The following is a 117,930-nucleotide window of genomic DNA, read 5'->3' as shown; positions in this document are numbered from 1 at the left end:
ATTCTCAGAGTTGATCAGGCTGTTAATTGTGGCCTATGGAATGTTATCAAATCAAATTGTATTTGACACATACACATGGTTAGCAGATGTTAATGTGAGTGTAGCGAAATACTTGTGCTAGTTCCAACCATGCAGTAATATCTAACAAGTAATCTAACCTAACAATTTCACAACTACCTTGTACACACAAGTGTAAAGGAATGAATAAGAATATGTACATAAAAATATATGAATGAGTGATGGCCGAACGGCATAGGCAAGATGCAGTAGATGGTATATACGTATGAGATGAGTAATGTAGGGTATGTAAACATTATATAAAGTGGCATTGTTTAAAGTTCCTCATGATACATTTATTACATCAATTATTATACTCCTTCAATGGCTGTGAAGTTGCTGGATCTTGGCGGGAACTGGAACACGCTGTCGATCCAGAGCATCCCAACCATGTTCAATGGGTGACACGTCTGGTGAGTATGCAGGCCATGGAAGAACTGGGACATTTTCAGCTTCCAGGAATTGTGTACAGATCCTTGCGACTTGGAGCCATGCATTGTCATGCTGAAACATGAGGTGATGGCAGCGGACAAATGGCAATGGGCCTAAGGATCTCGTCACATTATCTCTGCATTCAAATTGCCATCAATAAAATGCAATTGTGTTTGTTGTCCATAGCTTATGCCTGCCCATACCATAATATAATATATAATAATATATGCCATTTAGCAGACGCTTTTATCCAAAGCGACTTACAGTCATGTGTGCATACATTCTACGTATGGGTGGTCCACAGCCACCATGGGGCACTCTGTTCGCAACGTTGACAGCAAACCACTCATCCACACGACGCCATACCCATGGTCTGCAGGTGAGGACAGTTGGACGTACAGACAAATTCTCTAAAACGACATTGGAGGTGGCTTATGATAGAGAAATGAACATTCAATATCCTGAAAACAGCTCTGGTGGACATTCCTGCAGTCAGCATGCCAATTGCAAGCTCCCTCAAAACTTGAGACATCTGTGGCATTGTGTTGGGTGACATTTGTGGCCTTTTTATTGTTCCCAGCACAAGGTGCACTTGTGTAATGATCATGCTGTTTCATCAACTTTTTGATATGGCACACTTGTCAGGTGGATAGAATATCTTGGCAAAGGAGAAATACTCACTAACAGTGATGTAAACACATTTGTGCACAACATTTCAGAGAAACAAGCTTTCTGGGATCTTTCATTTCAACGCATAAAACATGGGAACAACACTTTACATGTTTATATTTTTGTTCAGCGTAGTTAAAAGACAATTGCTATACGTATTTGCAGTTTGTGTGATTACACATTGACATTTTTCTGTGCTTCAGATTTTCAAGCAGCTCAAATTGTCCCTAAACGGCTCACCTTAATCACCTTAACACTATAGTTTTAGATCATAAAATTATGATAATAGTTGGAAGTACTGTGTAATACTGTATTTGCACAGTACCCTTCTATGTAACATGGCTGTAAATGTAAATATATAGAGACACTGTGGAATCCATCCTGTTTTCTACTATCACAGCCATTAAAATTAGAATTGGCCTAATGGTGAAATCCCTGAGCGGTTACCTTCCTCCCCGGCAACTGAGGTAGGAAGGATACCTACAGTTGAAGTCAGAAGTTTACATATACTTAGGTTGGAGTCATTAAAACTCGTTTTTAAACTACTCCACAAATTTCTTGTTAACAAACTATAGTTCTGGCAAGTCAGTTAGGACATCTACTTTGTGCATGACACAATTCATTTTTCCAACAACTGTTTACAGACATTTTATGTCACTCACAATTCCAGTGGGTCAGAAGTTTACATACACTACACTGTGCCTTTAAACAGTCTGGAAAATTCCAGAAAATGATGTCATGGCTTTAGAAGCTTCTGATAGGTTAATTGACAACATTTGAGTCAATTGGAGGTGTACCTGTGGATGTATTTCGAGGCCGACCTTCAAACTCAGTGCCTCTTTGCTTGACAACCTGGGAAAATCAAAAGAAATAAGCCAAGACCTCAGAAAAAAAATTATGTTTCATCCGTGGGAGGAATTTACAAATGCCTGCAGGTACCACGTTCATCTCTACAAAAAATACCATGGGACCACGCAGCCGTCATACCGCTCAGGATGGAAGCGCGTTCTGTCTCCTAGAGATGAACGTACTTTGGTGTCGAAAAGTGCAAATCAATCCCAGAGCAACAGCAAAGGACCTTGTGAAGATGCTGGAGGACACTGGTACAAAAGTATCTATATCCACAGCAAAACGAGTCCTATATTGACATAACCTGAAAGATCACTCAGCAAGGAAGAAGCCACTGCTCCAAAACCGCCATAAAACAAGCCAGACTGGGGCAGTGGTCTAAAGGATGCAGTGCTAGCTGTGCCACCAGAGATTCTGGGTTCGCGACCGGGAGGCCCATGGGGCGGTGCACAATTGGCCCAGGATCTTCCGAGTTAGGGAGGGTTTGGCCGGCAGGGATATGTCTCATCGAGCACTAGCGACTCCTGTGGCGGGCCGGGCGCAGTGCACGCTGACCAGGTTGCTAGGTGTACGGTGTTTCCTCTGACACATTGGTGCGGTTGGCTTCCGGGTTGGATGTGCATTGTGTCAAGAAGCAGTGCGGCATAGTGGGTTGTGTTACGGAGGACGCATGGCTCTCGACCTTCGCCTCTCCCGAGTCCGTACGGGAGTTGCAGAGATTAGACAAGACAGTAACTACTACTAATTGGATACTACAAAAGGGGGTAAAAAATAATAATAATAAAAAGCCAGACTACGGTTTGGGGGCAAAGATCTTACTTTTTGAAGAAATGTCTTCTGGTCGGATGGAACAAAAATAGAACTGTTTGGCAAAAATGACCATCGTTATATTTGGTGGAAAAAGGGGGAGGCTTGAAACCCGAAGAACATCATCCCAACTGTGAAGCACGGGGGTGGCATCATCATGTTGTGGGGGTTCTTTGCTGCAGGAGGGATTGGTGCACTTCACAAAATAGATGGACTTCGTGAGGAAGGGAAATTATGTGGATATATTGAAGCAAAATCTCAAGACATCAGTCAGGAAGTTGAAGCTTGGTTGCAAATGGGTCTTCCAAATGGACAATGACCCCAAGCATACTACCAAAGTTGTGGCAAAATTGCTTAAGGACATCAAAGTCAAGTTATTGGAGTGGCCATCACAATGCACTGACCACAATCCTATAGAACATTTGTGGGCAGAACTGAAAAAGTGTGTGCGAGCAAGGAGACCTACAAACCTGACTCAGTTACACCAGCTCTGTCAGGAGGAATGGGCCAAAATTCACCCAATTTATTGTTGGAAGCTTGTGGAAGGCTACCCGAAACATTTGACCCAAGTTAAACAATTTAAAGGCAATGCTACCAAATACTAATTGAGTGTATGCAAACTTGTGACCCACTGGGAATGTGATGAAAGAAATAAAACCTGGAATAAGTCATTCTCTCTACTATTATTCTGACATTTCACATTCTTAAAATAAAGTGTTGATCCTAACTGACCTAAGACAGGGAATTTTGACTAGGATTAAATGTCAGGAATTGTGAAAAACTGAGTTTAAATGTATTTGGCTAAGGTGTATGTAAACTTCTGACTTCAACTGTATTTCTTTGAAGTCACTGGGTGTATTGATACATCATCCAAAGTGTAATTAATAACCACGCTCAAAGGGATATTCAATGTCTGCTTTTAATTATTTTTGACCCCTTCTGACCCTTTTTTGCAATGCAAAAACCTCCCTGTTTTTTGTGGTTTGAATCTGTGTTTGAAATGTACTGCTCAACTGAGGGACCTTACAATTATTTGTATGTGTGCGGTACAGAGAGGAGGTAGTCATTACAAAATAATGTTAAACTCTATTGCACACAGTGAGTCCATGCAACTTATTATGTGACTTGTTAAGCAAATTGTTACTCCTGAACTTAGTGCCTTCAGAAAGTATTCATACCCCTTGACTTAATTCCACATTTTGTGTTACAGCCTGAATTCAAAATTGATTACATATATTTTCTCACCCATCAACACACAATACCCCATAATGACAAGTGAAAATACACTTCCCCAGATATACACTTTATTAAAATTCTATCTCTGCAACAGTTCCTTGGAGAATCATGGTATAGTTTCTGCTCTGACATGCACTGTCAACTGTGAGGTCTTATATACACAGGTGGGTTTCTTTCTAAATTATGTCCAAACAATTTAATTGGCCACAGGTGGACTCCAAGTTGCAGTGACATCAAGGATCATTTAAGGAAATTGGATACATCTGAGCTCAATTTGGAGTGTCATAGCAAAGTGGTGTGAATACTTACAGTATACAAATGAGATCTGTATTTAATTTTAAATACATTTGCAAAAATGTCTAAACATGTTAACTTTGTCATTATGGGGTATTGTGTGTACAAGTAATCCCTTTTGAATGTATGCCGTAAAACAACTAAATGTGGAATAAGTCAAGGGGTATGAATACTTTCAGAAGGCACTGTACTTAGGCTTGCCATAACAGCAGGGTTGTATACTTATTGACTCAAGACATTTCAGCTTTAATATCAATTAGTAAACATTTCTAAAAACACAATTTCACTTTGACATTATGGGTTATTGTGTGTAAGCCAGTAACACAATCTCAATTTAATCCATTTTAAATTCAGGCTGTAACACAACAAAATGTGGAAAAAGGCAAGGGGTGTGAATACTTTGTGGGTACTAATTTTTATTTTTATTTTATTTCACCTTTATTTAACCAGGTAGGCAAGTTGAGAACAAGTTCTCATTTACAATTGCGACCTGGCCAAGATAAAGCAAAGCAGTTTGACAGATACAACGACACAGAGTTACACATGGAGTAAAACAAACATACAGTCAATAATACAGTATAAACAAGTCTATATACAATGTGAGCAAATGAGGTGAGAAGGGAGGTAAAGGCAAAAAAAGGCCATGGTGGCAAAGTAAATACAATATAGCAAGTAAAACACTGGAATGGTAGTTTTGCAATGGAAGAATGTGCAAAGTAGACATAAAAATAATGGGGTGCAAAGGAGCAAAATAAATAAATTAATTAAATACAGTTGGGAAAGAGGTAGTTGTTTGGGCTAAATTATAGGTGGGCTATGTACAGGTGCAGTAATCTGTAAGATGCTCTGACAGTTGGTACGTAAAGCTAGTGAGGGAGATAAGTGTTTCCAGTTTCAGAGATTTTTGCAGTTCGTTCCAGTCACTGGCAGCAGAGAACTGGAAGGAGAGACGGCCAAAGAAAGAATTGGTTTTGGGGGTGACCAGAGAGATATACCTGCTGGAGCGTGTGCTACAGGTGGGAGATGCTATGGTGACCAGCGAGCTGAGATAAGGGGGGACTTTACCTAGCAGGGTCTTGTAGATGACATGGAGCCAGTGGGTTTGGCGACGAGTATGAAGCGAGGGCCAGCCAACGAGAGCGTACAGGTCGCAATGGTGGGTAGTATATGGGGCTTTGGTGACAAAACGGATTGCACTGTGATAGACTGCATCCAATTTGTTGAGTAGGGTATTGGAGGCTATTTTGTAAATGACATCGCCAAAGTCGAGGATTGGTAGGATGGTCAGTTTTACAAGGGTATGTTTGGCAGCATGAGTGAAGGATGCTTTGTTGCGAAATAGGAAGCCAATTCTAGATTTAACTTTGGATTGGAGATGTTTGATATGGGTCTGGAAGGAGAGTTTACAGTCTAACCAGACACCTAAGTATTTGTAGTTGTCCACGTATTCTAAGTCAGAGCCGTCCAGAGTAGTGATGTTGGACAGGCGGGTAGGTGCAGGTAGCGATCGGTTGAAGAGCATGGATTTAGTTTTACTTGTATTTAAGAGCAATTGTAGGCCACGGAAGGAGAGTTGTATGGCATTGAAGCTTGCCTGGAGGGTTGTTAACACAGTGTCCAAAGAAGGGCCGGAAGTATACAGAATGTTGTCGTCTGCGTAGAGGTGGATCAGGGACTCACCAGCAGCAAGAGCGACCTCATTGATGTATACAGAGAAGAGTCGGTCCAAGAATTGAACCCTGTGGCACCCCCATAGAGACTGCCAGAGGTCCGGACAGCAGACCCTCCGATTTGACACACTGAACTCTATCAGAGAAGTAGTTGGTGAACCAGGCGAGGCAATCATTTGAGAAACCAAGGCTGTCGAGTCTGCCGATGAGGATGTGGTGGTTGACAGAATCGAAAGCCTTGGCCAGATCAATGAATACGGCTGCACAGTAATGTTTCTTATCGATGGCAGTTAAGATATCATTTAGGACCTTGAGCGTGGCTGAGGTGCACCCATGACCAGCTCTGCAACCAGATTGCATAGCAGAGAAGGTATGGTTAGATTCGAAATGGTCGGTAATCTGTTTGTTGACTTGGCTTTCGAAGACCTTAGAAAGGCATGGTATGATAGATATAGGTCTGTAGCAGTTTGGGTCAAGAGTGTCCCCCCCTTTGAAGAGGGGGATGACCGCAGCTGCTTTCCAATCTTTGGGAATCTCAGACGACACGAAAGAGAGGTTGAACAGGCTAGTGATAGGGGTGGCAACAATTTCGGCAGATAATTTTAGAAAGAAAGGGTCCAGATTTTCTAGCCCGGCTGATTTGTAGGGGTCCAGATTTTTCAGCTCTTTCAGAACATCAGCTGAATGGATTTGGGAGAAGGAGAAAATGGGGAAGGCTTGGGCGAGTTGCTGTTGGGGGTGCAGTGCTGTTGACCGGGGTAGGAGTAGCCAGGTGGAAAGCATGGCCAGCCGTAGAAAAATGCTTATTGAAATTCTCAATTATGGTGGATTTATCAGTGGTGACAGTGTTTCCTATCTTCAGTGTAGTGGGCAGCTGGGAGTAGGTGTTCTTATTCTCCATGGACTTTACAGTGTCCCAGAACTTTTTTGAGTTAGTGTTGCAGGAAGCAAATTTCTGCTTGAAAAAGCTAGCCTTGGCTTTTCTAACTGCCTGTGTATAATGGTTTCTAGCTTCCCTGAATAGCTGCATATCACGGGGGCTGTTCGATGCTAATGCAGAACGCCATAGGATGTTTTTGTGTTGGTTAAGGGCAGTCAGGTCTGGGGAGAACCAAGGGCTATATCTGTTCCTGGTTCTAAATTTCTTGAATGGGGCATGTTTATTTAAGATGGTTAGGAAGGCATTTTTTAAAAATATCCAAGCATCCTCTACTGACGGGATGAGATCAATATCCTTCCAGGATACCCCGGCCAGGTCGATTAGAAAGGCCTGCTCGCTGAAGTGTTTCAGGGAGCGTTTTACAGTGATGAGTGGAGGTCGTTTGACCGCTGACCCATTACGGATTCAGGCAATGAGGCAGTGATCGCTGAGATCTTGGTTGAAGACAGCAGAGGTGTATTTAGAGGGGAAGTTGGTTAGGATGATATCTATGAGGGTGCCCGTGTTTAAGGCTTTAGGGGGGTACCTGGTAGGTTCATTGATAATTTGAGTGAGATTGAGGGCATCAAGTTTAGATTGTAGGATGGCTGGGGTGTTAAGCATGTTCCAGTTTAGGTCGCCTAGCAGCACGAGCTCTGAAGATAGATGGGGGGCAATCAGTTCACATATGGTGTCCAGAGCACAGCTGGGGGCGAGGGTGGTCTATAGCAGGCGACAACGGTGAGAGACTTGTTTTTAGAGAGGTGGATTTTTAGAAGTAGAAGTTCAAATTGTTTGGGTACAGACCTGGATAGTAGGACAGAACTCTGCAGGCTATCTTTGCAGTAGATTGCAACACCGCACCCTTTGGCAGTTCTATCTTGTCTGAAAATGTTGTAATTTGGAATTAAAATTTCAGAATTTTTGGTGGTCTTCCTAAGCCAGGATTCAGACACAGCTAGAACATCCGGGTTGGCAGAGTGTGCTAAAGCAGTGAATAAAACAAACTTAGGGAGGAGGCTTCTAATGTTAACATGCATGAAACCAAGGCTATTACGGTTACAGAAGTCATCAAAAGAGATGTGTATACATATACACACACACACACAAAATGAACAAAAATATAAATGCTCATGTTTTATGGGCTGAAATTAAAGATCCAAGAAATTGTGTGATGTGTGTGGTGTCCAAGGCTATTTGCCAGCATCCTGGAGTCTCCTCTTCACTGTTGACGTTGAGACTGGTGTTTTGTGGGTACTATTTAATGAAGCTGCCAGTTGAGGACTTATGAGGCGTCTGTTTCTCAAACTAGACACTAATGTACTTGTCCTCTTGCTCAGTTGTGCACCGGGGCTTCCCACTCCTCTTTCTATTCTGGTTCGAGTCAGTTTGCGCTATTCTGTGAAGGGAGTAGTACACAGGGTTGTATGAGATCTTCAGTTTGACAATTTCTCACATGGAATAGCCTTAATTTCTCAGAACAAGAATAGACTGATGTGCTTAAGAAGAAAGTTTTGTTTCTGGCCATTTTGAGCCTGTAATTGAACCCACAAATACTGATGCTCCAGATACTCAACTAATCTAAAGGCCAGTTTTATTACTTCTTTAGTCAGAACAACAGTTTTCAGCTGTGCTCACATAATTTAACGTAATTTTATCTGTGGCCAATGACCTTCAGCCTTCTTGGAAGGGCATTTCTAAAGTAACTATATATAGCAGGACACAAAGGGCTAGAATTTTCTATGCCTATCCTTACTAAGGACTTAGACTTCGGTGACTTAGTGTCCCCATGAGTGATAGAACACTGAGCCAATCACAGAGCAAAGCTCCTATTTTCTGTTGGCTTGCCCCACCCCCACAGAAAGCACTGAGCTAGGATGAAACACCTGCATTTTGGAGCTGCCTTACTCAAGAAAACAAATGAGACCTTGTTTTTATGCAACTTTATTAAGTCAATATATTTTTGACATTGTTTGCAAACTGACATGAGACACGTATTAATGGCCAAAAAAAAAACAGGGAAGCCCATATCTTTTGGGGGTGCTGAAAATGTGGGGCTCAAAACACCAATATTTGTAGAGCTCATTGTAAAGTTCCTTATTAACCAAAATACCATTTGTAAAGATTGTGAACAACTCTGTACTCCTTATGTGTTCCCACATGGTCACAGGCATAACAAATAGCATGGGTGAACTCTTGATACTGTTGAATTAGATGGCGTTGAGCAGAAAAGTGTTCACGCCACTGAAAGTAGTGCAGATATGCCTCATCATCCTTGTCTAACTTCAGTAGGAATTCTGCCAGGGCTTTCACATCTGGAAAGTCATTAATATGGATGAAGGAATCTCCTGGGATAAAGTCCTCATAGTTTTGTCTAGGTGGGCCCAATACTACTGGTACAGTTCCAGCTGCAAGTGGTCCGTTTAGCTTCTCAGTGATGTAGTCTCTGTGGACTGAGTTCTCAAAGGAAAGGTAAAACTTACAGCTGGAGATGGTATCGTAGTAGTCCTCATAGTTCAAGAAACGGCCAAAGGCCTTGCCAAAGACTTCCACCTTAACGTGTTTGACAAGTTCTCTGTAATAGTTATACCTTTGACCGGATCCAGTGGCAGGGTTATTGTTACTCACAATCCAGCAAACTAATTTATCTTTCTTGGGCAGCACAAAATCCTCCCCCTGGCCTTTTCTTGCGGTCAAGCGCCAACGAATAGGGATGTCTGCATCCTGCCTGTAACTCAAGGTCAAATTGAAAAGGTTCTCTAGACCAGATAGCCTGTTTGTGTTTGTAGGTGATTCAACATGGAACCAGATCCACTTCTGGAATGGTGGCCTGGGTGATCGAGGCAAGTTGGATAAATCTTGCTTGATGGATTTGTGAAAGATGAGCACCCCGTCTGCCTTGTTGTATATAGACCTGTCATCAGTCAGGAGACAGCTATCAATGTTGAAAGAGTGGCGCAATCGCTTAAGTCAAACCTGTAGTGTTCAGGCCAGAACCACAACAGCATAATGGGCTTGTCTGGTAGGGTCTTAGCCAAGGAACTGTTGTGCTGTCCTTGGGGTCTCTCGGAGTACTGCGGTGGGAAAGCAGGCAGGGGAGGGCAGAACAGAGATGGTGCTGAGCTATAATACATTAAAAACAGCACCACAAATCCTCCTAAACTGATAATTGATACCAGAATGACACGTAGAACTCCAGTTAGGTAAATGCTGGACAGCATTTTTGCTCCTGTAAAGAGAGAACATCTATCATTAGGAACTTGAAGGATTGTAACAATGGGAGAAAGTCATAGTAGTTAGCTCTCATCCTGTACCCGTAAAAACAACTTTTTCATAATACCAATAATGAGCATGTAAACAAAGAGCTATTAAGGCTGAAAGTGTTTCAGTCCACGAATCAGATGTCTTGTATTTCTAATAGGAAACATGCACATGTCTCGCTCTTTCAGTACATACCTTGCCACATCAGGAATCCATTTCTATGTAATTAGTTAATCATTAACATTTGCTATCTGCAGTTCCTGTTGCAACTACAGTTGAAGTCAGAAGTTCACATACATTTAGGTCATTAAAACGTATTGTTTTTCAACCACTCCACAAATTTCTTGTTAATAAACTATAGTTTTAGCAAGTCGATTAGGAAATCTACTTTGTGCATGACAAGTAATTTTTCCAACAATTGTTTATAGATTATTTCATTGTATCACAATTCCAGTGGGTCAGAAGTTTATACACTAAGTTGACTGTGCATTTGCACAGCTTGGAAAATTCCAGAAAATGTCATGGTTTTAGAAGCTCCTGAAAGGCTAATTGACATAATTTGAGTCAATTACTGGAGGTTTACCTGTGGATGTATTTCAAGGACTACCTGACATGTTGTCTCCTAGAGATGAACGTACTTTGGGTACCAAAAGTGCAAATCAATCACAGAACAACAGCAAAGGACCATGTGAAGATGCAGGAGGAAACAGGTACAAGAGTATCTGTATCCACAGTAAAAAGAGTCCTATATCGACATAACCTGAAAGGCCGCTCAGCAAGGAAGAAGCCACTGCTCCAAGACCACCATAAAAAAGCCAGACTACAGTTTGCAACTGCACATGGAGACAAAGATTGTACTTTTTGAAAAAATGTCTTCTAGTCTGATGAAACAAATAGAACTGTTTGGCCATAATGACCATTTCTATGTTTGGAGGAACAAGGGGAGGCTTGCAAGCCGAAGATCACCATCCCAACTGTGAAGCATGGGGAATGCAACATCATGTTGTGGGGGTGCTTTGCTGCAGGAGGGATTGGTGCACTTCACAAAATAGATGGCATCATGAGGGAAGGAAAATTATGTGGATATATTAAAGCAACATTAAGACATCAGTCAGGAAGTTAAAGCTTGGTTGCAAATGGGTCTTCCAACTGGACAATGACCCCAAGCATACTTCCAAAGTTGTGGCAAAATGGCTTAAGGACAACAAAGTCAAGGTATTGGAGTGGTCATCACAAAACCCTGACCTCATTCCCATAGAAAGTGTGGGCAGAACTGAAAAAGCTTGTGCGAGCAAGGAGGCATACAAACCGGACTCAGTTACACCAGCTCTGTCAGGAGGAATGGGCCAAAATTCACCCAACTTATTGTGGGAAGCTTGTGGAAGGCTACCAGAAAGGTTTTACTGTGGATATAAATACTTTTGTACCCGTTTCCGCCAGCATCTTCACAAGGTCCTTTGCTGTTGTTCTGGGATTGATTTGCACCAAAGTACATTCATGTCTAGGAGACAGAACGCGTCTCCTTCCTGAGTGGTATGACGACTGCGTGGTCCCATGGTGTTTATACTTGCATACTATTGTTTGTACAGATTAATGTGGTACCTTCAGGCGTTTGGAAATTGCTCCGAAGGCTGAACCAGACTTGTGGAGGTCTACAATTGTCTTTTCTGAGGTCTTGGCTGATTTTAAATTTTCCCCATGATGTCAATCAAAAAGAGGCACTGAGTTTGAAGGTAGGCCTTGAAATACAGCCACAGGTTCACCTCCAATTGACTGAAATTATGTAAATTAGTCTATCAGAAGCTTCTAAAGCCATGACAATTTCCTGGATTTCTTCAAGCTGTTTAAAGACAGTCAATTTAGTGTATGTAAACTTCTGACCCACTGGAATTGTGATACAGTGAAATAATCTGCCTGTAAGCAATTGTTGGAAAAATTACTTGTCATGCACAGAGTAGGTGTCCTAACAGACTTGCCAAAACTATAGTTTGTTCACAAGAAATTTGCGGAGTGGTTGAAAAATGAATTTTAATGACTCCAACCTGAAAGTATGTAAACTGACTTCAACTGTACATTTTTATTTCAAAATGTTAGGAGAGCTGATAAGTGATCCTCCCCTTTGCTTGACAGACTTGCTTCTCTGCTCTTTGTCAATGTCATCTGGTGACGGTTGGAATGCATTATTGACTATTTTAAAGAGAAGAAAATTAACTGCTTCAACCTAGTCATCTGGCAGTAGTTTACCTGCCATACACCTTTCATGTGGAGTTTACTTTAGTGTATTGGTATTCCAGCATTTTTACAGGTTCTTAAGTCATTAAAACCTATTGTGCCGTTACAGTAAAACATCTACATTAAGAAAAAAATCTAAATGCTGTAACTAAATATCTTAATTTTATTAGCAATCTGTATAGCCAATATAGAAAACGCCCATTTATAAATGTGAATCCTGTAAGACAATTGACATTCATCTTAATTATTATTTTAGCATTCAAAACTGCACTCAACGAGGCACTAAATTAGAACGCCGGGGTAATAGAATTTGTCGTAATCGTAGTCCTAAAATATTTTTAAAAGGAAAGAAAGTCTCACCGGTCAAGAGGTTTGTACTCGTGCTGTATTCAGAACGGCTGCTGACGTCATTCCTACACTCCATGAGAATTGTGCTGTCGATCTTCTCTATTTATCATTTAGTTCAATACAGTTATAGGAAACAGTGATCATTTGGTTTAATTTATTCTCAAACTATATCGAAGGGGGAAGAAATAACCCTTCTGGCCACCCTAACAGTAAGAACAGAAAACATTGGGCGGGTTTGTTTTGCGTTTCCGTGGGTGAATGTTTCAATTGAATGGTCTAAAATGTACACACTGGCTGTGGAAAATGAACTCGCCCATTCTCGTCAAGGGAAAATGGGTGGGGCGTGGGGAGCACGGGCTAGGTGTTACTATTCAGCCACAGATAAAACAGTGACGTCAGAACCTGTGGTCATTGGCTCCACCTGGAGGCAAATACAGAGTAAATATAAAACAAAAAAATACAGGGCAAACATAACTGCAAATGATTAAACAAATGCAAAAACCATAGTAAGATTAATCCAAGGTGGTCAGTTGCACCTCGTCAAGGTGGTTGGCTGAGTGTCTTCTACTCCTCTCTGACCTTGCAGAAGTATCTTTGTTTGAAAACAATCAATCCCTTACTTTCCACACTATTACAATCAACAGAGCTACTGGCTCAACCAAAGTACCACTTAAAAGGTTGTGGACATCATTATAATTATAATAACATGCTAAACAGACAAGTTGAATAAACTCTTCCTAGATTGTCAGGAGGTGTGGTGTGGCTTGAGGTACCTCCTCCATGTGTCGATATCTCGCTGTGCCAAAGATGAGAACAAAGCATGTCAGGTGTGAGGCTTAAGCGCACCTGAAAGGTCAAAGTACAACATTCTGAAACCATTTAGGCCACGAGATGTGGCAAAGTGGACTAGTCTGACAAGGTGATAGTCATAAGAAATTTACCAATGACAGAAATGTATTGCGAGTGGAAACTTGAACATTTTAAGCATTCTGGCACACGTTTACCATGAACACTGGCTGTGCCTGCTTCAGTTACAGTTTTAGTCAGTGGCCAAGCAGGCTACTGTGGCTATTTGGGCATAATGTAGGCCTATCAGAATTGTTTACCAACAAAACCAATGGAACAAATGCACCCCATAACATTTTACCATGGAAATAGCTATTGATTTCTATGACATAGCACTTAATGAGTTGTGTGGGAGTATACAGCTGGTTAGTGGGCATTGCAAAAGGCTCTTTTGTAGCTCCCGACTCGCCTTATCTCCCCCACACAACTCACTCTAGCTATAACATATTTAAAATAACCTACCAAGTTGTTGACCATATAAAGAGAGTACAGCATTAGATAAATAGGTTTGTTCAGGCTGTTGTTTACAGGCTTGTTGTGTAGGTGCAAGTTAAGACTAAACTTGCCAGTTCCTTTGTCATGTATCAACCACAGGAGTTTGGTGACACCATCATTCGGGACAACACACTCTAGGTAATGACTGGAGCGGAATAAGTGGATGCTTTCCAGGTGTTTGATGCCATTCTATTTGCTCCATTCTGGCCATTATTATGGGCCGTCCTCCCCTCACAAGCCTCCCTGTGGTACCAACCTGACAATATGCTAAACCTATTGTGCAGAATGCTAGGGAATCGGACCATGACTATGTCTAGGTCTCCCTTTTCATTTGTTGTTTAGGCATTTGTGTTTATTTGTTTGTTTTTAAATTGTAGTTTGCAGATAGTCTAGTTTTGCAAGAGATGATAAACAACCATACAGACAGTGACTAACATCCCAACTATGGAGACAAACAATGAGACTTTATGATGACTCAATACAACATTATATACCGATGCACTCGTTCAAAAAATTAAAAATTAGATTTGCTTTAAGTTATATTCAAAAGTGCTGATATGTTGCTTCAATCACAATTTCTACATTAAAGGGAATATGTTTAAGGAAAGAGTGTAAGCTAATTGGGCAACTATATAGTGATTTGAAGTTTATTCTCTTAGCCCACTGGGCACACCAGGTAATTTCAACATGGTAATGTGGGTAATATTTGGTGGAGACGTTGATCAATGAGTTTCACTATGCTTTCAACCATATAAAAGCACAACCAAATTCCAATGGAAAAACGGTCTGATTTTTGGTTTGTCATCTAAAATGTGTCATCACTGCACTTTCAACCATTGTGCTTTAAAAGTTCAAATGGGAATAAAATGTCAGATATTTTGTAATTATACAACTTACATTTTATCACTGTGCTTCCTTAATCTATATAATAGTACAACCAAATGACCTGGATTGCAGTTGAGATATTAAGAGCGTCTGCTAAATGACTTAAATGTAAAATGTAAATGTAAAAGTACATAGTCCCAAGTGAGCAATGCTGTTCGGGATTCTGCACAGATTATTATAGCAATTGTGAAGATCTCCACAGACCTGTGACATTTGCATGCTATCTTGAGCATGCAAACTTTCTATGATTACATTAGAAAACAATTTTCTTACCTCATGATGCCATCTATTTTGTGAAGTGCACCAGTCCCTCCTGTAGTAAAGCATCCCCACAATATGATGCTGCCACCCTCGTGCTTCATGTTTGGGATGGTGTTCTTCAGGTTGCAAGGATCCCCCCTTTTTTATCCAAACAATGGTCATTATGGCCAAATAGTTCAATTTGTTTCATCAGACCAGAAGACATTTCTCCAAAAAGTATGATCTTGGTCTATGTGCAGTTGAAAACCGTAGTCTGGCTTTTTTATGGCGGTTTTGGAGCAGTGGCTTCTTCCTTGCTGAGTGGCCTTTAAGGTTATATCGATGTCCTGAGACTTGTGTTTTATACAATAGCCTTGTGTGTTCTTTGACTCCCTCTGCATATTTTCAATCAAACACCAGAATTTATTCAATTTCCATAGTGGTCATACTTGTTAGGGTTGCGTCAATTCAAATCTGGTATCAGGATAAATATGATATTGAGTCACCGGTTGTATACTATGTATTTTTTATTAGCTAAGCAATAAGTGGTAAATGCAATTTGTATATACGGGCTCTCTGTCCCACCTCGCAAGGCAAACTGAGAACTGACTTGTTCCTGACAAAGGTATTATAATATACTCTGACAGAGGTAGTTCCTGCTTCCGAGCCGGCCTATCACAGAGTATAGACTGGGCGTGGTTTAGATTCACCCAGCCTATCATTGATTGTTGGCGCACGAGCTGGTACCAGCCCCCGGGCGCTCCAGCGGTCAGTCGTTGTGTAGAATATACAGTTATCAGGCACCTGTTATCTAACAAAAGACCGTTTGTTCTCGCAAACACTACACTCTGAATGTGCCCCCCCCCACCCAACTCATTGCACAGTTCCTGCCTTCATGTTATTCTGTATTTTTCCATCATGAGAAAGGCCCATGGCCCTGAAACTGTTAAGTGTCTCAAGTCAGCTATGTTGTATACAACATGCATCCACACAAGCCAACAGCAAATAATATTCCATCACATGATATGGTAAGGGCTATAGTGTATAACACAGAACCTCACATACTCTAATTCCACAGGGCATTCCAATGATTTAAAAAAAAACTCAGTCCTCCAGAAAGTGGAGATAACACTTTTGCAGTTCTACAACTCTTTTGCAGTTCTACTCGGTGAAATCTTTAAAAAAGTTGCATTGGAAAGGATTACCTATACATACTGACCAGCTCATGTTATAGACAGAAGCATGCTACATGGCAGACCAATCCGAACTCAATTCTCGGGTTGTCCGGCCCGTTCATTATCTCAGCCAATCATGGCTAGTGGGAAGATTCCTGACATTCTCTGTGGCTAAACTGACTAGGCTCATAATTTAACAATTGTAGACCATCTGTAAATACACATTTTTAATAAGGCACATGAAGATCACATGTTCTAGAAGGAATATGTGCCCCCCCAAAAAAAAAAACGTTCAAATGGTTCCCCTGTCAAGGAGTGACATGCATAGTTTCCTGAAATGAGTCACATTTGGTACAGACCAAAAATCTTGGGAATGTTGAAATCAAGTCCACTCTGAACTGCACAAAAAAAATTCACTGTCAGTCCATGCTTAGTAGATAAACCCTACCTGGTTACATTTCTATTTTACTTTATTTGCAAGTCAAGCACCGACCATCATGTCACAAGCGTATAAATAAGGCGCCTAAAATTGTATAAAAATAAATACAAAATGTCTGGAAAATAAAATGGTTTGATGGAAACATGGCTAATGTTACCAAAAGCAAAGGAAAGCATGAATGATCAACGTTTTAGGGATGCTGGCCCATGTTGACTCCAATGCTTCCCACAGTTGAGCCAAGTTGGTTGTTCTTTGGGTGGTGGACCATTGTTGATACACTCGGGAAACTATTAAGCATGGAAAACCCAGGAGCGTTGCAGTTCTTGACACACCCCAAATGGAGCTCCTGGCATCTATTACCATCATAGTTTGGGATTTTTTTGCTCACACTGGCACATATCGGACTGCTAATGCAGGACCATTAAAAGCCCAGTGCACTACTTTTGTGAAAGTATCACCCCCAGGTGCAGTGTTGCCAGTTTAGCGACTATTCAGACACCTCTATCAACAAATTGTTTAAAAAGCGACTAGCGACAAATCTAGCGACTTTTTCTGGTGTTATTGGAGACCATGACGTGAAAGCACATAACGTTCTTACTCTTCTCAGCGAGTGTTGCCGTGGGCCCAATCCCAAAGCACTCACAGGTGGCCCAGTCCTCACGCAGCAGTCCCTCCCAGCTTTGCAGTCAGAACAAGAGATGTTCACCCCCTCCATATCCAGACCGCTGGTTGATCCCGCCCTGGCTTACATTAAAACATATTTTGAATAAATAACCTGAATTAGGGCCAGACTAGTTACCATAATTCTCTCACATTGCCATTTATTTTATTACATTGTCTCTTTTTGGTCCATTTAGATTGTATACAAACAAATGTAAAAAATTGTTATGGTTAAAAATGTGTTTTACTGTGAATTGTTGTAGGCTCCTAAGTGGACCATATGGTTAAAAACCCAACCAAATTAAGAAAATGACTAAATAAAAAACTAAGTAACTCTGGCATAGAGAGTCTCTTTTGCCGGTCCCAAGAATCGACAGAAGTTCATTTGTAGTTCTAAACATATTTAGGGTGTTTTTTACTCACTTTTTGTCTCTCCCACGACGTTATTCCTCTCTACAGCATCCATCACAATTACATGCACATGGCAAATTATGCAAATTAGGCAATGACGTAATTTAGTGATTTACAGGACAGCCAATAGCTACTTTCCTTACTGAGGAGTTGGCAACAATGCCCAGATGCTTCTGCAGCTATGACTAACATACACCGTTCAAAGGCACTTAAATGTTTTGTCTTGCCAATTCACCCTCTGAATGGCACACATCCACACGCCAGTACCTCAAGGCTTAAAAATCCTTATTTAACCTGTCTCCTCCACGTCATCTTCACTAATTGAAGTGGATTTAACAGGTGCCATCAATAAGGGATCATAGCTTTCACCTGGATTTAGTATCACCCCCAGGTGCATCTGGTCAGTCTGTCATAGAAAGAGCAGGTGTTCCTAATGTTTTGTACACTGTGTATGGCATCATGTTTTCTCTAATACGAGTGCTGTACGAACCTTAAGTTCTCACATCACAAGAGTTCTCACATTCTGGCAACTCTATTTATGCCATAACGTTTCCTTCCAGCGCGTTCGTCTCTCCTCCGCTATTTCCGCTAAACTTGTCACATGACAGATAAAAAATCCTGGCATAAGTATTCATTTCACAATCTTTCTGTTATCATTAAAACAAGACAGTATGCTATTCCATCCTCCGATTACGACAGTAGGTTAAAATGTTAGCATGCCTTCAATTCGACAAGAATGTGTGATATTTGAGGAACGTATATGTAGCAGACGCAGTAACGTGCAAGAAAACAGGAGTTATAACAATTTTTGGGGGGGACGACTCCCAACTCAATCACGGGATATCCTGCTAACTTAACGGGAGCGAATAGTTTATCTAGGCCTACGAAAGAGGAGAAAAGTACATTTTCAAGGGGAATGTAATGCTAAAAACAATGTCTGAACCAGATAAAAAGGAAATCACTCCAGAAGAGGCGCCGGAAAATGGAAAGGGGATAAGAAACAGTGGAAATGCATCTGAAACTGGGAACAGAAAGACAAAGGGTGTAAGTGATATTTTGTAGGATATTGCTGACGTATCACCTATCGGTGCTCCGTTACATTTCCATGTCGATACATTATATAGTATTTTCTTTCTGTCATTGTCTGATCACATGATTGTTTTTTTGCGTTCGTGCAGAGTACGGTATGTGCATAGTTTATAAAGTTGCCCTGGGCTACTATAGGCTGTATTTTTTTTGAAATATTTTTTTATTTTTTTTAATCATGATGATAATGCATGAAATAGTCATGCACCAACTTTAGGCTCTCTTACTGGCCTGGCAATAATGCGTTTTGTCACAGCCAACACACCACGCGTGTTTTCCTTTAACGTTTATATTATACATGTCATCAACATGTGTGTTTGCCTATATTGGGCGGAGCCTTTTCCCCTTAATTTGAATTTTGGTTCATTACACACTAACGTTACTTAATTATCTTCAGTTGATAGTGTTGCCTTGACACTTGTCAGCCTATGTACATAATGCATAGTCAATGTCCCTATTTGCTCTAATGCTTTACTGATATCAAGGATCCCATGGATTCATATGATCATATATTGTACCAATTGCATGACTTGACCAGTTGGATCACACACTTCATTTTTCATCCAGCGCCTCTATTTTTCAAGTGTCTTCGAGTGGTCGTGCTGACTTGGAATCACAGTTTTACTTTTTTACATGGACAGGTGGGTGCTGGTCCTAGATCAGCATTCCTACCTTGAGACACTTTATACATATAATAAACCTATAGACACTACTGTTTTGTATTATCTAGATATGGCTATGATATACCAAAGGTTTTATTTGCGTAGAGTATTCACTGGCTGTTTTTATTGTCTGTGGGGGTGTTCCAGGATTTTGACCTTGCAGCAGTGTACGTGTCAGACGCCCAGTATAACAGGAACATCTTTTTTGACACAACACCTCAAGCTATAAGGTAGGTAGAGATGGTTATGTTTAATGATGTTAGGTTATAGTTGCCAGAGCATTCAACTGGTTGAATTTATCGAAATAGACAGAGCATGTATTAGAATAAATACAAATAGATAGAATCTTGTCACTTGTAGCTTAAGGATAGCATTAGCGGTAGTCCTGCTATCATAGGCCATATTTGTGTGTGTGAGGAACAGACGAAAAAAAAAAGACAACCCTCTCTCTGACTATCTATGTTTGAAGATATTGGATAATTACGTTGAAATATGGATTCTGGTTGTTGCTTTTCTTCCACAGATTGTACCTGCTCTATAACCATTGGGGGTTGCAGATCCTGGTGTATGCCTTCATCCTAGTGGACCTGGCTTTGGCCATCTTTGAAGACCCAGCAGTTGTCCCTCTGCCAATATGGGTAGATATCCATAATGATATTCCTCTCAACATGGTGTAATTCTCAGTCTTTTAAAATGCCAATGTTTTGGGACAGAGATAATGAAACATTCCAAGCAGTATGCAGGAATTATTGTCTCTTGAAATCCTTACTAATAACCCTGTGTCTTTAGGCTTGTTTTATTGCTCTTTTCATGTTTTAAATATATCCACAGTTGTATTATGTGTAGCACTGTGTGTGACCTCTGTTTTGTGATGAGAGTACCAGGGTCGTGTTTATTAGGCCTAGGGCACATTGCAGAAATGGTCTGAAACTGAAATGTTCTCATTGGACAAGGTCACGTAGCCCCCCCTGTTTCAAAGCATTTTTTCCCTTGTTTGCACCAAATGAACACCTGGTCAAACTGGGTTGAATTGCTAACAATTGGTTGTACATATGCAATCTTTTACTGAATTGATAGCAGGCACACATTGTTTTTGTCTCCTTCAGGTTACCTCAGTGATCGAGCTTGTGTGTCTGGCAGCCTTCACTGCTCGGCTCGTGCACTACGCCAAAGTCATTCCCCGGGAAAGGTTTTGGAAAGACCCCAAGAACATCTGCATCTTTGCCATCATTTTGGTAGGCGCAACTCAAATAATGGAATTATTTTTAGGTGCAGGAATAAAGCACAGGGGAACAGCAATATTCCGCAGACCTCATATTTCTTATCTGTATTATTTTTCAGCCCAGTCCTGGTGTACTCAAGTTTAGGGAGTGCGTATTACCCTCATGTTCTTTAGTGGAATACAATATAGTACAATACAACTTTATTTGTCCAACTACTACATTGGAAATGCCTTGTCTGCTCTGCTCTCTCCTACCTCTCCTCACAAGACACGAACACTAGGGTCATTGTGATCCAGTGCTTTTGATTCAGTGTGCATATCTCTGTGTAGGTACAGGTACCGGAATAATAAATTGTAATTTATTAGAATTATTTTTATCCGGCGACAGCTTATACATATTCTGTATATATGAACAATACTGGAATCAAACCCAAAAGCATGGTATTGCTAACATTTATTAGTCTTGGGTCGTTGAAAGAAATCGTTTACTGACAGTGACTTGTCAGTGTAGCAGCATTTGAAGGAACTGTATGACAAGTTGAGAATGTGCTGAGAAGTGCTTTGCACACTGTTGTGAAACAACCTTTAGCCTGAAGTTTCCCTGTGTCAGGGATTCTCAACTCCTAGTTACTTCCTAGTGTTAACACTATGACTCAGTTTGATTCAGAATAAACAAATGACTCATTTTGAATGCAATGTTGGACACCGCTAACTCCTGTATTGACCATGTATGCAAACATGTATTGATAGAGATAGATATAGGTGGTAAAACATATTTCAATGTAAATTGCATGACTGGGGTGGTGTTGACTCTTGATTGAGCAGTGTGTGGAAAAGTGGAGCCCAATGTTGGAATTGATCTAAATTCAAGCCGTCATGCTGCTGGAAGCTAGACCCAATTCCAACTTCCAACGCTGGGCTCCAATTTAGGAAGTTTGAGAATTGCTCTGAAATAATCCAAAATGCTGAATTGTAAATCGACCACAAGCCATTACACTCACCCGCTTCAGGATTGGATAGATGGAAACAATATGGCTACAATACAATTGCCACACTAAATCTATACAATTTACTTTGGTCTCCAGGAGTCGTTAGAAGCATACAACTTTGAATAACTACTCTCAATACAATTAAAGAAACGGGGTAATAATTGACATTATTCTCCTCCTCAGCTCTCTCTTGTTGACATGATCATTTATGGGGCGTTAAAAGCTAGTGGTTTCTACGCTGTCCGCTGGTCGCGGGTACTGAGGCCCCTCCTACTGGTCAATATCACTGAGGGAAGACAGGTAAAGTCTGTCTGTCACACACATCTTCCCCCTGATTCAGAAGGGTTGGGTTAAATGCGGAAGACACATTTCGGTTTAATGCATTCAGTTGTACAACTGACTAGGTATCCCCTTTCTGTCACTCACATTCTCTTTTCTTTCTTCTAGCTCCGGAGAGCGTTCAGAAGCATCCGGAACGCTCTGCCTCAGATCCTCTATGTCTTCCTGCTCTTCATGTTCAGTGTGCTCATGTTCTCACTCATGGCCCTCAAACTCTTTGGAAAAAGGTAAGTCAGGAATTGTAGTCATATAGGCATGTCTGCCAGCATTGTAAAATCTCGGACAGGGGTGACCATTTTGTCTGCAGAGGCCTAGTCTGAATGCAGGCCTTTATTCCAGCCAAGCATTAACCCTGGGATGCATAGTAAACATGGCGCCCAAAGAATGCACATGCCAGGTCAAAATGACCCGATTCTGTAATATCTGTGTTTGATACACATGGGTCTAAAATATGATCAATTTTGTGGAACATAATTGTTTTGAGTGATGATTTGGGCCTTTTTATTATTTTAGACGTTTTTAACTGCTCTTCAACAGTTTGATACACATTCCAATGATAACATATTATGAAATTCCATGACGGCTATTGAAAATATGAACATATTGTTCTTACAATCGTTCTTACAATCAAAGTTTCACATTCAACCTTTTAATGTGAAGAACAAAATAAAACCACCTTAAGCATGTTTTGTAATATTTCAAAACATTTATTTGAAAATCCAAAGTTCATCAATATAAATGACAACACTAAAAGTGTTCCTAAAAGGAACAAAGTTTGCGTGTGTGATGCTTTCTTATGCTGTCTTAGTCCATGCATTTATTACAAACAACAAGCATGTGACTGTGCTCTTTGCAGACAGGTGTGTTGCACTGAGAACACCAGCAGCTGACTTTTCTATCCTTTGCGCTTGGGCAGAGCTGGCACCTCTTCTGGCCCTGGCTGCTCTGAGTGGTGGTGGCATGGCTCTCTTTCATCACCCCACAGCTTTCCATTGCCTCAGTTCATCTGTGGAGATGGGAGAACCTTCCAACCATCTCTGCAGCACTCCACCAATCAGGCCTTTTATGGTAGTGGCCAGATGGAAGCCACTCCTCAGTAAAAGGCACATGACAGCCCGCTTGGAGTTTGCCAAATTGGCACCTAAAGGACTCTCAGACATGAGAAACAAGATTCTCTGGTCTGATGAAACCAATATTGGATGGAATGCCAAGCGTCACGTCTGGAGGAAAACTGCTCATCCACTGTGATGCAATCGCTGGGGATGAACCTTCCTCTACAGTTTGTTAGGAAAAGGTCCCCACATACCGGAAGGCTGCCAGGTGGTCCGTTGCCTCTCTGACCACTCTGTTCCTCTTGTCATCAAGCCTCCGGTAGCGACGGATATCCTCATCTTCCGAACCGACATGGTGGCCAAAAATAGCTTCCTTGTTGAGACATCCCACCTGTTCTCCATGCCGGAAAGGAGGGTTAAACCAATAAAGGCCTTTAGTTCTTCTTTGTCGACTTCTCTCCACTCTGTCCCTTTTGCTATCGCTCTTCTCCGTCCTTCTAAATTTGTACACTTTAGGACCTCCTCAATGATGTTGTCACTAATAAACAACTCCCAGGCAACTTTTGGTGACACAACTGTTGACCCCGGCACATGCTCTGGGCAGCTCCTCAGGATATTATGCCTTTTGTGTGTGTTTGTGTGTGGTGTGTGTGTGCGGGTGTGGAGAGGGGGGGGGGGTGTTCACTCCAGTAAGACCCCTTTTTACTCACTCACCTCAGAGGAGGAGTCCTGCCCATCTGTAGAATCTTCTAGGACAGCTGGACTACCAGGTGCATCCACAATTCCAACTTTGCCCACAGGCACATAGTCTGTGCCATCTGAATTGGATACTTCTGAGTCCGAGGCACAAATGGCTTCCTCATCCAGCATCTGTAAAACCATTTTGATTGTACAGTTGAAGTCAGAAGTTTACATGCACTTAGGTTGGAGTCATTAAAACTCATTTTTCAACCACTTCACAAATGTGTTGTTAACAAACTATAGTTTTGGCAAGTTGGTTAGGACATCTACTTTTTCCAACATTTGTTTAGACAGATTATTTCACTTATAATTCACTGTATCACAATTCCAGTGGGTCAGAAGATTACATACACTAAGTTGACTGTCTTTAAACAGTTTGGAAAATTCCAGAAAATGATGTCATGGCTTTAGAAGCTTCTAGAAGGCTAATTGACATCATTTGAGTCCATTGGAGGTGAACCTGTGGATGCATTTCAAGGCCTACCTTCAAACTCAGTGCCTCTTTGCTTGTCATCATGGGAAAATCAAAAGAAATAAGCCAAGAGCTTAGAAAAATTGTAGACCTCCACAAGTCTTGTTCGTCCTTGGGAGCAATTTCCAACGCCACATTCATCTGTACAAACAATAGTACGCAAGTATAAACACCATGGGACCACACAGCTGTCATACCGCTCAGGAAGGAGACACGTTCTGTCTCCTAGAGATGAACGTGCTTTGGTGTGAAAAGTGCAAATCAATCCCAGAACCACAGCAAAGGACCTTGTGAAGATGCTGGAGGAAACGGGTACAAAAGTATCTATATCCACAGTAAAACAAGTCCTCTATCGACATAACCTGAAACGCCACTCAGCAAGGAAGAAGCCACTGCTCCAAGACCGCCATAAAAAAAGACAGACTACAGTTTGCAACTGCACATGGGGACAAAGATCATACTTTTTTGAGAAATGTCCTCTGGTCTGATGAAACAAAAATAGAACTGTTTGGCCATAATGGCCATCGCTATGTTTGGAGGAAAAAGGGGCAGGATTGCAAGTCGAAGAACACCATCCCAACAACCATCCCGGCAGAGCAGAAAAAGTGTGCGAGCAAGGAGGCCTACAAACTTGACTCAGTTACACCAGCTCTTTCAGGAGGAATGGGCCAAAATTCACTTAACTTATTGTGGGAAGCTTGTGGAAGGCTACCTGAAATGTTTGACCCAAGATAAACAATTTAAAGGTGATGCTACCAAATACTAATTGAGTGTATGTAAACTTCTGACCCACTGGGAATGTGATGAAAGAAATGAAAGCTGAAATAACTCATTCTCTCCTATTATTCTGACATTTCACATTCTTAAAATAAAGTGGTGATCATAACTGACCTAAAACAGGGATTGAATGTCAGGAATTGTGAAAAACTGAGTTTAAATGTATTTTGCTAAGGTGTATGTAAACTTCTGACTTCAACTGTATGTCTGTCAACTTTCTTATGATCCTCCTTATGAAACTGTTTTTACTCAATGAGTTAAAAAGGAGAAATTAAAACGGTGATTAATGAACATTTAAACACAAGATATTTAATACATTTTAGGAATTACTTAGTTTTTATTGTTGTAACAAAGAAAAGTCAGTTTGACGAGTGCAATGCAGTGGATTCCATAGGAAATACATACAGGTCATATTTGACCCACATATGGGGTTGGGAAGCAAAAACTATTTTTACTTAAAAAATAAGAAATTAAAAAACAGAACTAGGGTTAACAAGTTTGATTCAACTCCTATTCTATCAAGTATTTTATTAGTTGAATCAGGCATGTTCATGCTGGCTTGGAACAAAAGCCTGCACCCATGCTGGTCTGGTCTAGTTGGCAAGCAAAGAAGTACTACCAAATGCGTAGCACTTCATAAAGTTGCACTGAAAACTACCGTGGGGGGGGGGGGCATTGTTGTTGGACATAATGCAAACCACATTTGTGCTGCTGCTTCCTCCCTAGGGGCCTTAAAACAATAGAGGGACGCCCCTATTTCACCAACTATCTGGAGATTGTATTTGATCTCTATGTCCTAGTCACGACTGCCAACAGCCCGGATATCATGTGAGTACCCTGGGTACATTATCCAAACTTATTCCTTATGATTTTATTATGAATTTATCTTTTGTTATGAAGTCTAGTAAGATTTGAATTCTTTTTAAAGCTAGAATCCTTAACTGAAAAAATAACAAAGCTGGCACCCCACCTCTGTTTTGGTAAAAAGCTTAGATAGAGGTGGGCTTGGAGAAATGTAAACACTGCCAAATTCATAGACAGAGATATGGATGCAAGGGATGACCATCCACTATATCACAAATTATAGTTTTAACCGTGTTATGAGGCTAGACAGTGTTTGTTTACATTGTTTTTACTCCAATGTTTGTAAACAAGCTTATATTTTGGGTTCTGATGGAGTATGACAGTTGGACTGAGCTCATCAGGCATTTATCAGTTATTCTTTAAGAATCAATTGGTATTTATCATTAATTTATAAGTCAGAAAATGGATGTAGCATTTAAAGATTCCAGCTTTAACTGTATGACTTGATTTGTACAACTTTAAGTGCGAAGTTGCCTTTTGGCATGCCCCTTTCTATATACACACAGTGGCCAGTTTATTAGGGACACCCATATAGTACTGTGTCGGATCCCACTTTGCCTCCAGAACAGCCTGAATTCTTTGAGGCATGGAAATGTTGTTCAAGGGACCTAACGTGTACCAGGAAAACATTACCCCACCACCACCAGCCCATACCTTTGAAACCAAGCAGGATTGAGCCTTGGACCCATGCTGCCTAGGACAAATCGTGACTCTGCCACCAACATGATGCAACAGGAACCTTGAGTCGTTGGACCAGCCAATGTTTTTCCACTCAATTGTCCAGTGTTGTCGATCGCGTGCCCACTGGAACTGCTTATTTTTGTTTTTAGTTGATAGGAATGGAACATCGTGTTGCCTTCTGCTGCATAAGCCCATCTGTGTCAAAGACTGACAAGTTGTGCGTTCTCAAGATGCCGTTCTGCACACCACTGTTGTACTGCTCCGTTATTTACCTGTTGGTGGCTGGATGCACCATTCTTGGTAAACCTTAGACACTGTCGCTCATGAAAAGCCCAGGAGGACGGACATTTCTGCGATACAGGAACCGTCGCACCTAGAACTGACGATAATACCACGTTCAAAGGCGCTTAAGTCACTCGTTTTGCCATTCTAATGTTCAATCGAACAGTAACTGAATGTTTCTGCCTGCTTGATTTAGCAAGCCACGGCCATGTGACTCCCTGTCTGTAGGAGCGAACCATTTCCGTGAAAGGGTGGTGTACCTAATAAACCTACAACAATTTTGCTGGGAGTAGATTATACTTGCAATGATGGTGATACGAATTGGGTTTTGCCGACTGAAGTTGAATACACTGGTTGTTAGTCGCTCTGGATAAGAGCGTCTGCAAAATACCTAAACTGTAAAATGTCACAAGTCATTTAATTGTTTAATCTTTAATATATAGACACGTGGCCAAATCTTTTTTTTCCCTACGTAGGATGCCAGCGTACAACTTCAGCATTTACTTTGCCGTGTTCTTCATCACCTATATCCTCATCAACACCTACATCTTCATGTCAGTGTTCCTGGCGGTCGTGTACAACAACTACAAAAAGTACCTGAAGGTAGAGTGGGCGGACAAGACAATGATATAAGCAATTTCTTAGCAGATTTACTCCTTTTGTTGGTTCTGATATGGTTTGTTTCATTTTGTGTAGAGTGTGTCTGAATGAGAGAGTTGAACGTCACATAACTTTGATAGGTTGTAGCTATTTTGAGTGCTTTTATGTGTTTATTCTGAAATTCAATATTGGTGACTTTTAAAATGTAAGTAGCCTTGGCTTGTGTGAGATGGAATGGCTCCTATCTCCTGGCTCTGTAGATTAAGGCAGCTTGGTGTCTTACCTAACCTCAACCATTTGTGGGGAAAATGCTAGACTGAGACAAGATCAGGGTCTACAGGCGACTTCATCCTACTCCTATCCTATGTACCCAATCAGGAAGAAGTACGGATGCTCGTCAGGGCCAAGAGGCACAAGATGGTGCGTGCCTTCGGTGTGCTGCAGGAGAGGAAGGGAGAGGAGGAGCCTGTGGTAAGCCAGGCCTGTTGGAACCAGCTTGTGCGGTTGGTCCAGCCGGACATCAGCAACGCCCACAGGGAGCTGCTGTGGAGCGTCTCCGACGACAACAACAAAGGCTGCATAGGTGAGTGGTTGGAGTCTACTTCACACAGAGACCCACCCAAAGCTGTGTTACATGCAGATGGACCTGGATAGGTGTTTAATATATCAGCTAACATCCACATCATATGATGTAGCCATTTGAAGCCCAAATTCCCAGTCACTGACATGGTACACAACCATTGGTTCATGCAATGCAATGCCTGCAATGTAGTTACCCGGGAACGTGACCCAAGATGTGTTAGTGTTACCCAAGATGACCAATGCAGCACCTGCTTTGAGCTGAAGCCTTAATTAATTTAATCCTTCCATCCACCTGTGCAGGGAAAGTGGCATTTGTTCAGCTTGCGGACCTCCTGAACATCCAGGTGATCATGATGAAGTCACGGCCTCACCCCCTCAAGACATGGCTCCCCTCTCTCTATCTCTCCTCCCCCAGTCGTCTTGTCTGCCGCATGGTCCAGCACAAGTGAGTGCAGCCAATGAGTGTAGATGTTACTCAGCAGACGTACAGGGAAGAGGTTTGGGGGAGCGTGTGAAAGTATCTGAAAGTAGACAGTGCCTTCAGAAAGTATTGAGACCCCTTGACCTTTTCCACATTGTGTTAGGTTACAGCCTTACTCTAAAATGTATTCAATTGTTTTGTTTTCTTCAATCTACACATAATACCCCATAATGACAAGGCAAAGACAGGTTTTTAGAAATGTTTGCTAATTTATTAAATGTAAATAACGTATCATATTTTACATAAGAATTCTGACTCTTTACTCAGTACTTTGTTGAAGCACCTTTGTCAGCAATCGGAATCTTGAGTCTTCTTGGGTATGCCACTACAAGCATGGCACACCTGTATTTGGGGAGTTTCTCCCATTCTTCTCAAGCTCTGTCAGGTTAGATGGGGAGCATAGCTGCACAGCTATTTTCAGGTCTCTCCAGAGATGTCCTGAGTGCCCTGGAGAAGGTTTTCATCAAGGATCTCTCTACTTTGCTCTGTTAATCTTTGCTTCGATCCTGACTAGTCTCCCAGTCCCTGCCACTGAAAAACACCCCTACAGCATGATGCTGCCACCACCCTGCTTCACCGTAGGGATGATGCCAGGTTTCCTCCAGACTCATTCAGACCAAAGAGTTGAATTTTGGTTTCATCAGACCAGAGAATCTTGTTTCTCATGCTCTGAGAGTCTTTAGGTGCCTTTTGGCAAACTCCAAGCAGGCTGTCATGTGCTTTTTACGGAGGAGTGGCTTCCTTCTGGCCACTACCATAAAGGCCTGCTAGGTGGCGTGCTGCAGAGATGGTTGTCCTTCTGGAAAGTTCTCTCATCTCCACAGAGGAACTCTAGAGCTCTGTCAGCGTGACCATCGGGTTCTCGGTCACTTACCTGACGAATGCCCTTCTCCCCCGATTGCCCAGTTTGGCTGGGCGGCCAGCTCTAGGAAGAGTCTTAGTGGTATATAACTTCTTCCATTTTAAGAATGATGGAGGCCACTGTGTTTTTGAGGACATTCAGTGCAGCAAACATTTTTTGGGCCCCTTCTCCAGATCTGTGCCTCGACACAATCCTGTCTCAGAGCTCTACGGACAATTTCCTTTGACTGTCAACTGTGGGACTTTTTATATAGGCAGAAGTTTTCCAAATCTTGTCCAATCAATTAAATTTATCACAGGTGGACTCTAATCAAGTTGTAGGAACATCTCAAGGATGATGAATGGAAACAGGATGCACCTGAGCTCAATTTCGAGTCTCATAGTCTCATAAATAAGGTATTTCTGTTTTAAATTTTTAATAAATGTGCAAACATTTCTAAAAACCTATTTTTTTGCTTTGTCTTTATGGGGTATTGTGTGTAGATTGAGGATTTTTATGTATTTAATCCATTTTAGAATACGGCTGTAACGTAACAAAATGGGAAAGTATTCAGACCCTTTGACTTATTCCACAAGGCACTGTATTTCTTTGTGTGTGTGTGTGTGTGTGTGTGTGTGTGTGTGTGTGTGTGTGTGTGTGTGTGTGATAACCAGGGCGTTCATGTACACCTATGACCTGATCATCCTGGTTAACGCTGTGTTCATCGGCCTGGATGAGGAGGACCCGTTGATAGCCAACGTAGAGTGGGCTTTCCTGGTTCTCTATCTCCTAGAGATCCTCCTCAAACTGTACAGCTTCGAACCGCGTGCCTTCTTCTCCAGACACCAGTTCTGGAATTGGTGAGAAGCCCAAACATTTTTTTCCGGTTACGCGGGCAGTGATTTAAGCCTAGTCCTGGACTAAAAAGCATCCTTACTGAAGAATCGCATTGAGCTTGCTTTTTAATCCAGGACACAACTCAATCTTAATCTGGGAAACCAACCCCTTGTGTTGCCAGTAGTAGTATACATAGTATAATTTTGTTTTTAATTTAAAATGTTATTTCACCTTTATTTAACCAGGTAGGCTAGTTGAGAACAAGTTCTCATTTGCAACTGCGACCTGGCCAAGATAAAGCATAGCAGTGTGAACAGACAACACAGAGTTACACATGGAGTAAACAATTAACAAGTCAATAACACAGTAGAAAAAAAGGGGAGTCTATATACATTGTGTGCAAAAGGCATGAGGAGGTAGGCGAATAATTACAATTTTGCAGATTAACACTGGAGTGATAAATGATCAGATGGTCATGTACAGGTAGAGATATTGGTGTGCAAAAGAGCAGAAAAGTAAATAAATAAAAACAGTATGGGGATGAGGTAGGTGAAAATGGGTGGCTATTTACCAATAGACTATGTACAGCTGCAGCGATCGGTTAGCTGCTCAGATAGCAGATGTTTGAAGTTGGTGAGGGAGGTAAAAGTCTCCAACTTCAGCGATTTTTGCAATTCGTTCCAGTCACAGGCAGCAGAGTACTGGAACGAAAGGCGGCCAAATGAGGTGTTGGCTTTAGGGATGATCAGTGAGATACACCTGCTGGAGCGCGTGCTACAGATGGGTGTAGCCATCATGACCAGTGAACTGAGATAAGGCGGAGCTTTACCTAGCATGGACTTGTAGATGACCTGGAGCCAGTGGGTCTGGTGACGAATATGTAGCGAGGGCCAGCCGACTAGAGCATACAAGTCGCAGTGGTGGGTGGTATAAGGTGCTTTAGTGACAAAACGGATGGCACTGTGATAAACTGCATCCAGTTTGCTGAATAGAGTGTTGGAAGCGATTTTGTAGATGACATCGCCGAAGTCGAGGATCGGTAGGATAGTCAGTTTTACTAGGGTAAGTTTGGCGGCGTGAGTGAAGGAGGCTTTGTTGCGGAATAGAAAGCCGACTCTTGATTTGATTTTCGATTGGAGATGTTTGATATGAGTCTGGAAGGAGAGTTTACAGTCTAGCCAGACACCTAGGTACTTATAGATATTCACACATTCAATTTCGGAACCATCCAGGGTGGTGATGCTAGTTGGGCATGCGGGTGCCGGCAGCGATCGGTTGAAAAGCATGCATTTGGTTTTGCTAGCGTTTAAGAGCAGTTGGAGACCACGGACGGAGTGTTGTATGGCATTGAAGCTCGTTTGGAGGTTAGATAGCACAGTGTCCAAGGACGGGCCGGAAGTATATAGAATGGTGTCGTCTGCGTAGAGGTGGATCAGGGAATCGCCCGCAGCAAGAGCAACATCATTGATATATACAGAGAAAAGAGTCGGCCCGAGAATTGAACCCTGTGGCACCCCCATAGAGACTGCCAGAGGACCGGACAGCATGCCCTCCGATTTGACACACTGAACTCTGTCTGCAAAGTAATTGGTGAACCAGGCAAGGCAGTCATCCGAAAAACCGAGGCTACTGAGTCTGCCGATAAGAATATGGTGATTGACAGAGTCGAAAGCCTTGGCAAGGTCGATGAAGATGGCTGCACAGTACTGTCTTTTATCGATGGCGGTTATGATATTGTTTAGTACCTTGAGTGTGGCTGAGGTGCACCCGTGACCGGCTCGGAAACCAGATTGCACAGCAGAGAAGGTACGGTGGGATTCGAGATGGTCAGTGACCTGTTTGTTTCAGAAATAGAGGGTCCAGATTGTCAAGCCCAGCTGATTTATACAGGTCCAGGTTTTGCACCTCTTTTAGGACATCTGCTATCTGGATTTGGGTAAAGGAGAACCTGGAGGCTTGGGCGAGGAGCTGCGGAGCTGTTGGCCGAGGTTGGAGTAGCCAGGCAGAAGGCATGGCCAGCCGTTGAGAAATGCTTGTTGAAGTTTTCGATAATCATGGATTTATCGGTGGTGACTGTGTTACCTAGCCTCAGTGCGGTGGGCAGCTGGGAGGAGGTGCTCTTGTTCTCCATGGACTTCAGTGTCCCAGAACTTTTTGGAGTTGGAGCTACAGGATGCAAACTTCTGCCTGAAGAAGCTGACCTTAGCTTTCCTGACTGACTGCGTGTATTGGTTCCTGACTTCCCTGAACATTTGCATATCGCGGGGACTATTCGACGCTATTGCAGTCCGCCACATGATGTTTTTGTGCTGGTCGAGGGCAGTCGGGTCACATACTTTGAGCGTTTTGAGGGTCTGCACATTTTTGACTTCCATTGTGTCAGGCAAGCTCAATCAGGAACGGCAAAAGTTGAAAGGAAAAAAACCAGTACCATTTCAACCCAGGTCTGCTCAATATTAGAAGTTTTATGTTCCCCTTACGCCATGTAGATGCAGCATCCCTAATTCTGTGACCAAGGATTGCGTACTTAAGTGGTACTAGCTGATTAGGTATATGATGATTGAACTGCAATGAAAGGAGACCGTTTCAGCTTCGGTTGAAGTACTTGTGTAGTAATATCTTCCTCACCACTATGCACACAGGTTTGACACCATCATTGTCATCACTGCCTTGATTGCTATGATCATCAATTCAGCACTGAAATTATGTAAGTAAAACCTAAATCTGTGTTCGGGAAGGGAAACGGGAATTCCATTAGATTCTCCATTGAGCATGCTTTTTATTCCAGGATTAGGCATAATCTGTGTCCGGGGAAACTAGCCCAATATACGTCTTTAAATCTAGCACATTGTGTTATCGATGACTTCCACTCTTTACTCACAAACAGTACATTTATTATTTCTTTGTTATTTTCTTTATTAAGGGCTCAGCAGCAGTGTGCCTACATTTCCGATTGTAGACCACTATGGCATTTGAGAACTTTTACTGTCATTGTTTATATTAAGGCAAATACAATATCCAACTTAACTGTCCATTTTTGTCTGCGGTTTGCTGTTCCTCATGAGCCACCCTCTGATGGCGGCTCATTGTTAATGCTGGCTGCTGTTGACATTGAGCTAACATTGAGGTTTTACGTTATTTCAACGCTGTGCTGGCCCTGGGGAGCAGGAGTGGAAGGTCACCTATAGTAACCCTCTCGTTTGTTTGTTGGAGTCATCCTATTGTTTCTGTTGCCCATAGGTCTTTGACCTTTTCATGTATTATTTTAAACCTATTGAATGAGTGGTCATCGTTATGTTTCATTTTTGAAAATGAGCAAAAGTACAATGAAAGATAAAATGGTACATTATTCATGTTTTTTTTTTAATTGATGACTTCTGATAGAGACTCATCAATTAAATGATTGAAAAATCAGTATAGTATATAATGACATTGGTAGTGGGTGGCATACATTGGCGATGGATGAGGTTTTTCCTACTTTGAGGAGCTTGTTGAAAAGCGCTATAAATCAAACAACTGCTTCCTATGTTGACTTGGGATGCTGTTTATTGTCTTTGTATTTTTTTCTTTATGCTGTCGATGGTACCCTCCACTAACTTGCAGCGTAGAACACATGCATGTAAAAGAATTTAGCCCTCCGTGTCTGCCTGGCGTTCATGTTGTGATGTTCATGTGTTTTGTCCCAGCTGGAGGCTACACCAGCCGTCAGATCCTGGACATTGTGTTCATCCTGCGCATCTTGAGGCTCATACGAGTGGTGGACAACATCAAAAGGTTAGGAGGTCAAGGACTTCCTTTTCCTGTATGAGCAGTGTCTGTTTGTGTGTGTGTGTGTGTGTGTGTGCTTCAAACTTAAGATGTAAAACATTATCAAACCGTTTCCCTTAACTGCTAGTAGCTACTGTGACAAAATGATTTTGCAGAAAGACCTATAGAAGTCAGATATGGTTGATTTTGATATTCTCATTCGTAGACTTGGACCTCTTCCTGATGTTCTTTCTCCCCTCAGGTTCCGTGCCATCATCAACACCCTCATCAAGATTGGACCAACGATACTCACCTTCGGACAGCTCATTGTCGTAAGTTGTTAGTGTGCAGTTAAATTACACCAAGAAGTTATTGCGTTTATTAATGATATTTATGGACTCTAAGTGTGACTCTATTCCTGTATATTGAGCTTAAAGTGCCAATCAGGAGTTGAAACGATACCAAAGTGTACTCCCCTCCACTGTTTCACTAAAAGGCTGAGGGATGGGGCTGGAGAAATGTAACCACTTTCAAATTCATAGACAAAGCTATGGATGCAAGGACTGACCATCCATGAAATTGTAATTATAGTTGTAACCATGTTTTGAGCCTATATGGTGTTTTACATCTACTTTGTTTACAAACATTGGAGTAAAATAAGCTTGTATTTTGGGTTCAGTTGAACTAAGCTCATGAGATTGACGCTTGTAAGGGATATCCGATGATTTCAAAGTTCAAGATGAATCACCTTCCCAATCTATCAGCTATGTATATTCAGCTATATGCCTCAACCCTAAATTAATGGAAAAGATAAGGACTACAATTGTGGTGCTTATCTCTTCTGTTCATTTTTGATTATGCCATACAGCTGGATCTACAAATTAGATGGTTTTGGTCATTGACTCATATTTAAATTACACTGTATTATGATGGCTGACAACATCAGACAATTGATTGGAGTGAAATATCCCTCTATGTAATCCTGTGTTGCAACCGATTGATTGACTGCATAGTTGTTCCATATATTTTTCAGGTGGTCTATTACATATTTGCCATGGTGGGAATGGAGCTGTTCAAAGGGAAAATACGCTTTTTCGAGGCAAACTCCACTGATCCGGATAAGGCATTCTGTGGAAACCCTCTGCTCAAAAACTCAGTGTTCGCCAAGCACAACTACTGCAAGAACAACTTTAACAACGTTGTTTCCTCTTTTATCCTGTTACTGGAACTCACCGTGGTCAACCAGTGGCATGATATCCTTTTCAAAGCTTGGGAAAATACAGATATTAAGCTAAAACCAATACTTTTTATGTACTCTTGTGAAAATGTTGCTCCAAGATAGAAATCTTGAATTGAAATGTACAGTAAGTAGTGGTCACTGACTAAAACTTTACAGTAGGTTAGTGTGTAGAGGGTTAAAAATGAGATGAAATTGCACTATAACCTATCCTTTTTCTTTAGTAAACAGTCTTCATAGCTTATTTTTGGATCCAGACAACTGGGTAATTTCTCAGTGTTTCTCAAAGTTGCCAGGCTAACTTGACCACTCAGTGAAGTATTGTTACTATTTTATTATTTTCTTTAATGTTGGTCTCACTGCTGTCCAGCGGTTTCACTGCGGTCACTCACATCTCAGCCAGGATGTTCTTTGTCCTCTTCCACATTGTAGTTGTCATCATCATTATCAAGTAAGAACAAGTCTCCTTTGAAATACTGAGAACCAAACAGACTTCTTAATGATACTCTATTGCTGAATTACAAATCCCCCCCCCCCCCAGGCAATACTGTAGATCTAAAAGGATTAGACAAGTTTAAGCAATATGGTAGTAACTTTGCTTTGTCTTTTGATTGGCTTGGAGGAATGTCCGCCATATTGCTTATACCCATGTAATAGTTTCAGAGCTGGAGGAGTGCCTATGACTTGCTATTTGATAACTCACTCTTTGAGAATTGAGTATCGCATGCTTTTTTTCCCACCAGTATTTTCATTGCTTTCGTCCTGGAAGCCTTCTTCGTGGAGTACACCGTAGACCAAAGTAACCTACAATCTTCTCTGGAAAAGAAAATTGAGGAACTGCAATTGGGTGTCAAACAGTAAGTGCCTGATAGTTTTGCAATTAAAGAAGAATATTTTTTTTATGCCATGGGGTGGGCTCTATTTTGTATTGAGTTAGAGGGGTGAAAGTGTAGCACGCATCATTTTCTGTAGCCATGAGTCATGTCCCAAGCTAAACCACATACAGTAATTCATGATGCACTGCCTTAAAATAAAGGGTTTGCGTGGTCCTGTGTAGCTCAGTTGGTAGAGCATGGCGCTTGTAACGCCAGGGTAGTGGGTTCGATCCCCGGGACCACCCATACGTAGAATGTATGCACACATGACTGTAAGTCGCTTTGGATAAAAGCGTCTGCTAAATGGCATTTATTATTATTATTATTATTATATTATTGCTAATTGCTTATTGGCCAGTAGATGTGGCAGACTCGGATGTTCAGTGAGGTGAAATATTCAGTGTTCCAGATATAAATGTGATGAATTGATATGATTTCCTATTCAACATGACAATCATAGCTGCTCAGTCTATGCAAAACATTTCAGAACGTTCTGTAATGATGTATCCTCCTGAACAGCCATGTTTATCTTGATTTATATTGTGCTTTCTCTTTGTGCCAATCAGAGAGAAACTGGATGGAAACTTGGTGGATGCCATGGAAACGAACGACAATGATATGGGCAACTCTGAGTCGACCAAGGAAAAACCTGCACTCATGTTCAAGATCGCCTGTAAAAGTAAGCTTTGAGGAGAATTCATTGCATTACTGTCTGAATCACCTGTATGGTGGTATGATACATTTTATACCTTGGAAATCTATTAACGTGTATGGAATATATGCATATGGCAATTCATGCACTTTCAAATATTATGGCTGCTTATAATGTGTTGTGTATTCTGATGTACTGAATTCACAATCATAGAATCATCCTAGTTATACAGTATGTGATGAATTATGATTTACTACCCTGAAAAAGGTTATCAAAAACCATTTTTTTCAATAGGAAAATGAAAATCTGTGTTTTTGTTAGACAAGTTCAGGTAGTAGTCTACCTGAATATGACTTTCCCTTTTAACCATCTGTACTGACCTCAGCTTTCTGCCTGCTTCCTCCCAGGATACAAAACCGTGGATGGTTTGTTACAGAGGATGTTTGAGGCGGACCTAGACCCAGAGGATTTTGCGGATGACGAAGATTTCGATCCCAATAACCCATCAAATCTGAACTTCCCAAATCCAAACTTTGATTCTGTATAGCCATGGTCAGAAAGGGAATAAATACTCTAAATTAGCTTTCTGTTTTTGTACTGGAATGCCTTATATTATGTATCATCAAAAATATATATTTTATGAAATTTCTAGGTTTATGTAAAACAAAATACACTTTAAACGGGTAACATTCCTCAATGTGATATTTAGCTTGGTATTTTCTTTCATTTACTTATTTTTGTACATCTCTTGACAACACAATCCACATTCATCAAAAATGAGATTGTATTCTTGTTTGAGTATAGATTATCAAATGCTGTTTGATTTATCTCCATCATGAAGGGAAAACTGAAATGATATAAATTGGAATATCTACTGAGGTAATTTCCTGCAGCATAAAAGGTTGTTTCTATTGGGAAATCTGACTCAAATACAGACTTTACTCATTTATTTTTACTTTATTTATATTGTCATTTATGCACAATTTCCCGGATACAGATCAGGCCTTCTGGACTAAAAAGCATGTTCAATACAGAATCTCAATAGTTTAATCTGTGTCCAGGGAACCAGCCCTTGAAGTTCAGTCACAACCAACCTTCAATACAACCATTACTCTGTAGGCCTATGTACATCATTATTTCTCTATTAATAAAGCATACCAGCTAAGGGCTTTCTTGTGATGTATTATGTGCAGCCAAACTAACATTTCATGTAACCAAGCATTCATTTACCAGAGACTGGTTTGCTCTGACATCAGTACAGCCACTTTCTTCACTTTTTCAAGTAAGGTTTGGCCGTTTGGTGCATAGCCTACCCTACCTGACACCGTGCAGAGATTATTGCGATTGGAAACGGTTGGATAGCTACAGTGCCTTCAAAGTATGCACACCCCTTAGCTTGTTCTACTTTTGTTGTGTTTACAGGCAATAAAAAGTCACTGGCCTACACACAATGCATTATGGGGCATTTTTACATTACATTTACATTTAAGTCATTTAGCAGACGCTCTTATCCAGAGCGACTTACAAATTGGTGCATTCACCTTATGACATCCATTGGAACAGCCACTTTACAATAGTGCATCTAAATATTTTAAGGGGGGGGAGGGGGGTGAGAAGGATTACTTTATCCTATCCTAGGTATTCCTTAAAGAGGTGGGGTTTCAGGTGTCTCCGGAAGGTGGTGATTGACTCCGCTGTCCTGGTGTCGTGAGGGAGTTTGTTCCACCATTGGGGAGCCAGAGCAGCGAACAGTTTTGACTGGGCTGAGCGGGAACTGTACTTCCTCAGTGGTAGGGAGGTGAGCAGGCCAGAGGTGGATGAACGTAGTGCCCTTATTTGGGTGTAGGGCCTGATCAGAGCCTGGAGGTACTGAGGTGCCGTTCCCCTCACAGCTCCGTAGGCAAGCACCATGGTCCAACATTCATAAATGAAAAGCTGAAGTGTCTTGAGTCAAGTATTCAACCCCTTCGTAATTGCAAGCCTATTTCAAGTTCATGAGTAAAAATATATTTAACATGTCACAAGTTGCATGGACTCCGTGTGCTGAGGTTTTCCAATGCCTCACAAAGAAGGGCACCTATTGGTAGGTAAAAAAAATATAAAAAATCTGACTGAATATCCCTTGAGCATGGTGAAGTTATTAATTACACTTTGGATGGTGTATCAATACACCCAGTTACTACAAAGATAGACATCCTTCCTAACTCAGTTGCCGGAGAGGAATGAAACCGCCAACAGTTAAGAGTTTATTGGCTGTGATAGTAAACTGAATGGATCAACAACATTGTAGTTACTCCACAACACTAACCCGAATTGGCAGAGTGAAAAGGAAGCCTGTAGAAAAAAATATTCCAAAACATGCATTTTGTTTGCAACAAGGCACTAAAGTAATACTTCAAAAAATGTGGCTAAGCAATTAACTTTTTGTTTTGCATATAAAGTATTATGTTTGAGGATAATCCAATACAACCCATTACTGAGTAGCGCACTCCATATTTTCAAGCATAGTGGCGACTGCGTCATGTTATGGTTATGCTTGTAATCGTTAAGGACAGTTTTTATTTTTTAGGATGAAACAGAATGGAAGTAAGCACAGGCAAAATCCTAGAGGGGAAAATGGTTCAGTCTGCTTTCCACCAGACAGTAGGAGATGAATTCACCTTTCAGCAGGACAATAACCTAAAACACAAGGCCAAATCTACCCTGGAGTTGCTTACCAAGAAGACCGTGTATGTTCCTGAGTGGCCCATTTACAGTTTTCACTTAAATCTTCTTGAAAATCTATGGCAAGACCTGAAAATGGTTATCTAGCAATGATCAATCAATTTGAAAGAGCTTGAAATATTTTGAAAAGAATAACGGGTAGATGTTGTACATTACAAGTGTGGAAAGTTCTTCGAGACTTACCCAGAAAGAATCACAGCTGTAATCTGCTGAAAGCAGGGGGTTGAACACTTATCTAATCAAGCTCTATTAGTGTTTAATTATTCATAAATGTTTTGTTTTTTATTGTATGTTCTTACACTTTGATATTAGAGAGTATTTTGTGTAGGTCTTTTACAAAAACTATTCAATACAATATACCATTTTAATCCCACTTTGTACCACAACAATGTGGAAAAATTCAAGGGGTGTGAATACTTTCTGGAGGCACTGAATGTGTGCGCACTGTGCAATGTGAGTTGCCCATTCTTTATTAAAACATATTGCTTATTATCAATGGCTCATGAGTTTAGCACATATGTTTGTATTTATCATAACACAAAATATAAGAATGTATTACTCCATTGTCGAGCTCGGACCCAACTTTGCTATTTTGTGATTCTTTTAGAGTTTATTTTTACTTTATTTTCACGAAATGTATCCATCCACTATCATTTCTTACAACCGACAATTTTTGAACATCAGATCAGCAGTTACTCACCCCAATTGCGGCTTCAACTTCGACTTCGACTCATCTGCCCTGGGCTCTTTCTGTAACTCCAACCCAATTTTCAGGGTATGCAAGCAGAAACGCTGGTGTTACGGAGGCAGGATACGGGGAGGCCTGGCAAGATTAAAGCAAAGGGAAAGCCATTCACCTCTTCCCTCCATTCTATTTTACGGCAAAATCCTCTGCTTTTCTGAAACATGGCTTTCAGACAAGATACCCCCATGGCTATTTTCCATTAACAGGAGAGTAGAGTCAGGGAATCGAGAGGGGGAGGGGTTTCCCTTCTTATCTACAACAAATGGTTTGCTGACTCGAGCGCAGTGGTAGTCTCGACCCATCGTTCACTCACCTTGGAATACCTGATGGTGAAATGCCTTATAATTCTCGAGGGACTTTTCAGCTGTTATCGTGACTGTTGTATATATTCCACCTCAAGACTAGAAATGTAACACGCTGGCACTTAACGAACTATACGAGGCCATAAACAAGCAGGAAAACGTACATCCAGAGACTGCAATTTTACTTCCGCATCATTAACACACGTGATACCCAACTTCCATCAACACGTCTCCTTCACCACTAGGGGCGATCGATAGTCCTAGACCACTGTTACTCTTCCCACAAGCAGGCATACAAGGCCCTCCCTCGTCCGCCATTCGGAAAATCAGATCATGACTCCTTACTGTTTACGAGAAGTACCCGTGACTCACTCCGTTGAGAAATGGTCATCAGAATCAGAGATTATGTTACAGGACTGCTTTACTAGCGCTGATTGGAACATCAACGAGCTAACCACCTCCGTCCCCGGCTTCATAAGGAAATGCATCGGCGACGTCCACACAGTGAAGGTTCACTGCTTCTCCCGTTCAATGAACACAGAGGTTGGCGCTAAGCTAAAGGACAATGCTACCACACACAGGGCTATCGCAGACAGCCCCAGGCTACAGCTGACAGGAACACAGCCAAGTACAAGAAGTCCCGCTACGACCTCTGCAGAGTCATCAAACGAGCAAAAGGACAATATAGGAATAAGGTGGAATCATACCACACAGGCTCCGACGCCCGCCGCATGTGGCAGGGGCTACAGTCCATTACAGATTACAAAAGAAGACCCAGTCGTGATCTGCCCAATGATGCCTATCTTCCAGACGAACTCAATGCATTTTATACACTCTTCGACAATAACAACAGGCGTACCGTGCGTGGTGCCCCCACCGACCCGGAGGACTGAGGGATCTCACTCATTGAGGCCGATGTGAGTAAGGTCTTTAATCAGGTCAACACTCGCAAGGCTGCGGTGCTGGATGGTATTCCAGGCCGCTTTCTTAGAGCATGTGCAGATCAGCTTGCAGGCATATTCCCTGTAATTTTTAACTTCTCCTTGTCCCAGTCTGGTGTCCCCACATCTTAAAGATGACTACCATCATTACTGTCCCCAAGAACTCTAAGACTTCATGCCACAATGACAACTGCCCTGTAGCACTCACATCTGTAACCATGAAGTGCTTTGAAAGGCTGGTTATGGCACACATCAACCCCATCGTCCCAGACACCCTAGACACACTCATTTGCATACCACCCCAACAGATCCATAGACTACACAATCCCGATTGCGCTCCACACTGACCTCACCCACCTAGATAAAAGGAATACCTATGTTAGAATGCTGTTCATTGCCTACAGCTCAGTGTTCAACACCACTGTCCCCTCCTAGCTTAGGACCCTGGGACTGAACACCTCCATCTGCCTAGTACATCACTGAGGCTGAGCTCCCTGCCATCCAGGACCTCTATATCAGGTGGTGTGAAAGAAAGGCCTGGACAATCATTAAAGACTCTAACCACCCAAGCCATAGGCTGTTATCTCTGCTTCCTCATGGCAGACAGGGCCGTTGCATTAGTATGACAGCAGCAGGCTCCTGAACAGCTTCTACGCCCCCGCATCACCGGGGGCACACTACCTGCCCTCCAGGACACCTACACCACCCGATGTCACAGGAAGGCCAGTAAAGATCATCAAGGACAACAACCACTCGAGCCACTGCCTGTTCACCCCGCTATCATCCAGAAGGCGAGGTCAGTACAGGTGCATCAAAGCAGGGACCGAGAGACTGAAAAACAGCTTCTATCTAAATGCCAACAGACTGTTAAACAGCCACCACTAACATTGAGTGGCTGCTGCCAACATACTGACTCAACTCCAGCCACTTTAATAATGGAAAAATTATGTAAAAAAATGTATCACTAGCCACTTTAATCAATGCCACTTAATATGTTTACATACCCTACATTACTCATCTCATATGTATATACTGTACTCTATACCATCTACTACATCTTGCCATCTTTATGTAATACATGTTGTCATGACGTTGGCCTGGGGGGGTAGGTTTATGACAGTCATAAATACCTCTCCCCCTTTTTCCTCTCTCTACCCTACTGAGGTTACATTTGCAAAACCCTTGGTTAACATAGAGATTCTGGGAACATCAGTAGGTGGGGAGGAAATGAGATATATTCTGGTAATCCGAACAATTGAACATATGCAGTGGTACTTAATGAATATGATGTCAGTTCGGTTATCATCTGAGACATTCTCATCAATGATAAGATAAACTCTACAGTGGAAAGTCTACACATCAGAGTTATCGGATTCACATGGAATTGTTGTTCAATTTAAATGTTTGAATATGAAATTATTTGTGATGGGATGAAATGTGATTTTAGCTTCTAAAATGTGAGATGTGGGTTTTCATAAGATAGGGCTGCTCACTCAGTGGCCCGCCCACGTGAAGAGACAGAGGTTGTAAACTATGAAACACACCCCTTTTCTCCCTTCCTATATAAAGCCTTGACGACAATAGAACTTCCTGTTCCGAGGATGTGAGGTCAAATGTCAGAATGGTTCAGATGATAACTACAGAACGAAGCCAACATCAGCGTGAGCTTTGGTTGTGAATGGTATGAACTTTGAACTCTTATTCTTATTCTAAAGAAGTGATACCTCCTAGCCATTGAGTTAGCAACAGCAGCTGTAAACGCAGGTTAGGAAGGAACAGACAGAGTATCCCGGCTACCAAACAACGATGTTACTACAACGTACCCAATTGACCACCAGAGACATTATTCAAAGGACAAAGGACTCGGTTTGGCAACACGGCCTTCCATCTACCACCAACCTACTGAAGCGCAGCTCAGAATAAATATTTATTGCATTTTCCTTTTCCAAATGGGCAGTAATTTAGAATGCATAAGTTACTGTATTTACGATAGCCCAACTTCTTCCCTTTGCTCCTCAGTCTTCCCACTCCTTCACTCAACCCACCCCCTTTTCTTTTGGGTAACAAGCTGTCATAGCTGTTCCGCCCGGTAGGGACGTTTTCCTTTATGACGCAATTTGTAATCAAGTTATGATTAATTGTGTGTATGTATAATTCTGTGTGATTAGTTAGGTATTTACAAAATAAATAATTAAACCCAATTTTGTATTGCTGAATCAACTTGTTAGCCAGGGTTCATGCAGATAAAAGAATTTAGAACTTTCAGATGAGACTGAATTAAGACGATTGATATTGACTGCTATTGAAGTAAAATATTACTAGGTCTTTAAGAGTTTATTCGGAAGATAACAGCTCTATAAATATTATTTTGTGGTGCCCGACTCTCTAGTTAATTACATTTACATGATTAGCTCAATCAGGTGATATTAATTATGGAGAAATTATTTTATAGAATAGCATGTCATATCAATTAATCCGGCATAGCCAAAGACACGACAATGTATCACTAGTCACTTTAAACAATGCCACTTTTATATGTTTACATACCCTACATTACTCATCTCATATGTATATTCGATACCATCTACTGTATCTTGCCTATACCGTTCTGTACCATCACTCATTCATATAATTTTATGTACATATTCTTCATCGCTTTACACTTGTGTGTATAAGGTAGTTGTTGTGAAATTGTTAGGTTAGATTACTCATGGTTATTACTGCATTGTCGGAACTAGAAGCACAAGCATTTCACTACACTCGCATTAACATCTGCTAACCATGTGTATGTGACAAATAAAATTTGATTTGGTACGACAGTTTAGGCCTATTGAGTTGGCTCACTTCCTGGTTGACAGGAAGGTTATCCTTCAACTGACCCTCTGTCAAGTAGAAAGAAAGGTACTCGGACACCTATCCTTCAACTGACCCTCTGTCAAGTAGAAAGAAAGGTACTCGGACACCTGGCCTTCACATGCTGCACAGCACCCTGCATCAGGCCTGGTCAGTGCAAGGCCACCTGGGTCAGCTCAGGACTCGACACAGCCTACTGAGATGAACCTGGACAACCAACCTTCCTCAGGATCATCTTGATTGCAGAGGGGTTTTGGGGGTCCGCACACAGAATGGAATCCCAGACGACTTTGGCAGTTCCAGCACGGTGGGCAACTTTGACTTTGGAGCCAAGAAGTGGAGTTGTTAATCAGGTTGTTCTCACCTGAGACCAGAGACTTTACCTGTAAGCCACTATCACTATGGAGACTGAGGTTCTCCCCTGAGTTGTAAACTAAAGTAACCATGGTACCTAGATCCAGGAAAATGTGTTGTCCCTCAAAAGAGACTAATCCTATGGCTACCTGAAAAGTAGGGACCTATTTTGATTTTAAAGCTACTTGAATTTACACTATTTCTAAATAAAAAGGTTTGTTGACGTGTTGTTTGATTGAACTATTTTAATGCAGTAAAAGTGTGCTGATTGGTTAAAATTGCTAGACCTCTTTTTGTATTGCAGTTATCGGACCGCTGTATCCACATACACTCATATTGCTATGATTTAACTGTCTTAATAGTGCTCTTGCAAAATATGTGGGAAAATGTTGTGATTGCCAAATTGAAAAATCGTGGAGGGACTGCATAATACTCTGGGATTGGGAAGGTACTTTTCCTTCACTGTTTTTTAAAATTAAGAACCTTTTTTATATGTTGTCCAAAGAACCACGAGGTTCTATATAGAACCCAAGATAACCTTTTTTGTAAGAGTGTAAGGTAATTTCGTCAAACTTGTGAGGCTCTCCATTCACTTCAGTTGCTCACAATCGCTCATAATAGGTCAACATATTTACTGCTACTTGCTCAATCCCATAAACTGTTTTCCATGAGACTAACTAGGAATCAAAAACGTTTGTTGTTATGCTAGCTTGTTCTGATTGTGAGTACAAATAGGTTTCTACTTAGGTTTGTTTGGTTGATTTTCGTTAAATAAACTTCACTCTGAATTGTGTGCTTGTCTTAATTGCGAAGAATGTTCCCACGTTGACAAACTGGATCACTTTGTTCTCTTTGTCCAATGCAGTGGTACCTCACAAATAACTACACTGTATCTATGTGGAAACAGACACCAATTATTCTTTACAGGCCTCTTACCTCCTACTTACCCTGTAAGTGTGAAGGTGGTACCCTGTAACAACAGAGTAAGATCACAAACAGATTTGCAGTTGTCTTCATGGAATGGAGTCGTCCAATGCAATGGTACCTCATAAGTAACTAAATTGTATCTATGTGGAAACAGAAACCACTTAATTTTACATTCCTGATTCCATGAACATACATGGTAACTAAAGCTAAAGTACATAGAAACAACAGGAGAGATGACTTGATGGTATTTTGGTGGGGTATTTATATGGTAATAAATTATAAATTACCATGTATGTTCATTGGGGATTCTTAGGTATTACTTTAAAAGAGACTGCTGTGACTAGGTATTTATATAGTAATAAGTTGGTTCTTACTTGTACTTACTTTTGGGACTAAAATGTTTTACTATATAAACACATTTTGTGACTATATGCTCCTTGATGTTTCTTTTATATTAAATTGAAGTAGAGGCGTGACTAGGTATAGTTATTAACTGGTACTTGGTTGTACCTACCTTCTTACTTACTTGTACATATCTATATAATTACATGTGACTTTGTATTTACTAATTAATATAGTAATAACTTCCTTGGTTCCTATTAAGTTAGTTTAAGACTAAATTGACACTGTGTGTAAAATGAAGGGTTACCAAAGTAGTTGATTTGGTTACTAAAACAGCTGTTTTGATTTCAGATTTAAATAACAGTGAAGTAGACTAAGATTTCATATGTTGTTTTCTTGGGAAAGTGGACAAAACAGAAGTTGTTTCAGAAAGTTGAGAAGAAATGTAGTTGATGTGCTTACTAAAACAGCTGTACCTCATATTTGAATACTAGAGAAATACAGGAAGATTTCATAGGCTCTAGTTTTTGTCTAACTTGCTGGAAAAGTGGTAAAATATGCCGTTGACAAATATATATATATATATATATATATATATATATATATATATATATATATATATATGTCGTGGCTACAAAAACAGCATTTTATGACGGCAATGTTGAGTACTCCTTTCTGATTGGCTACAATGGCACTCTAGAGTGGGCATTAAAACCAGATATGCAGGACAGTTGGAAAAGACCTCTTTGAAGTAGTTCCAGCAGTAAATGCCTGTTTTACCGTTCTAAATCACTACACATTTATGAACGAATACTATTTATGAATGAAAATATGTGACCTAGTAACAAGACCCAACATTCTATTCACTACTGACAGTGATACAAAGTTGCTACTTTATTACTATTATTAGCCTACACGATTGAGACAAAATAATTTTCCCATTTTTACTTTTGACCTTTTTGGCAAGCCTGGTAGCTATCCTATCCATGACTGGTGGGGAGATAAAAGTACCATTATCAATCTGAAAAGAAATCGCACAGCTGACAGACACAGGGAAATTACTGACGTGCAGCTAGCCAAGATAGAAGTGGTACGTCACAAAAAATATATACCTTCAAAACTACAGAATGGGTTGTTAAAACATTGGATTGCTAAAGGAAAACAAGAAAAATGAAGACTGCGACAAATATGGGCCAGAAGAATTAAACACCCTCCGTGACTTCTACGCTTCTTTCCGCACAACAACGGGGCAGGAGTACTCAGTTGCTAGTTTGGTTGCAATAAGAGCAGGAGTATATAGCGTTAGTTGGTACATGAGCTAGACAAGAGGTGCATTTGGTACACTAAAGAGACAATGGGGTACGCTACATTGGCAACATGCTAGCTAGAGCCAAGAGGCCGGGTTGTCAACACAGCAGTAAAGCTATTATCAAATACAGGTCTGGAGTCCAGACAGATAATAAGTATCACCACGCACACGGGTGCAAGAGTAGTAGTGTGACGATCCTCCCCCACTCTGTCTGCCGTATTCTCTCTTTGTTGTTTCCTTATTAGGATGCTGGTGGGCGGAGTTGGGAGGGTCGTCAGCTACATGGGAAACACCTGGGCCCGGTGTCTCCCAGGATAAATACACCACTTCCCCATTCATGGAGGAGACTGTCTCCATGCAGACACTTTGATAGTTTTTGTTGTGTTTCTTGGTGGTTTTTGGTTGTTTTGGTTGTTTGCCTTAGCACCTTTAAAACCTCTGCATTATCACATTCATGCATGCAAAACACTCACTTACACTACTGATTACTGATTACACACACCATTGTATATTTTCCTTAGTTGCTTTAGTTAATAAATATATATTTTGTTGCTCCTTATCTCCACGTTGTCTCCCTTTAATTACGGGCTTTGAGCCGGTTCGTGACAGTAGTTACTGGGGCCCTTCAGTGTCAGAAATAAAGCGGTGGAGTCACTAGCCTCCTCTCCTCCGAGGTAGACAGTTCACAAAACCCCACCGAAAGCAGTAGCAACAATGCAAAATGATGGAAATGGTGGCAGGCCCCATCGTCACAAGAGAGTGACTCGTTCGATTTACCCGTCTATTTGCTACGCTGCCACTTCACCATTAATAGCAGTGTCCGAATTTATTTAAACAAGTAGCTGGAAAGACAGTTTACTCCAGGGAACCAAGCAAGATGATTAATCCCTTACGTCACAATTAAATTATTTGAATATTTTTTAAACTTGTGTTTTGGTGTTTATTACATTTTTGTAAATATGTTTTATATTGATTACGTTTATTTTGGAAGTGCATTGGAAACAATGCAATAACTTAAAATAAAAAATAAACCAGCACACTGCTTTTATTATACTGATCAATTTACAAAATATAGCTAAGCCTACAAACCATAATTGCCGCTCGTGCTGTCAAATAGTCCCACACCTGCAATCAAGGGATAAACTACTTTGACGATGGAAGAACGTAAGCAAGCCTGCATAGCAATCAACAAAAATAACGAATGACTGGTGTGCCTCCATAGACACAGAACAAAAAGAATGAAGGACTAGGTTGAAAACTTAACCCATGGAATTAATGCCAGGTTTGGTGGGAGGATGATCAATTATGAATTTACTTAACAAACGTAATTTCTATTGGTAAATGTGTGCTTTAGTATTGTTTTCGTTGGCAACCGTGGTATAACCGGCATGAACGATTCTGCTCTGTACATTATCTTGAAGCGTCATCGTGTATCCCTTATGTATGGTTTGATTGGTATAATATATTTATGTTCCAATTTCAGATTAGAATAGAAGAGAAGTAGACTAAGATTTCATATGTTTGTTTTTTTTCCAAGTTCTTGGGAAAGTGGTAAAATAACGGCAGTTGCTTCAAAAAGAAGATAAGTAGTTGATTACTAAAACAGCTGTTCATCTTGATTGGTAGAAGTTATTTCTGTTCTGATTTCAGATTAGAATACACATATATCATCTCCTTTAAGTGTTTGTCTGAGCTGTTGAGAAAGTGGTAAAATGTGTTAAGTTTTAAGTCGCTCTGGATAAGAGCGTCTGCTAAATGACTTAAATGTAAATGTAATTGTTTACAATGAATGTTGGAAGTCCTGGGCATTTTTAACAATGGGAGCTTTAAAATTATGAGGAAATCCCATCGAAGTAGATGGAGAAGGACAAAAAGAAAAGTTGTATCCAAGCACACTATTCCATACTGGTGTGTACTTTTTCAGAGTTTGAATAGTGTTTCTAACTTAAACCTTGTACGAAAAATAGCGATTTAAAATATTTAAAGTGCGACTAAATAAGTCAAACAAGTTACACAATATTTAGTCTGACTGCTGAGCAAGTAACACTAATTAACTTAATAGGTCCTCAAAAAACCTGACAAATAATAACCTGACAATTATGTCAAATCCACCACAAAAACATATGCAGTAACAATTGAATGAATCCCATTATACATTCTTAACATTCCATCTGAAGATAAATGATTTTTAAAATGTCTTGCATTCATTATTTATTAACTAAATGAGAAACGAATAAATAGGTACTCAAAGTACCAATCAAATGCTATTATTTTTTATTGGCAGTAAGAGACGCTGTTTGGCAACACAAAAATGGCCCACCGCCAGCAAGAATCTAAAATAAGCATGATATTGCTGACTTAAAATGAAAAGATAAACGGACAAGCACTAAAAGTATGTAAACCCTTTGGAATTACCTGTATTTTTGCATAAATTGGTAATCAAATTTTAGATGAAGATCAGATCAGTCACAACAAAAGACAAACATAGTGTGCCTAAACTAATAACACACACACATTATTGTATTTTTCTTGTCTATATTGAATACATCATTTAAATATTCACAATGTAGGCTAGAATGTAGGCTAATGACTTCTCCAAAAGCTAATACGAGTCAGAGGTCAGCTAACCTGGAGTCCAATCAATGAGACGAGATTGGAGATGTTGGTTAGAGCTGCCTTGCTCTATAAAAAAACACTCACACAACACAGTGGTGCGTCAACCTAAGTAAGATAATAAACAAATCCCCATCAATATCCATCCATTTAAGCTAGAGATATCTGTTTTTTTGTGTTTGGATGCGTCTCAATCCAATGCATCCGCTGATTTGGCACTTCCGCATCTGCGGTGAAAGGTGGCAGAGCTACAGCGGTGTTTGTCAGACCATGAGACATCCCAAAAATTGGTCTTCTCACGAAAACGTCTGTAGAGTCCGAACAGTTTGAACTACAAACTATTATGACCACTCTATGGAAAGGGGAGACGCAGTATGTATTTGTTCTCCATTTTGCTCTACGACCCTCACAAGTGTCAAGGGACCCGTCTGAAGTGGGTACAGTTGAAGTGCCAACTTCTGTTTGTAGCGTCCGAATCATTTGGCCTACAAACTATTGTGACCCCACTGTGGAGATAAGATACCTAGCTCAGAGTATTTTACTGAGAAATGCATACCTGTCATGTTCACAAAAGTGAGGAATGGGGAGAAAGAATTCCTTGCAAAGGAAGAGCTGAAATAAAATATCCCAGAAATGTCCCATATGCACAAAAAGCTTATTTCTCTCAAATGTGCACAAATTTCTTTACATCCCTGTTAGAAAGAATTTCTCCTTTGCCAAGATAATCCATCCACCTGACAGGTGTGGCATATCAAGAAGCTGATTAAACAGCATGATCATTACACAGGTGCACCTTGTGATGGGGACAATAAAAGGCACTCTAAAATGTGGAGTTTTGTCACACAACACAATGCCACTGATGCCTCAAGTTCTGAGGGAGCATGAAATTGGCATGCTGACTGCCAGGAATGTCCATCAGAGTTGTTGCTATAGAATTGAATGTTAATTTCTCCACCATAAGCCTCCTCCAATGTTGTTTTAGATTTGGCAGTACATCCAACCAGCTTCACAACCGAAGACCACATATATGGCGTTGTGTGGGCGAGCGGTTTTCTGATGTCAACATTGTCAACAGAGTGCCCCGTGGTGGCAGTGGGGTTATGGTATTGGCAGGCATAAGCTATGGACAATGAACACAATTGCATTTTATCGATGGCAATTTGAATGTACAGAGATACTGTAACGAGACCCTGAAGCCCATTGTCATGCCATTCATCCGCCGCCATCACCTCATGTTTCAGCATGATAATGACTTGTACACAATTCCTGGAATCTGAAAATTCCCCAGTTCTTCCATGGCCTGCATACTCACCAGACATTTTACCCAATGAGTATGTTTGGGATGCTCTGGATTGACATGTAAGGCAGAGTGTTCCAGTTCCCGCCAATATCCAGCAACTTCACACAGCCATTGAAGAGGAGTGGGACAACATTCCACAGGCCACAATCAACAGCCTGATCAACTCAAAGGAGATGTGTCACGCTGCATGAGGCAAATGTTGGCCACACCAGATACTGACTGGTTTTCTGATCCACACCACCGTTTTTAAGGTATCTGTGACCAACAGATGCATAGCTGTATTCCCAGTCATGTGAAATCCATAGATTTGGGCCTAATGAATAATTTAAATTGACTGATTTCCGTATATGAACTGTCACTCAGTAAAATCTTTGAAATTGTTCCATGTTGCATTTATATTTTTGTTCAGAGTATGTGCATATCTCAATTAATTGGACCTAGTAGCCCAATAAATAGTGTATTTCAAGTTGCAATTGCATAGGCAGTGCAGTTTATAATATATAGTTGAATTTAACAGGTGAACATCTTTTACATTGAAGTAGGCCTATATATGCTACTGTAAGTACTGTAAAAGACAATGTTTCAAAGTTCGTGGGCAGTTCATTATATTTAGGTTGGGAGAAAAGTTGAATGCAAAACACTTATTTTGAATTCAAACGTTCTGCTGACAGGTCTACAATAATTTGCCATTTTTTATTCTTCAGAAACTGACACAGTCCTTTCCCAGATACAGCATAAATGACTGCAAAATATTAAAACATTCTACTAACACAGTAAATAGACCGGTAGCTGGTGTCAAATATTTGATAATATGGGCAGGTTGCAGTATTGCTGTGCTATAGGAGCGCGACATGTTTGCCTATTCAATCTCAGAGCCTATACCAAGTCAGGATATAGAAACCAACTAATGTATAACTAAACTAAATATTGAAAAACTATTTGTATTTTGCATAGAAGTGTGGGCTGTAGCACTTTAAATTGTTTTCGAATATCCTTATATTGCAGAATGTGTGAGCAGGCACGTGCTACAGTATAGGCAGCATGCATGTTTAGTCACTGCAAAATATCAAAACATTCTGCTCACACCATTCTGCCCAAAATTGCCATTGCTCTTTCTTTCAGAATCTGTCTTGACCTAATTCCAAATAGTTCCAAATTATACAGTAAATTAAGGTAATTATTGTCACCATAAAAGGTGAATGGAGGGCGTTACCAGGCAGACCTTTAATGTTCGTTCACACGCTCACAGTTCTACGACAGGTCTGATTTATAAGTGGAAACATGCGTATGTATTGCATGTGCCAACTTTATAGATCTCTATATTTTTGTATGTGCGCAGACTTTTCAGAAATGGCACTAGCAGAAATTTAGTGTGAAATGTATGCAAAAGTTATAAATCAGGGCCCTGGTCAAGGACAACGCAGCTAACTTGATTGTTGCTGTAGTTGAGGCCCAGATTATCCTACATTTAGATGACCCCAAATCCAGCCTCCCACAATGCCCTGAGTAACATCAATAACGCCCAGAGATGACTGGCAAGAGTGAGGAAGGTGGTTTGTTTTTTTCCATCGCAACTCAACAGCAACTAAAATTCATCGGGAGAATTGCCATCCCACAAGATGATCTAGATGTGACCACCTGCTGGAACAGCTCCTAGGATATGGTGAACGTTTCCTGAAGCAACAACCTGTTTTTTTGCCACACTCATGTCAAGAGAGCTCAGAAAGGGGGATGACGTGAACACTCTTACTGAGAAGCACTTAAGCAATACAGAAGACACCATGAATGGGATGGCACCTCTCAAAGTTGCAACTATAATCACGTGTGAAAACGAGAACCCAACCATCTCAATGATAGCCCCTCTTCAAGCTAAGCTGAAAAAAAACCTTCACAGCATTTCATAAGGACACCCTGTTAAATCACTGAGATGAAGTGGGCCTTTCTTGAAGACAGGTATTTATTATTATTATTATTATTATTGGATAATCTTGATATTTTCCTGTATGTTTGCTTTGACAATGTAAGTGCTTGATCTGTCCATACTAATAAAGCCTATTGAATTGTCAGGTACACACATACCTCCATTCTTGCACTTTGCACATTAACATTAAGTCTCCAAATAATGATAACCTGAAGCCCTGAACAGCTTTCCTTTTCCATTTGCTCGACATAAACTGCACTCACAAGCACAAGAGTGTGCAGCCTACAAAAGGCTCTGCAGCAGCACAGCCTATGTGCAGGTGGGTTGAGAGGTACCTTGGACAGCCCTGTCACTTGTTAATACTACTGTAATACTATTTTAGGCTGCTGTATCGTCAGTGAAGCCTATACTGAAATATCTGTGGGAGAAAGGTCCTCCTCAAAATTACTTTGAGAACTCCCAAAATTATATAGATAGGGCTATTTCTAAAAATATACAAATGAAAACAATCCACCTAAAACGTTTTGCTCAAAATTATTTTCATCCGTCATCCTCCATAACTTTTAAGTCACCATGTTTATTTTTTCAAAACATAATTATAATTTAAAACCTAATTGTAAACCGAATTGTGCGTCCAGGTCTCAAATGTTATTCTCCGCTCCAGTAGGTGGCAGTATGTGCTGTGTAACCTATACACAACGCTCTGAGGAAAGCACAGAGGACGAGCGTTGTGGTTGCTAAATGATGCTGATGCTGGGATCGCGAATGTAAGCAGGGATGAGGATGCTGCCGTAGAAATGGTGGTACGTGGGGCGAACATCCTGAAATGGTTTTGACCATTGAGGCGAAACAATGCGCCTCTTCAAAGTCTTCGAGGTTTTCATGTCATCACGGCGGAAGATAATTAGGTAAGAAGAAAAGCTTTACTTGTCCTATTGCTATTTCCATTCCCCAGTTTTGAAGGGTTACGTAAATATCGCTGTATGTTTGTACACGGAAGGCCCAGGTGGCTGATTTAAGGAATTATAGTTGTCTTAATGAATATAAATGTGGAATTTGGATTTGAATTGCAGTAGAATGTACTAATGGCCGTGGAATGTATTTAAAATATAGCAATACATTTTGATCCTCCCAATTCCATTAATGCCAATCGGCTATTATAGACCTATATCTATTATTGTGCGTATTTTAGTATGATAGGGTTCAGGGCTGGCCTTTTCCAGTGATTGGTTCACGTTGGGAATTGTAGTCCCGTGTTTTTGCTCTCATTTATGCTAAATTGCATTCGGTATTATTTTTCCTAATGGTAGGTCTACCTTAATCAAACAATTCCATTAAAATATGCAATATTATTGTAAGATTGGAAAGGCTGCCGTCCAACTGCCAAGTCTCTGTCCATTACACTGGAGGAGAAGAAACGGACTGTTATTGGGGTAGAATATTTGTTAGGTGGGACAAGCTTTGTGAGTTCTTGCATAATCTTTATGGGGTGTCGTGCGCCCCCTGTCGCCATAAAGGCGGTAGTAATAGGTGGGTCTCTTGTCAAGCATGAGTCTACGCTGCAGTGCGGACAAAAACTGTGGAGTGGGATGGACCGAGAGCCGTGGCGTTGGAGAGCATATAACCGTATTTTAAACCGAGACATCAATTATTAAGACAAAGCATTGTATCGGACTAGTTTTTCGGAATTGGACTTACTGCTTACCTGGATTTAGTCGTCGACAATGTATTTTAATTGTGCATTCATGCAAAGACTACACCTGTCCAAAGCAGTTGGGAATCATAGGAATCCGCTTGCGTGACACATTTTTGTCGAAGAAATAGGATATTATTCTAGTTCAGAAAAAAATGCAAGTATTTTTTTAGTGGTAGGCCAATACACAATTGAAGAAAATCAAATGTTTGATTTAATTTATTGGAGGTTTCGCTTGAGATGATTGCCTGCTAAATGCATAGGAGTACGGTTAATTTTAGCGTTGGATATCGGAGTAGATGTTTATATGGACCTTTCAAAAGTTATCGCAATGGATTTGGTCATACATGGGAAAATGATGCTATTATTGTGTGTATAGCTGTAGCAGTAAGGCTATTGTTTGTCAGAGGACGTCTTCTCCCACCTTAAAATCCCAAATGAAGATTCCAAAAAGACGGAAAAGACTAACGTGCCGTCTCTGCGCCAGGTAATATTCTTCATGACATCTCCGTTTGGCTAATAACTTTCACCTAATGTAGATATCAGTAGGCCTACCGGGCATGAATGGAAATAGCAGGGTATATGACTTTTGCCATTGTGGCTGTTCTGTCAACCCTAAATTGACAGAAATGTTGTCCAGAAATTGAACAAAAAGTTATGTTGAATTATTGTGTGATAGGGCTATAGCTATTTATTTGACCATATTTAAACCGTCAGTTAGTCATGTATACTACTTAACCTGGCCTTTTGTTGGTATTGGTTATGTACTAACTAAAACTCTCTCTTTACCTGTTATTTGTTGAACAGTCAGTTGCCTTAGTAGCAGATATGTCTACAGAGTCACACACCCCCAGTGTAGCGTTAATTTGCTTATAGCCCATCTAGAGGTATCAATTAAACTCAATAGAAACATAATACTATTACAGTTTGTGTTTAAGAGTAAGGATAAATATTTGTCTAATTGTTAGGCTATTGACTTTAGGATGAGATGTCAAATTTGTGTAATTGTTCCAACTTTTTACTTGCCAGTGTTTACATGTATTAATAAAGGTTCAACTGTGGCTTGGACCCATTTACAACATTTACACTGCCAAATATAGATCTGGTACCTGTGAAGTAATTAATAGATTGTCATATTTAAAAAAATGTTTTTCTTTTCATTTTCAACTGTCCATTGCTATGTACAGTATGTCTCGTCGTTCTAATCATCCTCTTATATGGATGTTATGCTAAGTTATTGCATTGCATTGTTTGTGTGTATTGTTGTCTATCATAGTATTATTTGTCATTACTGTCTACTCATTCAAATTACAACTGGCATTCTTGTAAATATATATATTTTTATATCTAAATATCTCTAAACATCATTGCTTTGGTTGTGGAGGCAGTCGTAACAAACCTCTTTGTATTTGTATTTTTTATTGTTTTGGCTTGTAGGCTTACAAAGGAGGGTTTTGGCATCGACTAAATTGGCCAAGTTCAGGATTTTTTTCTCAGACGTAAGGTTTTGGAAGAGGTTGTAAATATGGTGAGAGGTTAATGTGTTCTTCAAAGTTCCCTTGGAAATGTGGCTGCACTTTTACCCACCAGTTTGAACACAAAATGGCTGTCGCGGCTTCCTTCGCGGATTTCAAGGAAATTTAATGATTTCGCTTCATAGTTCTGGGAAACTTGAATGCAAAAACCCCTGGCTTTTCGCAAAGTAGATCCCCTCACACTATTGATAGTGTAGGACAGCAAATACACATTTAGTTGTGTGTTAGAATTGATAGGAGTCTATCAAGTCTCTCACTATTCTCACTGATGCACTGCCCTTATGTTTTGCTATCACAGCCCAGTGAAAATGAGACTATGATGATGCTAATATGATTTTCATTTTCCAAGATTATTATTGGACTACACCCAAAGGGGGGGAACAGGCTTGCAGTGTTTCCCTACATTAGCAGAATCTGTCATAACACCTGGCAAGATGGCCATAATATTTTAATAGTTAGACAGAGCATTATATATTATCTTAAACCACACAACCTGAAGCCTACATGATATGATCTTATAGGGTGGCATCATGATGAGCAGTCACTATAACTGCTGATCAGCAAATGATCTTGATTAATCAATTATTAGTCACTCAAATTACAAAATGACATTCATTTCCTTACCCTTTAAGCAGTCTCGGGACAAGGACACCAATATGATTTGTAAATTGGGTGAACTGTCCCTTTAATGATTTAAGGTTAAAGTAATATTTATTCCAATTCCATGGCTGTAGTGTGTGAAGTTAATTTGGAGGTTGTGTAGAGGACGCTAAGTGAGGAAATGCTCCCTGAACACCTTTCCGCCCGTTCTAGAACTCTGTCTGAATGCTTGCTGGTTGAATTCAGTACTTTTGCCTGGTCCTACCTTCACTTGAACTACTTACAATATTGCCTGCTCTTGTAGGTTTTAGAGCAAGTCTGATGAGAGCGCCAGGCCTTTTAGCATGGTGCAATGTTTATGGGACATTCAGATATAAAATGTTACGTAGAACGAACATGCACCTCTGGCATGAAGAATAAGTAGTCGCGTAAGCGCTATTCATGACATTTCTATCTGCAAGGTTCCACAACATTTGCCTACTGAACATGACCCAGGTCTTGCTACATTTGCCGTGTTACTGGCCTGTAATCTTGCTGTGCTATGAGAGTGCTTGAAATAACCACCAGTTATCGGCACGTTGACATCCAATGACACAGCATCCATTCACACACTTCCCGCCGTAGCAATGCAAATGTTGGGAACCGACCCAGGTGCATTGACAAACCTTGCTTTAAAGCCATAAGCACTGGCAATACCACCCTCGTAGGCTCACACGCTCTGTCTAAACCTATTGTATGTGTTCCAGTGCATTTTGTCACTCTTTTCCACAGCTGACTAATCTGCTAGATAATGCACACAGTCTCTCAACTGGCCTCAACCTAGGCATGACTAAGTACACCTCCCCCCAAATGGAGCTGAGCTGTGCATGCATAACTAAATGGTCCATGGCCCTGCATGCAGAATAGCATGGTTTTGGTACTAACCTACTTACATTCATTACCCTTATCCAGATGTTGTTTACCCAGAATAATCATAAGCATCTAGAAAATACAATTTGATAGATATCGGTTCGAACCCAATAATACGTATACTGTCTGTAATAGTTTAGCGGGCTAACAGCGACTGACCAGATATTACAATGTAAAAACAGATTTTGTTTTATAAAGTCAAATTTACAAAGTGTCTACCTCATCAGGCAAAATTGGTTGCAATGACGTCATGGTCAGGCTGTATAATGAAGTTTTGCTGAAGTATTTTTAGCAACCAAATCTGGTTGATATCTGGTGACGCCTTGATCTCGTCATGAAGAGGACGTCTTTACCTGATTGTAACAGGGACCAGTTGGTTGTAAACTAGGTACATGACGTCTTCTTAACCCCCAAAAATTGAGTTTACAACCAGAAAACTTGAGGCCAAATAATATTTCCATTACTATTCATTTCATAGATATATTGTCAATTTGTTGTTGTACAGCAGTGTTCATGACTGAGAAGGGTTGTGATCCCACTTTATATAGTAGGTCACTAAAACCATTTATCACATACGAATTACATATATTGTAGGTACAGTATTGGCATACATTGTTAGATAATCAAGCTTTTGTACAAAACTCTTAACTCAGCGCTCAAGCAGAGCGTGACGTACTGTGCTTCAAGTGCCAAAAGTCATTTGAAATTTGATTTGGCTACACCCTAAAGAAAGTGCATCTCCTTATTGGGCCTGATGTTATTCAGATATGAAGGACATTTCGTATCCATGGACAGATATAGTCGCTGTAGTTGATGTACCTCCAACATGCAGTATACCTAAGGCCTTATTTTCAATTGTTCACTTGAGGCAAGAAATGCAGAGTATGCACTGTCTGTCCCCCTTGTTCTTTCTAGACAATCTAGATGTCCAACTACAACCGTCAATACCAGCAAGCTTTCTGTATGACCATGGTATTTGCACGGACAACTGCAAATACCATTTTGTTTTCTCCTCCACTTTGGCCCGAGCTAACAAAACGAATGGCTTTGTAAGACAACCCTGACTTATGCCTTTTGCTTTGAGTGCGCTGTGTGATGCCTGCTCTTGGGTATTGTGTTAAAAGAAAGGGAATAAGACTGACTTATGTCCTATTGAATATCCTTTTCCAGATAAATGGCTCATTTAAATTGGGAGCTGCTCGCGTTCTGTCGGGCTGGCAGATGCAGTGCCTAGTGCCAGCCCTCCAGGACCACGCCAACATGAATGGGGCTGGGGAGACGGCGGACATACTGCCGCCTAACTGCATGGTCAAGGACCGATGGAAAGTGGTAAGTACGCTAGATAGTAGATCTAGTCGTGTTTTTTCTTTGTGTATAGTCTCTCTATATCAGTGTTTCCCTAGGGGCTAAGTACAAGGTTACCTTCACACACACAGATTTGACTCCCCATTACTAAGGTTCTACATGTCTCATCAGAAGTAAAGGGATAGTCCACTCGAACATCTGTGTTTTCATACCTTGAAGTTGAGCAGATAAATCCAAAATCAGTTTGTCAGGTTTTTTCATACATTTAAAGCAAGCAAATTACAGAATTCTGCAGGCCTCCACCCAGTCTGAATGGGAAAGATTGTAACTAACTAATACCCTGCCGTATCTATTCCCTGTCGTTCCTATTCATTTGGGACCACAAGATTGTCCAATGATTTAAACTCTTCTTCTGGAGCTACAGAACAGAATGTAAAATTGACTCAATACTGATTTTATGGTGTTAAATCATTGGACACACTTATGTTGTGGTGAAATGTCCCTTTGATGGTATCTGACAAACTTTTTGGGGGTTACTTCTGGCCCTTTAATTATGGTATGCTATACGCAGTTCCACACATTTGGCCCACTGAATTAAGGAAGTGATAGCGCAACAACCAAAGTTACTGTGCTTCTGATGGTGATCACTTGGACGACGCTGTCAGAACCAATCACGGATTGACAGATCCCTCTGCCGAAGAGCTGAAGAAGAAAGTAGAGGGTGTTTGCAGATGGCTGGTAAATATTTGTCTTCGGCACTTGGCTGTCATGATCAAGCCATAAATTATAATAGGGTTGTTCAAATCACTTAAGTACTTGGTGAAAGAAAGAAAAAGGCAATAGAGGAGTTGAGGAAGTGGGGCTGGAGAAGGAGGGATGGGACAAAGGAGGGCAACTATCTAATCACTCAGCAAAAATGAATTTACTGGATTACTGTTCGGCCAGTAAGACACACCTCTCTATCGCCTGGTCCCAGATCAGTTTGTGCTGTCTTGCCAACACATTTTGGTCGTTGTCATGCCTGACAATGACCATAGGAGACAGCACAAACAGTTCTAGGATCAGGCTAACATACTCTTCCATCAAAACTGGTGTTCCTCATGCAAAAGGGTTTGTCAAGTTGAAATTCAATTTCATTAGCACAGTACAGTTATTTCATTGATTTAAAGCCAGCATTTGAAAAGCGCAAGAAGAATGTTATTTAATACACCTTTTATCCTCGACACCTTTCTAGCTGAAGAAAATAGGAGGAGGAGGTTTTGGGGAGATCTATGAAGCTCTGGACCTATTGACGCGGGAGAACGTGGCGTTGAAGGTGGAGTCGGCCCAACAGCCCAAACAGGTCCTGAAGATGGAGGTGGCAGTCCTGAAGAAACTGCAGGGTAAGGGCCCACTGCGGCGGCCATTGTGGACCTTTTCTGCTAGTTTTTATAACAATGAGCCTGGCAGTGCCACTGCGGCAGCCATTTTGTGTTCACCATTCTGCTTAGTCAATGAGTATGAAGGTGTCTGTGCTGCTCAGCCATTATTCATTGACTTGTCATTCTCACAGTAAATGGCATTCTTTGTTGATGTCTCTTGACTCGAACCCAGATCCCACCTCTGACACCATGTGTCAACATACTTTGTGTTGTAGTCATGACAGACAAATATATAAAGTTTCAGTCAGCTACAGTACATAGTGAAGTAAGAACATTTGTCTTTCCAGTGTAAGATACATATGTGTTACATCAATACTGCTTAAGACTGCACCTATGATTGGTTATACAATTTGCTATGTCATACCCATGACAGTCTAGTAAAAAGTGTAACCATCTCTCATGGCAGCACAACATAGGTTTCAGGACAGTAGAACCAGGTAAAGGGTTACTGCGTTGGGTTTCCTTTGAGACATCCTGTCAGAGGTCAGAGAGTGACACAAAAGGAATTTCCTCTCATATTGTCATGACCACCCTTAAGCGTCCTACAGAGTTAAAATCTGCAGAGCCATGCAGTCTACAGTGACAGACGTCTGCAACTCCATAAAGAGCCAATTACATTCGTTTAGTAAATAAGTAATGATGGGCTGCCAGACTCTTGTGACTAGGTGGCTGTGGACTTTGAATAGAGCTTTTGTCCAAGTGACTAGGGAGAGGAACAATGTCTCTGTCTGCCCTGCATTAAGCTAGCTTAATGGAGACTTCCCTTCCGCCTGTCCTTATTTAGTGGGTCACCGATGCACTATTTAAGCATATCGGTTTCGCTGCTTGCATTATGGCCCTTGAATCTTTTGCTCGAGGTTCAAGTAACTGTGGAAACAGATGTGTCTCTCGCTTACCACACCCATAGTAGCTTCACGGAAGAGTGGCTAAGAAAAGCCTAGACCTAATGAATCAATAGGTAACCTAGTAAACTTCTCCACATCATTGCTCATGTTGTTATTGATTAAGGGGCCTTTGATCTCCTTGAAGTTCAGTGTAGGTAAAATGTCTACAAGGCCATTATGTAGTAGTAGCTGTAGTGAAGAATACTCCACTCATGATAAAAAGGCCCTTAAAAAATGTGCCTGAAAAATAAGCAATATAGTGCTGCTTGTTTTTGGTTAATACGTACATCGGTAGGTAGAGAGGTCCCAACAATCAGATATCTTACAATTGTGCCCTTAAATCCAAACATGCATCCTAACAGTACTTTATATATGCTTGATTGCATGGTCCCGACAGTATATCCAAAACAGTGAACAAATTAGAGCAAATCCTTTGACTTAGACTCTGCCTTTAATTCTGCCATAATGGACCCTATATATTTTTTTATGTATATTAACTGTTGTGACTCACAGCATGTTTTTGCATGCTGGGTGGGGCAGCAGTATCCTGTTAAACGTGATGGTGATCACATGGCATATAGAATGAGAGCAACTCTCCTCCTGGAGTATGCACGTCAATGTGCCAGGGTGACAAGTGACTCACTTTGGCTTCGAGTCATCGTCACAATATGAGGGGAAAAAGTAACCTAGAAAGCTGTCACACGTCAGTCACAGTCTGTGACTGTCGCCCAAAGCGACACATGATTGGTTTGCAACATGTACTATGTCTTTGAAGAAGCTAATGTTAATATGTGTGTGTGTGTGTGTGTGTATATATGTTGGTATTTATATGTACATATTAAAGGAAGACTCTGCAATGTGACATCATCAAAGCGGGGCGAAACAACAAACAAATTCAAGTCAGCTTAGACTGCTACTGTTGGCACTTCCTAGCATTCCCATATCCTGAGGTGCCAATACTGTTGTTGTTGTAAGCAGGACTGTAAGCAGGACGACACCCTTTGGCGTATGATGTGGTCATATAGACTATACCTTTTAAGGAATATCAAACAACCAAAACAATGAGATCAAATTAAGTTCCCTCAGAATTGTTTTTTAAGTCTTAAGATTCCTAAATGCTCTGTATTAACTGAGTCACATTAACAGGGTGCTCCATCAAAAGATTAACGGTGCATGAGGATTAACAATGATTAATGCCCAACTGATCATCCTTAATTGGGATTAACTGTGAAGAAAAGGAAGACCAGGAAACATGGGCTCCCCAGCGTATTCATTTGTCCTGTTTTATTCGTCTGGCAATATTTGATCTTTTATATAATATTTAACACAAGGCCATGTCCTAGAGAAAGAAAGAAGTTCTGAAAAGAACAGTCCTGAGACAGAAGAAAACCTGGAAAGAAAAGATGACTTTGTCCTTTCTTCAGCCATTGAGTGTCAACATGAGGGGTTCTGCTGTATTTGCATCGATTGATATGGGAATTTAAAATGGATCTTACCTAGGCCCTGTCACCACTCTCATCTCCCCGGTGTAACCAATGAAAACCAATCCAATCATCATGTTGAAGTGAAATGGAATATTTTGGCATCTGCATCTTTGAGCTACGATTCTTAAAATATGCCTTTTTGTTTAGGTAAAAACCATGTGTGCAAATTTATTGGCTGTGGGAGAAATGACAAATTCAACTACGTGGTCATGCAACTTCAGGTAAGAAGCTGACATTTGCTTTTTTAAAAGATTGACCACCATCCCCAAAAAGCATTCTGTGAGAATCTGACCACAATTCAACAACAACACGTTTTCTAAAGAAGTGCAATTTATAAAGCCTGCATAAGGCCTTGTGAAATGTGAAGTCTTTGCAAATAGGCCATATTAACTGAATAAATGATTCATAAGCAGCGGCTGGTTAGAGGCTGACAAAGCACATACTGATGATGGACAATCAATGCAAATGTCATATGTGACATGATCCAACATAGCATTATCAGCCTTCTATAATATGAAAGTATCTTATGGAGAGTCTATAGCTGTATCTTAATCCAATCCATTATCGATTGAGACACAGCCTATAAAGCTGTTCTGCCATGTTACTTGGGTGTAAAAATCCATCATGACTAAACGTTTGGTACTGTATGACTTATTGACAAGGCTGCAATCAGCTTCCAATGCAAAAAAACTATGTGCTATACAGAATTGACTTGATATGCTGATATGCTGTGATGACTTAGCCAAGCCAATGCCCAGGTTCAAAGGAATTCATTTAGGAAGTATCACATTTTATTTAAGTTAAATTTAATCTCATGGTCGTACTCATAAGGCATGAAATGGAAGAAAACATACTGAAACATACTGAAACATATTGAAACATATTGAAACATTTTGAAACATTTTGAAACATTTTGAAACATTTTGAAACATATTGAAACATATTGAAACATATTGAAACATATTGAAACATACTGAAACAGGGACTGACTAACTGGTCCAATACGAAACGTTCATTTTTGTTTTCCGTTGCAAAATGGTTTAAAACATTGCATGCCTTAATCAGGTGTGACAGTAAGCTGGTACGGTCAGGTACTGCATCCCTGCAAAATGAAACTTGAGCCTATCACAATTAACACAAAATGCCCCCAAAAATATAAACTATTACACCATTATTTAACATTACCACATGTCAGCCGCATGAAAATTGACTTGAAACCGGGTGGTATACACTCCAAATTGTGTTGTGGTTCGACTTATGTTTTGCCAAGGCAGGAGATGAGTGGCCGAGACAGAGGCGCGCGCGGACAACAGTCGACAAATTAGTTTAGGCTACAAGTGTAGGCCTAATGACAATCGCAGAATGTTACTACAATACATGTACAGTAGGTGTTTTGTAACTGATGTCTCTTTGCATTCATCAAATTGCGAGTGCACAGCGCAGTGTTGGGGTTTGGATCCTGAAATGATTTTGTCAGGGGACCAACGTAGCCTACAGGAACGCCTTTGTTAAGTGATTGTTTGACAATCAGATGAAAACATCATGACCGGTTGTGTTTATGCCGCATTAAAAGCAAGAGGCGGTGTGTCCATAAGGCTAGGGGGAAGCTTTCCATAAAGTAAATGTAATTAAATTGCCAAAATTATATAGCCTAATTAGCTTACTCCCCTCTATACAGAAATAAATTAAATCATTCAATATTGGCTACTACACCAGAAAGCATGATTTGGCCACAGAGGACCATTTTGCTTCTTTAAAAAAAAAAGCTGTGGATTGTTTTCAATTGCATAGCCTACAGAAGGAAGGGCCCGCAATTTGGGCAGCTCGCGCGGTCAAATAGATGATCGTTCAGTTGTGACTGTCAGTGAAAAGCAGAGAGACCCAGCCAAGCATATTGCAATGTTTAACAATAAAAAAAAAACTAGGCCTACTCAATGCCACTGCACTCTGCAATGAACAGTCTTTTCTGCGAACAGCGATTGAGTTGTATTATTAGCCTAAATTATGACTATCCAATCAAATCATCACATTAGGAATAGTAGGCTGTCTTACGTAAGTCTGCAAATGCGAGGATGCATGGAATGCTTTATTATGAAGGTGCATGTTTATGGTGAAAATTAGCTTCCCCAAACTTGAAACCCAAACACTATGTTAATAGGTATTGTATGTTCAGTGATATGACAAATCTTTACTAGGCCTCGGTTACTAGGCCCACAGACATCAGATAAGAAATGAATAAGGATTCTGTATGGAATTCTATGATTACACCTAGGCGATCGGGTGTCCCGTACTGATAAGAAATTGTGTTCTTTCGCACAAAACCTGTTTGTTTACATATAGTTGGTTTTCTGGAGTAGGGTGAAGTTGCCTCTAAATGCTGATTTTGGGTCAGATTTGTATTTTCCCCACCAAAGGTTAAGGTTAGGATTGGGGGGAGGGAAGCTGATCCTAGATCTGTACCTAGAGGTAACTTCACCCCAGAGCGTTGTTTTGTTTTGGGGGGTGGAGCAGGGACGCAATTTGGCGGACCTGAGGAGGAGCCAGCCTCGGGGGACTTTCACCATGAGTACCACACTCCGCCTGGGGAAACAGATCCTGGAGTCTATAGAGGCCATCCACTCTGTTGGCTTCCTGCATCGAGATATCAAACCGGTACGTATCATACAGATGCAGACTTGTTTTTGTTGCATGTGTCATGGCACAGCATGCCACAGCTTTATGAAGGGTTATCAGTGCCAATTCTAAATACAATGCTTAGATACAAATATGTGTCATTTTTGCATTCTAATTGACCATTTAACCATTGTATTTTAGAGTTGGAATGCTGTGCTGTGACGCATGGAAAAAAGACTGCATCTGTATTGTCCATCAAAACGGAAATGTCTCTTTGCCATCAGTTCATTTCAATCGCAATCACAGACACCACATACATACACACAGCATTGGGTGAGCAGCAGAACAGCACCCCTGGAGCAGGTTAGTGGTTAAGTGCTTTGCTCAAGGGCACAACAGCAATCTGTGGCTTCTTAGAGGGTCCTATAGCCGATGTTTCATCAAACAATGCCCCCCCCCTTAAGAACAAGCACCCCTCCTGGCTAGCTCTAATGGCACAGTGATGGGTCCTTGGTGTTGCTACAGTAGCCCCACACTCTTACTGACTGAGCCACACGTCCATATCTGTAATGCACTGAATAATCATGTATTTTCTCTGCAGTCAAACTTCGCCATGGGAAGGCTGCCTTCGACCTTGAGGAAGTGTTACATGTTGGACTTTGGCCTCGCGCGGCAGTACACCAATACCACTGGAGAAGTCCGCCCTGTAAGTCTCCTCTTTTGTTCCTTTGCTTTGGTTTGTCCTACGAAAATGTTAGTTTTACATTTGAGTCATTTAGCAGACGCTCTTATCCATTAAGTGCCTTGCTCAAGGGCACATTGACAGAGCCTTGCCGGCTTGGGGATTCGAACCAGCAACCTTTACTGGCCCAACGCTCTAACCGCTAGGCTACCTGCCACCCAGTTCAATGTTATTGTGATTGTTATTAGAATAATGTCCAGCTCGTGGGTAAGTTCCAGGTCATCTTTATTGCAATGGTGAGGCTGCACAGATTAGCAGGTCTGAGATTCCAACATCTGGGCCTATCATTTATAAACCATCTCAGAGTAGGAGTGCAGATCTAGGATCATGTCCCCCTGTCCATGTATTTAGATCTAAAAGGCAAACGTGATTCTAACTTAGCATCCTACTCTGAGACTCATTATAAAATGGTAATACGATATATCCATGTTCAGCACGACAGAAATGAGCAAGACCTGAAACACGCCCGTTGTTCCCTAAATGGTGGGTCCTGATCAATGACGTCACATGACCCACCCTAAAGCATGTAATACTGAGAATTTCACTGCCGATAGACTGCTGATAGGTACTTAACACAGTTGGAGGCCGTTCCTTCTCTTGCTAGAACAAACGCGGTACCTGCTGCGTGCCGTCGAACCTACAAATCGCAACGCTCGCGAGTGGCCAACAACTTGACGTTGAGCCAATCCTAATTTTGGTGGGCATCTTCTTTGTACATCCACGGACGAGGCAGTCACACTTCATATGCAATGTAGGCTATGGGATGGTAGTTAGCTAAGTGCACAGATGCAATGCACGCAACACTAATTACTTCCTCCAAGCTAGGTAACCACTGTAGCTAGTGCTAACATTATAATTAAATCCCAATGGATTAGGTAGTGTCTGTAAAACAGCTGCCAGTGTTAGCTGCTGAGTTAGTGCAGTGTCCTTAGCTATCTAGCTCAATTATGTGAACACAAAAGAGATTGACTGCCGATGCTGTCGGCAGGCAAAAGTTTGACTATCCTTCCGGTGTGTCTGAACTTTAAGATCCTCTTAGCTCCTAGCTCTGGGTCGTACTCATCAGGCAGCAAACAGAAGAAAACAGACTGAAACAGGGAAGGATTACCTGGATTTGTCCAATAACAAACACACATTTTCAGTTTGTGTTACAAAACATTTGAAAAGTTTTCCGTTGGGTCTGTGCCATAATGTGGGTCACAATGCAGAATTTTGAGGATCACTGGACTATATTATCATCGTTGGTACTGTTTTGTTTACGGTCAGACCCTGGGATTGGTGCATTGCAGTACAATTCATGCACAAGTGAGCTCATTCATTGTACAATATCTGAATCCTTGTTTTACTGCTCCTTGTTTACATGGGTAGCTGTCCAATATGCCTGGCGGTATCGGCTTTTTTTGTTAAACGCTTAGGGCCGGTTTGCCGGACCCAGATTAAAGCTATTACCGGACTAAAATATATGCTCAATGGAGAATCACCATTGAAAGTTCTTTGATATCCAGGAATAGGTTTAATCTGGGTTTGGGAAACCTGTCGGTAATGTACAAAATCAAACAGATGACAGTTAAAATGCATTAACCAGTGACTGCTTTCCTCCCCTTTCTCCGACCGACACACGCGCACGCACACACGCACACGCACACGCACACGCACACACACACACACACACACACACACACACACACACACACACACACACACACACACACACACACACACACACACTCATAAGAAAATGCACACACAAATACACCTTCATCCCAGAGAGAGGTATCCAAAGTGCTTTCTCTCAGTCGTGGTGTCTTGTCTTATTTTAGCTCACTCCAAGTATAAGTCGTCCACTCTTACAGTAACTCTCCCCTCCTCCCCCTTTGCTCCTCCGTCCCATACATCCTCTCCCATCCCCTCTTATTGACTGCATTTTCAATCTCTCCTCTTCTTCCCTCCTTTGATCTTCCCTCTTCTTCTCTTCTTCTTCACTTCCATCCTGTAATTTCCTCCTCTTCCAACTTCTCCCTGTCTCCTTTTATCTCTCTTAATCTCTTCTAGCACTTTCACCTCCTCTCCTTTTTTCTCTCCCTCTAATCAATTGCTTATGCATTCATCCTCCTCTCCACTGGACCCTTCTTCCCCTTTATGTCTCTTCTTTTTCCTCCCCTCCCTTCTTTCCTCTTCTCCTCTCCCCTCCTTTTCACTACTCTCTCAGGTAACTTCTATCTTCTCTCCTTCCCACTCTTGCCCCTTCTACATTTCCTTCTACATTTCTACATTGATTTCCCACTCTCATCTCTTTGACTCAGTCACTATCTGCTCTCCTCTATTTCTCTCTGCCACTTCCCTCCCTCCCTCTCCTCTCCCCCCCTCCCTCATATCTCTGGCTCTACCACTCTGTGTCCTCATGCATCCCCCCCTCCCCTCTCTCTGTGTTTGGAGCTCTGTGAGTGCAGCAGCGTGAGATGAATATTTTATTTGCATGCATGCGTCAGTGGGCGATGCCCCGAGGCATCGCTCCCCCCTTTACCCCCATCCCCCGCTCCCCTTCTCCTTTTCCCCTTCTCTTGCTCTCTGATTTTTTCTTCTTCTAGCCAGTACAGCTGAGTCAGCTTCAGCTCATTGATTTGTGATGAATGCAAGTCTCTCTCCCTCTCTCTCTCTCTCTCTCTCTCCCTCTCTCTCTCTCTCTCTCCCGTTTGCCTCTCCCTCTTTCTGTCTACCTCTCACCGTCCCTGTTTGTCTCTCCATCTTGCTTTATTTAACACCCCCTGCTTCCATGTCTGTCTCTCGTTCTTTACCCCTGCTTCTCTCCCTCCTTCTCATTCCATCTCCCTTCTCTCTTCATCTGCCTCTTCCCCCAGTCTCTGACAAATAGCAGTGTATGCCTCTCTCCTACCCTGAGGCAGCCAGATCCCCAGGGAAGGAAGTGTCAGGGGCCTCTCTAGTCCAAATGACCTTCACCTTGCCACTATGTCAGCCCCTTATCCATAAAGCATATTTGTTAGCACATAGCCGTTAGCCCCCAGCCAGAAGCCACAAAGCACATTTGTTAGCATGTAGCCATTAGCCCCCAGACAGTTGCCACAAAGCATATTTGTTAGCACATAGCACATAGCCGTCAGCCCCCAGCCATTTGCCACAAAGCATATTTGTTAGCATGTAGCCTTTAGCATCCAGTGCTTGTGCAGTGAATGACCTACCAGCTGCTACATACTGTAGTGTTCTCTCCTCAATGAAGAGGGATCTTCCCTCACTTTTCTTCCCTGATAACGGAATAAATCATTGTGGGTAACAAATAGCGGGGCTATTTTTCCTCTCGTGGCACGTGTCATGCATTTCTAAGAAATCTTGTTTTCCATGACTGCTGCTGAGAAGTGGAAAATAATGATTTAATGTAGAGATTTTGTCATGCTAATTCATTCCCCTAAACCTGAGTAGCAGGTTTAGGGGCGTGTTAAATGTTGATGGGTTTGGAAACTCATGGGGCGTTTTCATATTCACACATTGACATATAAATATATTAGGTGCTGCTGGATAAAAATGCTTTCAGAGTTAGCTTTATCTTGAAGCATCCGTCAAACTACAAATACTCTACATATCAGCTGCCAAAATGTATTGTTTTAACACATTTTTATTCTATTGAAGCTGGTTTACTGTCTTGAGTATATAATGCTGCAGGATTAGATCCCTTTTCAGGGAGTTTTATGTGTAAACAGATGAAGTCTATTTCTAGACGAAAACACATTCACTATTAACAAGTGCTTCTCAGTTCAAGACTAGGCCTAATCTGTGTCTGGGAAACCGGCCCTACATGTATTACGTCTATTATGTTTTGTGTGTTGTAACTTGTAATAATCTGTTATTACGGACTAAATAACACCACTATATAGGTATAATTAAGGCTGTTTCATGCACCTTATTGCCTCTTGAATGGGATAACACTCAATCCACTTGCATACCTACAGTAGGTGATAAAATGGGATGCAGTGTTTTGAAACTTGAAAAAAGTAAGGTCCCCACTCACCAGCAGTTTCCAAAAATCAAACTGAAACGCTTTCTGAATGTGCGATGTTGTAAGCCAGAATGTGATTGTTACAGGAAGTTGATACACATGTACATAGATTTTTTTTAAATATTTCAGCCAGAATTGTGGCCATTGGTGGTCAGCAAGGACATTACTTATAGTGTATATATAGTTCTGTCTCTATTACAGAAAAGGCCATAGAAAATGTTTGACAAGTTTCTGCCATTACCGTGTGTCATTTGGACCTCATGAATGTCACTGTTTTCCTATGTGATGTGTGCCTATTTATTTGACATTTCCTTACATTTATTCATTCATTTTGTTTCAGTGCTTGCCTTTGTTTTGTGTTTTACAGTTCCTTTTGGACATTTGATTTTGAAGTGCATGCTCCAACCCGTTTCTCCATCAGATCCTTGCTCCGCCATGGCTGTCACGCGCATGGTGACAGAGTGACGTGAGTGTGGTCACCAAGCTTTCTGTTCTCCTCAGAGCAGAGGGGTCACACTAAGGACACCCACTTTCGACCTTTCTGTTACACTCATGTCAATGGTTACTGTTTCTATTGCTAGGACCCCGTTATTGCTGCTGGCAACATTTTATATCGTAACAGCTATAAATGGATCTATCTACATAGCAATGATTTTCGGATGTAAGACATTTGTACATTATTACTCGCTCTCTCTAACTTACACTTAGATGTTCTGTTTCTTTTAGGTTTTAGCTATGTGTCAGAGTAGGGCCCTGGTTCTGATGCATACGCCGTCGACAAGGAATAGAAACTTGAAAGCAACAGAAGATCTAAGCGTAAGTTAGTGCAATGTGGAAGTTTCTCAAGATCAAAAGTTAGAGGCACAGAATTCCCCTTAAGGTTCTTACACACAGCGAACTGCGCACTCTAATTCAGTCTGAAGCAGCTTCTCCTGGTCGCTGAATAAGCATTTAGTTAATTGCTTGTTTAGGACAGAGTGAATTGGCAGACAGGCAGCCTTCTCTCTGTAATAACCAGCTGAGAGCACAGTTGGTGTCATTGTTGACAATAACGGGGCATCCCTCGCTGTCAAATCTAAACATAGGATGCGTCCCAAATAGTGCCTCTCTGGATACAGCCCCACTGTCTACCTCCGAGGGCTCAGTACTCAGTGTTCGATAAATGACCGTGGGACTCGACCGTGAGTGTTCAGTTTGCTCCCCCCCCGGAGTGAAGGTCATGGCACCAGCAAACTACGAGGGTAATGGGAGAACGAACAGCATGTGCCGCACCACTGATACTGCCATCCCAAGCCAAACTCACAAGAGATTGAGTTACTAAAATAAGCTAGAGAGGCGCAATTCTATTTAGAAGTTTTCAGATTGTCAGTTCAGGAGATGAATCGACATTTAGGAAAACGTTTGAAAGAAGAAAGGAGTTATTGAATTATTTAAATGCAAGTTAATTGAATATTGCTTATTGATATTGACTGGATTAAAATTAAATTTAGCTCCACTACAGTATAATACCATAATGGATTAACACAAGTCGCTTACTGAGCCGAACACACGCAGACATGAATTCATGAGCTTTTAGTAGGATTAGTGTACAGATGCCTGGTGTGACCCCTCACTTATGTTTCTGGCTACTTTATTATTTCGTTTTTATTTAATTTATACAATTTAGATTCACTGTGTTTACAGTAAGCATCCATAGCTCCTCTACGGCACTAAATGGCGGAAACAAAAGCATGGATATTACCTGTATGTCAGATCGAATTTGCAAGGTCAAATTTAGCATGTTCAATGACGTGCTTTTGGCTCTTAAGATGACTTGTATTGCATGTATCCTCTATGTAGCTGTTGTGTCCTGGTTATTTGGCGCTAACAGATGGGAGATGAATGCTAGTGTAAATGTTGTTACTATTTACTTCCCATTTAAGTAAAAACCCAAAAAATGTTTTAGTGTTTATTAGATCGGAATAGTTCGTTTTTAAAACCAATTTTGGAGAGTGAGCAGTAGGGAGAAACCTAGAAGGAGGATGTGTTAGAAATGTTATTTTTCCAAGACGTTGAAGTGTGTGCATCTTGATATTAGTCCGTCACTAATACTGTTCCCTTTTGTTTCCTTTCAGCCGAGAACTGTCGCAGGTTTTCGAGGAACTGTTCGATATGCCTCAGTCAACGCACATAAAAACAAAGTAAACAACAATGTTTATGTTGTCGAAATGATATGCTGGAAAATGTATTCTGCCAAATTTGCCATTTGAAATAAACGTGTTTATTGTGTTGTTGTACTATAAAAAGGTGTCAGGCAACCATAGAATAAGGAATTACAATACATACCCCCTCTAGTAATTGAATAGGATCTCTATAGGGGCAACTTTAGGTTTGGCACTATTAATGTAATGCCCGGGGTGTAGTGGAGGAAGAAGTCAGGCACAGGAAACAGAGAGTTCAGGGTAGCGATACTTTTAATTCACCACACAGGTGAAAACGATGCCAACCCAAACAAATGCCCCAACACGGGGAACTAAACAGTCCAGAAAATACACACATACACGGACAACCGTGACCTACAGTCGTGTACAAAATGTACACAGAGAATAATCCCGCACACCCAGCAGGCGGGCCGGCTGGATAATAAAGCCCCACCAATTAACCTAATTAAACACAGGTGTAACTAATAAACAGACAAGGGGGGAAAAAGGGATCAGTGGCAGCTAGTAGGCCGGTGACGACGACCGCCGAGCGCCACCCGGTAGGAGTCGTGACAATTAAGGATATACTGTACTAATTAAAAGGATTTTAGCGTGGAAGAAGATATCATTCGTAATCTCTACTTTCATTTTTTCTCTCCCCAGGAAATGGGACGCCATGATGACCTATGGTCTTTATTTTACATGTTGGTAGAATTTGCAGTTGGACAGCTACCATGGCGGAAAATCAAGGACAAGGTAGAGTCCCTTCACTCGTCCACGACAGACCCACTGTATTTCTAGGAATCGTTAAAGTCAAATAATCAAATATGCAAGATGAACAAAACGCAAGCCTTTTTGGATCTTTCTTTTTCTTTCAACACAATGTTAGTAACAATGAAACATTTCATTTAGTCGGTTTTTCTAGGTATTTCATTTGTAATACGAGTAGTGCCTCGAAATCAGAATTAAATGCATGTGGCATATCATTTGGTACGCCTCTCAATTCATTGTATGAAATTGTGTAAACTCCAAATATCCCAGTGATATAATTTGCCCCTACACCTGTGATCATTTTCATCCCATCAGCTTTCGGACACTTGTGCATATGGCGCAATGGGCAAATGGAGGTGGACTGGTTTGATTTCAGCCACTGAATGACAAGCAAATAAATCAAATAAAGTAAAACAAATCTTTTTTTTCTGTTTTGCGCAGGAGCAAGTTGGGCAGATAAAAGAGCGATATGACCATAGGATGCTGCTGAAACACATGCCTTCAGAGTTTCATATCTTCCTCGACCATGTATTGGGCCTTGACTACTACACCAAGCCGGATTATCAGGTACCACCACAGTATAGAGAACAAGGAAAGTACTTTGAAAGTGTTTTGAAATACTCCCACAAACGTCTCATTTTTTTCTCTTTTTTTTGACTGGCCACTAATTGCGGGGACTTTTTTGTATGTTCACACAAACTGATATGTTGACTTCATCAATGCTTCCTAGTACTCCCTGTGCTATTTCCATTAACAAAATTGCATCTAAAATGACAACTTATTTCTTATTTATTACTGCACTACTTTGACCAGAGAGGTACACTACAGTGTAAAGGAAATAGGGTGCCATTTGGACACCACCAGAGTCTCATTTGGAGTTGTTTTCTATTGGCCGACTGCTGGTCTGGTCAAGGGAATAGGGTGTATTTTAAAGATTAGAGTGCCATTTGGGATGCAACCAAAGTCAAATGTATTTTATTTCCCAGCTATTGATGTCGGTGTTTGAGAACAGCATGAAGGAGCGCATCATCATGGAAAATGAGCCGTTTGATTGGGAGAAAGGAGGGACAGACTCCACACAGTCAACAAGCGCCTCCACCCAACCACAACATAACACACGGCCCACCGTCGCCATGGTGGGGTAAGGACCCTGATATATTTACCATTAGGATTAAAAGGAGAGTCCACCATATTTACATGATCATACACTGCAGGGCGACTTTCTGCTTGCATTTTACTGAACACTAGAACCACTGGGCCTCAAGAGAACCCCCTTCAAGCTAATGGGCAGTGACTCTGACTGCAACACTCTGACAGTGTAATTAATCAATTTCATATATGATGTCGCAAAAATGAATAAGGTAAAATTGGAATAATATTTATTTAATAGTGGCGTGGGCTCCTGCTGAGTGAGCATCCTTCTGGCTTCTTTTGCGCTTAGGCCTCAGAGGTGTAGGTTCATGCCGGGGCTCAGAATCTGAAGAATAATGTTGATTTTTCCTCCCACCATCTGAGTCATTTTCATTCAGATCTAGTTGCAGTGCTAACGCAGCATGTGCATCCATTCGTCTTTATCTTCTTGCCATTGTATATTACGCACACTCTCACAGTGTACTCCAAGTAGGTCAGAGTGGACCGATGAAACTGCTTGGATTTGGTGAACTGATATAGAGCATATACTTTACCATTTTCAGATTATAATTAGAATATACCATTACAATAGAATTTCCCGCCCAGTTCTTCATTCACAATTGGTAATTACATAATTATGCACCGTTCACTTCCCTTCGCTCATCAACTCACCCATTCTCCCCCTTTCTCCCGCAGCAAACTTTACTTCATATATTTCATCTGCTGGTATAAGTGTGAAATTAGTTTCGGTATTGTTTCGGTTCAATTTTGAGACAATTATCTGGGTGATTATCAACTGGGCACAGCACCTTCAACTGTCGGGAGAAGAGGGGGTAACAGTGGAAAACCATTCAAACAATGAGATGCCTTCCTAAACCTGGTTATAACTCCAGTTCTGTTTGTGATGATATGAATGAGCAGTCAAAATGACTGCTTTAGTGATTCTAGTGTTAACAGGGACAGTGTCCGTTCATCAACATTTCAGTGTTCACATCAATGTAAATGTGCCAGCTGAAATGCCCTACCTTGAGGCGTGCCCATGTGGGAAGAGCCAATAGAGGCCATCTTGGCAGATTCACATTTTGTAGCTGTGGATTTTTGTAAGCAGAAAGTTTCCCCATTGTGTACGATGATGTCATATTTCTGCGTCTTCCTTTAATCCTAGAGTATTTTTCACCAGTTGTCTGTATTTGACACTTGACATTTACAGGATCAATACACAAGGCAATGGTACAAAATATTAGATCCTGAATGTTCCACAACGTGATACAGTCACAGTGCTCTATTTTTAATCTGTCTTTTATACATCTTTCGTGGGAGCTATTGTTTGACTCACTCACCCAAATATATCCTTTTGATGTCTCTCTCTCTCTCTCTCTCTCTCTCTCTGATGACTGTTTTGTTTGAAGCTCTTTACTGTTCAGCCCGCCTAGACATACACACACGCACACACATTCTGACACACACACACTACACACATTCAGACACACACACACACACTACACACAGCTGCATGACTTCCCTGCGAACACGACATCCTTATCTCTGGAGACATCATTAGTCTTTTGGTCGTCATCACACACTGAGACACTATCCTAAATGGCACCCTATTCCCTATGTAGTGCCCTTTGACCAGGGCCCATAGGCCTCTGGTCAAAAGTAGTGCACAAAGTAGGGAATAGGGTGCCATTTGGCATAGAGTCTCAATGTGAACAGAGAGAGATGACAGGTTGGGTCCATCAGTATTGCTGTCACACCTCGAGGCTACTGCCACACTGCTCATCCAAACCCTTTGAAATGCATGATATTGAATTCTAAACTAGGCTGTAAGGCATTTGATATACCAGTTTACAATTAATGTTTCACTGAATAAATAGATATGTAAATAGATGTTTACTGAACTTTGAGGGTCGCCTGTAAAGTGCATTAATTAAGTGCATGCTTAATTCAGGAAATAAAAAAACATTTTGGAATAGAGTAGGGCAGGAACAAAAACCTGCACAACCAGTGAACATATTCACATATAGGTGTTATATACATGTGTTTATTATATACATTCATATACATTGTATACATCATTGGGCCACCACTGCTCTTAATCAACTGATTAAACCTGAACCCATCCCCCCACTCCCACCCATCTTCTCCTCCAGAGCCCTCAACACCCCGGTGCCCGTAGACCTCCAGAGGGAGAACACGGAGAACGTGCTCCAGGACGAGCACCTCAGCGACCAAGAGAACGCCCCTCCGGCCCTGCCCACCGGTGGGAGCCGCCAGGGGGGCGGTGGCCAGACAACCGCTAAGGGCGAGGGATGGGAAGACACCGACTTCAACCGCAACAAACTCAGGATCAGCCTGGGCAAGGTGAGTAAGGGGGAGGGATGAGGGGAAGGAGACCACAACATTTTACTGTATGGCCTGGTCTCACCACAATGGCCCGTAGATGGTAGGATGGCATTCATGTAGATGTTTTAGCATGGCTTATACTGTTTGTTGATAGTATTTTTAGCATTATTGATTCATGAAAAATATGGGATGGATTGATGGTTGGCTGGGTAGAGGATGATAGACGGACAGAGAGATGCACAGGCAGAGATGGACATCCAGACAGAAAATGTGTACACCAGACAGACGAAGGCCTACCCTTTAAACTCCTAGCAGTGGTAATAGACACATTTTAGGTTGAATTACTGTCTAACATACATCATCGTGGCCTCCTGTCTCTCCTTTCCCCTCCCGTCTCTTCCTCTCCTCTCCCCTCTGTGTCTGCAGGGGGCACAGGAGGGGGATGAACCCAGCAGAGGGGCCTGTCCCATGTCTCCGTGCCGGGCAGGAGGGGCCCCCGAGTCCCCCAGTGGCCAGGTGCGCTCGCTCCGGTACCGCCGCATCAACAGCCCCGAGTCAGACCGCATGTCGGCCGCTGATGGGAGGGGCGTTGACGGATACGGCCAAAGGTGACCACAACAAACCAGCTCTAGTATTAGTTCCAAACCTGTACTAGCTTTTAGTATAGTAGTATTTAAGTAATGTAGTTAACCAGGAAGTACATTGTACTAAAATACATTTAATATTGTACCTAGCTACATTAAAGTCTCTTAGGTGTTCCAGGAAAGTCCTTTGGGTTGGGGTCTGTGAAACTGCTATAAGCCTATCTACTATAGCCCTCCACTTTAATACATAATTCAATACTTAATGTGTGGGTTTTGTGTGTGTGCATGCTTGTGTGTCTATGTGCCCTTGTACGTCCTCGTGCTTGTACCTGTGTGAATGTATTTGTACACATCTGTGTGCCACAGTATCAGGTCCCGCATGGATATCCTGGGATCGCCCTCGCGCCACGTGTACTCGTCCCAGCCGGCCATGATGCTGTCTGTGGACTGCGGCCTGCAGCGCGGGAGGCACGGCGAGGGCTCAGTGGCGTCCGTGGACCAGGAAGCCCACAGTAATGCCTTTATCAGATCGGTGCCGCTGGCAGAGGAAGAAGACTTTGATAGCAAGGAGTGGGTGATCATCGACAAGGAGACAGAGCTGAGGGACTTCCAGCCCACCACGTCGGGCACCACCGATGAGGAGCCTGAGGAGCTGAGGCCCCTGGAGGAGGGAGAGGAGAGGAGGAGGCTGCGGGGAGGAGGTGGGCCTGGAGGTTTTATGTACATTCAATGATGTGCAATTTCAGTCAGTTCAATTCTGTTCCATTCTGTTCTGTTGTATTCAGTTCTATTCTGTACAAGTTGTGCTGTGTTGACAATGATGCTCATCTCTCCTCTCATGTTCAAATATTGTTTGACGTTTGACTTAATCCGGAAAATGCTTTTCCCACTACTGAGCCGAACCAAACCATTTGTACTGAGCTGACCTGGTTATGCATCTTCCACAAGCAGAACCATGCTGAAAAGGACAATGTCAAAATTACAGTTTGGTTTGGGTTGGCATGATAGTGTGAAAAGGGTAGTATATTCCTAACCAATCCTTTGTTTTAGGGGCGGAGATGGTGGTGAGACCCAAGACGACCCTCACGACCAACAGCAGCCGGGGCATGCTCACGCTCACTGAGGAGGAAGCCTCCAGACGAAGTGGGGGAAGCCCCGCCATGTCGCCCTGTCATTCACTCCCATCAGGCCGTCCTATTGGACCGCAAAGACCGGTAAGAGACCGGGCTGACCTATCGGTGGAGGGAGGCTTCTCTCCTTGCATGTTCATGGGAGTCGGCTCAGAGGTGGGTCGCCTGCTGTACAATGCGATTGATCTTCAGATGATATGGATGAAACCCACCTAAGCGGTGGGTGTTGTGGTTGATCTATCCAGATTATGTAAAGATTAGCTCTTCGGTGCCCCCTCCGGTCGGGATGTCAATTAACATGCAGTGCTAAGCCTAGGGTTGCAAAATTCCAATAACTTTGCCAAAAGGACCTGTTTTTCCAGAAATCTCAGTTGGAAGATTCCTTCTAATTTCAGTGACCATTCTAGAAAAACAGGGAATTTTGCAACCCTAGAATTTTGCAAGCCAGTGGGAACTGAATACCTTGGCGGAGGGGGGGGGGGTTGACCATTATTCCCACAGCCATTTCAGTGTCATTCACACTGTCATTGGTGTGACATATCCTGCCAGTTTAAAGAGAGAAAAAAGTGCATTTTTCTGTGTCAGTAGGCACAAATTGTTCCTTTCCATGAGTTTGGTTTTAACCATTGTTTTTGCAATGCTAAGGAATGAATGGGAGACGTGGCTTTGCTAACTGCATATTCCAGCATCAGATCAGATGTAGCCTTACATATTAGAATTATTGAACAGTTTATGCTTTTTGGATGAGATGGTGGCATGAGTAGGGTTATTTTGACAGTAACCCCCCACCCCAATGTATTTCTACAATATTTTCTCAATAGTTTTCTCAATGAGTCCACAAGAGCATTTTCTCATAGTGCAGTTCCGGCAAATGCCAGATAGGCTGGTCCATACCACGGGCAGATTCCTGTTCCCAGTACGTCCCTGTATTCGGGATGACATTTGTCAGGGTTGCACTTGATGCCCTCGTTATGACACACTGACTGGTGAAACAAGATATACGCATACATGATGACACTTTGTCATTCTGATGAGAATAATGTAGCAAACATCCAGATAGCTGGGTCATATTCAGTATGGCACAACCGAGCAAAATGTTTTTGTAACAGAAAAAAACAACATTTGGACATGTTCAGGTGGTGCAACCTAGTTTCAAAACGTTTTCTTCACACTGAACATGTTCTTGACGTCAGTGTTAGAAAGTTAGATGTACACTGTCCTGACATGAAAACCTTTTGGTTGAAAATGTTAAAAGGTTTAAACCGTGGGTCTTCCCATCGCTGCCACCAAATGTGTATAAGCTGACTGTTACCTCATACGTAAAAAGATGCACAAAAGAAAATATGTGGAATGTTCCAGTCTTTTAGCTGAATGAATTATAGAGGAAATTCAGCAGATTCTTGGAGAACGGTTGAAGTTGACTAAATGTTTCCTCATTGTTAAAACAATGTGTCTAAGCCTGTAGCTTCCATTAGTGTTTCAGTTCTTTATGGGTCTTTTAGGTGAGAATGTCATTCTCCATTTAAAAACATGCAATTATACTATTTTGCCCAACAGTGATGTACACTACCGTTCAAAAAATTTGGGGTCACTTAGACATTTACATTTACATTTAAGTCATTTAGCAGACGCTCTTATCCAGAGCGACTTACAAATTGGTGCATTCACCTTATGACATCCTTGTCTTTGAAAGAAAAGCTGACACATCGCTAAAACCTAACAGAAACAGAACATCTAAGTGTAAGTTAGAGAGAGCGAGCAATAATTTACAAATGTCTCACATCCGAATGTGGCTCTAATATTATTGCTATGTACACTACCATTCAAAAGTTTGGGGTGACTTAGAAATTAGAAAAAAAATTGTCCATTAAAATAACATCAAATTTTTCTTAAATACAGTGTAGACATTGCTAATGTTGTAAATGACTATTGTAGCTCGAAACATCAGATTTTTTAAAATGGAATATCTACATAGGCCTACAGAGGCCAATTATCAGCAACCATCACTCCTGTGTTCCAATGGCACGTTGTGTTAGCTAATCCAAGTTTATCATTTTAAAAGGCTAATTAATTATTAGAAAACCCTTTTGCAATTATGTTAGCACAGCTGAAAACTGTTGTGGAAAATACTGTGGTAAATATTTTCTTCTTCTTGAACTGCACTCTTGGTTAAGGGCTTGTAAATAAGCATTTCACGGTAAAGTCTACACTTGTTGTATTCGGCGCATGTGACAAATAAATACATTTGTTCTGGTTAAAGAAGCAATAAAACTGGCCTTCTTTAGACTAGTTGAGTATCTGGAGCAACAGCATTTGTGGGTTCGATTACAGGCTCAAAATGGCCAGAAATAAATAACTTTCTTCTGAATCTCGTCAGTCTATTCTTGTTCTGAGAAATGAATGGCTATTCCATGCAAGAAATTGCCCAGAAACTGAAGATCTCATACAACGCTGTGTACTACTCCCTTCACAGAATAGCTCAAACTGGCTCTAACCAGAATAGAACGAGGAGTGGGAGGCTCCGGTGCACAACTGAGCAATAGGACAAGTGCATTAGAGTGTCTAGTTTGAGAAACAGACGCCTCACAAGTCCTCAACTGGCAGCTTCATTAAATAGTACCCACAAAACACCAGTCTCAACGTCAACATTGAAGAGGCGACTCTAGGATGCTGGACTTCTAGGTAGAGTTGCAAAGAAAAAGCCATATCTCAGACTGGCCAATAAAAATAAAAGATGGGCAAAAGAACACAAGACACTGGAAAGAGGAAGATTGGAAAAAAAGTGTTTTGGACAGACGAAGTTTGAGGTGTTTGGATTACAAAGAAGAACATTCTTGAGACGCAGACAAAGTGAAAAGATGCTGGAGGTGTGTTTGACGCCATCTGTGAAGCATGGTGGAGGCAATGTGATGCTTTGGGGGTGCTTTGATGGTGGTAAAGTGGGAGATTTGTACAGGGTAAAAGGGATCTTGAAGAAGGAAGGCTGTTACTTAATTTTGCAACGCAATGCCATATCCTGTGGACTGCGTTTAATTGGAGCTAATTTCCTCCTACAACAGGACAATAACCCGAAGCACAGCTCAAAACTATGCAATAACTATTTATAGAAGAAGCAGTCAGCTGGTATTCTGTCTATAATGGAGTGGCCAGCACAGTCACCAGATCTCAACCCTATTGAGCTGTTGTGGGAGCAGCTTGACCATATGGTACGTAGGAAGTGCCCATCAAGCCAATCCAACTTGTGGGAGGTGCTTCAGGAAGCATGGGGTGGAATATCTTCAGATTATCTCAACAAATTGACAACTAAAATGCCAAAGGTCTGCAAGGCAGTCATTTCCTGAAATGGAGAATTCTTTGACGAAAGCAAAGTTTGAAGGACACCATTATTTCAAATAAAAGTCATTATTTATAACCTTGTCAACATCTTGACTATATTTCCTATTCATTTCATGTATGTTTTCATGGAAAACAAGGAAATGTTAGTTACACTTTCAACTCTGAAAAACAGTTTTCTACACAAATATGGTTCAAGAAACAGGCATTTAATGTATGTATGAACCAAATACACATCCATGAGCATTTCAAAGAGATTCATAAATGCTTTAAGCGTTTGAAAAAAAATCACTGGTTGGCATATGGCACATGTGTCAAACGTCCGGCCCAGAGCCCAGATCCGGCCTGCGAGAAGGTCCAATCCAGCCCGCGGGTGGTTTGAGTTTTTAAAAAACAATATAAATATATATATTTTTTTTGGGGGGGCACAAACTCAATATACTATAAAATTACTAAAACAAAATGTAAAATTGTGTAGAAATGAAAATGGACCTACATACATAAGTGTTCTTGACTGTGTCCGGCTCGCTAATAATCATCAAATTGAAAGCTAGACAATCAGGGAGCATCAAAAAGTCACAAAGTGATGGTAGAGAACTGTTTTGAGTTTGACATCCCTGGTTGAATGAAGATCATGAAGAGTTGACTATTGGAAACAGGTGTGTTAGTGTTGGGTTGGGGGAAAGCCTGCACATCCAGTGGCTCTCTAGAGTTGGAGAACTCTGATTTACATAAACTGTGCATGGTGATAAGAAAACATTACGTGTGAATGCATATTCAATCATTACGAACGTGTCATACATTGCTTACTATGTGCTACTGTGTATGTCTAATGGGAGGCCCATACACATAGTGTATGTACAGTAACACTGTATTATTTATTTTTTATTCCCCTGCGCCAAACACTAGAGGGTGCCACAACACATCCCTGTGCTCAAAACATCCTAACTCAGAGCAGAGCATGTACACTCTATATAAAAAAAGTATGTGGACACCCCTTCAAATGAGTGGATTCAGCTATATCAGCCACACCCGTTGCTGACAGGTGTATAACATCGAACACACAGCCATGCAATCTCCATAGACTAACATTGGTAGTAGAACGGCCTTACTGAAGAGCTCAGTGGCTTTCAATGTGGCACCGTCATAGGATGCCACCTTTCCAGCAAGTCAGTTCGTGAAATTTCTGCCCTGCTAGAGCTGCCCCGGTCAACTAAGTGTTGTTATTGTGAAGAGGAAACGTCTAGGATCAACAACGGCTCAGCTGTGCAATGGTAGGCCACACAAGCTCACAGAATGGGACCAGCGATTGCTGAAGTGTGTAAAAATGATCTGTCCTCGGTTGCAACACTCACTACCGAGATCCAAACTGCCTCTGGAAGCAACATCAGCACAAGAACTGTTCATCAGGAGCTTCATGAAATGGGTTGCCAAGGCTAAGCAGCCACACACACCCATGTGCAATGCTAAGTGGCGGCTGGAGTGGTGGGAAGCTCGCCGCCATTGGACTCTGGAGCAGTGGAAACGCGTTCTCTGGAGTGACAAATCACGCTTCACCATGGTTCGGGTTAGGCCCCTTTGTTCCAGTGAAGGGACATCTTAACGCTAAAGCATACAATGACTTTCTAGACGATTCTGTGCTTCCAAATTTGTGGCAACAGTTGGGGGAAGGCCCTTTCCTGTTTCAGAAGGACAATGCCCCCATGCACAAAGCAATGTCCATGCAGAAATGGTTTGTTGAGATCGGTGTGGAAGAACTTGACTGGCCTGCACAGAGCCCTGACCTCAACCCCATCGAACACCTTTGGGATGAATTGGAACGAGCCAGGCCTAATCGCCCAACATCAGTGCCCGACATCACTAATGATCTTGTGGCTGAATGGAAGCAAGTCCCTGCAGCAATATTCCAGCATCTAGTGGAATGCCTTCCCAGAAGAGTGGAGGCTGTTACAGTAGCAAAGGGGGGACCAAATCCATATTAATTAATGATTTTGGAATGAGATGTTCGACGAACAGGTGTCCACATACATTTGGTCATGTAGTGTATTTATCTACGAGGTTGGGGTGAGTAATAACTCCCAGATCATTTGAAAGGTTTGAACGGAAAATGTGATACAGCTCCATTTGAATGAAACAACGGCGCTCACTGTTAGAGGACAACAGTCAAAAAAAGGACATGGCTAACAAGAATGTCAGTCAGTAGTCACTGAGATGTGGTTTTAAATCCAGTTAGTTCAGATTGATTAATTAAAACAATAGTGTAATTGGGTCGTTCCACAAAATGAGTCCCTTTTGTGTTCCTTTGATATTTCAAGTAGATATTGTGCACCAATCTTGAATTTTAATAACCTATTATATTAAAAAGTACCCATCCCCTAGGGCCGTTTGACCCACCCAAGTGTCAATCTAATTAACATAATACAAATATTCACATCAAAATCCGTTTTTTCACCCCCCAAAAAAAAATCCTTGTTCTTTGAAATCCGAAATCAAAGTTATTATTTTTTTTTTATTGAACAAAATACACACTCAAAACTATTTTGTGTTCAAATCCAAAACTTCACACAACAGCCTTCATTAAAGTCACCTTTTGTAAGGTTTCCTTTAGTTGAAATCTGGTTTTCTGGTTGAAGCGAAGTCAGATAGTCAGATTACAACCAGATGAAGGCATCTTTATCATGACGACATCAACAACCCTGGGAAAAATGTTGAAAATGTTGTTGAACCAACATCAGATTACAATCTCTCTTCAATTTGAATAAAAATACATAAACTAGCTAAGATAAACCTGATTTCATAGCTTTCCTGCAATTCTACACATTTTGCCATGGGGCAGACAAACATTTGCAGTTTTATAACACATTTCATGCAATTCTGTACATTTTGCCATGAGACAGAGAGGGGGGCTGGAGGTCGGGGGTCCCAGGCCTTGCATGCCTGTTCAGTAATCTGGCCCTGGGAAAGGCACCATAATTTGGTTGTTATCTGGTCAGATGATTTCAAATGTCTGAAAACATTTATAATCAGAACACAACCTGACATCGACCAGTTTTTCACACTGGCTTAGATTACAATTTAATATTGTTGACCTTGTTGCTGTGCATAAAAACCTTTTGAACAAGAAATCTTACAGATGGTTTTATTAATACACATTACCCAGCATCCATGTACCACTCGGGTCCGTTAGCACTGCATCAATTAGAAACCAGTTCTGAATGACTCTTGTGTTATGCAGGTCTGCGTACCATTTTATCAACTTGACACTTTAAGTCTATTTAACCTTTTGTAAGTTTGTGTGTTTTTTCTGACTGTTACGGAATGTCCATGAAATATGTTAAAGAACATGTTTTGCTCAGGAGTTTGGTACGAATAAATACCTGCATACACAAGGGGCCTTCGAAACCACAAGGCCAGTTCACCCATTCCCTGTGTCAGTTGTATTTCCTTGTCATGGTTTACTGTAAAAGAAAACACAAATGTTGATTTACTTACTAATAACGTTTTGCCAGCCTTATTTGTGATTTCACCGCAAGTGCCTAGTACGGCAGGCCTCGCTATCGCAAACATGATCAAGGACCCTCGTTTTATTTGCCCTGTGACCTCTTCCTTGACATAACTGATGTATTTGCGCCACCTATCAATTAAAAGTACAGTATGTCAAGTTGCACTCACCCAAGGAGAAAAAGCGAGGGTGCCATGGGAACAACAAGCGAAGAAATAAAGTGGTGTTTTGGGGTAAGCACAGTTTAGGATAGTCCTTACTTCTGTTGTTTTTTTCTTAATTAGTTTCTGTTCCCGAACTCCTTTTTTTGTTGAGCCATATTTATCCCCTTTTTCTTCGTCCTGTGTTTGTGTTTCGTGTGCTTGATGAGACCATCTATATTTTGTGTTATTCATTTAGCATTTTCCAATGGTGATTTTTCGAGTAACGTCTTTTAGAAAAATTGAGTGTAAATTTGATGGTGTCCAGGCATTTTCCCAGGTTCAATGTGTGGACATACTAGAGGAACGTGCAGTACTTGTGTGTTTTTAACGGCATTGTTGGGGAATGTGTCCACTGTGCCTTGATTTTGAGAGAGACGGAAACCTACTCTCATTTGCTTCCAATCTGGCAACCCACTTAAGAGTTTTGTAGAATACTGTCTTCTATCCTTTTAACATACTTTAATGCCTCTGCTGTAATGGCAACCCTAGCCACAACCATAGTCTTCCTCTCCTTGTTTCTCTCTGGACTACATCAGAGAACCCTTACAGCATGCACACAGGGAAGGAGAGATGTATGACAAGCTATGTTTCAATACTCTATATGGATCCCTTTCCTTGTCTCCTTCTTTTATCAGCTGACCTGAAAGGTACTGGATAGTTGAGAGTCCAAGCCTATAACTCTAAACTATCTATTCCTTTTAGATCGCTGGTGAGGAAGGGTAAGAAGACAAGGAAATGAAGCTGTTTCAGGAGTGTTGGGACGTGGCCTGATACTAGTCTATAGTCTGTTAACATGACCTGGTTGTTCCTCCCCCCCTTCCATCCTAATGCCCCTCCTTCTGTTTTCTGATTGGTCTCTTCTGCAGCTGGAGGATGACAGGCACCACCCGAGGCCCAATCAGCTGCGGAGGCTGGCCTCCTATGTCTTCTCATCCTCCACACTGGAGACGGGCAGCAGCACCCGCACCCCGGAGGGTCCTTCATCCAGCGGAGCCGCTCGGCCGAGAGCAGCCCCGCCCACATGAACGCTTCCACCCACCGGCGCCATGCTCCCCTGCAGAGCCCTGGCAGCCCGCGGAGCAGGCATTCCGTCCTGAACGTGTCGCGCACGCAAATCCAGCAATTGCTTGCCAAGCTCATGAACAAGAACGCGAGCTGAGGGAAGGGCACTCTGCATGCCAAAATGCATTAATATATACTCGTACACACCCATTGTGTACATACAGAGGGACATACTCATGTACACACACGCAGTTTGTAACCCAAAGAGCCATATTTTGGCGGGTTGGTTAGAACACAAACACATGCACGCTTGCACACACGTACACACATTGTCTTTCAGACACACGGAAACATGCTGAACTAAAACTCAAACAACTCACTTTAATGTAACTAACTTTAAAAAGGTGAATATGAAGAGAAGAAAAGTGCTGCCTGCAAAATATTTTTCACGCAATAAACTCTTAAAAGTCTGCTCCTTGCAAAGTCAGTTGCACATGCCACAAAAATGTACACCATTTCTGTAAAAAGTGGTGTAAGTGTAAACTTGAGGTTGCTTCATCCTTTAATGGTGCTGTGAGGAGGAGGAGTCACAAAACTGGGACTGTTAAGAGGCTGTTCAACTTCATTGCATTCTTATTTTTCCATTCATGCTGAAGGCCTTGCGGGATTGTCGTCGAATGCAGGTCATGTCGGCGATGCGTACCTAAAGGAATACAGTAACGCTTTCGGTAAACACTTTACTTAAAGGGGCAATCTGTAGTTTAATCAATAACAAGGCGGCCACCCCACCACTGTTTTGGTAAACAGCTGAGGGATGGGGATGAAGAACTATTCTCAAAATCATAGACAGAGCTATAGATGTAAGGAATGAAGATCCATGATATCAAACGTACAGTTTTAGCCATGTTTTGATGCCGTTTAACAATTACATGGTTTACAATCAATGGAGTAAACCAAGCATATATTTTGGCTTCTGATGGGGTACGACAGTTGAACCAAGCTCATGAGGCATTTCTAAGTTATATTCTTTAAGAATCATTAGGTATGTATTAAAATGATGTACCAATCGCAGATTGTCCGTGCAGGTATAATGCATTATGATGACGTTATAATGCAATGTAAGTCATTATAAAGGCTCATACATGCTTATAACAAGTAATAAAGCTTTACACCTGCAAGCTACAAGTTGTGTTACCACACTTTCCTTTAATAATATTTCCTCATAAGACCTATGTGCACTGTCATGATAATGACATATAGATGTCATAAGCAGTTACGGCCTCTCGTGATAGCTGACTTTAAGCAGTCGTAACCAACTGACTTAGGTACATGCTAGGCCAGCTACTTTATCAACGGTGTCATAACAATGTAGAGTCATAAGTTATCCTTGTTTATCCCAAGGCGCCAGTTATGTCACGCTCCTGACACTTATGAGAGTCTTGTGACAAAGCATTCAAGTTCAATTATTCCCCAGAGACGGCATGAGATGCTAGGGTGCTACTATCCAATGATCTGCAGTCGTCACACTGATCTTGTGTAGCTTGGTCCCAGATCTGTTTGTGCCGTCTTGCTGACACTTATGGTCATTGTCAAATCAAACTTTATTTGTCACATGCGCCAAGTGTAGACCTTACCGTGAAATGCTTACTTACCAGCCCAAAACCAACAGTGCAGCTCAAGAGGAGTTAAGAAAATATTTACCAAATCAACTAAAGTAAACATATTATAAAAAGTAACACAATAACATAACAATAATGAGGCTATTACAGGGGATACCGGTACTGAGTCAGTGTGCGGGGCTACAGGTTAGAGGTCATTTGTACATGTAGGTAGGGGTGAAGTGACTATGCATAGACAACAAACAGCGAGGGGGGGGGGGGTCAATGTAACAGTCCGGTGGCCATTTGATTAATTGTTCAGTAGTCTTAAGGCTTGGAGGTAGAAGCTGTTAAGGATCCTTTTGCTCCAAGACTTGGCGTTCCGGTATCGTTTTCTGTGACTGGAGTGTCTTGTCAATTTTATGGGCTTTCCTCTCACACCGCCTATTATATAGGTCCTGGATTGCAGGAAGCTTGGCCCCAGTGCTGTACAGAGCTGTACGCACCACCCTCTGCAGCGCCTTACGGTTAGATGCTGAGCAGCTGGCACACCAAGCAGTGATGCAACTGGTCAGGATGCTCTCGATGGTGCATCTGAATAACTTTTTGAGGATATGGTGACCCATGCCAAATCTTTTCAGTCTCCTGAGGGGGAAAAGGTTTTGTCATGCCCTCTTCACGACTGTCTTGGTGTGTTTGGACCATGATAGTTCGTTGGTGATGTGGACACCAAGGAACTTGGAACTCTCGACCCGCTCCACTACAGCCCCATTGATGTTAATGGGGGCCTGTTCGGCCCGGCCCGCCTTTTCCTGTAGTCCACGATCAGCTCCTTTGTCTTGCTCACATTGAGGAAGAGGTTGTTGTCCTGGCACCACACTGACAGTTCTCTGACCTCCTCCCTATAGCCTGTCTCATCATTGTCGATGATCAGGCCTACCACTGTTGTGTTGTCAGCAAACTTAATGATGGTGTTGGAGTCGTGTTTGGCCGCAAGGTCGTGGGTGAGCAGGGAGTACAGGAGGGGACTAAGTACACACCACTGAGGGGCCCCAGTGTTGAGGATCAACGTAGCAGACGTGTTGTTTCCTACCCTTACCACCTGGGGGTGGCCCGTCAAAGTCCAAGATCCAGTTGCAGAGGGAGGTGTTTAGTCCCGGGGTCCTTAGCTTAGTGATGAGCTTCGTAGGCACTATGGTGTTGAACGCTGAACTGTAGTCAATGGATAGCATTCTCACCTAGGTGGTCCTTTTGTCCAGGTGGGAAAAGGCAGTGGGGAGTGCGATTGTCATCTGTGGATCTGTTGGGCTCAAGATGGAAGTGGTCAGATGATTCGGATGCTACCCTAGAAGACTGTTTTGCTAGCACAGACTGGAATATGATCCGGATTGAGGAGTATACCACCTCAGTCATCGGTTTCATCAATAAGTGCATCAACGAAATGCTTGAGCAATGGATTAGGCAGGCCTCTGAAGGGTGAGGATATGAAGTGTGGGGTTTTGCAATGGGAAAACTCCTGTTCTCTAATATTCTGTGTCATGTTTTATGACAAGCGTTATCATGGTTGACTTCAATGTACTGTACAGATGTACGATCTTAATTTGATCAGTCTTTTGTTACTGAGAATTTAAACTTGTTATGTCTGAGTTTTTAAAAAGGCTTTGAAATTTCAGACTTGAATTCTCTAACAAAAAATGTATCAACCCCTACAAAAATGTCCATTCATTATAATGCACATAATTTCGATGTCCTGTTGCTGCAGGATTATATTCATGCTATAGCAAACTGACTAAAATGAAGATCCTACATCTGTACTGTATTTCCATTATGGCTACTATGACTACAATGGCATTTCGAACTATAGAAATTAGAGGCAGCATCAGTTGTCCCATACATATAACTTTAGTGTAATTCTATATGGTTCTCTTTGGCTTGGGGTATTGAAAATGTAATATCACTCGCTGTACCAGTGTCCAAATCATTAATCGTTATAACAGGTCATGGCAGTTTATGACAACTTACTGTAGCCACAGTAACACGATTCGATGGGTATGATGCAGGAAATGGTGAAAACTACTTTCATATAACTGTTCTTAATTCAGTTATGTGACATAGCATTTAATGGTGTGCTACACTACATGACAAAGTATGTGGACACCTGCTCGTCGAACATCTCATTCCAAAATCATGTGCATTAATATGTAGTTGGTCCCCCCTTTGCTGCTACAACAGCCTCCACTAGATGTTGGAACATTGCTGCGGGGACTTGCTTCCATTCAGCCACATGAGCATTAGTGAGGTCGGGCACTGATGTTGGGTGATTAGGACTGGCTCATCGGCATTCCAATTCATCCCAAAGGTGATGGGTTTGAGGTCAGGGCTCTGTGCAGGCCAGTCAAGTTCTTCCAGACTGAAGAACTGACTGATCACGACAAACCATTTCTGTAAAGACCTCGCTTTGTGCACGGCATTGTCATGCACAGGCATTCCCCAAACTGTTGCCCCAAAGTTGGAAGAACAAATTGTTTGGAATGCCATTGTATGCTGTAGCATTAAGATTTTTCTTCACTGGAACTAAGGGGCTTAGCCCGAACCATGAAAAGCACCAGGCCATTATTCCTCCTCCACCAAACATTACAATTGGCAGTATGCATACGGGCAGGTAGCATTCTCCTGGCCAAACCCAAATTTATCCGTCAGGCTGCCAGATGGTGAAGTGTGATTCATTACTCCAGAGAACGTGTTTCCACTGCTCCAGAGTCCAATGGCGGTGAGCTGTACACCACTCCAACCAATGCTTGGCATTGTGCATGGTGATCTTAGGCTTGTGTGTGGCTGCTCGGCCATGGAAACCCATTTCATTAAGCTCCCAACTAACTTTTATTGTACTGACGTTGCTTCCAGCTTCAGCTCACCCTAGTAGTTATTTCACAATTGTCTGAAGTTCGTTTGGTCATGAAATCGTGAAATCACATCACTTTGGTCGTGAAATCACATCACTGTCTGGAATCGGTAGCAAAGCTGCTATGTGTGGATTTTGACGGAGGAAAACTTGCACATTTTAAGTTCTACCCAGAGAGACTGGATTTCCTGCTTGAGATAGAAGTTGCCTCTAACCACAGATCTAGGATAAGATCACCCCAACCCTGAATCCTATCCTTAACCATAAGCAGGGTAGACCCTGGACCAGTGGTTCGGGTGTACTATGCAAACAGCTGAATTGAATTGAAATCTGGTTCCAAAGTATTTCAGGCACTTACAGTTTAAGCTCCATAGAATGACCTCTCTGCCATTGCATTGGCTCAGCACTTAAACTCTATCATTGTTATAGATAGATAATGCCAGGGTTTGGATTGCACTGAGGGGGCTTTGCGTTATCTATCTTCCTGCAGAATAGCATAAACCATTCATTCAAGTAGCCAGAGTTAGCCAAAAATGCCATTGGTATTCTGTGGGTTTTGGTGTGTATTTTTGCAGTGAAGTAAGCTACATACTGTATCAGGATCGACTGTTGTTTGTGACAGTATGTTTGTGTAGATAAGTCATCAACATAGCACTTTCTCCATTGTTGTCCTTTGAGTACTGTACCTCACTATTGCACTTTATTAAGGATTTAACAGGAGAACTTGGTTACTGTTGGGCCCAGGTAGAAAATATTGATGCAAAAGATGAGAAACGCAATAAAAAAGGGTGCTTAGGGGGAAAAAATGTTACGCCATTTTGAAGAAAAAAAGTTGAGGAAAGGACAAGGATTGGTTATTTCCACACTCATTTTATGCCACTCTCTCTCCATCCCCAACCAATGAGGTTTCAGACACATAAGTGGGTAGCATTTCTGATGTAAAGGGCATGCACTGTTGATGTAGCCAAGTGCAATGTACAGTATAGAAATTAATTGTATAGAATTGCACCTCAGCTTAGAAATACTTGACCCGTGACATCACAGGCTTCACGCTGCACTGTAAGCTGATTTTTGTTACACGCCAATGTTTTTTGGATGTCTTTTCAACGTTTTAATGAAAAATGTATGCTGTTATTTTACTGATATCTTGAAATAACCATGTATCTCTTGGCTTTGTGTTCCCTGTTTTGCTGAAACCATTGTGAAGAGGAACGATACTACTGTATTTCTGAAATGGCATAACCACATACAGCCTTCTTATTTGGTCTTCTCAATGAGTAGGATCTTATGTTTTCTTTTATGATTGCTTTTGTGAATGCGCTAAAGGGCTACGCTTACAGAAATATGCACCATTTTTACTTTTGCCAAGCTTTGCATTTAAGATGTTTGCATTTACTTAACAGCACTAAGAAGCAAGCAACCATCCCTCTCTGAATGTCGCCTCTGTCTCTGATTTAGAAAAGATAACTGTTCCGTCAGATCATTTCTCACTGCTTGCTTGGTTAGACGATTTTCAGCAAATCATGCTTGTCGTTTTGTGTATAGCATCATGTAACGAGCACTACTCAGTGAATGTACTGAGAGTGCAAGCTGCTAACTCCAAACTTAATTTTGCACACATGCAAATTGTTCCTTGACATTATTGTCAATGATATTAAAAAAATATTGTTTTTGTACTTTTTTGTCCGTTCTCGGCAAAACAAATCTCGCCATAATACTCTCAATCAAAACAGGATGTCGAATGTTGTCACTGAACTCTGAAAATAACGCAGGCAATTTTGAAATGCACTTGCAGAGAAATTGGATTGTGCAAGACTGTTTTCATACTTCTAACATTATTTGCACGATATATAATAATATCAAAACTCTGGCTGTAAATGTATAGTACGGTCATTCATTTTAAGTAGAAATTGTACACCAATGGGCCTCCCGAGTGGCACAGTGGCCTAAGGCACTGCATCGCAGTGCTTTAGGCGTCACTACAGACCCGGGTTCGATCCCAGGCTGTATCACAGCCATCCGTGACCGGGAGACAGATGAGGCGGCATACAATTGGCCCAGCGTCGTCCGGGTTAGGGGAGGGTTTGGCCGGCCATGATTTCCTTGTCCCATCGCGCTCTAGTGACTCCTTGTGGCGGGCCGGATGCCTGCAAGCTGACCTCGGTTGCAAACTGGACTCTGTTTCCTCCCACACATTGGTGCGGAAGGCTTCCGGGTTAAGCGAGCAAATCAAATCACATTTATTTATATAGCCCTTCGTACATCAGCTGATATCTCAAAGTGCTGTACAGAAACCCAGCCTAAAACCCCAAAACAGCAAGCAATGCAGGTGTAGAAGCACGAGCAGTGTGTCAAGAAGCAGTGCGGCGTGGCAGGGTCGTGTTTCGGAGGATGCATGGCCTCTCTTGAGTCCGTAGTGGAGTTGCAGCGATGGGACAAGACTGTAACTACCAATTGGGGGTAAAAGTACAAAATAAAATAATAATAATAATTGTGCACCAATATTGAATTCTAAAAGCCTGTTATATTCAATGAAGTACCATTTAATATAGCCAACATGGACAATTCAATAAATCTGTTTTTATAATATGAATAAAGACTTGCTAAAGTGCCAGAATTTTGAAAGATCCCATCTCAAGTTTTTCAGAGTTTTGGAAGATTTTAACCAACTTAACACCAAAAATTCTTCATCATTGTAATGCTATAGTTACGTTGTTGCTTTGACAAAGTAATTTCTGAAAGATTATTATATATTTCATGTGATTAGTGATTCATTTACATCTGTCCCTCATTTTAAGGTCAACCCTGTTAACCGAACTCTCGTTTTGATATGGTGAAACTATTCATTCCTAATTCTAGAAGTCAAATCATAGTGTGAAAGCAGGTGAGCTGATTCTGCTCATTTTGGCAATTCTCTGGTGTGTTGTGTTGGAAACCTGAGGGTGTCGAGTAAAACACGTCAACCCTTTTATAAAATAGGTGAAATCAAAAGTTTTGTTTGACCAAGGTATACTACTCAAAGGGCACCCAATTGCTGGAACAACCCAGTGATTTTTCGGTGAGTACTGTATAATACCACAGGTAAAGGGATAGTCCCAGTCGGTATTAGATAGAACGTACCGGCCTCACTCACCTGTGGGGAAACCACCTGTGGTTACTCCATTGGCTCACAGCAAAAATGTGACCTTTTTCAAACACACTTTTCTTGTCTGCTTGTTTTAGTCAATTACAAAACTACATTTAAGAAAAGTACAATATGTCTAAAGATGACTTTTCAACATTGCCTGCGTTTCCACTGCTTAGAAAAAAACGTTATATTGTAGGTCTTTCCTCATGACTCTTTTCATGACGGTGTTAGGAGCCACGTGAGTGAGTGCTAGCTAGCTATCAACCGCAACATTAAGATAGCCAAGACCAACAACACAAACAAGTGGACTATACAGCTACAAGTAGTGGTGGAGTTACAAACAGACTATATTTAACAAGTTAACTGTCTTACCTGTGAGGAAATGTTTTCCATATACACAGCTATGTGTAGCATACTTGGACACTGGCACCCCACATTTCATACTTGGACACTGGCACCCCACATTTCCCATGCCAAATAGCTCTTCTCACAGGCTTTTCCCTACGTGGAAGCATTGTGAACCATAGATCTGGATTTTACCTGGTTACATTGAACAACACAGTAGCTTTTCGGCATGTTTTGTTATTTCTGTATAACAAAAAATCAACAATGACGTTGGCTCTTTTACAATGAGGGTCAATTGGAAAGAATGTTTGTTTCCCCCAATTTGTGGGCGTGCAATTCCTTATTATGTGAATATTGACTCGGAGTATACTCACGGATCAAAAATGTATTTCAAGGTGCAGCGAAGAGGGACTAGCATTTTCACAAAACTATGTACTTCGCACCTTCTTATTTTAATTTCTCAGATAAGTTAAAAAAATTCAGTTCACGTCACTGATACATGAGCATATCTTCCATATGTTCTGCATATCCTGCCGTATAGTCTAAAAAATGACTTGTTCCGCAAGGCTGGGTGTCCAACCTATTGTAAATGGATAGCAATATAAGTTGAGAAATCTGCTGCGAAATCCACAGGACATGGGCAAAGTGTCTTGTGAAATATTGTAAACTGTTTATTGTGGCCGAAATCCCTTTTAGCCATGGACTAAGAGTGATTGAAAATGCCATAGATGGGATACTTGTTTAACATATCACAACATTACACAAAGCCACTGCACTGTAAAGTACACTGTATGCTCAGAAAGCCCCTTAACCCTCAGCCTTTCAAGCTGAGTTAATATAAAAGCATGATGTGGTCTTGTATACAATAATTATCTTGAATTGCAGAGTTATATTTGTCAACAATAGCCTAGAATTTGAAAGTGTTTTCAGTCTATAAGTCTTAAGTGTTTAATGACTTGAATATTTTCTTAAGGAAAATTGGCTGAAAATTAAAAATTAAGATGTACTGTAAAACTTAAATGAAATGCAGTCTCAAATAGCCGCCTGTACCTTTTAATAGCCGGGCAACGGCACACATTTCAACAAAAAACCACCTGTTTCAAATGAACGTTGGGTGTGTAAATGATAACACATTAGTGCAGGAAATGAATAAATGGAATAAAATGCGCCTGTTGTGTTCAGGGATGTAGGCTAGAGCTCTGCTACCCAACCTGAGCCCGATGGGCCTTGACATTATACATTGGGTTAGTGCTGGGTAGGGCCTGTTTTTTCATCAATAGCTATGGTACGGGTAGGCCGCGGGTATCACTAAATTGATCATTAACATTTTGAAGCTGAGCTATTTGTCTCTGCTCTGCTGCACAGCACCTATCATGGTGTCAGAAGTTCTTCAACTTCGTCAAATATAAGACAAGAACATCGATCAGTGTGCAGGAGAGATTTTTGTCAAATCGTTGTAAATGAGTGAGCATTCATCTTCATATTTGGAAACAGAGGGCTCATGAGATAGTAGAAGGTACTGTATGATATAATTGTGAAAGAAATAAGTAGTAGTCAGTATAACTGCAGTATTTGTCAAGCGTGATCCGTGAGTGTCTTTTAGATGTACGATATACTGTATATAAATGTGTAAGCATTTTTTGTATCACAATACAATTGTACAGTCTGCTTGTAATATTTACAGGTAAAAAGCATGTATTTTAAACTTTTTGTAAATCAACAAAACTTATATATATATATACACACATATACACACACACACACACACACACACACACACACACACACACACACACACACACACACACACACACACACACACACACACACACACACACACATACAACTCAATAAATGTTCAATTCCCAGTGGGCAAAACTGAATCAAATTATGTATTTTTAACTTTAAAACAGATTGAAAATATGTACTTTTAACCAGTTTACATACTGAGTTCTCAGTTAATCTGTAGTAGCATGCAAGATAGTTGGTTTTAGTGTGTATATACTACAGTATTGTATGTCAAATCTTTATGAAGGGAAACACTTGAAAATCACAAGATATTGGAGTGTCTCTCTAAAAGGGAATACTCTTCAATGCATTTTTGTGCCTTTTCTATCAATGTATGTAATCTAGACAATATTTAAAAGCCTGTGTATAACCCAAAAAACATAAAATCGTTTGGGGAAAAATTTTGTCCCTCGTTTCGTTCTTTATGAAGTTATCTTAGATATGTTCACATTACATAATCTTGGGTGTTTTCCCAGTTTTGTCCTCATTTACATCATGTGACGTGAGCCATATCTTCCAAAATACTTATTGTTTTATATTTTTTGACAATATTTCCAGCATGTCTCTTGTTCCAAGTGCAAAAGTAATTATTTAATTGCATCTTTTGTAGGTGATCATGTCTCCAACTGAGCACAATGGCCTATCTCAGCCTTGTCCAGACTTCAGGACCAAGGGCCAGCTGGACGAGAAGGACCATTTCCACATCCTTCCCCAGCTCCAGGTCAAGCGGGCCGACTTCCTCACCGTCATGCTGACTGGCTCCCTTCCTCAGCGGCGAACCTTCACAGCAGCTCTGCCGGCAGAGAACGAGGTCCAGGAGCCCCAGGGCCCGCGAGACGATGACGTGACCAAGAGTGAGTCGAACAGTGAGACCAGCCAAAAAAGCACAGAGCGGAGCCAGGATGGGGCCCCTAATACCCTCATGGCTGAGGATGGTCCCAGGGGACCCCGGGAACCCGCCACAGATGCTGACCCTGACTTGGAAGACGGCTCCAAGACCCTGGTTCTGTTCTCGCCGGGGGATACCCGGAAGTCTCCATCCACTGGGGGAGAACACGTCCTGCTGGAGGTTGACTTCGGGACGCCGTCTTCCTCTACCCCTAGGAACGATATGCCTCTGGTGGGTGCAGGCAGCCAGCCAGAGATCTCCTTCACACTGAGGTCAGACTTGAGGCCATCCACCCCAATCGCCCCCGCGTCTCCCCCCTTCACCAAAGTCGAGCGCACCTTTGTCCACATCGCCGAGACTTCCCACTCTAACGTCATGTCTTCCAGATGTCAGAACGCAAAGGAGAGCAGCGACCGCTACAACCTCTCGGCCGTTACCCAGGAGACCTCACCATGGGAAGGAGACTCCCATGATCAGACTGTACATGTTGAACAGGGTGAGGAATCCCAGCGTCTTTCCAGAGTGCCCCAAACCCATTCTATCCAAGACGTGACCCTGGAGAAGGGTGTCACTCGCACCAAACCAGACGACCGCCCACCGCTGGTTTTTGTTAAGTCCTTGGAGCCTGTCCCAGAAGCCATGTCGCCCATTCTGGAACACAAAACTCTCTCTGCAGATCCCAACAAGGGGGCATTGTCTACCGAAGGTGTTGCCGAGTCCAACGCTGGATTACCGTTTACTGCACTCAGGCAGAGGATCAAAAGCCGCATCCCGGTTCTACTGTCTGAAGAGGACACAGGCTCAGAGCGTTCAGCCTCACTCTCTGCCCGAGTGCGACTACGGAGGAGAGCCCGGCAACTGGACCTGGCACGCCTGGTGGTGCAGAAGCAGCAGGGCCGCTGGATGAGGCTACCCTCGGGGACATCCTCCTCATTGTCCTCTGGCGATGGGAGGGCCTCCGAGACGCTCTCCACCACCGGCTCGGAGGAAGACACCCATGCCTCTGATGAGTCCCTGGCCAGGAGGAGCTCATGTCTGAAGGCCAGGACAGAGGCTGGGGGGGACCAGAGCCATACGGAGTGGCGCAGCAGAATCCCTAGGCCCGTCACCCCCATCAAGAGGCCCTCGGGGCGTCTGGTGGCCGCCGTGGCCTCCCCTCTCACGTTGCCAGGATCGGGCATTTGTAGAGATGCATCCACCTTTGGTAATGGGTAAGTAGTCTTCACAACATCATGTTTGCAAACATAACATTATAACATTGTATGGCTCATTGGTTACCACAGTAAATGAAAAGATCCTTGATTGTTTTACTATAATTTATGAAAACACTTCTTTACAGTGCCAAATATCAAGAGTTAGCCATTGCCAAAGACGGTCTGATTTCTGTCGTTTATGACCTAAACTTAATTTGATTGGTTGACCGGTGTCATGTTCTTTAAAGTTTTGTTATGATTTTTGTAAAAACACTTTGACTCATCAAAGGTTTCCGGGAGGAAGAATTAACTCTTATTCCACTTATTCTCATTTCAGACTCCAAGTTCAGAAAATAGGACTGAGCACTCTCCCGACCCAGAGGCGGTCTAAACCTCTGCAGACTGGATCCTCCTCTTCCTCCTCCTGTCCGAAGCCATGTCCTGTCCCCGCCCAGCCCTGCGGCAGCCCCCGCATGCCCCTGCGCTGCGTTTTCATGACCCGACGCAGCCTAAGCACCTCTCACTGCAGGACAGACAGCCCCTCCCCCCAACATGTCCGTCCAACTAGACAGCCCCTCTCTGTCCGGCCCACAACTGCCCCTCCACTCCGGCCCAGGGCTAATACTACTACCACCACCATGAAACAGGCCAACTCACAGGTCCGCTTTACCCAGGTGTTCACCGCTATGCCTGCCAGAAATCGAGCCAAATCCACAGGTCCTGCCAAAGCGAAACAAAGCAGAGAGGACAAGATGGCTACCTCGTGATAGTAAACAGATTCACTGGGATGAAACGCACACGCTTCTCTGTTGTCCTCAGAGAGACTCAATGCCTCAAAAAGCTCCAGGCCGACCCCAAAGTAAGACTGACGCGTTTCCCATCTTTTTTCATCTTTCAATTACCTTCTTTGATTAAAATCATGTACCTCTACTAACTAGACCATGAAATCAACATTTGTTCCGTATTAGCACGGAACGATCTTCATGAGCTTCCAGTCAAAGAACTTTTAGTCAATGTCACTGAGGAGCGATGCTACCATGCTGCTATGTGTACGCTGTTCACTGGTGCATTGTATACATTTTCCTTTTGTTTCTGAGGTTGAACATTTCTTTAGGTTTGTGGATTTTGCATCCTATATGCAAGAAATGTATTTGAACAAAGTCGGTCATCATTTTGCAAGTCAAGTTGCAATCTTTCTCAACACACAAACGTCTCACACTGATATACTAAGTTATCATCAACAATATCGAGCTCACTTTACATTGCATGGTATAGATATCATAAACACTTTTGATAAGTTGAATAATGTTAAGGAAATGTACGAAAGTCTCAATCTTCCAATGGTCTGACGCGATAACCAATTCTGATAGAATGCAAAGGCCAAACTCATTCCCAACTCTGATCAGATGTGTTAAAAGAGGAAGGTTGGATTATGGGGTAAATTACTGCCGATATTAAGCGAATGCAGAAGTAATATTGCTGGCGTCCTTGTTAGCGTGTGACAATGGGCATGCGTTATATCATTCTATTTTTGGGGTATTTGATTATATTTACATTCCGAAGACGTGTATATAATACGATCATTTCTTGAAAAAGACATCTTTATATTTTATCTTGTGAAAACAACCTGTATATTTTGCCTTTCCTCTGCTGTTGAACAACGTTGGCAAATATGCCTGTTTTTTTTACGCATGAGGAAAAATAAGGTTAACTTTGAACAATAGATACCTGCCTTTTAATGTTCTGACAATGAAATGAATGGTGGATCATTGGAACCCATGTTTTGTGTTTGTATTGGGTAAATTAAATCTACAATTGCAGGGCACTGAGCTAAAGTAAAATCCTGGTCATGTGGATTCTCCTGTTTCCTTTCTACACTGTTTGTCAGAAACAACCATCGCCCCTAGAAAGGACTGCTTCTGGTTTTCCTCTTCTTCTAATCAGAGACTGATTCACCAGGTGAACACCAGGTGAGGGCAATAAAGTACTAGGTTGAAACAAAAAGTAGAAGTGGCACTGTCCTGGAACTGAACCGTCCAGGGCAACTGAATAGGTCTGAAATTTTTACTTATCAGGGTGAATTGACTCTGACACATTTCTTAAAGTGTTTTCACAAATTTAGGTCATTTTAATTTCAAGAGGTAAATTTACAGTACGTGTACAAAAATGTTTCGCACAGACACACACACACATTTCTCCTCACAATGGTAAGTCCAGTCTCTCCCTAGTTTAGGGTCAGGCAGCTTTTCTAATTGTCTGTCTACAATCGTTAAGGCCAGGGGTGAAAATGTTTATTTTTTTCCATATCAGAATATTCCTGAGCAAGTACATAACCCACATTTGAATACTATTAATGCTATTAAATTAATATTTGATCCATCCCAACAGGAAGCAATAGATTACATAAATAATGCAAGTTATGCGCATAGGACTATGTTTCATTGCAGTGCATTGCAGTGTAGTACTGTGCTGAGACTAATGGTCTCTTGGAGTTGCCCTTTAAATAATGTTATACGTGCACTGAAAGCTGAGCCTATGAGTCCTGAGAGATATCCAGTAGAAGGGAGGCCTCCATTTCCCTTTCTCCCCGCCCCCTCTTGTTCAATGCAAGCATGTGAGATGGCATATGGTCTCTCCCTCCCTACCACGAGGCTGTGAGATGTCTCCCTGAGGTTGACTTATTGTAAAAAGTTCAATAAAAAAAATATTAAATCCAAAATGAATATGAGGCAAGGCGTGGTGGACTAGTGAGTATGTTTACATCCACAATATGACATTAGGCCGAGTAAGATGTTGACATGTCTATCTTAACCAGCGTCAGGACATTAGGACATGTAAACACCTTAATCGGCGTTCCAGTGGTATATTTGATCTGCACGTGTGCTAGCACCAGCAGTGTGAGCCTCCCTCTTTAGTGTGAGTGAAGTGAGTTCGGAAAAACTGAAAGTATACTTAGAAATATTTTTCACATACAAAAGGTATGTGAACTCAGAATCAAATGGGTTTCCCAAAAATAACATGGTCACAGTGGTTATTTTGATTGGCGATTTTTCGACAGTCATCAAAGTCCCATCAAGTAGCCTGATTTTAAGATGGTTCCATGTAAACAGGATTATTAGCGAAATCCGTGATCTTGCAAAGCATGTAAACGTAGTAATCAAACTACTAGTGTATGTAGTGAGTGTATGTAAACGTACCAAGTGAGAGCAGAGAGAGAGGTCATGTGATGATTTACGTCAATGAAAATCTAAATACCGGAATACAGGACTTGAATGAATGAACTTGGGAAATATTGTTGGCTGGGTTAGCTAATAAGCCAAAGATACTGGAGAGTTGGCAGTGCTGTATCATGTTGACCAGAGGGTATCCTACAAAGCAAGCTAGATCTACTCAGGGTTTTCTAAAGCTTCACATTCCAACCCAGGCTTCATCCATACTACAACTGTGGATGTTGCTCGTTCGCCTGCCGCTATTTCTAGCAGACTTGTAAGTGCGCGTGTATGTAGCACATGGTTAGTCAAGCGCCGAACTCTAAACTGGGACAATGCTGAAACATCAATCCATCGGCGAGTCAGTGAAACATTTTCATCTGTGCCGAAATCAAAATGAAAGAAAGGTTTTTTTGTCAAGCAAATAATGCGTTGACCAGTTATCCCGAGATGAACTCAGCGTTGACCAAAGTTACTTCGCTAACTCCTCAAATCACCCATGCTTGCTAAATAAATACTGTAGGAAGGTTGCTTTGGGTGTTGTGCCCGGCCCACGATTTCCGTGAATCTGATTGGTCAAGACATGCAAAGACCCCGCAGCAGCACTCCCATGTGAAGGACAGATCATCTGCCTGAGTTGGCAAATCGGTTAAAAAACTGAAATTTGCCCCTCTTTTTAATTAATGCTTTGCGTCAATATATTTTATTTAACGAAATAAAAAAGTGGAGAGTGAATAGTGAGATCGTAACAAGATTTTACGTTAAAGTTCAAGTTCAAGTTTGAAAAAGAAGCAGTCTATATGAGTTTCACTCTTACTGTATGATGGCTTCCTCCATAACACTTTCTAGAAATGCTTGTGGATATAGACAAATCTGAAAAAACATAGTTGCTGGTTTAATAAAGTACATGAAAAGAACAGAAAGGCCTGCACACTGAATATACACCTAAATACCACCTTAAAATACAATGTTTTGATCCAGGTGATCTTCATCAGGTCAAACTAAATGCAAGTGTACATATACATTATCATATATTATAAACTGGTTGGTTTGAGCCCTGAATGCTGGTTGGCTGGCAGCCATGTTATATCAGACTGTATACCACGGGTATGACAAAACATTTATTTTTACTGCCCTAAACACGTTGATAATCAGTTTATAATAGCAATAAGGCACTTCAGATTCACATTTGTGGTATATGGCCAATATGCCACGGCTAAAGGCTGTATCCATGCACTCCATGTTGCGTCATGCTTAAGAACCACCCTTAGCCATGGTATATTCGCCATGTACCACACACCCCCGTGCCTTATTGGTTAAATAAACAATATATTCACAGTTCACAATCCACATGACCATTACACCCATCTCAAATTATGCTCAAGAGTTCGACATGGATCATCTTCATTATTAGTTCTATCTGGTCATTAGTTTACATCTTATACAACCAACACTATTACGATGGATTTCAGGAAGGAGCTCTTGCCAGAGCTAATGTATTAGATTAGCTTTTTCGCTGTTGGTCAGGTGAGAAGTTCTGGTGAAGAGGATCCCTGTGAGTACTATTTCACGCATACTACTTTTCACAGAGAAGTGTTTGTGTGTCTCACAATTCAACAGGCGTACGACAGAAGCTAGCTCTATGAAATACTACGATGAGTGGTGTACTATATTGGGATTATCCACAGACAGTGTGGGAATCAGAAGCAAGGCCTATGGTATGCCTCAATTTGCACACTTACATGGAATAAGACCCTCCCTCCCTCTGTTGCGTACTCCACATTGAGAGACTCCTATTCTTGGGGGAGAGAAGACCGAGAGGGAAGAAGGAAAAGGGAGATCTGTGTTGTCTGACTTTACACATACACACACTCATACGCTCTCGGGATGAGGTTCGAGGAGGTGCTGGACGAAGTGGGTGGCTTCTCCAAGTTTCAGTTCCTGGTGCTCCACTTGCTCTGCTTGCCCAGGGTCATCCTCCCCCTCCACTTTCTCTTGCACAACTTCATCTCAGGTGTGCCTCCGCACCACTGCGCCCTCGGAATCCCTGGAGATGGATCCGAAACCCTGGCCGACCCCATGACATTGGCCCTCAGGGTCCCTCGTGAAGCCGACGGCTCCTTTAGCTCCTGCAGGGCCTTTGCCACTCCGGTGACCCTTGACCTTGGCTACTCCAACTACACCAATGTGTCCATGTCGGTGCCTTGCCAGGACGGCTGGGTGTACGACCGCTCCCAGTTCACATCCACCACTGCCACCCAGGTAATGTCATTATTAACAGGGCGGCAGGGTAGCCTAGTGGTTAGAGTGTTGGACTAGTATCGAAAAGGTTGCAAGATTGAATCCCCGAGCTGACAAGGTAAAAATCTGTCGTTCTGCCCCCGTTCTACCTAGTTAAATAAAGGTTACTTTTTTTAATGAACACTGTTGTCCACAATGGTGGTCTAGCAGTCTAAGCTCCTACCTCCAGAACACTTGTACTGGTGGGTTTGATGCCTTATGTAGATGTAATGTCATGTTAATGTGCTTATAGATGTCTAATGTACGCTTCGTGAACATGCAGTTCATTTTAATTGTTACTGTTTGTCGTTTCTGTCAACCAGAAAAAAAAGATCAATCTGTAAAACTTCCCCAATATCCTTTGTTTCCATGACTACAGTAACTCCAACTGAATATTTGATAGAATGGTGGTTAGCTTGTGTAGCTATAAATAGCACTGTCATTGTAATTTTTTATACATGCATATTTTACCAAGAGATGGACAATCAGATTCATAACCACAGCACATGTAACACAGTGTACAGTTGGCCAGCAGCATGCCATCCTGCAGCCCACTGCTGGAGCTAGTTGGTCCTGGTCCTGGTCCTGGTCAGCCCCTGGATGGGAGACCAGATGCTGCTGGAAGTTGTGTTGGAGGCCCCGTAGGAGGCACCATTTCCACTGGTCTAAAACAATATCCCAATTCCTCAGGGCAATGGTAGGGTGCCGTCTTTCGGCTGGGATGTTAAACAGGTGTCCTGACTCTGTGGTCACTAAAAGAGTCCATGGCACTTATCGTAAGAGTAGGGATGTTAACCCTGGTGTCCTGCGTCGATGACGTGGATGTCGATTAAGGCAGCGCACCCACACCTAATATAATAATAATATATGCCATTTAGCAGACCTTTTACACTTACAGTCTGATTACGTATGGAGGGGGTACCCTGGCGTTACAAGCGCCATGCTCTACCAACTGGGGTTGGGAAGACACATTTCAGTTGAACGCATTCAGTTGTACAACTGACTTGGTATCCCCTTTACCCTAATCGTAAATTGTAGCCCCAACCAAAGCCTTCACATGAGCAAGCTGTTGCATATCAACAGAGATTCAGTTGATAGGGTGATAGATTGAGCATCAACAGATCTATTGTTGACTATCCAAATAACGTGTGACCTATGACTTTGTCACACTCCCAGTCATCATGTGCTCCATCATAATGTGCAGCTGGGAATTACCAAAAATACGTCTTCAGTAAATCTGTTCTTCTGCCATCCGTAATATGCTACAGTTGAAGTCAAAAGTTTACACTCGTTTTCCAACCACTCCACAAGGTTCTTGTTAACAAACTATAGTTTTTGCAAGTCGGTTAGGACATCTACTTTGTGCATGACATAAGTAATTTTTCCAACAATTGTTTACAGACAGATTATTTCACTTATAATTCACTGCGTCACCATTCCAGTGGGTCAGAAGTTTAAATACACTAAGTTGACAGTGCCTTTAAACAGCTTGGGAAATTCCAGAAAATTATGTCATAGCCTTAAAAGCCTCTGATAGACTAATTGACATTATTTGTCAATTGGAGGTGTACCTGTGGATGTATTTCAAGGCCTACCTTTAAACTCAGTGCCTCTTTGCTTGAGATCATGGGAAAATCAAAAGAAATCAGCCAAGACCTCAGAAAAGAATGGTAGACCTCCACAAGTCTGGTTCATCCTTGGGAGCAATTTCCAAACGCCTGAAGGTACCACGCTCTTCTGTATAAACAATAGTATGCAAGTATAAACACCATGAGACCACGCAGCCGTCATACCGGTCAGGAAGGAGATGCTTTCTGTCTCCTAGAGATGAACATACTTCGGTGTGAAAAGTGCAAATCAATCCCAGAACAACAGCAAAGGATCTTGTGAAGATGCTGGAAGAAACAGGTACAAAAGTATCTATATCCACAGTAAAATGAGAACTATATCGACATAACCTGAAAGGCCGCTCAGCAAGGAGAAGCCACTGCTCCAAAACCACCATAAAAAAGCCAGACTGCGGTTTGCAACTGCACATGGGGGCAAAGATCGATTTTTTTTGGGGGGGGGGAGAAATCGTACTTTTTGTAAAAATGTCCTCTGGTCTGATGAAACAAAAATATAACTGTTTGGTGATAATAACCATCGTAATGATTGGAGGAAAAAGGGGGAGGTTTGCAAGCTGAAGAACCCCATCCCAACCGTGAAGCATAGGGGTGGCAGCATCATGTTGTGGGGGTGCTTTGCTGCAGGAGGGACTGGTGCACTTCACAAAATAGATGGCATCATGAGGAGAGAAAATGATGTGGATATATAGAAGCAACTGCTCAAGACATCAGTCAGGAAGTTAAAACTTGGTCGCAAATGGGTCTTCCAAATGGACAATGACCCCAAGTATACTTCCAAAGTTGTGGCAAAATGGCTTAAGGAGAACAAAGTCAAGGTATTGGAGTGGTCATCACAAAACCCTGACCTCAATCCTTTAGAAAATGTGTGGGCAGAACTGAAAAAGCGTGTGCGAGCAAGGAGGCCTACAAACCTGACTCATTTACAGCAGCTCTGTCAGGAGGAATGGGCCAAAATTCACCCAACTTATTGTGGGAAGCTTGTGGAAGGCTACCTGAAACGTTTGACCCAAGTTAAACAATTTAAAGGCAATGCTACCAAACACTAATTGAGTGTATGTAAACTTCTGACCCACTGGGAATGTGATGAAAGAAATCAAATCTGAAATAAATCATTCTCTCTACTATTATTCTGACATTTCACATTATTAAAATAAAGTGGTGATCCTAACTAACCTAAAACAGGGAATTTTTACTTGGATTAAATTCAGGAATTGTGAAAAACTGAGTTTAAATGTATTTGGCTAAGGTGTATGTAATCTTCCGACTTCAACTGTATGTATTCAGGGTGTTTTCTTTGGGCTTCAGCTCATAAGCCTATGCGATTGCATAAGCTCTAATATTTGTATGGGTGTTTTGAATGAATCATCATCGTAGAAAGAGCTGTCCATTTTGTTGTGAGGCTTTGAAACAACATCCACAACGACCATGTTTTACACTCAGTTTCAACCTGCTGTTGAACGTCTTTCTTTAAATTGATCATCACAGTGAGGTGAGTTTTGAAAGCATGATACTGTTTTGCTGATAAGTGTTTGATGTGATTTTCTATTTCATTTGCATTGATGTCAGAGGGGTTAGAGGGACAACAGAGCACTGAGTACCAGGCCATTAGGACACGATGGTCATTAGTGAGCTGGGTACTACCAAAGCATGTCCAGAGTGCATAAGAGGAGATTACCGTGACTCAACTGCCACGTGGAATTTTATGCGGTCATGACTCATGACTGCCAGTGTGGCGGTAATATGGTCACACTGCAGCCCAAGTCTTTACCCTACATGGTTGACCCAAACCAAACTGTGCTGGCTTGGATCATTTATTTTCACATTGTAGTGTGAAAGGCCTTGTGTGATGTTCTATCACACCTTGGGATGCTTGTGGAACTGGGGGTTCATTCGGATTTATAAACCTGTTTGTTTATTTGTTTTCACAGTGGGATTTGGTGTGTGACAGTAAGAAATTAAACCAGGCCCTTGCTACTTTCTTTTTCATTGGAGTCACAATCGGTGCAGTTATATTTGGATACCTCTCAGATAAGTATGTTATTTATCCTATTAGAATCTAATTATTCTATGGTAATAACTGTGACAAGTATTTATCAATACTAATGTTCCCAAATTCAACATTTACAGTACATGCATGTTACCACTTGACCACAGCAGCCTGCATACATTCATAATTTACAAAACATAGGCTGGACCATGTTGTCAACAGGAAACAAGACAATTGGCCTTGCTTTCTTAACACGGTCTCGATAGAAGTAGACAGTCATAAATTAGCTGCAAGACTAATGGTCACAATAAAAGAGAATGTCCTTACGTACTAGATGCTACAAATGACAAAATGTGCGATACCATCAGAATCGATGACCAAGTTAGTCAGGTTAACGTTTGGATTAAGGTCAGGGTTAGGGCTAGTGGTTAAAATCATTTTTGGGCTCTGTACTTCTGTATTTTGTGGCAGACATTCAGACAGTGAAGACTGCTGAAGGAACTCTGACTCTTTCCCCTTTCCCTCCTGCTGCAGATTTGGTCGGAAGCCCATGATCCTAGTGTCCTTCGTGGCCAGTGCCGTGTTCGGAACCATGTCCGCCTTCTCTGTCTCTTACGTCATGTTTGCCGTGACCAGGACACTCTGTGGAGTCGCACTGACGGGAATGACCATTACCACTCTTGCCCTGAGTACTGTCATGATCTTTAACCCCCACTGGGGCTTCCTATAACATGATATGTGTTGATTAAAGGGGCAATCTGCAGTTCAAACAACAACAATGCAGCCACACTCAAATGTATAGACAAAGCTATGGATGCAAGGACTGAATATCCAATGGAAAATGTAACTCCTCTCAAATGTAATAGACAGCACTCCAGATGCAAGGACTTACAGTCCATGACATCCACATGATATTTTTAAACAAAGCTATACATGGTTTATTTACATTCTTGTTTGAGAACAATAAAGGTGTAAGACGGTATATTTTGGGTTATGATAGTGAAAGACCCGTTTGAGGCTTCATCAAGAATTAAAAAGGCCATTGAACAGACTCCCAGATCCCAGACAGTCGTTTTAAAGCAATGGGCCCAAATTCAGTCGTAAAGGACTACCCTGACAATACATAAATGCTATTTACTGTACACGGAGGTAAGTTGCAGTTGTGTTTTTCCCTCCAGGTATAGAGTGGACGGACATTAAGCATCGCACCTTCACAGGGACCATTATCAGTCTGGGCTGGAGTTTGGGCAATATGCTCCTGGCCCTCCTGGCATACTTCATACGAGACTGGAGATACCTCATGCTGGTGGTGACGTCCCCCTGCATCGCTGCCATCATCTCCTGGTGGTAAGATGGGGCTAGAAAAACTCCAGGTTGGGGCAATGCCATTTGAATTCAGTCAATTCAGGAAGTGAACTTTAATTTCAGTGTACTTCCTGAATTGAAGTGGAATGAAGTCCAACTCTATAAAGGACAGTATAATTCTGACAAATGTTGGAAGGAAATGAATTGAGTAATCTGTCCATCTTTACACTTGAAATGTCACAAAATCTCATTAAACAGACTATTTAAAGAAAGAAAGGACAGTGTCTTACAGAATTTTGCTGTGATATTATAGAAGTGGTTTTGGAGAAAGACCTGAATAGCCCATAGTCAATAACATCATAGCTATGACATACAGTGCATTTGGAAAGTATTCTTCCCCCTTTCCCTGTTCCACACTTTGTTACATTACAGCCTTATCCAAAAATGGATCATAATGACAAAGCGAACACAGATTTGTAGACATTTTTGCAAATGTGGGAGTCCACCTGTGGTAAATTCAATTGATTGGACATTATTTGGAGAGACACACACCTGTCTATATAAGATCCCACAGTTGACAGTGCATGTCATAGCAAAAACCAAGCCATGAGGTCGAAGGAATTGTCCGTAGAGCTCTGAGACAGGATTGTGTCGAGGCACAGATCTGGGGAAGGTTACAAAAAATGTCTGCAGGGTTGAAGGTCCCCAAGAACACAGTGGCCTCCATCATTCTTAAATGGAAGAAGTTTGGAACCACCAAGACACTTCCTAGAGCTAGCTGCCCGGCCCAACAGAGCAATCGGGGGAGAAGAGCCTTGGTCAGGGAGGTGAACCCGATAGACACTCTGACAGAGCTCCAGAGTTCCTCTGTGGAGATGAGAGAACTTTCCAGAAGGACAACCATCTATGCAACACTCCACTAATCAGGCCTTCAATGTAGAGTGGCCAGACGTAAAAGGCACATGACAGCCAGCTTGTAATTTGCAAGGAACCTAAATGACTCTCAGACCATCATAAACAAAATTGTCTGGTCTAATGAAACCAAGATTGAACTATTTGTCACGTCTGGAGGAAAGCTGGCACCATCCCTATGGTGATGCATGGTGGTGACAGCATCATGCTGTGGGGATATTTTTCAGCGGCAGGGACTAGGAGACCAGTCAGGTTGAGGGAAAGATGAATGGCGCAAAGTAGAGAGAGATCCTCAACGAAAACCTGCTCCAGAATGCTCAGGACCTCAGACTGGGGCGAAGGTTCAGCTTCCAACAGGACAACAACCCTAAGCACACAGCCAAGACAACGCAGGAGTGGCGTCTGGTCAAGTATCTGAATGTCCTTGAGTGGCCCAGCCAGAGCCCGAACCCGATCGAACATTTCTGGAGAGACCTGAAAATAGCTGTGCAGCAATGCTCCCCATCCAACCTGACAGAGCTTGAAAGGATCTGCAGAGAAGAATGGGAGAAACTCCCCAAATACAGGTGTGCCAAGCTTGTAGCGTCATACCCAATAAGACTTAAGGCTGTAATCACTGCCACAGGTGCTTCAACAAAGTACTGAGTAAAGGGTCTGAATACTTATGTAAATGTGATATGTCAGTTTTAGTTTTATACATTTGCTCAAATTGAACATAATACAGAATGACATAATACAGAACATCAATAGACAAGAACAGAACTACATACATTAGAAAGTTGCCAATGGAAAAGAAGATGCACGTATGATGTGTTCCCACCTGTTAGCGTTATGCAGTACATCTAATGTAGAGTTACGAATGAAACAAAATGAATAACAGTACAGTGATTGATGAAGGATTCAAGTGTATTATTATTATTATTATTAAAGTTTATTAATGAATCAATGTGCTAATGGTTTGAATCTCCGATTTTGTGTCCAAGATATAATCCTGTTACAGCAGTGGATAATGACAAATATAATGTCCAGCATTTTTTTTCTTCATTTAGGTGGATACCAGAGTCTGCCAGATGGCTACTGGCTAATGGCAAAGTGAAGGAGGCAAAGAAGTATTTGGTGCAGTGTGCCATAATGAATGGGAAGTATGGTTACGCTGCAAAACTAGACACTGAGGTGAGTCAACCAACCCAGGTGCACACTGGGGACTCTTTCTTCTCAGTGTAATAGTGTTCTGCTATCAGGGTAGGGGGTCCATTTCAATTCCAATCAATTCTGAGTTCCAATTCCACATTTTTCTAATTGAAAAGAATTGAAGGGAATTGGATTTGTAATTGGAATTTCAGTACACTTCCTGAATTGACTGGAATGTAATTTGACCCCAGCCATGGGTGCTATCAAAAAATAAATGTACATTGCCTTCAGAAACTATTCACACCCCGGGACTTTTTCCACATATTTTTTTTGTGTTACAGCCTGAATGAAAAGAAAATATGAATATTAAAATATCATAATTCTTGAGTCAATAACTAGGCTATTCAACCCTTTTGTTATGGTAATCCTAAACAAGTTCAGGAGTAAACATTTGCTTAACAAGTCACATAAAAAGTTGCATGGACACACTATGTTTGCAATAAGTGTTTAACATGACTTTTGAATGATTACCTCATCTCTGTACCCCACACATACAATTATCCTCATCTCTGTACCCCACACATACAATTATCCTCATCTCTGTACCCCACACATACAATTATCCTCATCTCTGTACCCCACACATACAATTATCTGTACGGTCCCTCAGTCTAGCAGTGAAACACAGATTCAACCACAAAGACCAGGGAGGTTTTCCAATGCATGACAAACAGGGGCACCTATTGTAGATGTGTAAAAATATATTTGAAAAGAACAGACATTAAATATCTCCTTGAGCATGGTGAAGTTAAAAATTACAATTTGGATGGTGTATCAATACAACCAGTCACTACAAAGATACAGGTGTCCTTCCTCCTGAGAGGAAGGAAACCACTAAGGGATTTCAATATGAGGCCAATGGTGACTTTAAAACAATCACAGAGTTTAATGGCTGTGATAGGAGAAAACTGAGGATGGATCAACAACATTGTAGTTAAAAGAAGGAACCTTGTACAGAATAAAAATATTCCAAAACATGCATCTTGTTTGCAACAAGGCACTAAAGTTATGCTGGAAAAAATCTGGCAAAGTAATTAACTTTTTGTCCTGAAAGTGTCATGTTTGGGGCAAATCCAATACAACACATTATTGACTACCACTCTCCATATGATCAAGGATAGTGGTGGCTGCATCATCTTATTGGTATGCTTGTAATTGTTAAGGACTGGGGAGTTTTTCAGGATAAAAACATAATAGAGCTAAGCACAGACACAATCCTAGAGGAAAACCTGGTTCAGTGTGTTTTCCACCAGACACTGGGAGATGAATTCACCTTTCAGCAGGATAATAACCGAAAGGCCAAATCTCGCTGGAGATGCTTACCAAGGAGACAGTGAATGTTTCTGAGTAGCCGAGTTAGTTTTTACTTATATCTAATGTAAAAATATGGCAAGACCTGAAAATGGTTGTCTAGTAATGATCAGCAAACAACTTGACAGAGCTTGAATAATAAAAAATAATAATAATAAATGTCAATCCACAATCCAGGTGTGGAAAGCTCTTAGAGACTTACCTAGGAAGACTCACAGCTGTAATCACTGCCAAAGGTGCTTCTACAAAGTATTGACTCTGGGGTATGTAAATTAGATATTTCTGTATTTCATTTTCAATACATTTTCTAAAATGTATAAAAACATATTTTCACTTTGTCATTATGGAGCATTGTGTGTAGATGGCTGAGAAAAAAATATAAATGTAATCCATTTTAAAATCATGCTGTTACACAACGAAATGTGGAATAAGTATGAATACTTTCTGAAGACACAGTAAGTACATAATTGTCTTAAAATACATGTGTTTGAGAACACATTCATCTAACAGTTGAATGAAAAATTGTATTTTGTACAAAAGTTGCCTTGGAAGTTTTACATTTTGTCCAATTGTATTTTAAAATATGTTTTGCAAAGCTCTGCTTATTACCTATTGAGCATTGTAGAATAAAATGTCATCAACATTACAGACCAAAATTATTCTACTGATGACTAATAAAATATATCTGAACATTAACCTCTGAACTTTATATTCTAATTCGTTCTTATCTTAGACTTTGAGGAAGGTAACTGTTTCTGAGGTTGCCAATAAGGACTATTCCTACTTGGATCTGGTCAAGACACCCAAGCTCAGGAAAATCACTATTTGCTCAGGAATATTCTGGTATGAGGAAAAAATGTTTCACCCTTGACCTTTTCGATGAGAGACAGACAGTTAGAGAAGCTGCCTGTCCCTAAGCTAGGGAGAGTGGAGTATTTGGGAAGAAATGTGTGTGTGTGTTTGCATGAGTGTGTTTGTCTCCAGTTTAGGCCTGAAAGGTCTATGATTCCACAACTCCACCTGTAACTTTGATTGGAGAAATATAGAGTCTGCCTGTCCCTAAGCTAGGGCGAGAGTGGACTTACTGCTGTGAAGAGAAATAGGTGTGTGTGTGTGTGTGTGTGTGTATAGTTTGTGTGCATGCATGTACATTTGTGTCCAGTTTAGGCCTGAAATCTCCATGATTCCACTTTCAACATGTTTTTATTAAAACATTCTGCCCCATAAAATGTTTCCCTTGCATACTTTCTTTCACTTACTCATATTTTAAGTTTCCCCAATTACTGATTGTAATATATGTCGAGCACTCACTGCAAGTAATGTTTTTACCTATATTTACCTCCCAAAAGGTTTGCTGTGTCGTTTGCATACTATGGGATCAGCTTTAAGATTACAGGGTTTGGTCTGAACATGTACCTCACTCACTTTGTCTACGGCGCAATTGAAGTCCCAGCCAAAGTGGGGGCCTACTTTGCCTTGGATCGCATTGGCCGAAGAAATGGCCAGGCATGGTCTCTCATCATCACGGGAGCGCTGATAGCTCTCAATACCGCTATCCCCACAGGTAGGTTATTAAAAATACTCTATGCACACTCATCTTGGGTTTCAGGTCCTGTATTGAAGAGTTTCTGCCATATTAAAACAACTCACAAAATACTAAATGGTGACATTGAATATCAATGCAACGGTTTAAAACTCAGTTGCTCTTCTACCTGATATATGCATATCACAGTTGCTCTTCTACCTGATATATGCATATCACAGTTGCTCTTCTACCTGATATATGCATATCACAGTTGCTCTTCTACTTGATATATGCATATCACAGTTGCTCTTCTACTTGATATATGCATATCACAGTTGCTCTTCTACCTGATATATGCATATCACAGTTGCTCTTCTACCTGATATATGCATATCACAGTTGCTCTTCTACCTGATATATGCATATCACCAGTTGCTCTTCTACCTGATATATGCATATCACAGTTGCTCTTCTACCTGATATATGCATATAGTTGCTCTTCTACCTGATATATGCATATCACAGTTGCTCTTCTACCTGATATATGCATATCACAGTTGCTCTTCTCTGATATTGCATATCACAGTTGATATATGCATATCACAGTTGCTCTTCTACCTGATATATGCATATCACAGTTGCTCTTCTACCTGATATATGCATATCACAGTTGCTCTTCTACCTGATATATGCATATCACAGTTGCTCTTCTACCTGATATATGCATATCACAGTTGCTCTTCTACCTGATATATGCATATCACAGTTGCTCTTCTACCTGATATATGCATATCACAGTTTCTCTTCTACCTGATATATGCATATCACAGTTGCTCTTCTACCTGATATATGCATATCACAGTTGCTCTTCTACCTGATATATGCATATCACAGTTGCTCTTCTACCTGATATATGCATATCACAGTTGCTCTTCTACCTGATATATGCATATCACAGTTGCTCTTCTCTTATCCTGGGACTTTTATCCAGAGGCGTAATGCCCATAGGGAGCACTCACGGGCATCCACCGTACTGATTGTTGTGACATAGTAAGGCCTTAATCGTAAGAACTTCCCCAAGGCCATTATGGAGGGAAAGCTCCAGAGAGGTCAGAGTGTAAAATGGTCTGCAGATAATGTAATGGAGTGTTGGTGGAGGGTCAAAAGAGATTGTCTGTCCACAAACAGCTCAGGGAAGGACATCCTCAAACTAGTGTCCAAGTTCAGGCAGAATAAACATATCTGTTCCAGAGCTTTATTAATGGATTACAACAAGAAAATGAGCAGAGTTGACCATAATATAATGATATAATAATATATGCCATTTAGCAGACGCTTTTATCCAAAGCGACTTACAGTCATGTGTGCATACATTCTACGTATGGGTGGTCCCGGGGATCGAACCCACTACCCTGGTGTTACAAGCGCCATGCTCTACCAACTGAGCTACTTGACCAACTGAACAGCCAATAGAATGTTACATGCACAGGCAGAAATGGTGGAAGTATGTGTTTTGGGGGATGATCAACATTGCCATCAGAAATGCATACATTGTATGAGGGAATCTGCAAATGCCCCTTCCCATTAACCGCAGGCGCTGGTCCCTGAAGGCTTTAAAATGCCCCTTGTGCATTCACTTTGTGATGGCTATAGTGGTAGGGTGTGGACCGAAGGGTGGCACAGAAGGGTGTGGACCGAGTTGTTACTCATCATTTGAAAGCAGGTCTCTGGTGAAGTGGACGCAGGGCAAAGAGTGGGAGATGTGTAGAAACCTACTTTGGGTGTTCTACTTGTTCTGTGCTACTTTAAAGGATGGGGTCATGTTTTCCAGAAACTCCATGTCATGTTGTAAGCTTAATGCAAACACTAATGTGACAGTGTGAAATATGAATAATTTGTCCTTCAAATCTTATTGGGAAATTGTGTACTTTTTCAAATTGTCTGTTTTCTATCTTCTCTATCTAATACTTGTTGCATTCACTGAATTGTTGTCAAATTAAGCTACTATTTCTACATTTTGTGTCAGGCCTGCTCTGTATAATTGTTGTTGAGAGAGGTTATCTACATTTTGCAAGTCTCTGAATAGTTGTTCCCCTAGTCAAAATGTTGTATTATTTTTTAAACATTAATATGTAAATAATATTTATACATTTAACAGATTATACTTAGTACATTATGAGTGAGTGATTTTGTCAAATTTACTCAAATGTAATACTACGAGCCCCCTAATACACTATATACAAAAGTATGTGGATGTCCCTCATAACTAGCAATCAAGAAGTTATTTCAGGCTATCAATCAAGTCAAAGCCAATTTAAGCTTGATGTGGTCGGAAGGTTCATATGGAGGGTGCGATGCAATTTGGGGAGCCTCCGGAGGTATGCTTAGGCCAAACCAAGCTCCATACCGCATCGCGGTGCGCCACTCACATTTTGCAGAGATGCAGAGAAGCATATTTAGTTTCTTTAAAAAAGAGATTTGCTTAGATATATATTTTTAAAAACGTATTCTCGTACATAGAATTAAGCATAATGATTGCGGCTCTAGATTGCTGGAAAAAGCTGTTTCATGTGTTTGAAAAATACAAAATTCTCCCAACTTACACCCCTCCGCCATCCTCACATACTTTGTGGCACCTCAGATTTGGGGATCACAACGCCCCTGTTCTTATCCTATCCTTCTTCTTGTTTCTTCATCCAGAAAATGCCCTGGTTCGCACTTGCATAGCTGTGGTGGGGAAGGGTTTCTCAGAAGTTGCTTTCACTACAGCTTTTCTCTACACAGCGGAGCTCTATCCCACCGTTCTCAGGTAAGTGGGACTGTGAAACTAGCGCCATAACTTACATCTATATGCATACTACTCCCAAATCACCTTAAATTCTTTGATGGTTGATCTGTCTGATTGGTCATTCTCAAACCTTTGTCATTCTTAGTCTTCTGCGTTTCCCAATTCAGCTTCACAGAGTCTACTTTGTCCACTATGGATACATTTGTTTCCTCACATTGTAAGAGTTGACTGTGAAATTTAAGTAAGAAACTAGGAAACTTTTCTTCATGAGACCCCAGGATAGACTGTGGTAACACGCCCTTTGCACTCCCCTCCTCCTACAGACAGTGTGGTTTAGGTTACACCTCCTTCATCGGGCGTATGGGGGGCTCACTGGTCCCCATGGTCATGCTGCTGGAGGACTATTGGGTGTTCACGCCCCCACTTATCTTCGCCGTCACCGCCATTGGCAGTGGCTGTGTGGTCTTCCTGCTGCCCGAGACCATGAATGTGTGTCTTCCGGAAAATATCCTCGACGTAGAGGAGGGAAGGTACTGTCAAACACATTCTGCACAATAAGCTCTCGTTTTCAGTCCGTAAATACAGACTGATAAACAATTGAAAAGTGTGACAGATTCTGTTCAAACTTGCTAGATGATAGTTGGCAACCATTGCTGCTCTGTTTATTAGCTACTGTAAAAATATTTAATGTTAATATGACGAGTTCAGGTGGCTAATTGTTTTCCCTTTTTTTGGTAGGCATAAGCGCACATCTAGAAATGATGCCATGGTTGAGTTGAATGAAATAAACTCACTACCGGTAGCTTCAGCATGAGAAAACTCCCAAGGATGCTGCTGGTCATTCAAATCCAGTACCAAGTCCTGACCTGAAAGCTCCCCAAACTGCTGAATTGGGGAAATTATTTCCTACAATGGTCATATCCTAAAAACGTTAGAGTGATGGACATTTTCCACTATATCATGTATCATGCATGTCACTATTGTATATGTCACTATTGTATTGTCTATATTAATTAGATGTGTAACTCATGTACAGTTGAAGTCGGAAGTTCACATACACCTTAGCCAAATACATTTAAACTGAGTTTTTCACAATTGCTGACATTTAATCCAAGTAAAAACTCCCTGTCTTAGGTCAAATAGGATCACCACTTTATTTTAAGAATGTGAAATGTCAGAATAATAGTAGAGAGAATGATTTATTTCAGATTTGATTTCTTTCATCACATTCCCAGTGGGTCAGAATATGAATGATTACCTCATTTGATAAAATACTTATGTCATCAGAAAAGCAGAACTT

The 117,930-nt window shown here is 41.5% G+C and overlaps 3 protein-coding genes and 1 pseudogene across 8 annotated transcripts; 3 read left to right on the top strand and 1 right to left on the bottom strand.

Annotated features, from left to right (window-relative positions):
- Positions 1 to 8,867: 8,867 nt before the first annotated feature.
- LOC124003476 lies at positions 8,868 to 13,064 on the bottom strand (annotated as a pseudogene).
- Positions 13,065 to 18,371: 5,307 nt separating this feature from the next.
- Positions 18,372 to 38,111, top strand: tpcn3 (two pore segment channel 3). Its single transcript, XM_046312198.1, has 19 exons — positions 18,372 to 18,969; positions 19,821 to 19,903; positions 20,197 to 20,311; positions 20,780 to 20,908; positions 22,068 to 22,184; positions 22,332 to 22,450; positions 25,992 to 26,093; positions 27,569 to 27,695; positions 28,071 to 28,275; positions 28,575 to 28,719; positions 30,271 to 30,456; positions 33,076 to 33,140; positions 34,120 to 34,207; positions 34,443 to 34,512; positions 35,214 to 35,433; positions 35,778 to 35,868; positions 36,161 to 36,274; positions 36,859 to 36,971; positions 37,352 to 38,111. The coding sequence occupies exons 1-19, from the start codon at positions 18,847 to 18,849 to the stop codon at positions 37,489 to 37,491; spliced, it is 2,352 nt and encodes a 783-aa protein (XP_046168154.1). The 5' UTR covers positions 18,372 to 18,846; the 3' UTR covers positions 37,492 to 38,111.
- A 15,924-nt stretch (positions 38,112 to 54,035) lies between these two features.
- On the top strand, positions 54,036 to 101,213 carry ttbk1a (tau tubulin kinase 1a). 6 transcript variants are annotated; one of them, XM_046311304.1, is made up of 16 exons: positions 54,036 to 54,183; positions 59,183 to 59,341; positions 60,552 to 60,699; positions 63,254 to 63,327; positions 65,618 to 65,758; positions 66,321 to 66,425; positions 72,585 to 72,650; positions 73,314 to 73,406; positions 73,863 to 73,988; positions 74,408 to 74,562; positions 76,706 to 76,916; positions 77,325 to 77,506; positions 77,849 to 78,183; positions 78,533 to 78,696; positions 97,023 to 98,512; positions 98,832 to 101,213. In XM_046311304.1, the coding sequence occupies exons 2-16, from the start codon at positions 59,234 to 59,236 to the stop codon at positions 99,259 to 99,261; spliced, it is 3,828 nt and encodes a 1,275-aa protein (XP_046167260.1). In that variant the 5' UTR covers positions 54,036 to 54,183; positions 59,183 to 59,233; the 3' UTR covers positions 99,262 to 101,213. The 6 variants fall into 6 exon arrangements, with proteins under 6 accessions (XP_046167260.1, XP_046167259.1, XP_046167256.1 ...); XM_046311303.1 differs by having other exon boundaries at positions 65,615 to 65,758; XM_046311300.1 differs by having other exon boundaries at positions 65,606 to 65,758.
- A 2,377-nt stretch (positions 101,214 to 103,590) lies between these two features.
- Positions 103,591 to 117,776, top strand: slc22a7a (solute carrier family 22 member 7a). Its single transcript, XM_046311299.1, has 10 exons — positions 103,591 to 103,965; positions 107,540 to 107,643; positions 108,133 to 108,287; positions 108,777 to 108,945; positions 110,865 to 110,988; positions 113,051 to 113,160; positions 113,667 to 113,881; positions 116,543 to 116,651; positions 116,954 to 117,160; positions 117,369 to 117,776. The coding sequence occupies exons 1-10, from the start codon at positions 103,591 to 103,593 to the stop codon at positions 117,442 to 117,444; spliced, it is 1,644 nt and encodes a 547-aa protein (XP_046167255.1). The 3' UTR covers positions 117,445 to 117,776.
- The last annotated feature ends 154 nt before the right edge of the window (positions 117,777 to 117,930 follow it).

This window comes from Oncorhynchus gorbuscha, linkage group LG18 (genome assembly GCF_021184085.1).
Source record: "Oncorhynchus gorbuscha isolate QuinsamMale2020 ecotype Even-year linkage group LG18, OgorEven_v1.0, whole genome shotgun sequence".
Classification (NCBI taxonomy): domain Eukaryota; kingdom Metazoa; phylum Chordata; class Actinopteri; order Salmoniformes; family Salmonidae; genus Oncorhynchus; species Oncorhynchus gorbuscha.
This window is presented reverse-complemented; position numbering and strand designations above follow the sequence as displayed.

Coding starts and splice junctions, on each gene's coding strand:
- tpcn3 (XM_046312198.1), top strand. CDS start 18,847: ATGCTAAAAACAATGTCTGAACCAGATAAAAAGGAAATCACTCCAGAA. Junction 34,513..35,213: donor CCTTCGGACAGCTCATTGTC/GTAAGTTGTTAG, acceptor TATATTTTTCAG/GTGGTCTATTACATATTTGC. Junction 36,275..36,858: donor CTGCAATTGGGTGTCAAACA/GTAAGTGCCTGA, acceptor TGTGCCAATCAG/AGAGAAACTGGATGGAAACT.
- ttbk1a (XM_046311300.1), top strand. CDS start 59,234: ATGCAGTGCCTAGTGCCAGCCCTCCAGGACCACGCCAACATGAATGGG. Junction 60,700..63,253: donor AGTCCTGAAGAAACTGCAGG/GTAAGGGCCCAC, acceptor CTTTTTGTTTAG/GTAAAAACCATGTGTGCAAA. Junction 66,426..72,584: donor CCACTGGAGAAGTCCGCCCT/GTAAGTCTCCTC, acceptor GTTTCCTTTCAG/CCGAGAACTGTCGCAGGTTT.
- slc22a7a (XM_046311299.1), top strand. CDS start 103,591: ATGAGGTTCGAGGAGGTGCTGGACGAAGTGGGTGGCTTCTCCAAGTTT. Junction 108,946..110,864: donor GCTGCCATCATCTCCTGGTG/GTAAGATGGGGC, acceptor TTCTTCATTTAG/GTGGATACCAGAGTCTGCCA. Junction 117,161..117,368: donor CTCGACGTAGAGGAGGGAAG/GTACTGTCAAAC, acceptor TTTTTTTGGTAG/GCATAAGCGCACATCTAGAA.